At 40.3% G+C, this 144179-nt stretch overlaps 1 protein-coding gene and 1 pseudogene across 7 annotated transcripts; one reads left to right on the top strand and one right to left on the bottom strand.

Annotated features, from left to right (window-relative positions):
* The first annotated feature begins 46900 nt into the window (after positions 1–46900).
* Positions 46901–142968, top strand: FERMT2 (FERM domain containing kindlin 2). Of its 6 annotated transcripts, XM_028850157.2 has the most exons (18): positions 46942–47071; positions 47418–47583; positions 78471–78704; positions 105255–105389; positions 117236–117268; positions 117598–117823; positions 117929–118031; positions 120663–120770; positions 124598–124732; positions 125712–125761; positions 126982–127106; positions 135353–135459; positions 135592–135813; positions 138960–138983; positions 139520–139540; positions 140084–140208; positions 140523–140664; positions 141708–142968. In XM_028850157.2, exons 2-18 carry the CDS (start codon positions 47427–47429, stop codon positions 141879–141881), a joined length of 2121 nt encoding a protein of 706 aa, XP_028705990.1. In that variant the 5' UTR covers positions 46942–47071; positions 47418–47426; the 3' UTR covers positions 141882–142968. The 6 variants fall into 6 exon arrangements, with proteins under 6 accessions (NP_001253248.1, XP_028705990.1, XP_028705993.1 ...); XM_028850160.2 differs by lacking the exon at positions 117236–117268; XM_028850159.2 differs by lacking the exon at positions 138960–138983.
* On the bottom strand, positions 94540–95264 carry LOC694093 (large ribosomal subunit protein uL6 pseudogene; annotated as a pseudogene). The gene has a single exon (XR_001446257.3). The product of XR_001446257.3 is annotated as a large ribosomal subunit protein uL6 pseudogene (transcript).
* Positions 142969–144179: the final 1211 nt, after the last annotated feature.

Here is a 144179-nt window from a genome sequence, read left to right as displayed (position 1 = left end):
TCAAATGTATTGCCTGCATGTGCTTTGTAATGTGTTAGAGGCTAAGGATTTATAAAAGCCATAAGGTGGGAACCTGCTCTCAAGAGGGCGACGAACCTGTAACTGGGTATATATGTACGATTCACACTGATGGGAGCAATAGTAGCACACAGCAACCCACGTGGAAGGGGTGAATCGCTGTGTTTGGGAGCTTCGAGAGGACAGCTTATGTGGTAAAAGTCATAGGGATGATTAATGTTGTTAATGGATCCATGATGGACTCTATTACAATTCCATAACCATACTTCCAGGTCATCTAAACAGACAAGTTTTTTCCTCTTACGCTGTCAACTTCTTTGATTATTGGTAGTGTCTATTTCTTTCTTTCTTTTTTTTTTTTTAAGACAGAGTCTCACTCTGTTGCCCAGGCTGGGGTGCTGTGGCATGATCTTGGCTCACTACAAGCTCTGCCTCCCTGGTTCAAGCGATTCTCCTGTCTCAGCCTCCTGAGTCACTGGGATTACAGGCCTGTGCCACCAGGCCCAGCTAATTTTTTTATTTTTAGTAGAGATGGAGTTTCACCATGTTGGCCAGGCTGGTCTCGAACTCCCAACCTCAAGTGATCCGCCCACCTCAGCCTCCTAAAGTGCTGGGATTACAGGCGTGAGCCACTGTGCCCAGCCGGTACTGTCTATTTCTGATGTGCTCTTAGCAACTTTCAAAGACCTGACTGGGTTCATTCACATACATTATGGAAGGATGACAACATCAAATACGAGGAATAAATTGGAAGCGGAGAGAGGTTTTACTGTAAGGAAAGTAAAATAAAGAAGCTATACATTTTGAAATTAAAATTTTACATTTTCAGCCAATTCAGCTATTTAGTGATTTGGTCCATGCACTGCACTACACTTGACAATTTTCACTGTTAAGAGCTGAAACCATTCAGAGTAGTGTGGGTCTTTCAAGAGTTTAGTCTATTACTTAGTGCAAACCGATCTTGCTGACAGACATTACTTACATGCTGTGGCAGAGATGCTAGCTGCTTCCTTACCATGTTCTCTTCTTCCTGAGCTCATGGCTAGACCACACGCCCCAGCCACTCTGACGGGGAGGAGTGGCCACGTGGCTGAGTCCAGCCAATGGAATGAGCTGGAGTGATGTGTGCCACTTCCAGGTCTGCCCCATTACAACTTCCCATGCTTCATCTTCTTTGCTCTTTGCAGCTGGCTGGAATGAAGATGACCCCCAGGGCAACCCTGAAAGCTTGAAAGCCACCAGTTATAAACAGCAGAGCCTCCGTCAGCCCGGGTGCCCAAATGAAGGAGGCACTCTGCTGGCCTGTGAGGTGTACCCAGTACTGTTACCTGAACAAGAAATAAACTCTACGGTATTTGAGCCATCATACATTTTAAGGTCAGTTTGGTACCGTGGCTGGCTTTTCCTAACTTACATACTTGCCTAGCAAAATTTTTCTCTTTTGTTTTTCTTTGCAAGGGGGTGGACAAAAGAAAGGATAAGTCGAGGGAAATGCACTTATAATATGTATGCCAGATACCTTTCATTTGCCCCTCTAGACCCGAGCTCCCTCCTTCTGTATCCTGAAGACTGACCCACATCTCTGGGCCTCTGAGCCCTCTGACTGCTAGGAAATGAAAAGGAGGGAGAAGGAGGAGGTCAGAATATTTCTTGCCCTGGTTTGCTCCCTGCGAGATCTGTCGGGCTGGCTGCGTCTCCTAACAGAAGTTCATTGCTCCTCTCCACTGGCCTGTTTCACACAGCTCTCTGGCTCCTGGATTCAGGCATGGGTTCCCTGCCCTTGTCCCTTTGGGCCTAGGGCTGTGGTGTTGGCCAGGCTGCTACAAACCCAGGTTACTACAGCATCCCTTACAGGGACTTTGCCCTATGCTCAACTTTGTCACGTCCCTCTATAAATAAACCTTCCTAGAATTGTCCTCCGCTGAGTGTGCATCTGCTTTCTGTTAGCACTCTGACCAAGACAATCATTCTCTGTCTTCATTCTCAAAAATACTAATACCAAATATTGCACATAGTATATTTCCAGAACCTAGCAAGCCTGTTGTACATTTTAGGGCAATCAGAAACAATCACAAGCAATAATTCACAGGCAAATTATTACATCTCCCTCTTTCAGTGGTACCTTGAATTTTCAGCATCTCCAGGTTCACCTATCTTCACAACCCAAACCTAACATGTAAGTCCCCTTAGTGTCTAGATCAGAATCCAGCTTCCTTAGCCTGGCATTCAATGCCCTTCATAATCTGGTCTCTGTCTCCTATCCTCCCATGGTCATTTCCTTGCCCTCCCCTTACTTCTCCCCCACCCCACAAGGCAGGAGGATGGTGACTCTGTGACCCTGTCTCTGGAATTCCCTCCCACCTTCCTTTTCACTTTACTCCTGGTGGTCTTAGAAAACTCAGCTCACCTGTCCTGCTGAAAAACTCTTTCCCCATTGCCTACACCCCCGACACGCCCCTCACCACCCACACATCTATTCACCTTCAAAGGCTGCAGTAGCCACTTCTCTGCTGTCCCGTGACGGGCCTACCTGTGCCTGCCTGCCCGCCCCAACTCCTGGACTGTGTTTCTCTAAAGGACTGGGATGGGCTACTCTTTATGTTTGAATCTTCATACTGGTACTTGACAAATGTTTACTGAATGCACACATCTCCAGTGGTTTTAGGCTTTTGTTAAAAACTTGCAAGAACACTGAAATTCCTTTGGAGGACATGGATAAAGCAGGGATAAGGAGAGGGGCATGTCCTTTTTTTCCCATTCGCTTCTCTACATGAGCTGGAGACTCGGGAGAAGAGCCCTGCTTCTATTCCGGAGTTTCTGAGCCTCTGTCTTCCCCATGGAATGAAGAAATAAATCATCACCCCTGCCTTTAACATGATCCACTCACCACAGATTCCCATTGACTAGAAACTGAATTACTGAAGTTTGTCTCATACACATGTATTTTTTTAATTTAGTTTTTTGTTTTTGGTTTTTGGTTTTTGTGTTCTTTGTTGTTGTGTTTGTTTGTTTGTTTGTTTGTTTGTTTTTTGAAACAGAGTCTTGCTCTGTTGCCCAGGCTGGAGTGCAATGATGTGATCTCAGCTTACTGCAACCTCCACCTCCTGGGTTCAAGTGATTCTCCTGCCTCAACCTCCTGAGTAGCTGAAGTTAGGTTACAGGTGCCCGCCACCACGCCCGGCTAATTTTTTTTTTTTTTTTTTGAGATGGAGTCTCACTCTGTTGCCCAGGCTGGAGTGCAGTGGCGTGATCTCGGCTCACTGCAACCTCCACCTCCTAAGTTCGAGCAATTCTCCTGCCTCACCCTCCTGAGTAGCTGGGACTACAGGCGCTGACCACCATGCCTGGCTAGTTTTTTTTTTGTATTTTTAGTAGATGGGGTTTCACTATGTTGGCCAGGCTGATGTCGAACTCCTGACCTCAGATGATCCACCTGCCTCAGCCTCCCAAAGTTCTGGGATTACAGGCATGAGCCACCGTGCCTGGTCTAATTTAGATTCTTAAATAGGTAATATGTTGTCATGGGTCAAAACCAAAATATATAAAAAATTATACAGTGAAACCCACCCTAACCCATGGCTCCCATTTTCCCAGTTCCTTCACTCCATAGGTAACCATTCTTCTTAATTTCTTACATATACTTAGTTCCAGAGTTGTTTAAAACACATAGAAGCAAATTATGAATATGTATTCTTAAATGTCTTTTTATATATATATATATATATATATATATACAAGGTCTTGCTCTGTTGCCCAGGCTGGAATGCAGTGGTTCAATCATGGCCCACTGCAACCTTCCCTTCCCAGGCTCAAGTGATCCTCCCAGCTCAGCCTCCCAAGTAGCTGGGACCACAGGTGCACACCACCACACCTAACTAATTTTTTTATTTTTTGTAGAGACAGGATTTCGCCATGTTGCCCAGGCTGGTCTCGAGCTCCTGGGCTGAAGTGATCCACCCACCTAAACCTCCCAAAGTGTTGGGATTATAGGCATGAGCCACCACACCCTGCCCATTCTTACATTTCTGCCTTCTTTATCAAAGCATGACATATTTTTCTGGGCTTTGCTTTTTTTAACTGAATATTTTTTAAACATGTTTGGAAAACCTTTCCTTACCTGTTGCTTCCTAATTCTTTTGAACAGCTGCATAGTATTCCATCATCTGGATATATCATAATTTATTTAACAAAACTTTTATGAATAGACATTTGAGTTACTTCTAATATTTTCTGAAAATAGTGCTTAAATGACACATTTAATTTTGATATGATGCCATATAATTCAATGTATAAATCTTTTAACTTTTTGTACATTTCAAAAAGTGTTTCTTTTAATCAGTGGGCCAACCAATATGTGACATTTGCTAAAGGATAAATTAAGGTTAGACAATAGATCAATAGCCTGAAAAATTATTCAACTTAATGAGTTCATTTCTGGGCATTTATCCATAAGAATGTTGCAAGATAGAGCAGAGTATGAGTTCATTTCAATGGAGCAGGCAGCGTATGTGTAAACTTCCTAGCTTCTGCCAAGGTCATTTAACCAAAGCAGCATTCCAGAGTTCTTGGGGAAAAAGCTCACTCATTTTGGTACTTTTGATGACCAGTAATATTTTAAACTGTATTGGAGATGCTCATGCAGCAGAGGTCTATAAAAAGGAGAAAGGCTCAGCATGTCTATCCACAACCGGTGTACCATTGGCCTTTTGAGGAAGGTATGCATCAGTTTCAAAACTTGCCTCATTCCAGAGGCTGAGAGGTCACTTGGTGGTTTTCTGACTGTTCCCCAGTACAGAACAGACAAGTACAGGATTCTCTGTGTTTATCTTGTGCATACGTGATGCTGTGGAGACTGGCATCCCATCTGACCAAAGGAGAAATTCCATCCAGCCACCCCTCCTGTGCAGCCTATTTGGCAGGGCCTGGTTGGCAAGGCTGCCTAGTGAGGAGAGCCCTCAGGCGTGGGGTGTGCTACCTCTGCCAGAGGACAGAGTGATGGGTTGGAAAGGGCCAGTCGAATACTGCTGAGACTTACCACCAGCTTATAAAAGCACATTTCCTCAAAGGGGGCTAATAGGGCTCGTTATGAAGCTGCTTAGCCCAAATAATACCTGGGCTCAAGAATAAACCCGTAAGACACAGACTCACCTCCGATCAGGGTGACTGGCCCTCCAGACCCACTGAAGAAGATCCAACTGCGGACACTCAGTGAGGCCATGCTACCCTTGACCAAAGCTTTCTTGCAGGGTCCAGAGGCGTAAACTCATGTAAAGCCAAGGGACGTGAGATGCTCAACGTGCCTGAGCTCTTCACATGTATATCTTATACTTACCAATATGAAGATTATTTTCTGAGTAAAGGAAATAGGAGAAAAGAAAAAGTTGCAGGTAAAATTAGAGGTCTAAGTTAGAGGAAACTGTTGCTAAGAAACATAGGTTTAAAAACGCTTTTATGCATAGTTTTTACAAACATTGGCTTTATTTGGAGTGCTAGCCTTCCTAACCCTTTTTGAGTTTCTGGTAACGATATGTATCTATTTTACAGGTTTCTGGAATGCTCTTCCATCAACTCACTCCACCTCTTCTGATCTAACCAGTCGTCAGTTTGGAAACCCTAAGTTGGATGACCTCTATTACACTTCTGATATTTATTAGGTAAACATTTTTAAGTATATTGCTGTTTGCCTTTGTGTTTATTTTCTGCCATAAGTTTTCAGTGACTACCTATGAGGTAGGCCCAGTTTCAGTCACTGGGCATGGATCAGTGAGCAAAACTGGCAAAATCATGTTTCTGACAATTTCTACTGAAGGATGTAGTAGTAGATGAATGACATTTTATATGATCAATAATTGAACGTGATTTAGTCCAATAAACTTAATTCTAGTGCTTCTCGAGTTCAAAGCCCTGAGCTTGGCATATGGTTCTGAAAGAAAAGTGAACTTTTCTGTTGGCTGCTTTTCCTTTTCTCCTTTCTTCCCCTTCAGTTGTACCAGAAATCTCCTTGACCTTTCCCCAACACACAGATAGACACATACCACTTATCTTTGTCCTATATTTAATCTAAATACGGTATTAACTATATCTCAATACTGTGATTTTCTCCCATAGTCTAAGTATTTTACTTTTGTGCTTGGGAGAGTTCTATCTACTACAAAGTAAAGGCCCTGGTAGACAGATGTTACACACACACACACACACACACACACACACACACCTTTGTTAGCTCATGACTGAAACTATATGCAATTAAGTGCTTAAAAATTTTTACTGTGACAATATCTGTATGTTTCAGTTATCTATTGCTGTGTAGCAAAAAAAACCGAAACTTAGTAGCTTAAAACAACAATGATTTGTTAGCTCAAGATTCTGTGGATCAGAAATTTGGACTGGGCTGAGCTGGCTGGTCCTTTTGCTTCATGTAACATTAGCTGAGCTCACTCATTGAGCTGCATTCAGCTGTGAGTTTGGCCAGGACTGGAATGTTCCAAGTGTCTTCAGTCTTCTCTCTAGTTGTCTGTCTCCCATAGAATGGGATTTTCACATGGCAGCTGGCTTCCAAGATGGAGACCCAGCCTTGGAAATTATACCACATCACTTCTGCTACATTTTATTTGTCCAAACAGGTCCCAGGGCCAGCCCAGATTCCAGGGGAGAGGAAACATATTCCCGTCCTGTTGGGGGAGTGCGGGGAGTGGCAGAGTCACAGCGTAATAGATTGTGCAAGATGGGAGATGGTGTTGCAGCCCTCTTTGGAAACATGAGCTACCACACTATATAGACTTATTTTATGTTAGTTGGTAATTTAATATAAATCCCAGTTCTAGGCAGTAGTAATGAATCTAGCATTAGTTTGTTTTCTCCCTGTATGTCCATCTCCTCATTAATTAATACATTATCTGGTAAAGAATGTCTCAAGTTATAATCCTGAGTTCTGTGTGTAGCAGTCAGTGTTTTTGGTTCCAAGGCATACGAAGCAATTCTAGCTAACTTAAGCAGAAAGGTTTTGTTGTGTTGTTGGCTTATCAAGTAGCTTACAGAAGGTACGAAGGTTAAATAAGTAAACTCGGAATATGGGCAGACTCTAAGGAAGGCTGGGCAGGAAGGCATAGCCACAGTGGTATCACAAGGACACTGGACAGGGCACTGCTGCTGGTGCTGTACACACTGTGCAATAGGCACTGTTTCTGCAGAGCTGTCAACACCACCATTCCTCAGCCTGCAGGGTTGATTTTTCTTCTCCTTGATGGCTCCAAGTCCTGGATAGGAATAACCAATTCTATTTGCTCCTTTATCTACCAGGAAGTGGAGAGAGGGTCCTTTCAACTTGAAAGGTTGGGGCTGAGGGTATTCTACCTCCTACCAAGACTTACATTATGGAGTACTGTCCCCAAATACAAAGAGCTATCTAGTCTTGTACATTCAGTAGTCATTGCCAAAAATAGTAAATTGTCATGATCTGGCCCCTGCTACCTCTCTGACCTCAACTTCTACTCACTCTGTTCTAGTCTCAATGCAAAACACCAAACATGTTCCTGCCTTGGGACCTTTGCATATGCTATTTTCATCTCTGAAATACTCTTCCCCAAACATCTGTGTGGCTCCCTTTCTCACCTTATTCAAGTCTCTACACACATATTGCCTTCTTATAACACTGTACTGAAGCCATTCTATTTAAAATTGTAAACCTGAGAGGGAGGCAGGGCAAGATGGCTGAATAGATGCCTCCAGCAATTACCCCCTACCCCACAAAAACATCAAATTTAACAGCTATCCACACACACCGAAAAAAGCACTTTCATAAGAACCAAAAATCAGGTGAGCAATCACAGTACCTGGTTTTAACTTCATATTCCTGAAAGAGGCACGGAAGAGGGTACAGAAGACCATCTTGAATTGCCTCCACCACCCATTCCCCATCCCCTGGCAGTGGTCACATGGTGCAGAGAGAGAATCTGTGTGCTTAGGGGAGGAAGAGCACAGTTACCGTGGGACTTTGCATTGGAACTCAGTGCTGTCTGGTCACAGCAGAAAGCAACCCAGGGCAGAAGTCAGCCAGCACCCAGGAGGGAGCATTTAGACCAGCCCTAGCCAGAGTGGACTTATTCATCCCAGTGGTTGGAACCTGAGTTCTGGCAAGCCCTGCCACTGCAGGCTAACATGCTCTGGGGTCCTGAATAAACTTGAAAGGCAGTCTAGGTCAGGGGTCCTTAATCCCTGGGCCATGGACCGGTACCAGTCCATGGCCTGTTAGGAACCCGGCCACACAGGAGGAGGTGAGCGGTGGCTGAGTAAGCATTACCGCCTGAGCTCCACCTCATGTCAGATCAGCGGCAGCATTAGATTCTCACAGCAACGTGAACACTATTGCAAACCATACAACAAGGGATCTGGGTGCATGCTTTTTATGAGAATCTAACTAATGCCTGACAATCTGAGGTGGAACAGTTTTATCCCAAAACCTTCTCCCACCTCTGGTCCACGGAAAAAATGTCTTCCATGAAACCAGTCCCTGATGCCAAAAAGACAGGGGACTACTGGTTTAGGCCATAAGGACTGTAATTCCTGGGCAAGTATTGGTGCTGTGCTAGGCTCAGAGTCAGTGGACTTGGGGTACATACAACCTAGTGAGACACAGCTTGGGGGTTTAAGGAGTGCTTGAGTCACCCTCCCCCAACCCCAGGCAGTGCAGCTCCCAGCTCCAGGAAAGACTCCTTACTTCCATTTGAGCAGAGAAGAGGGAAGAGTAAAGAGGACTTTGTCTTGCAACTTGGATACCAGCTCAGCCACAGCAGGACAGGGTAACAGGTAGAATCCTGAGGTCCCTATTCCAGGCCCCAGTTCCCAGATGACATTTCTAGACACCCCTGGGCCAGAAAGGAACCCCCTGCCTTAAAGGGAATCACCCAATCATGGCAGGATTCATCATTTGCTGACTAAAGAGCCCTTGGGCCCCAAATAATCAGCAGTGGTAGCGAGGCAGAACTTGCTGTGGGCCTTGGGCAGAACTCAGAGCCACGCTAGCTTCAGGTGTGACCCAGCACATTCCCAGCTGTGGTGGCTATGGGGAGATGCTCCTTCTGCTTGAAAAAAAGTGAAGGAAGAGTAAAGGGGACTTTGTCTTGCAGCTTGAGTACCAGCTTGGCCACAGTGGAGTAGAAGGCCAAGCCAGCTGCTGGGATCCTTGATTCAAGGCCTTGGCTACTGGAAGACATTTTTAGACCCACCCTAGGTCTGAGGATGAGACCACTACCCTGAAGGGGAAACTGAGGCCTGGCAGCATTCAACAAACTGACTGAAAAGACCTTGGGCCTTCAGTGAACATTGGTAGGAGTCATGTAGGGCTCACTGTGGGCCTGGAACAGTGATGGCCGTGGGGAAAGACTCACTTGTTGAGGAAAGGGGAAGGAAGAGTGAGAAGAACTTTATCCTGTGGCTTGGATCCACGGCACCAGGTAAATTCCTAGGGTTCCTGACTCCAGGCCCTGGCTTCCAGGCAGTATATCTGGACCTGTCCAAGGCAGAAGAAGTTACCTCCTTGATGGGAAAAACACAAGCCTGGATGGATTCACCACCTGCTGATTATAGAGCCCTTGGGCCTTGAGTGAACATAGGCAGTAGCCAGGCAGTGGACACTGAAGGCAGAACAGCACTGGGTCTCACAACCTTGGTCTCATAGCTCTGCACAGAGAGAGAGAGAGAGAGAGAGAGAGAGAGAGAGAGAGACTGTTTGTTTGGGAGAAAGTAAGGGAAGAGAACAAGAGTCTCTGCCTGGTAATCCCAGGAATTCTCCCAGATCTTATTCAAGACCACCAAGATGGTACCTCTATGAGTCTACAAGAACCATGGCATTACTGGGCATGGGCGTACCCCCTAACACATGTACAGCTGCAGTGACCAAAGACAGGTCACAACACCCAAGTCCCTTGGAAAGCCTTCCCAAGATGCAAAAGTCCAAACAAGCCTAGATTGGGAAGAATACAATAAGTTCCTAACCCTTCAATGCCCAGACACTGACAAATATCTACAAGCATTAAGACCTTTCAGGAAAATATGACTTCACCAAACAAACTAAATAAGACACTAGTGACCAGCCCCAGAGAGACCAAGATATGTGACCTTTCAGACAGAGAATTCAAAACAACTGTTTTGAGGAAGCTCAAAAAAATTCAAAATAACACCGAGAAGGAATTCAGAATCCAACCAGATAAATTTAACAAAGAGATTGAAATAATTAAAAAGAATCAAGCCGAAATTCTGGAGCTGAAAAATGCAACTGGCATATGATGAATGCATCAGAGTCTTTTAATAGCAAAATTGGTCAAGCAGAAGAAACAATTGGTGAGCTTGAAGACAAACTATTTGAAAATGCACAGTAAGAGGAGATAAAAGAATAAAGAAGAATGAAGCATGCCTACAAGATCTAGAAAATAGCCTCAAAAGAAAGAGATTGGGGCAGAAAGTTTAATCAAAGGAATAATAACAGAAAACTTCCCAAAAAAGATATCAATATTCAAGTACAAGAAGATTGTAGAGCACCAAGCAGATTTAACCCAAAGAAGACTACCTCCAGCATTTCATAGTCAAACTCCCAAAGCTTAAGGATAAAGAAGGGATCCTAAAGGCAGCAAGAGAAAAGAAACAAATAACATACTAAAGAACTCCAGTACATCTGGCAGCAGACTTCTCAGTGGAAATTTTATAGTCCCAGAGAGAAAGGCCTGACGTATTTAAAGTGTGGAAGGAAAAAAACTTTTACCCTAGAGTAGTATATCTGGTGAAAATATTCCACAAACATGAAGGAGAAATAAAGACTTTCCCAGAAAAACAAAAGCTGAGGGATTTTATCAACACTAGACAGGTGCTACAAGAAATGCTAAAGGGAATTCTTCAATCTGAAAAAAAGGACGTCAATGAACAATAAGAAATCACCAGAAGTACAAAACTCACTGGTAATAGTAAGTACACCAAAAAAAAAAAAACCCAGAATATTATAACACTCTAATTGTGGTGTGCAAACTACTCATGTCTTAAGTAGAAAGACTAAAAGATGAGCCTATCACAAATAATAACTACAGCAACATCTCAAGGCATAGATAGTATAATAAGGTATAAATGAAAACAAAAGTTAAAAAGTAGGGGATGAAGTTAAAATGTAGAGGTGTAGAGTTTTTATTAGTTTTATCTTTGTTTGTTTGTTTGTTTATGCAATCATGAGTGGCTGGGCACAGGGGCTCATGCCTGTAATCCCAGTGCTTTGAAAGGCTAAGGCAGGTGGATCACTTGGGCCCAGGAGTTTGAAACCAACCTAGGCAACATGGCAAAACCTCATCTCTACTAAAAATACAAAAATTGGCTGGGCATGGTGGCCCACACCTGTAATTCCAGCCACTCGGGAGGCTAAGGCATGAGAATTGCTTGAACCTGGGAGGTGGGGGTTGCAGTGAGCCGAGATCATGCCACTGCACTCCAGCCTAAGCAAGAGTGAGACTCTGTCTTCAAAAAAAAATAAATAAATAAGTCATAGGTTTAAAATAATGGGTTATAAGATATCATTTGCAATCCTCATTGTAACCACAAATCAAAAAACATACAACAGATACACTAAAAATAAAAAGCAAGAAATTAAAACATACCACCAGAGAAAATCATCATCACTAAAAGAAAGACAGGAAGGAAAGAAAGAAGAGAAGACCACAAAACAACCAGAAAACAAATTTTAAAAACGACCATAGTAAGTCCTTACTTACATTGAATATAAGTGGACTAAACTCTCCAATCAAAAGACATAGAGTGGCTGAATGGACTTAAAATGAAACAAAATCCATTGATCTGTTGCCTATTAAAAAAACACACCTCACCTATTAAAATAAAGGGATAGAAAAAGATATTCCATGTCAATGAAAACCAAAAAAGAACGGGACTACCTATACTTACATCAGACAAAATAGATTTCAAGACAAAAATGCTAAGAAGAGACAAAGAAGGTCACTATATAATGATAAAGGGATCAGTTCAGCAAAAGGATATCACAATTGTAAATATCTATGCACCCAGCACCAGACAACTCACATATATGAAGCAAATATTATTAGAGCTAAAAAAAAAAGACCCCAATACAATAACAGCTGGAGATTTAAATACCCCACTTGAAGCACTGGACAGATCACACAGGCAGAAAATCAACAAAGAAACATCAGATTTAGTCTGCAGTATAGACCAAATGGACCTAATAAATATTTACAGAACATTTCAGTCAATGACTACGGAATACATACGGCTTTCCTGAGCAAGCACATGGATCATTCTCGAGGACAGATCCTATGTTAGGCCACAAAACAAGTCTTAACAAAATTCGAAAAAAACCTGAAATAATATCAAGCATCTTCTCTGACCACAATGGAATAAAATTAGTAATCAACAAGAGGAATTTTGGAAACTATACAAACACATGGAAATTAAGCAATATGCTCCTGAATGATCAGTGTGTCAATGAAGAAATTAAGAAGGAAATTGAAAAATTTCTTGAAACAAATGATAATGGAAACACAACATACCAAAGTCTATGGGATACAGTGAAAGCAGTACTAAGGGGTAAGTTTATAACAATAAATGCCTACATCAAAAAAGTAGAAAAACTTCAAATAAACAACTAGAAAAGAAAGAGCAAACCAAACCCAAGATTAATAGAAGAAATAATAAAGAACAGAGCAGAAATAAAAGAATTTGAAATTTTTAAAAAATATGAAAGATGAGTGAAAGAAATGTTGGGCTTTTTAAAAGTTGAAGAAAATAGACAAATCTTTAGCCAGATATGCAAGGCATCCTTGCAAGCCAATCTTGCAAGCCATTCTCCCATCTCAGCCTATTAAGTAGCTGGTACTACAGGCACGCGACACCATGCTCGGCTTATTTTTGTATTTTTTGTAGGATGGAGTTTCGCCATGTAGCCCAAAGTGGTCTTGAACTCCTGAGCTCAAGCGATCCACCCACCTCAGTCTCCCAAAGTTTCGGGATTACAAGGGTGAGCCACCATGCCTGGCCAATAATCCAGTTTTTAAATGTGCAAAACTGCATCCTACTTTATCCGTTTAAAAAAAGTAAAAATAAATAAATGTGCAAGAAATCTGAACAGACATTTCTCAAAAGAAGACGTACAAATGGCAAACAGGTATATGAAACAGTGCTCAGATCATCAGAAAAATGTAAATCAAAACTACGATAAGATATCACCTCATTCCAGTTAAAATGGCTTTTAACCAAAAGACAGGCAACAACGAATGTTGGCAAGGATGTGGAGAAAAGGGAACCGTTGTGCACTGTTGGTGGGAATGTAAATTAACACAACCACCGTGGAGAACAGTTTGGAGATTCCTCAAAAGGCTAAAAATAGAGCTACCATATGATCCAGTAATCCCATGGCTATGTATATACCTGAAAAAAAGGAAATTAGTATATCAAAGAGATATCTGCACCCCCATGTTTATTGCAGCACTATTGACAAATATAGCCAAGATTTGGAAGCAATCCAACTGTCTGTCAACAGACAAATGGATTTTTAAAAAGGTAGTACATATACACAATGGAGTTCTATTCCACCATAAAAAGAATAAGATCAGTCATTTGCAACAATGCTGATGGAATTGAAGGACATTGTATTGAGTGAAATAATCCAGGCACAAGAAGACAAACTTCTTATGTTCTCACTTATTTGTGGGATCTAAAAATTAAAACAATAAACTCGTGGAGATAGAGGGTAGAAGGATGGTTACCACAGTCTGAGAAAGGTTGTTGGAGGGAGTGGGGATGGTTAATGAATACAAAAAATATATTAGATAGAATGAATAAGATCTAGTATTTGATAGCACAATAGGGTGATTACAGTCAACGATAATTTAGAGTACATTTTAAAATAACTAAAAGAGTATAATTTGATTGTTTATAACACAAAGAAAGGATAAATGCTTGAGGTGATGGATACCCCATTTACCCTAATGTGGTTATTATGCATCTTATGCCTGTATTAAAATATCTCATGTACCCCATAAATATATACACCCACTTTGTGCCCACATTTTCTTTCTTTCTTTTTCTTCTTATCTTTTCTTTCTTTCTCTCTCTCTCTTTCTGTCTCTCTTTCTCCCTTTCTCTCCTTCCTTCCTTCCTTCCTTTCTCTCTCTCTCTCTCTCTTTCTGAAATGCAGTCTCACTCTGTCGCCCAGGCTGGAGTGCAGTGATGTGATCTCAGCTCACTGCAACCTCCGCCTCCCCAGCTCAAGCAATTCTTGTGCCTCAGCCTCCCAAGTAGCTAGGATTACAGGCACCTGCCACCACACCTGGCTGATTTTTGTATTTTTAGTAGCGACAGGGTTTCATCATGTTGGCCAGGCTGGTGTTAAACTCCTGGCCTCAAGTGGTCCACCCGCCTCTGCCTCCAAAAGTGCTGGGATTACAGGTGTGAGCCACTGCACCCGTCCTTGTGCCTACATTTTCTATCTCACTTACCTGCCTATTTTCCCCTTCTTAACACTTAACATTATCTAATATATCATATGTATATTTGCCATTCTCCCTCTAGAATGTAAGCTCCATGGGAACAAGGATTGTAATCTGTTTTGTTCAGCGTTATGTCCCCAGCATCTAGAATAGTGCCTGCAAAAAAGTAAGTTTTCAATGAATATGCTTTGCATAATTGAAGGTAGAGTCAGTAGAACTCAATACTTTTGAAGTCCCATTGTCAACCCGTTTCTATGCAGTTGACAATGATTTTTCTTGGAATTTAATTCTCCTACCAATATATCTGCCTAGAATATGTTTTTCTCATTTAAAATTACTATACAAGACAAAATGAACATTCTTGATAGGTTTAAAAAATTGTTTTATTTATTGCTCCCTTTCTTTCAACCAGTCTTAAACATCTGCCCAGAAGGAAATTGGATAAGTCAGACAAGAATCGTTTATTACAAAGCCATGCCTTATGCTTTGTTCCCTTCTCAGCATTTCTAAATTGACATCTGCTGATTTACTGCACTACTTTTCAAGGTATTGCTGCAAGCTTAATAATTTTCAAGGTCGTCCCTTTCATCCTTCATTCAGTAAGACATTAAGTTGGCCTTTTTCCAGTTTTCAAGAATATATTAGTCCTCAGAAGCTGCTGCAAGCAAGGCTAATTCATGATGTATCCCAGAAGATAAAACATCAGGCATTTAGATTTAAATACTTTGGTAAGGATTCAAATAGTCATCAGTGAGCCAAAACTGAGAGTCAAATGTGATTATTCACACCTGTAATCCCAGCATTTTGGCAGGCCGAGGCAGGAGAATCACTTGAGGCCAAGAGTTTGAGACCACCCTGGGCAATATAGCAAGACCCTGTCTCTTAAAAAAGATAAAAGAAAAATTAGCCAATGGCACACTCCTGCAGTCCCAGCTACTAGAGAGGCTGAGGCCAGAGAATCACTTGAACCCAGGGGTTCGAGGCTGTGGTAAGCTATGATCACGCCACTGCACTACAGCCTGGGTGACAGAGTGAGACCCTGTCTCTAAAAAGAGAAAAATGAGAAAAAAATTTGCTGAGTGTCTCCTGAGTACACAGCCTGTGCTAGTTGTTCCCTCTCTGTGGTTTTCTGCCTTATTAGTATGCATGACATCAACTGAGGAGTTAATCTAATCAAGCTCTGCCATTTGCACAGCAGGCAGAATGGCAAGGATCCAACTGGCTATAGCAAGCTCTTCATTTTAGTTCACTTTGCGTCCTTGGCAGGGGGCATAATTTCAGTGGTTCTGTTTCAGTTGATAGCATATTTCTCTATTTATGTAATTGATTAAGAGTATCCTTTATTCTTTCATTTACAGAATACATACTTACTGAGTCCACAATGCCTCAGAAGGCACTGTGGTTATAGCAGTGAACAAAACAAAAGTTCCAAAACTCGGGAAGTTTACAACTGATTGTGCCACCCAGTTTTTACAATTCTTGCTCTAATAGCAACAAATAAATACAAAAGAGTATTGATGGCTGACACTTTTTCCACCCCCAAAAAGCCCTGAACCAAAAATGAGCACAAGGGAGAAAACAGGGGCTGTACTAATTCTCATTCATATTCCCAGCAAGTGTCATCTAGACATACTGAGAAAGGTGAGTAGATGTCACTCTACCTGCCCTGTCACTCCAGGCCCCTGTCACACCATAACAACCCCTCATGTTTCATGCCTTCCCTCAAATGATGACACCCTGTTGTTCTGAGTCATAAACTGTTGGTAATGGGAAATCCACAGTAAGTACTCCAGGTTGTCATTATTATAGCATTTGGGACATGTATTAGTCCATTTAGCATTGCTATAAAGAAATACCTGAGACTGAGTAATTTATAAAGAAAAGAGGTTTAATTGGCTCACAGTTCCACAGGCTGTGAAGGAAGCATGATGCTGGGATCTGCTTGGCATCTGGAAAGGCCTTGGGAAACATACAATGGTGGCAGAAGATGAAGGGGAAGCAGGCACGTCTTACATGTCAGGAGAAGTAGGAGCAAGGCTGGGGGCAGGTGCTACACACTTTTAAATAACCAGATCTTTTGAGGACTCATTCACTCACTATCATGAGAACAGCACCAAGGGGATGGTGCTGAACCATTCATAAGAAATCCACCTCCATGATCCAATAACTTCCCACCAGGCCCCACCTCCAACATTGGGGATTACAATTCAACATGAGATTTGTGTGGGGACACAGAGCCAAATCATATCAGGGCTGCATCAGCTCACAAAATTCAGACTCTTAAATGCAAAACAAAGTGTTTGCAAACCATTTTCTTTTATCCTTTCTAGCCTGTCAGTTAGTGCAGCCCACCAGGTTTCCAGAGCTTTGGAGCTTGCATTGCTTTCCACCTATTATTTGCCCCCGAGAGGCCCTGCCTACAAGCTTCAGAAGTTCATTCTCTTTCCCAAAGTGGAGGAAGTAATGCCAAAAACTTCCAGCATATTTGGATGGAGTTATCATTAGTGAGCATTGAGCACACAGAATGTGAAGCAAGTTATTTTCTAGCATAGGTAGTGCTGTGGTCTGAATGTTCGTGTCCTTCCCAAATCCACATGTTGAAACGTAATCCTCAATGTGCTAGTATTAAGAGGTGGGGCTTTTGGGAGGTGATAAGGTCATGAGGACTCTGCCTCCTCAAATGGGATTAGTGCCCTTATAAAAGAGGACCAAGGGAGACTGTTTACCCCTTCTGTCCTCTTGAGGACACAACAAGAAGGCACCATCTATGAGAAATGGGTCCTCAACAGACACCAAATCTGCTAGCAAGTTGATCCTGGACTTCCCAGCCTCTAGAACTGTGAGCAATAAATTTCTCTAGTTTGTAAATTACCCAGTCTAAGGGATTTTGCTATGGCATTCTGAACAGACTGAAACAGGTAGGAAGCAAAAATTAAAGCAATTTCCGAGAACCTGCATAAACAGGGATAACAATTAGGATGGATGGTGCAGAGCCATTTTGTTAGCTATCCAGTTCAGTACAACAGACATTCTCTGGAAACATCCTTTGTTTTGCCTTTCACACTCTCCTGCTTTCTTCTCGCCTCTCTGGCTGCTTCTATTCAGTCTGTCTTACAGGTTACTTCTCCCTATCTGACCTCTACTTGTTAGAGAACTCCATGGCTCAGTGTTGGGTCACCTTCTCATCTCCATCTAGCTATATTTTCTCCCGAGGTCATCTCCCTACATCCTGGTCTTTAATTTACACTATATATAGTATATTATATATTATATATAGTATAAATAATATAGTATAATTAGCATATATATAGTTTACACTATATATAGTAATATATATGATACATTACTATATATATCACATCATATATAAATGTATCATCTCTCTCTCTCTCTCCACTTGGACGTTTCAAAGGCACCACAGACTCAACATATCCGAACTGAACACATGTTCTTTCTCTCTCAATACCTGGGGTCTTCCTTTGCTCCTGAAGTCATTGAACGGTGCTTCCCATTCTCTCAGTTATGCAAGCTGAAAACCCAGGACTTACTGTAACGTTTCCATCTTTCTTATTGCCGACATCCAATCCATCACAAAGTTTGGATCAGTTGGCCTCCTAAATATCTCTCAAATCTGTCCTCTTCACATCCACTGCTGTCACTTCCAGCCACACAGAGATCATAAATCCTCTAGATTTGACTCGCCTATCCACATTCATTTTGGTCTCCTTCAGAACAGCCGAAGTGATCATTCACAATGCAGAGTTCTCCCATGGCTTTTCCACTGGCCTTAGGATAAATGTGGCCCCTGCCTGCCTACATCAGCCCCCACTGGACGCATATCCTCCTCCCTCTCTGCATCCAGCTCCCCAGCCTGCCTTCAAGATCTCACATCTGCATGTCCCCCCACCACAGGGCCTTCCTCCTTCAACCTGGAAATTCTTACCATATCTTCTTCTTGGCATTTACTCTGCTTCATGCTTCAGGTCTCAACTGTCTTTTCCACAATACGTGCCACAAAAAGATTTGTTAAATGATGTTCAGGTTTGAGGTGGGGGACCCAGAAGTAAGACTTCTCTTTTCCCTGACTGAGTTTAGAACCAACTGAGAGTTAAGATATGCCGGAAGGAATCAGATGGAGATCAAAATGTCAGTTTTACAATCAACACAGTTTTTGAAAAATGAGGCTTAGATGTGCAGAAACATGGGTATCCCCAGTAAAAACCCAAATCAGGCAGCCTCATTGACTCAGTCTCCACTGTGCTGGAAATTCTACACACAGTAGAATTCTGGCCCACTGGACGGGCCCCCATGGAAGTCACCCCAAGAGGAAGAACAGAAAGTGTTTCCAAGGGAGGAGAAGACAGTGGGGCCAGGCTATGCCTCTACCACCACCAGCCTCAAGATCCTTTCCCATATTCACTAGCTGAGTGGCCCACTCCATCTCTATCCATAGGGAGGAATAAGAGGCACCAACAGAGGCTGAGTTTATTGGGAAAATCCTTTGTCATAGAAACCAAAGGAGTGGATAAGAAACAACCTACCCTCTGGGTGGGCGCGGTGGCTCACACCTGTAATCCCAGCACTGTGGGAGGCCGAGGCGGGTGGATCATGAGGTCAGGAGATCGAGACCATCCTGGCTAACACGGTGAAACCCCATCTCTACTGAAAATACAAAAAATTAGCCAGGCGTAGTGGCGGGCGCCTGTAGTCCCAGCTACTTGGGAGGCTGAGGCAGGAGAATGGTGTGAACCCAGGAGGCGGAGCTTGCGGAGAGCCAAGATTGTGCCACTGCACTCTAGCCTGGGCAACAGAGCGAGACTCCATCTAAAAAAAAAAATTAATGAATTAATTAATTAAGTTTAAACAGATGGGGCTGGGCCTGGTGGCTTATGCCTGTAATCCCAGCACTTTGGGAGGCCAAGATGGGAGGATCACTTGAGACCAGCCTGGGCAATGTATCGAGATCCCTGTCTCTACAAAAAAAAAAAAAATTAAAAATTAGCCAGGCATGGTGGTGCACACCCATAGATCTAGCTACTTGGGAGGCTGAGGCAGGAGGTTGCTTGAGCCCAGGAGTTCGAGGCTGCAGTGAGCTATGATTGCACCGCTGCACTTCAGCCTGGGTAGCAGAGCAAGACCCTGCCTCTAAAAAAAATTTTTTTTCATAGCCTTTTGGTTTTTGAAATTTTAATTTTATAAACTACAAAAAAAAAATAACAAAACCTACATTTCTACCACCCAGAATTAACAACCACTACCATTTTGTTTTACTGTGTTTCCTACATTCCTCAAAAAAAAAAAAAAAAAAAAAAAAAAAGGCAGTCTTACAGTGCATGATAGAAATTACAATATTATTGAAGGACTTACAATTAAAAAATAAGTCCTCTATTTCCTCTATTCCCAAGCCCCTAGCCTTCTCTCCCAGAGGCAACCTCTGTCACATATTTGTTTTATTTCCTTACAAAGATATTCTATTAAAAGTAAGCATGTCTGTAACTGTATTGCTCCATTTTGCTTTTTGAAAATGGAACCTCATGATATACAACATTCTGTATCTTGCTTTTTTCATTTAACATATCTGGGAGTCTGTTGAAACAGGAGAGTTTTGAGTCTAGCATGAGAAAATCTTTTTAATTGTCATGATGCTAAGATTCTGGAATGACTCACTAAAACCAATAACAGTTTCAGCTCTTTCAAGCTCCTTCTGGCACCAAATGCACAGGTGAGATTCCTAAGAAGCAGAGTGTAAAGTGGAGATTGTTGTGCATGAATTTTATGAGGAAATGTTCTTGGGATCAATACCTGTGCAAGAGACTGGAAGAAAGCCAGGCAGAACTGGGCAGAGAGAAAGTTTGAGCTGCAAAGCAGACTCAAGAAAGACCTCAGCTGGCACCTTGGGGAGCTGAAGCTGGTCTGGCCCTTCAGGTTTCTGGAGTAAGAAAGCAACCCAGGCCTTAGACCTGCACATCAGTCATCGGATGCAGATGGCCCTAATGGGGTGGTGGGATGTGAGCTTGAGCTCAGAGTCTCTTCAGCCAAGACAATTTCCAAAGAAGCTAAGGGCAGTGTGCCGGTGATACTCCAAAAACTACGAGAGAATGAGCTCTTCATTCCTGAATAGGGATCTGGATAGAGTTTTGTAGTATCCACTACAAAACAAAGTCCTTGTTTTTAGTATACAGTATAGTGTTTAGAAGTGAAATTTCATGATATATACTGTAATGTTCAAATGATTCAAGAAGAAAATATATTTATGGGAGTGTGAAAAAAGTGATAAAACAAATGTATAAAATGTTAACAATTAGTGAATCTAAGTCAAGGATACATGGGTGTTTGTAGCACTGTTTTTGTGGTATTTCCATGGCACTGGTAGCATAACAAGAAATTATATCTGGTACCCAAATGTCAGATCTAGATACTATGACTCATTAAAGGCAGATAGTATAACTGTCTAAGGTTAGGCTTTGTAACTATCTAATGCTGGAGTTTCTGGCCAACATGATTAGAGATACAAAAAATTTGGTCAGCCTCCATTCAGGTCTTCTCCCAATCTATAGGGACTTCATTCTGGTAGGAAGAATTTTCCACCAAGTCAACATGTCTTCAGTAATGATAGTGGGGAAATTTGAGGAATCATGTTTTCTATATACTTTTTTTTTTTTTTTTTTTTTGAGGCGAAGTGTCTCTCTCGTCCCTCAGGCTGGAGTGCAATGGCCCCATCTTGGCTCACTGCAACCTCCGCCTCTCAGGTTCAAGTCATTCTCTTGCCTCAGCCTCCCGAGTAGTTGGGATTACAGGCGGCTGCCACCACAGCTGGCTAATTTTTGTATTTTTAGTAGAGACAGGGTTTCACCATGTTGGCCAGGCTGGTCTCGAACTCCTGATCTCAGGTGATCCGCCCATCTCGGCCTCCCAAAGTGCTGGGATTACAGGTGTGAGCCGCTGCACCTGGCCTCTATACACCTTTTTTTTTTTTAAAGTCCAAAACTTGCAAATAAAACAGAAAGTACTATATGGCCTTTCAATATCATAATAGATCATTATCTAACACACCTGCCTAAGACTCTAGATTCTCTAGAAGATATAATCTTGTTTGATTTACCATTTACTGATGATTAGAGCCTGGACTCTGTAAAGTTCAATATTACCTTGTAAAAAACTGATAATGATTTTTGTCCCGTTAATAAGATAACCTCAAAGGTTATGACTTTATTGCCCTGTAGGACATTTACCAGTTTTGTATCTCATTCTGCCATCTTCCTCCAGGGGCTTTTTTTTTTTTTCCACCAATCCTATAGATCAGCTTTCTAGATTCTCTTTGAATCAACTGAACCATTCTGCTGCTTTACTCATTAATGAGTTAAATACATTTTTAACCTATGTCCACTATATATTTATATGAAAGTCGTGATTTGACTTTTCCCCAGGCTACTATCTCTTAGGAGCCTTTGTAAAAATGTGTTTCTTTTGCTTATCACCATAAATTCTAACTCTTAACTCCTGTTAGAATTTACACATCAAAATGCTTTTTTACTCCAAGTTTTCAATTCTGTCATCCACAGGACTACTCCAGTGGAGTTTTCTGTGGCTGGTCACGACAGCACTCTCCTTGAGATATATGTATACATATATAGAGATACATATATTGTATTTCTCTCCCCCAAATACTTTAAGGAATTTATAATTTCACTAGGTCTGCAAAAAATCCAGTGAGCCAGTAAAGCCAGCTGTGTAACTATTAAATGAAAAGAAAATATCTAAAAATGCCACAAAGCAAATAGCAGCATTAGGGTGAGTTATGTAATAGATAAAGGGTTGCTGTGCAGCTGTGCGCTCTGGTCTGGTCCATCAGTCATCCACTCTGACTAGGCTGGGCTTCGTTCCAATTGCCCAGTGCCCCTGTCGTGCCAGTTGTTTAATATTTTTCATATCATCCTGAATCAATACGGCTGTAATAAGGTTATTGTTATTCTTGTCATCTAAAATTACTACATGTTAGAGTTCAGAAGTGTTATTTCTTTTGAAAAAACAAGAATGAACTTAGACAAAGTACCTAAAATAGTCAAATTCATAGCAACAGAAAATAGAATAGTGATTCTACTTTCCACTGGAACTGGGGTTGGGAGAATGAGGACTTTACTAGAATAGAGTTTACTAGAATAAAGTTTCAGTTTGGGAAGATGAAAGACTCTGGAGATGGAGAGTGGTGATGGTGGTACAATAATGTGAATGTACTTAATGCCACTGAAATGTACATTTAAAAATGGTTAAAATGCTTATTGGCTGGGCATGGTGGCTCATGCCTGTAATCCCAGCACTTTGGGAGGCCGAGGCAGGTGGTTTGTTTAAACTCAGGAGTTCGAGACCAGCGTGGGCAACATGGCAAAATCCTCCCTCTTTAGAAAGTACAAAAGTCAGCCAAGCGTGGTGGCATGGGCCTGTAGTTTCAGCTACTTGGGAGGCTAAGGTAGGAGAATCGCTTGAGCTCAGGGAGGTTGAGGCTGCAGTGAGCTGTAATTGTGCTTCTATACTCCATCCTGGGCAACAGAGCAAGACCCTGCCTCAAAAAATAAAACAAAGAAGGTTAAAATAATTTTAAAAGACTGACCACATATTAATAATTATTCAAGTTGAATAATACAGTATTTTTCAGCTTTTGTAAATGTTTAAAATTTCAATTCTAAAAAGCTAAAACAAAAAGAAAGTTAAAATGGTAAATTTTATGTTGTGTACATTTTATCACAAAAAAACCACATAAAAGACACTTAAAAAAAAAAAAGGAGACCACAGTAGAAAATTTAGTTCATATAGATGATAAAAGGATAGAAGAAAATGATCTGTATTCAGAAAAGCAATAGAAATAAATGGCTAGGAACAGGCACAGTGGTTTCCACCTGCAATCTCAGATACTCAGGAGGCCAAGGTTAGGGGATTGCTTGAGCTTGTGCCCGAAGGTTCAAGACCAGCCTGGACAAAATCACAAGACCCCATCTCTGAAGAACAACAACGAATGGTTAGAACTATTAATTTCTTTGAAGAGATTAAAGAAATAGATTGCATACTGGGGAACTGTTTGGTATATTAATACCATATTTGAAAATGTTAACTTTTCACAGAGAGGAAATATTTAATCTCCAAGAGAACAAAATGAAATTTAAAAATTTAGGCTGATTACTGGAAACACTCCCTGTCTGGAAGATAAATATTAAATTATGAAAGGGCCTCCTCAGGGAAATTGTGAAAGTCATCATCCAAAATATTAAAAATTAAATCAGATAAAACATTAGCTGGACCTAATGTAGGAAATGATCCTGTTCTGGTTTGGGGGAGACAGACTGGAAGACTTATTGAGACTTTTCTATTATTCATTTTAAAGATTCTGCCAAGAAGTGAAACCCTTATGGCATAAGCTCTGAAATTATAATTCAGAGTTCCTAAAGAAACAAGTGTGTTATTAGAGATTGGAGGTAAAAGTTTATACTCTTATTTTGAGCATATTAAACAAGAGACCCAGAAATGCCCAGATCCTGCACTGCCAAGCATCCTTCCTACTCAATTGGCTCTGGCCACATGAAAAGAAAACTCAAAATGCAAAACAATGTTCTACTTCATTAATAGCTGAGCAAGCGCTTGATACTCCCACAAAGAGGGAAGTGGTCCCTACCTGGATTGGAGAATGTAGTTTCTGCTGAAAGTGCAGGCAAGATCTCATTTCTTTTGCCCAAATAAAAGGGTCCTGAGACCCTGGAAGCCACATGGCGTGGAAGGGAGGAAGGTGTTGAGCCTGCCCCAGGTATAGGATACTTACCACAAGACAACAGACTGTCTATAGGCACACACTTTAGGGTACTATAGGCACACACTATAGGCACACACTTTAGGTTGCCAATTAGCAGCACTATCCCAACTAATAATCTGGGCTCTAAGCAATAAAATTAGTGACTCCCCCATCGGTGTAGTCAACGAATGGACAGAGACTTAAAGTTATGGGGAAAGAGAGGAAGTGCCTTCTTTACCATTTTCTCACACACTAAAAATAAATTTATGAGGAGCGATTAAATCTCAGAAATGCACTGTTATTGAGTATGTTTTCATATGTTCACCTTCTTCAAAAGTGAAAGGGCAATGGAAGCCTGCAATTAAAAGCCTTTATAGGCTTCAAGGATGGATATCAAGGAATATTGTGACTTGAAAATACAAAGCCCTATTATAAAAGGAGACTTTCCTATAGTTAGAATATTAAGATGAATGTTTTGGTAGGAAGGAATAGACTTTAAAAGCTAAACTCAGACAAAATTAAGGGAGAGTAGTCTGTGGTATTACATGGAGAATGCCATTGTCCCAAAGATGAAATGAAAAAAGTAAACTTTATGAAAGGAAGAAGACTAGAAGGAATGTAAAATAAAAATATGTCAAAAGTAGATGGCACAAAGATGATTGAAAATCTGAGAATTTATCAGATAATGCTTGATCAAGTCATAAATGAAAGGGTACTAGCCATTCATTCATTCAATCATTCAACACACATTTATCAGGTATCTAATTTTGTGCCACACACTGGTAAGTCTTCAGGATAAAACGAGCCACTGGGCACAGTGGCTCACATCTGTAATCCCAACACTTTGGGAGGCTGACTGGGGTGGATTGCTTGAGCCCAAGAGTTTGAGACAAGCCTGGGCAGCATAGGAGACCCCATCTCTACAAAAAATTTAAAAATTAGCTGGGTATGGTGGCACAGGCCTGTGGTCCCAGATACTTTGGAGGCTGAGGTAGGAGGATTTCTTGGGCTTAGGAAGTTGAGGCTGCAGTGAGTTGTGATCACACCATTGCACTCTAGCCTGGGCAATGGAGTGAGACCCTGCCTCAAAACAAAAACAAACAAACAAATAAAAAACAAGAGTAGGGTGGTGAGTGGGACAGACACTGTTTCTTCAGTGTAACAATGGGATTTTGTGATGGACGGAACTCCTAGAAGGAGATCCTTGAATAAGAGAAGGGTGTTCAGATACAGCCTCAAAGACTCTACCTAATCAAGATCATGATGATAAAGGTAACCCAGCAAAGGAGTCTGAGAAGAAGCAAAGTAGAAACAGGAAAATATGGTGACACAGAAAGCAAGAGAAATGTTACAAAGAGGAAGTGGTTACCAGTATCAAAAACTGCCAAGAAATCAATAAAGATGGGGTTTTAAAATGTCCTTTGAATTCAGTGACATGGAGATAATTCAAACCACAACATGAGTCATTTCAGTGGAGTAAGGAAGTGTAAACAATGAAGAAATGAGTTCAATCATAAGACAGTGGAGCAAGATGGTAGAATAAATGTCTCCACTTATCCTCCCTGCCCCCTTCAACCCCACAAGGACACCAATTGAACAACTATTTATACAAGAAAACACCTTTATAAAGACTAAAATTCAGAAAGGAAAACTGGACCAAACTCAGCTGATGCCCACCTGCAGAGGGAGCATTTAAATCAGCCTTAGTTGGAGGGGAATTGCCAATCCCTGCAATCACCACCACAAGCTAAAGTGTTCTGGGGCTCTTAATAAACTGGAAATGCAGTCTAGGCCATAAGAACTGCAACTTTTACATGAGTGCTAGTGCTAAACTGGGCTCAGAACCACTAGATGGGGTGATGCAACCTACTGAGACACCAGCCCGGGCATCTAGTGGAATGCTGGCATCACCCCTCCCCTCACCCCAGGCTGCACGGTTCACAGCTCCAAAAGAGGCACCTTCCTTCCACTTGAGGAGAGGAGAGGAGAGGGAAGAGTGCTAAGGATTTTGTCTTGCATCTTGAATACCAGCTCAGCCACAGCAGGAGAAGGAACCAGTCAGAGTTGTGAAGCCCTCTTTCTAGAACTTAGTTCCCAGGTGACATTTCTAGACATTGCCCTGGGCCAGAAGAGAACCTGTTGCCTTGAAGGAAAGGACCCAGTCCTGACAGAATTCATCACCTGCTAACTGAAGAGCCCTTGAGCCCTGGATAACCAGCAGCACTACCCAAGTACTATGTTGAGAGCCTTGAGTGAGCCTCTGAGATTTGCTGGCTTCAGGTGAGACTCAGGACATTCCTGGCTGTGGTGGTTATGGGCGAGACTCCTGCTTGACAAAAACAGAGGGGAAAAGTAAAGGGGACTTGGTCTTGCATCTCAGGTACCAGCTTGGCCACAGTACAGTAGAGCACCAAGTAGGTTCTTGGGGTCCCCGATTCTAAAACTTGGCTTTTGGAAATCATTTCTGGACCTGCCCTGGGCCAGAGGGGAGCTCACTGTCCTGAATGATGAGCCCCAGGCCAGGTAGTTTTCACCACAAGATAACTAAAGAGCCCTTGTACCTTAAGAGAATACCGCAGTAGTCTGGCAGTACTCCTCGTGGGCCTGTGGTGGTGGTGGCCACAGGGTGAGGCTCCTCTGCCTTTGGAAAAGGGGAGGGAAGAGTGGGAAGGACTGCATCTGTGGTTTGAGTGTCAGCTGAACTACGATATAATAGAACACCAGGTAGACTTCCAAGGTTTTTGACTCTAATCTCTGGTTCCCAGATGGCACCACTGGACCTGCCCTGGGACTGGGCTAACTCGCCACCATGAAGGGAAGGACACATGCCTAGTTAGCTTTGCCGCCTGCTTATTGTAGAGCCCCAAGGTCTTGAGCAAACATAGTCAGTAGTCAGGGAGTGATTACAGCAGGCCTTGGGTAAGACTAAGTGCATTGCAGGCTTTAGGTCTGACCCAAACAGTCATAGTGATGGTGGCCACAGGGGTGCTTGTGTAACTCCACCTCCAGCATCAGGTGGTGCAGGACAGAGAGAGAGAGAGAGAGACTCCATTTGTTTGGAAGAAAATAAGGGAAGAGAACAAGAGTCTATGCCTGGAAATACAGATAATTCTCCCAGATCTTATCAAAGACCATCAACATGGTATGTGTACGAGTCTGCAAGAACCACACCATTACTGACCTTGGGTTGCCCCTGAAGCAGATACAGCTGAGATCACAACACACAAGTCTCTTCAAATATCTGGAAAGCTTTCCCAGGAAGGATGGATACAAACAAGCCCAGACAGTGAAGACTACAATAAATACCTAATTTTTCAATGCCTAGGCACAGATGAATATTTACAAGGATCAAGATATTCCAGGGAAACATGACCTTACCAAATAAACTAAATAAGTCACCAGGGACTGACCCTGGAGAAACAGAAATAAACATATGGCATTTCAGACAGAAAATTCAAAATAGCTGATTTGAGGAAACTCAAATAAATTCAATATAACACAGAGAAGGAATTCAGAATTCTATCAGATAAATTTACCAAGATTGAAATAATTAAAAACAATCAAGCAGAAATTCTGGAGCTGAAAAATGCAATTGACATCCTGAAGAATGCATCAGAGTCTTTTAATAGTAGAACTGATCAAGCAGAAGAAAGAATTAGTGAGCCCGAAGACAGGCTATTTGAAAATATACGGTCAGAGCAGATAAAAGAATAAAGAACAATGAAGCCCACCCACAGCGTCTAGAAAATATCCTCAAAGGGGCAAATCTAAGAGTTATTGGCCTTAAAGAGGAGGTAGACAAAGAGACAGAGGTCAAAAGTGTATTCAAAGGGATAATAACAGAGAATTTCCCTAACCTAGAGAAAGATATCAATATGCAAGTATAAGAGGTTCTAGAATACCAAGCAGATTTACCCTAAAGAAGATTACTTCAAATCATTTAATAATCAAACTTCCACAGACCAAGGATAGAGAAAGTATTCTAAAAGCAACAAGAGAAGAGAAACAAATAACATACAATGGAATTCCAATACATCTGGCAGCAGACTTTTCAGTGGAAACATTACAGGCCAGGATAGAATGGTATGACATGTTTAAAGTGCTGAAGGAATAAAACTTTACCTTAGAATAGTATATCCAGTGAAAATATCCTTCAAGCATGAAGGAGAAATAAAGACTTTCCCAGACAAACAAAGCTGAGGGGTTTCATCAACACTAAACCTGTTCTACAAGAAATGTTAAAGGGAGTTCTTCAATCAAAAACAAAAAGACACTAATGAGCAATATGAAATCACCAGAAGGTACAAAACTTGCTGGTAATAGTAAGCACATAGAAAAACACAGAAAGTTATAACACTGTAACTGTGATACATAAACTATTCTTATCCTAAGTAGAAAGACCAAATAATGAACTACTTAAAAACAAGAACTACAACAATGTTTCAAGGCATAGACAGTACAGTAAGATATAAATAGAAACAACAAAAATTAAAAAGTGGGTGGATGCAATTAATGGATAGAGTTTTTATTAGTTTCCTTTTTGCTTGTTTGTTTGCTTATGCCAACAGTGTTAGGTTGTTATCAGCTGAAAATCATGGGTTATCAGATAGTGTTTGCAAGCCTCACGGTAACCTCAAATCAAAAAGGCTACAACAAATATACAAAAAATAAAAAGCAAGAAACTAAATCATATCTCCAGACAAAATTACTTTCACTAAAGAAAGACAAGAAGGAAAGAAAGAAGGAACAGAAGACCACGAAACAACCAGAAAACAAATAACAAAATGGCAGGAGTAAGTTTTACTTATCGGTAATAACAGGGAATGTAAATGGACTAAACTCTCCAATCAGAAGACACAGAGTAGCTGAATTAAAAAAATAAATAAATAAATAAAAAGACTAATTGATCTGTTGCCTACAAGAAACACACTTTACCTATAAAGGCACACATAGACTGATGAAGAAAGAGAAAAAGATATTCCATGCCAATGGAAACCAAAAAGAGCAGGAGTACCTATAGTTATATCAGACAAAATAGATTTCAAGACAAAAACTATATGAAGACACAAATGAGGTCACTATATAATAATAAAGAGGTCAATTCAGCAAGAGAATATAACAAGTGTAAATATCTATGCCCCGAATACTAAAGTACTCATATATATAAAGGAAATATTATCAAAGCTAAAAAGAGAGATAGACCCTGTTACAATAATAGCTGGACTTCAATACCTCGCCTTCAGCATTGGCTAGATCATCCCAGCAGAAAATCAACAAAGGAAACATCAGGCTTAATCTGCACTATAGACCAAATGGATCAAATAGATATTTACGGAGCATTTCATCCAATGGCTGCAGAATACATTTTGTTTTCCTCAGCACATTAATCATTCTCAAAGATAGACCATATATTAGATCAAAAAAACAAGTCTTGGGCTGAGTGCGGTGCCTCACGCCTGTAATCCCAGCACTTTGGGAGTCCGAGGCAGGTGGATTACTTGAGGTCAGGAGTTCAAGACCAGTCTGGCCAACATGGTGAAACGCCGTCTCTACTAAAAATACAAAAAAATTAGCTGGGCATGGTGGTGCATGCCTATAATCTCAGCTACTTGGGAGGCTGAAGCAGGAGAATCACTTGAACCCAGGAGGCGGAGGTTGCAGTGAGCCAAGATCATGCCACTGCACTCCAGCCTGGGTGACAGAGCAAGACTCCATCTCAAAAAAATAAATAAAATAAAATGTCCATACTACCCAAAGCAACCTACAGATTTAATGCAATCCCTAACAAAATACCAATGACATTCTTCAGAGAAATAGAAAAAAAAAATCCTAAAACTTATATGGAACCAGAACAGACACAGAATAGCCAAAGCTATCCTAAGCAGAAAGAACAAAACTGGAGGAGTCACACTACCTGACTTCAAATTATTATACAGAGCTACAGTAACCAAAATGGCAGGGTACTGGCATAAAAACAGACACATAGACCAATGGAACAGAATAGAGAACCCAGGAAAAAATTCACACATTACAGTGAACTCATTTTTGACAGAGGTGCCGAGAACATACACTGGAGAAAAGATAGTCTCTTCAGTAATCCTTGGAAAAGTGGATATCCATATGCAGAAAAACTAGACCCCTATCTCTCACCATATACAAAAATCAATTCAAAATGGATTAAATACTTAAATCTGGTCAGGTGTGGTGGCTCACACCAGTAATCCCAGCACTTTGGGAGGCCAAGGCAGGTGGATTGCTTGAGGCCTGAAGTTTGAGACCAGCCTGGCCAACATAGCAAAACCCCATCTCTATCAAAAATACAAAAATTAGCCAATTGTGGTGGTGCACACCTGTAATCCCAGCTATTCAGGAGGCTGAGACACAAGAATCACTTGAACCCAGGAGGTAGATGTTGCAGTGAGCCAAGATTGTACCACTGTACTCCAGCTTGGGTGAGAGAGCAAGACTCTGTCTCAAAAAAAAAAAAAAAAAAAAAAAAAGACTTACATATAAGGCCTCATACTATGAAACTATGACAAGAAAACATTGTGTAAACTCTCCAGGACAATGGTCTGGGCAAAAATGTTTTGAGAAATACCCCACAGGCACAAGCGACCCAGAGCAAAAATGGACAAATAGTGTCACATCAAGTTCAAAAGCTTCTGCACAGCAAAGGAAATAATCAACAAAGTGAAGAGACAACTCATTGAATAGGAGAAAATATTTGCAAACTACCCTTCTGACAAGGGATTAATAGCTAGAATATAAAAGCAGCTCAAACAACTCTATAGGAAAAAATCTAACAATCCAATCAAAAAACGGGCAAAAAATTTGAGTAGATATTTCTCAAAAGAAGATATACAAATGTCAAACAGGCATATGAAAAGGTGCTCAATATCATTGAGCATCAGAGAAATACAAATCAAAACCATGATGAGATATCATCTCACCCCAGTTAAAATGGCTTATATCCAAAAGACAAGCAATAACAAATGCTGGTGAAATGTGGAGAAAAGGGAACCCTCGTACACTCTGGGTGGGAATGTAAATTAGTACAACCACTATGGAGAACAGTTTGGAGGTTCCTCAAAAAACTAAAAATAGAGCTACCATATGATCCAGTAATCCCACTGCTGGGTATATACCCAAAAGAAAGGCAATCAGTATATTGAATAGATGTCTGCAGAATCCCATTTGTTGCAGCACTGTTCACAATAGCCAAGATTTGGAAGCAACCTAAGTGTCCATCAACAAATGCATGGATAAAGAAAATGTGGTACATATGCACAATGGAGTACTATTCAACCATTAAAAAAAAAAGAATGAGATCCTGTCATTTGCAATAACATGGATGGAACTGGAGGTCATTGTGTTAAGTGAAATAAGCCAGGCACAGAAAGACAAACATTGCATGTTCTCACTTACTTGTGAGATATAAAAATCAAAACAATTGAACTCATGGACACTGAGTCCATGAATAGAAGGTTTGTTATCAGAGACTGGAAAGGGTAGTGGCTGGGGTTGATGGGGGGTGGTGACAGGGGAGGTGGAGAGGTGGAGACAGTTAATGGACACACAAAAAAATAGAAAGAATGGAGAAGTCCAGGAGCAGTGGCTCACACCTAAAATCTCAGTACTTTGGGAGGCCAAGATGGGCGGATTACTTGAGCTGAGAGGTTCAAGACAAACCTGGGCAACATGGTGAAACCGCATTTCTACAAAAAATTATCCATTTCTACAAAAAATTATCATGATGGTGTGCACCTGTGGTCCCAGCTACTCTAGAAGCTTAGGTGGCAGCATGACTTGAGCCCAGGAGGCTGAGGTTGCAGTGAGCCGGAATTGTTCCACTGCCCTCCAGCCTGGGCAACAGAGTGAGACCCCATCTCAGAAGAAAAAAAAAAAGGATGAATGAATGAGACCTACTATTTGACAGCACAACAGCATGACTAAAGTCAATAATAATTGTACATTTTAAAAATAGCTAAAAGAGTATAATTGGATTGTTTGTAACACAAAGGATAAATGCTTGAGGAGATGGATACCTCATTTTCCATGTTATCATTACGCACTGCATGCCTGTATCAAAATATCTCATGTACTCCATAAATATATACACCTACTCTTACTCACAAAAATTAAAAATAAAAAAATTAAATATAGTAAGACAGTAAGAGGAAATGGAGACAGTGAGTATAAACAATGCTTAAAATTTTTTGGAGAAGTTTGACTATGAAGGGAAGAACAACAGGAAAGGAGACAGTAAAGTCTAAGGAGGGCTTTCTGAGTTCTTCTCTAGCCTCTCAAATGATGGGAAAGACTTGAGCGCATTTAAGTGCAGATAAGAAGCCTCTGGGTCAAGGAGAGAGTTTAAAGATGCAGGAGAAAACACGGGAGAATCTATTGAGAATAGGAGGAAATGGGATGTGGGCACAGATGGATTAATCTTTGATAAGAACATGAACACCTTTTCTGCCTAATAGCAGGAAAGGAGGAGAGACCATCTTGTGTGGATTTCGACAGGCCGGAAGGTTTGGTAGAGTAAATCAAGGGAGTTATTCCCTGGTGGCTTCAATTTCAATAGGAAATAGGAGATGAAGTCATAGGAGAATGAGGAGTGAGGCTAGGTTGCAAAGGGCCAGGGTTGACTAATCAAAGATAGTAGACAAGATTGAAGGACAGTGTCTACGAGGACGATGAGGACAGGATCTATGCACATTGATATATTTGGTTACAGCTCAAAGATCAGAGCACACTACAAAATAAGCATGTGGGGCTGAGAAGCACATGAATATTTATATGTCCCGCTGATGCTCTTGGTTCTAATAGTCTTTAAGAGTTTAATTTTCTTAGTGGCATAGAATCCAAGATAAGTACCCTTTCATTCTTTCACTCATCCATCAAATTTTTGTTGAGCACCAGTCATGTGCCAGGTACTGTGCTAAGTGCTTGGGAGATATGGCTGTGAACAAAGTAGACCAACACTGGAAGCCTTAGGGACCTCTATTTACATGATCATGACATGAATTGTGCCCACAGAGCTGGAACAGTGCCAGTGCATGGAACTGGAAAGTCTCTCCCTTCAAGGAGCTCTTATAATGGTAGAAAGGAAGGCTGGCTGGGATGAAGACAAATGTGCTGTATTAGTCCATTTTCACACTGCTATCAAGAAATACTTGAGACTGGGTAATTTATAAAGAAAAGAGCTTCAATTAACTCATAGTTCCACTTGGCTGAGAAGCCTCAGGAAACTTACAATCATGACGGAAGGGGAAGCAAACACATCCTTCTTCACATGGTGGCAGGAGAGTGAGTGCAAGCAGGGGAATGCCAGACACTTATAATACCATCAGATCTCATGAAAACTCATGCCTCATCACGAGAACAGTAGGGGAAGACCGCCCCCTTGATCCAATCACTTCCCTCCCTTGACACATGGGGATTACAATTTGAGATGAGATTTGGGTGGGGACACAGAGCCAGACAATAACATAAGCTAACAAACAAATGTGATAATTTTCAATTCTTGATAAGTTTTATAGGAGAAAACAAGCAAATGAGGAAATAGAAAGTAATGGGGCAGTGGGGATGCAGTGTGGTAAAGGCTACTACAGACTACCTGGCCAGGAAAAGCCTTGCTGAGGGATGATACTGGGGCTGAGAAACATGGAGCCACAGGAAGAGGCAGGGAAAAGCCTCGGGGCTAAGGGAATGGTATGTGCTAAGATGGAAAAGTAAGGAGTCCTGAATGACTGGATACAGTGAGCAAGAGGTCAGCAAGGTAGACTGGCCAGATCCTGTGAGGCCTTTCAAGCCGTGATAAAGGAGTTTGGATTCTATTCTAAGTGTGATGGAAAGCTACTGATGTTATTAAGAGAAGAGTAAACGTTGTGAGTTACAGATTTAAAGGATCACTCTGGCTGCTGTGTAGAGAAATGGATTGGAGGGGGAAAGATCAGAGAGGCCAATTAGGAGGATACTGAATAAATAATATAAGTGAGAAGACAGTAGCTAAGATTAGGGTGGGGTGGTGGAGGTGGAGAAAAGTGGATCAATTTGGGATCTGTTTTAGAGACAGACCAACAGGATGTAGTGTTAAACTAGTCATTGCAGACGGTCAGCAAAGGAAAGTAGAAAATCAAGGTTGACTCCGAGTTTATAAGTTGAGCAAATGGGTTGAATGGTGATATTATCTGATGAGATGAAAAATACTGGGGCAGAAGTAGACATTGGAGGAAAAGTCCAGAGTCTCACACTGCACATTTTAGTTTGAAGTGCCTACTACTACACATGGATCTACAGGTCTGGAGCTTCAAGGACAGGTCTGGGCTAGAGGTTGGGAAATCATCAACAGAGAGATAGTATTTCAAGCCTCAAGGTATGAGGAGATCAGCTGGAGACAGAATGTACGTAGAGAAGAAAAGAGGTCCTGGACAGAGTACTACAGCATGACAACTTCAGAGATCAGCTAGAGGAGGAGCCAGCAAGGAAGTCTGAAAAACGAGAACAGAGAGGTAGAGGAAAAGCTCAGAGATGGCAATGTCCAGACTCCAAGAGGAGTGTGTGTTTAGAAAGAGAGTGGGCAAGTGGCTGAGAGAATTCAAAGGAAAGGATGGAAAGGACACGATTTCTTTTGCAACATGAAGATTATTGGTGATATTAAAAAACTGACTCAGTGGAGTGACGGAAAGAGGTATTAGGGAGGAAAAATAATTTTCCCTCAACCCCTCGTAGTTCTTAGCTGGGATACCTATAACAAAAGACAGATTAACAAAAGGAAAGCTAACAATTTGATTAATGCATACAGCACACATCATCTGGGAGAAATTTCAATGAAAAGTAACTCAAATCGATGGCTTATACAGTATATACAGCATCTTCGAAAAGAACAATACATTTGTAGAGAATGGACAAAGAAAAGCAATTTTAGACTTCTAAGGAAAGGTAAATATATTGGAAGAAACTAACAGAATAAAGTTTGTTTGCAGATCCCTCTGGTGCCATGTTTGGTTGGTAAGAGTCTCAAGTGGTCTCCAGCAAAGGAGAATTTATACCCTGTCTTTAGGCAGAAAAGGAGGTTGGATAGAGAGAGCTTTTCCTCTGCTGCATCTGAATTGCCTTCAACTCAAAAATAATTTTTATGTCAAAGAGCCAGTTTTGATTCATGCAGATGTGAAAAAAAAAAGAAGCATATTTTGAGGTGACATGTTTTCTTCAGATGCAAATTTGGGGGTGAGTTTTAAAGTAATCAAAAATTGAGAAAGTAAAAATATATATAGGCCATTCATTTGAGTGGTTTTGTGTTTACGGGAACCACAGAAGTAAAAATATAGGGAGATATGTGATCAAGAGATTTGTTTCTTTATGTATTTAAATGGGAGATAGTAGAATCTGTTTATATGGTGATGGAAATGATACGGAACTTAAAAACGAAGAGTTATCTTTTTTTTTGAGACAGGGTCTCACTCTGTCACCCAGGCTGGAGTACAGTGGTGCGATTATGGCTCACTGCAGCCTCGACCTCCCAGACTCAGACTCAAGTGATCCTCCCACTGCAGCATCCCAAGTAGCTAGGACAATGGGTGCATGCTACCATGCCCGGCTAAGTTTTAAAATTTTTTTATAGCGAGGGGGGGTCTCCTCATGTTGCCTAGGCTGGTTTTGAACTCCTGGGCTCAAGCAATCCACTTGACTTGGCTTCTCCAAGTGCTCCAAGTAATCCCTCCAAGGGATTACAGGCCTGAGCCACCACCCCTGGTCAAGGGTTTATCTTTTAATAGGTGTAGGGACACATTTTCATTTGCTTACTAAATTCTTGTATTTATTTTGCTTTATTTTAGAGATAGTATCTCACTCTGTGGCCCAGGCTGGTCTGAACTCCTGGCCTCAAGTGATCCTTGCACCTTGGCCTCCCAAACCATAGTACTGGGATAGACGCATGAGCCACCACACCCAGCCTAAATTCTTTCTTTCATTTTCTTCTTTCTTTTCCTTTTTTTTTTTTTTTTTTTTTTTTGATACAAAGTCTCACTCTGTTGCCCAGGCTGGAGTACAGTGACACGATCACAGCTCACTGCAGCTTTCACCTCCTGGGCTCAAGTCATCCTCCCACCTCGGCCTCTCAGGTAGCTGGGACTACAGCGGAACACCACCATGCCCAGCTAATTTTCTGTATTTTGGGTGGAGACGGAGTCTTACCATGTTGGCCAGGCTGATCTCAAACTCCTGGATGCCAGTGATCCGCCACAGCCCCTTGTCCCCCGCCTGGCCTCCTAAAGTGCTGGGATTACAGGCTTGAGAGCCACTGCACTGGGCCTAAATTCTTAATGAATTATTTGTTGAATTTAGTTCAAGAGAGAGGAAAGGTTTACACAGTGACACCTCCCAGGCACCAGATGGCAATGTTCAGCTGCTATTCTGTTCTCTGTCACCTGAGAGCACCCTCTTAAGAGTTAGTAGATAAAATGCACTTCTGTCCTTCCAAGGTGGACTGAGTTGGCCCTAGGGCAGTTGAAATTTTAGATGACTTTCTGGTTTGGCTCTTTTAGTGGAATTGCAACTCCTGGGAAAGAATAGAGGGTTTATGCATTTAAAGAGAACATTGTGTTACAAAGGACAAACGGTAGGGAACATTTCTCAGAATGGGTTTGAGAGTCAGCAGTTTACCTGCCACCCAAAACTAGGAGGAACCAGCTAGACAATAAATAACACTAAAAATCAGGGAGAAGCCTAGCATGTTTATTAATAAGGAAACACTGATCAAGCATTGTAGGATGAAGGCAGCTGTGAGGACTGGCTTCTTGGCCTGTGGATTTCCAGTGACTCTCATAAGTGGCAGCAGCACCTCTAGCTGGCAAATGCACCTCTGTGCTGTCACCGCTGATTTCTCTACGGCCTCTGACTCTCTCCGCCCCAGTTGTACTGAAACTAATCTCAATCACATCCTTCCTTTCTTACATCCTGGCCCAGATCTGACCTGGGAAGGGCTTCCATCCGATCAGCACAATAACTCAAGCAGCCCCACCCTCTCGTTGACTAATATTGACAGTATTTGTTTAAATACATTTGTGACTGACTTACTCTAGCCTCTTGTGCCTTTCCACTTTTATAAGATGGTTACAGTCTTCCAACAACCCAATTCTATTCTTGAAAACTGATGTGTATTTCTTCTAGCTTGGCAAGGGCTTTTCCTATTTCCTCCTGAATCTTTGGAATTATCCCGATGAGGAATCTTTTAAACAAATGTTTCCCCTTATATTTTCTTTTTTTCTTTCTTTGTTCTTCCTGATAATCACGAATCAATCTAAATTCCCCTTACATTTTTCATAGTCTTTACTCATGCTTAGGTCTCCTTTGCTTTGAGAAGTGTCTTTGTTTCTGGTGCACTTCCAAATTACCATCTTATTTCTTGCTTTCCTTTGCCTGGCAAACCTCCCTTTTTCTTCTTTAACTCTTGGAAATCTGTTTTCCATCAGCTCTAGAATTGTCCTCTGCAAGGTTAAGAGTAATTTTTGCCAGTCACTATTTTCCTGAACGTTTCTGTGTCATTTGATACTGTTGACCAACCTTTCTTTCTTGAAATAGTTTCTTTCTTTCTTCTTTTTTTTTTTTTTGGCTTGCCTAACTAATCCAATTCCTTTCTCAGCTCTGATCCTTTCTTCTCTATCACCTTAGATAACTCTTCTTCCTACTTTTGCCTGTGGGGAACAGTGACCCACGGGGCAGCCTCATTTGGGGACTCTGAGCCATCCATTAGGGCTCACCTCTATGTTAATGACTTCTCTGTGTGATCTGATCCTCTCACAAGACTGCCAGCCTTCTTATCTAATTGTCCTCTAAACATTTCCACTGAATGTGATGCTTTCACCCCAAGTTCAATATTTCTTTTTAAAAGCTCTTCATCTTTACCTGGCTCCCTGAAATCATCTCCTTTAAACTTCCATTTCCCTGTCCAGGAGTACCCCTGTTATTCCAGTCACCTCAGCGTAAACACTTTGAAGCATTTATGACCATCTGTTTTTAGACCTAGGTTTTAGTCCCAGATCTTCCATATACCAACTGTGTGGCTTAGGAGAAGTTGTATAACCAGATAACCAATCTGTCCATCAGTGAACTCACATTAAATAAGGATAGTAATAAAAACTAAGGGTTATCATAAGGAACATTTAAAGTAACTTGACAGTGCCTGGAACATCAAAAATGCTCAGAAACTTTTTGTTAATACTATTTTTGAAATCCCCTGCATCTTCTACCCCCTATTATTTTTCTTACCAACCAAAGGTTTTTTCCTTACATCTAAGGTTGTGAACAGGTTCCAAACCAACCTTTCAGATTCTAGTCCCTAGCTCTTTCAAACCATCATGCATGTTTTTACCAGATTAATCTTACTTGAACATTGCTTTCATAATATTACTACCACACACCAACTTTTTTTTTTTTTGAGATAGAGTCTTGCTCTGTTACCCAGGCTGGAGTGCAGTGGCACGATCTTGGCTCACTGCAACCTCTGCCTCCCGGGTTCAAGGGATTTTCCTGCCTCAGCCTCCCCAGTGGCTGGGATTACAGGTGCGCACCATCACGCCAGGCTAATTTTTGTATATTTCGTAGAGACGGGGTTTCACCATGTTGGCCAGGTTGGTCTCGAACTCCTGACCTCGTGATCCACCCGCCTCAGCCTCTCAAAGTGCTAGGATTGCATGAGCCATTGTGCCTGGCCCACAAACCAATTTTTAAATGGCTCCTCTTTTTTTTTTTTTTTAAACTTCAGAGTCTAAACTTCTGTCCTTCCTGGTCTGGTTTCACTCTGTGCTCACCAATCCCAAGCATCTCCTTGGCATTTATTCCTTTCTTCTCCTGGCTGGTGAGCATTCCATACTCACTTCTGATAGGCCTACTCCATCTACTCCTTCGCTTAGCTTTATCGTCTCCAGAAAACATATCATGACTTCGTTAATCAGCTTCTTACAGAGTCTAGACTATCACAGTCCTCAAAATGGATCTGTACTTCACAATGTAGCCTTTTATTTTTGCTCCCTTTTCTCCCTTCTGATTTCTTTATTACTTTATTATTATATAATTCACATACCATAAAATTCAACATTTTCAAGGATATATGTCAGTAGTTTATAGCAGCAGTCCCCAACCATTTTGGCACCAGGGACCGTTTCATAGATGATGACAATTTTTCCACAGACTGAGGTGCAGCAGGGTGGGGTGGGGAGATGATTAAGGGATGAAACTGTTCCATCTCAGATCATCAGGCATTAGATTCTCATAACAAGCGTGCAATCTAGATCCCTTGCATGTGCTGTTCACAATAGGGTGTGCGCACCTATAAGAATCTAATGCTGCTGCTGATCTGACAGGAGGTGGAGCTCAGGCAGTAATGTTCATTCACCCGCCACTCCCCTCCTGCTATGCGGCCCAGTTCCTAACAGGCCACATACTGCTACCGGTCTGTGGCCCAGGAGTTGGGGACCCCTGGTTTATAGTATATTCATAGAGTTGTGCAAACATCACCACTATCTAATTTCAGATCATTTTTATCACCCTCAAAATAAACATTGCACCTATTAGTAGTACTTCCCATTCTTTCCTCACCACCCTCCCCACTGCCCCCAGTTCCCAAGAACACTAATCTACTTTCTATCTCTATTGTTTTGCCTATTCTGGATATTTCACATAAGTGGAATCATACAATACCTAACTTTGTGTCTGGTATCATTCACTTGGCATGATTTCAAGTTTATCCATTTTGTGGCATGTATTGGTACTGATTGTTCTTAGGCTGAACAATCTTTCTTTCTTTCTTTCTTTTCTTTTCTTTTTTTCTTTTCCAGACAAAGTTTAACTCTTGTTGCCCAGGCTGGAGTGCAGTGGCGCGATCTCAGCTCATTGCAACCTCCACCTCCTGGGTTCAAGGGATTCTCCTGTCTCAGCCTCCCGAGTAGCTGGGATTACAGATATGTGCTGCCACGCCCATCTAATTTTTGTATTTTTAGTAGAGACGGGGTTTCACCATGTTGGTCAGGCTGGTCTCCAACTCCTGACCTCAGGTGATCTGCCCACCTGGGCCTCCCAAAGTGCTGGGATTACAAGTGTGAGCCACCATGCCCGGCCAGACAATGTATATTTCATTGTATAAATATACCACATTTTGTTTATCCATTCATTACTTGAAAGACGTATGGGCTGTTTTCATCCTTTAGACATTATGAATATTCATGTATGTTCAAGTTTTTATGTGGTCATATGTTTTCACTTCTCTTGGGTATATACCTAACAGTAGAACTGGTGGGTTATGTGATGTCTTAATTTATTTGTGCTGCTACAACAAAGTACCACAAACTGGGTAGCTTATAAACAATAGAAATCTGCTTCCCACACTTCTAGAGGCTGGAAAGTCCAAGATCAAGAAGCCAGCAGATTTGTGTCTGGTGAGGGCTGCTTTCTAGTTCATAGTTGGCACCTTCTCGCTGTGTCCTCACATGGTGGAAGGGGTGAACAAGCTCCTTTAGGCCTCTTTTGTAAGTGTGCTACTCCCTTATTAAGGGGATTAATGATCTAATCAAGTCTCCACCTCTTTATTTTTAATTAAAAAATTTTTTAAGTTTATTTTTAGAGACAAATAAAAAGAACAAAAAAAAATTTTTTTAATTCGTTTTTAGGGCCTCTGTCACTTAGGCTGGAGTGCAGTGGCATGATCACTGCTCAATGCAGCCTCAAACTCCTGGGCTTGGCTAGGCGCAATAGCTCATGCCTGCAATCCCAGCACTCTGAGAGGCTGAGGAAGGCAGATCACTTGAGGTCAGGAGTTCAAGACCAGCCGGGCAACATGGTGAAGCCCCTTCTTTACTAAAAATACAAACATTATCCAGACATGGTAGCATGTGCCTGTAGTCTCAGCTACTTGGGAGGCTGAGGTGGGAGAATCACTTGAGCCCAGGAGGTGGAGGCTGCAGTGAGCCAAGATCATGCCACTGCACTCCAGTCCAGGTGACAGAGTGAGACCTTGTCTTGAAAAGAAAAAAAAAGAAAAAAAAAATCCTGGGCTCCAGCAATCCTCCCACCTCAGCCTCCTGAGTAGCTGGGATTACAGGTGTCCACCTCGATGCCCAGATAATTTTTTTTACTTTTATTTTTGCAAAGACATGATCTCACCATGTTGCCCAGGCTGGTCTCAAATGCCTGGGCTCAAGTGATCCTCCCACCTAGGCCTCCCAAAGTGCTGAGGTTATAGGCATGAGCCATCGTGCCAGGCCTTCCCCATCTCTTAATATCATCATATTGGGGGTTTAGATTTCAACATATGAATTTCAGGAGGACACAAACATTCAGACCATGGTAACTATGTATATGCTAACTATATATACTATAACTATATATATGTGGTAACCATATACATGGTAACTCTATGTTTGACTTTTTGAGGAACTGCTGAACTGTTTTTCAAAGCAACTTACCATTTGCTTTTCCATCAGCAACCTATAAAGTTTGCAATTTTTCCACATCCTAACCAACACTTGTTGTTATCATCTTTTTATTATAGTCCTTCTAGTAGGATGTGAAGTGTTATCTCATTGTACCTTAATTTGTATTTCCCTGCTGATAAATGATGTTGAGAATATTCTGTGTGGCCATTTGTGTGTCTTCTTTGGACAACTGTCTATTCATATTCTTTGCCCATTTTTAGTTAGGTTATTTGTCTAGGGTTATTACTGAATTGTAATAGCTCTTTATTTACTTTTTATACAAGTCACTGAAAATATATATGATTTGCAAATATTCTTCCCATTCTATAAGTTGCTTTTTCACATTTTGGTTGCTGTCCTTTAAAACATAACTATTTTAAACTTTGATAAAATCCAATTTAACTATATTTTCCTTTGGTGCTTATGCCTTGATGTCTCATCTAGGAAGCCATTGCTTAATCCAAGGTCATAAAGGTTTAGTCCTATGTTTTCTTCTAGGAATTTTATAGTTTTAGACCTTACATTTAAGCCTATGCTCTATTTTTAGTTAATTTTGGTATATATTGTGTGTGAGTGTCCTTTCTGATGTGTTAAATATAAGCCTCCTGGATTAGATAGATGTTCCCTAAGAATGTGTGACACGTGTTATACATTTACATGACTGTCTCAGTGTCCTACACTGTGCTAGACACATAGTTACTGTGTTTGGATGTGTGAACATTTGATATTTTTGTTGAGGTGAGGAATATTTGACAAGGTGTCCTGGTGTTCAAACTTAAGTCGGAGTGGGGAAGGTATCCCTGAGCATGGTTTTCTACATAAAACTTTCTGTAACTAGAGCAATAAATGTAAGTAGTACATTTCTTTCCCCTTAAAGATTTCACTGTTATCTCAGAGCCCTTCTTTGGTCTGTGAAAACAGCCATATTCCTGGCAAATCTTCCTTGTTTCTCAGTTTGCCAGTCCTTTTCTTGCTAATTACAGTGACTGCCCATTTCTATAAAAAACGTGGCTTTTGCAACCTCCCTTCCCATTTAGATCACACTCCATACCCCTGAATTTCTATCTCTTTAGTAACGTTATTGGTGTGTGCCATTTTTGGCAATCCCCAAGACAAAGAAAGAATTCTACCCACCTGGTATTTGACAAGAATAATTCATTACATTTCATCTTGCTGGCCTCATGTCACATTTTCAAGTCCCCCCTTACACATTCACACTCATATAAACCCTCTCTTATTTTCTCCTACCCCCATCCTCTCTCCTTCTTTTAAACCCAGTGGTTATATTTTGAATTGACCTTTGAGAAATATAAAGCACAGTGTTAAGTAGGCACAAAGAAAAAGCTAAAGTCAACCTGAGCATTACCAAGCCCGAGGGCTGCATTTGACGGCAGATCTGTGAGGCATCGCTTGGTCTAAATCTAAGTCCAGTGCTTGGTACCTTATTTGGATATTGCTGCTTTCAATGCTTGAGCTGTTCTTCCAAACACTGGCGTACTCAGCTACTTTTCAGTATGATGTAAGTACCACAAGCATTGCATTGTCCTAGTGATTCTAGCAGGGGATTTCAGATAAGATTCTATATTTGAATACATTCTAAATCTTAGGTAGAAGTAAATATTTAAGAAATGCACTTGAAAGCCTCACTTGATAAACTGGAAAAAAAAAATCCCAGTTTCAGAGAGGTGAGGCTGACTCCTCTTTAATCTTCAAAGCAAACGACAGCTTGAAATAGTCAAAAAGAAGGCCTGAAGGGACCAGCTGCACCCATCCTAATCTAATTATTCTTCCACTAGTACTTAACCAAAGGTCCTTGCCTTCCTGTGCATTAATTGCTCAAACAAATACGGCTGACTTTCTAAAGCTAGTAAAGTGTCTTATGAAGCTATACTTAAGCAATTTCAAATGTTAAGAAACAGGGCAGTTATTCACAATATTAAAATTCCCCGCTCCACTCTCTGTCACTAAATGTAGAGAACATGTGTAGAAGTGGATTCAGGAAAGCATGGTAGTTAGAGCAGTCGGTGCTGTGCTGGGGGTTATTCAGAAAGTAACTCTTACTGGAAAGCGGGAAAATAACTAGAATGTGGAAACCGAGTACAGACACTCTGCAACTTATGATGAGGTTACATTCTGTAAATTGAAAATATCGTAAGTCAAAAATGCATTTCATATACCTAACCTACCGAACATCGCAGCTTAACTTAGCCTATCTTAAATGTACCCAGAACATTTATGTTAGCTTCCAGTTGGGCAAAATGATCCAACATGAAGTCCATGTTATAGTAAAGTGTTCACTATCTCATGTAATTTATTGAATACTGTACTGAATGTGAAAAACAGAATGGTCCTAGGGGTATTCAAAGTATGGTTTCTACTGAATGCATATCACTTTCACACCATCATAAACTCAAAAGATCATAAGTCAGGGACCATCTGTATTAAAAGAGTTTCTAAACCATGACAGTCGGCTTCAACAATTTTGTCTGAAGGAAAGGGAATATTCAGAAAGGGCATAGATATTTTAGGTTCTAGAATGGCATGTTTAGGAAGCCATAATTTTTTTGTAGCTTACTGGAGCATGTGCAAAGGTTATAAGATACAATTCTTAGCTTCATTCCCAGCTCCATTTTAAACCTCTACTCTAAAATAAATAAATAAATCTCTACTCCACCCCTCTAAGTCTCCCAACCCCCACCCACCTTTTCTTTCTTGTTTTGTGCCACTTATAACGTATCCTATCTCACAGTTTATGCATCCTTATACATTGCCATAAATCTTTTGGGGGATAAGGTGGGGGAAATAAATAAGTACATTTTTAAAGTGGAGATTTTCCCATTGAGATTTGTTTTTTGTTTTTCTGAGATACAGTGAAACAGTTTCACTCTGTCATCCAGGCTGGAGGTCAGTGGTGTGAACACAGCTCACTGCAGCCTCCACCTCCTGGGCTCAAGCAATCCTCCTGCCTCAGCCTCCCAAAGTGCTGGGATTATAGGCATGAGCCACTGTACCTGGCCCCTGAGATTTCTCCACGGAACAGACCCACTGTTTCTTTGACATTTGTGTTGGTTTGACACCAGCATGTTTTCCATTTTCTCTGTGCCAAGCTATTGTGAATTTGTGGACAATGAAATTAATTTGAAGTCTCTGCTCTTAAAGAACTCAAGTTTTATCTGGAAATATTTTTAAAAACACCAAAGGAAACCTCTGAAAAATCCTGCCCATAGTTCAGTCAGTAGCTGCTCTATCCAGTGTCTATCATCATGAATGCAATGGCATGTAAAGAGAAACTGAAATGCTGGATGCAATTCTAGATAGTGGTGTAAAGTTTTCGAGTTTGTAGAAAATAAAGAATAGAAGAAAGAAAAAACTCCCATGATCTCAAGACTCAGAGAACTTCTTAACATTTTGTTGTACTTCCTTACAGTCTTTGTCTCTGAACATTTAACATAATTAAGCTCGTAATTTTATAGCTGCATATCCAGTTCTCCAGTTTTGTGCCCTAACAAGCAATTGCTTATTTTATTAAAAACATTTTACTGTATATTTTCAACACCATAATTTACATAAACTCCCTCATCTCCGGACATTCATATTGCTTCCAAGTGAACTATTTGGAATGTCCATGAGTAGAAATATTGGAGAGTAGACAGATAAGAGACTCAAGGCATCAATTTCTCCACGATAACTAGCTAAAAACACTGCAGTGGTTTTCCCTGGGTTTTTTTTTTCTGCCAAGCCTTTGGCATCTGACTAGATTTTGCTGCTTTCACTCCTTTCTCAGTTCCACCCCTTTCTTGAGGCCTCTCATCTTGTTTCCCCGTAATGTTAACGAACAAAAGGTTATCTGCCTAGTGAGTTCCTTTTCCAAGCGTTCGACAAGACGATGAGACTGCGAACTGGAGTCTTTTATCATTAAAAGGTATTTTAATCTGAGCCTTCTTGACATTTATTTTTTGAGTCCGTGAATTTGCTAGCAAGGCAGTTTTCCCCTGGTTTGCTGTTTCCGAAAGGAGTCCCCTCCACAGAGTACAACAGTTAATGGGAGAAGTGGAAACAAAAGCGGGAAGCAGGAGGACCGTTCCCCATCACTAGTCAGTCTTCAACAGGTGAAGTTGTTTGGCTCTTCCTGGTACCTGTAGGCACCGTTCCAGAAGTATTAAAATCCAAGGTGCGGCTGAGGGTGGGGTGGAGCATGTATCTCCATCTAACAGCTTTAATAGACTTGTTAGTTCTAAATTGCGTGTAAAAACACGCAAATAAGTACAAAGAGCTGGAGAAGCTGGGGAAACGGTTTCCGAGTAAAACTGGTGGCACTAAGTTGTGTCTTTCCTTCCCCCTCAAGCAAGAGCATCATCTGTTTGACTGGCATCTGGCTGGAGCGTCCGAAGGGGTTAAGAACGCTTGCAAACTCCTGGGAGTCCAGTAGGAGTTGCTGATGGTGCCGGACATTGCTTGCAAAGCAATTTTTGTGGTTCACCTCCCTCTGGGTTTTCTCATTCTTTTGTTGGACATTCAAGGAGCTGGTTTGGGCATTTACTTTTTAAAGTTTCTCCATCCCGGACTCCTCTCTCCAGCTCCCGGGGTGCGGCACCTCTCACCGCCCTGAGGCTTTTTGTCTCGCTCCAGGCGTGGAGAGGGGGCGGGAGGACTTTGTTCTCCGAAAACGATCTTGCCCTGGGAATTTCCTGGGGCCGTTACTCACAGAGAAGCCCCCTCCCACGGCTGCCAGCGCGGACACAAGCCGCGGGGGCCTCAGTCCAGCCTGAGCTCTGGACGCCCTGCCGGCCACCAGCGCCCCGGGAAAGGCAGCTCTCGCTCCCCCGCTCCCCCTCCTCAGGGCCCGCCGCCTAAAGCCCGGATGTTGGATTCAATCCCTGAGCCGGGTCCTTCATTTCCATAAAAGGGCAGCGCTCCGCGGGGCCGAGATTGCCGCCCCGCCGCGCCCCCAGCCACCCCCGCGCCGCCCCGCCCCGCCCCGCCCCGGACCCGCAGCCCCCTCCCCCGAGCGCGGCGCCGGGAGGGCGGGGGCAGGGGCGAGGCCGGCCGGACCCGCTCGGGGCGGCTCTGCGGGCGGCGAAGGAGGGAGCCAGCGCGCCCAGCCCAGCCGGGCTCGGACAGAGGGGGCGGGGAGAGGGTGGAGCGCGGGGAGCCAGGCGAGGGGCCGCGACGACGGGACTCCATTAGCCGCTCCGGCCGCAGGCAGCGCTTCGCCCTTCGAGGAGCAGGACGCGGACAACGCCGCCCCGCGAGCCTCCAGCCCCTCGCCTGTTGCCGCGCGAGCCCCGGGCCCGGAGCGCGAGGAGCGCGCGGTGAGGGAGCGGGACCCCGCCGGGACCCGAGGGGGCGCGGCGGGGAGGGGAACAGGGAGTTAGCCCGCGCCGTGTCTCGGGGCCGGCCGGCAGGTGAAGCCCGCCGCGGTCCGCTAGGCGAGGACGGTGTGGGGCGGGCGGCGCCGGGGCCGAGGAGCGCTGCTGGGCGAGCGGGGCGCAGGGTCCTCCCGCAGCCCCGGCCGCCGTCACCGCCCTCCCGAGTTCGCGCGGAAAGCCTCGGGTCCTCCACCACCACCCAGCCCGTGGCCGGCGCTGCGAATTCGGTGGGATTCGCCTTCCTTTGGGGGAGTGACGCTTACGAGAGCCATTTCCTCCACGCTCGCAGGAAGGAGCCATGGCTCTGGACGGGATAAGGATGCCAGATGGCTGCTACGCGGACGGGACGTGGGAACTGAGTGTCCATGTGACGGACCTGAACCGCGATGTCACCCTGAGAGTGACTGGCGAGGTGCACATTGGAGGGGTGATGCTTAAGCTGGTAGAGAAACTCGGTGAGTAGCATCCCAGCCGCGTCCAACTAACGATTTCCCAGAATTGGCGAGGGGAGGAAAGAGGCTCACGGCGGGGGAGGGGCCCATTTGAGAAATCTTGGCATCTCGCAAATGCTTTTTAGAAATGTAAAATCTTTCAGTATTTAAGCAGATAGACTTGTTCCCCTTTGTGTCTTACTTTGTTTTGTGACTCTGAATTTTCATATGTAGTGATTCGAACCTCCCAATTATAACCTTAATTGCGTAGTTACGGGGGACGGGGGATGTGTGCCAGGGAACTCGTTAATTCTTAACATTTAGTGACAGAACGATAGAAGAATGAGAAAAGTGTGTTGGGGAGGGTGATATTAGTGTCAGTGGTTATTTCTTCAGCATACCTGAATGTTAGTGACGTTTGGTGTAGAGAATGATGCAAAATCAATTTAAGAAAAATTTGTGCTGGAAAATGTGCAACTACTGGCGCCAGTGTGAAGTTTCTGTGGCTGTTCTACGTGGTGGAGTGCATTAAAATGTTCCAGTCATCCACTCTTACAAGGGGTGGGGCAGTACTTGACAAACTTGGTATCCGTAGTCCATGCTCGATGTAAGCCATTTCGAGCGTTGGGTTTTATATTAATAACAAGCCAATGAAAGAACTTTGTGTTAAAAAGCAGACTTTGTTAAGCTAATTTGAGGTTGACAGTATTTGCTTGAGTACAAATATATACTGGACTGATACCCGATTTGAAATAATAAGGTATCTTACAGTATGAAGAGTGTGCAGTACACATTTGGTTTGTGATGAATTAAAGCATTTTCATTTGGAAGAATCAGCTAAATAGATGATTTGATCATAAGAGAAATGCTCGGAAAACTATCTTCCTGAACTTTAAAGTGCCTTTTGTACATAATGCAGTTGTGATAAGGTGATATATGTGTGGCATTGTCTTTTCAGTCTAGAATTTTTTGTTTTAATGAAGGGGGGTTGGGGACTTTCTGGGGGTTTTTTTCGTCTTTTTTTTTTTTTGATACAGCATTCATTTTCAAGCTACACTGGGAAAGTAGAGAAGTGCTTATTTGTCAGGAAATCTAAGGATTATTGTATGTAAAGATACTGAAATAGCACTCTGATGCAGTTTGCAAAATAAGGCAGAATTCATTCGGGTGGACCTGCTTTGTACCCCTTCAGGAAGTTTTATTATTGAAGAACCAAAGAGAAGCTCCTTACAAGGTAGTCTCTTCCTTAAGACTGTGTATTGTTTGTCTCCCTGAGATACAGCTCAGGAAAGAAAATCCTCCCAGGTAGGTAGCCCAGTGAAAATTAGATTTTGCTGTATTGATTAACCATTTAACTGGCAGTTAACAGTATTTTTATCTGATTTGAATAAATCAGTCACTGTTTGCAAAATATTTATGAACCTTTTTTGTCCAGCACTGGTATGAGATTATTTAAGAATGAAAATAGCAAATATTTGGATATTATATTTTGTTTTCAAAGAAAACAAGCATTTGTATTATAGCTTTTCTAATTTATGGTAAATGGACCTTATTAATACATTGGTTTCAATAGGAGATTTTTTTATATTGCAAGAAAAGGAGCTGTTGAAGGTGACTGAGACAACTTGTAGTTCTCAAAAGCCAGGCTGTAGCTAATGAATAAATAATGGTTTCTATATTTATTTTGCATTGCTTAGGACTGTTTATTATAGAATTACAGTAATAAATAGAAATACAGAGAATATGCAGACAGAAATGATGTTAAGTGACTATAATCTTAATCTTTTAATGCTGATGCATTTTTAATTTTTTATGCAGAGAAAAGAAGCCTAACAAGATAGGAAATGCTGTGCATATGGAAACCTTACATCTTTTTTGAACTGAACTAATACTGATTCCTCTTGTATTTTGAATTCCAAATAGAAAGTGCCTCTGACTTTCCTGTTTGGTAAATGTAGAGCTAAGTGATGCCCCTGGTTTTTAGGATTAGATACTTTGAATGGTAAGCTATTTTGTTGCCTGTCAGCAAGTAAATAGAGGAGAGATTCGTTAGGGCAACATTTAAAACATCCAGAAATCAGTCTAGTCAAATTAGGAAAGAACTTTGTAATTTTTCAGAGTTGCCTAAAACTGGAATGACCTGCCTTCTGAAGCCCTGACTTAGGTCACTGAAGGTATTAAAGGGCAAACTGGATGACTGACTTGCCAACAGTGGCTAGAGAGGATCAAAGCAGCTTGCAGAGTCTAGATAAAAGGTGGAGATGGTGGTAGGGATGAGATGGTACAGAGTCTGTTATCTCAGGTTTGCAGAGCAATGATGGACAATTAGCAGACTCAGGCTACTGTGGCCTTGAAGCAGTTATGAACAGAAGGCACCAGAGCATTCACTTATATTTTCAAACTCCAGACTCTCCGATATCCTTTTTAATCTCTTGGAGGGTATATGAATACTAAAAGCATTATATTAAGGTGATTTTCCCAGATAACTTTCAGTAGTGGCAATTATTTCCCTGAAGTCGATAGATCTCAGGATGACCTATTCCCTCAACATTGTATTAAAATTGTGTGTGTGCACATGTGGAAGTTTCTAGGACGAGGCTTCTTCACTTTAATTTCTCAAAGAGGTCTGTAACAAAAAAAAGTCATGATACAATTTTATGGTTTGGCCCTTGCATGTCAGGTTCATCTTGAAGCTAGTGTTCATCCCAGAGTGAGGCATTTTAATTAAGCAAGACATAAATGTAAATAATGCTTCCTTAGTATATGTCAGCAATATGTTTGTATTTAGACTTTTATTATAAATAACGTGGACACTTAAGGCCATTAAAACACAATTTTTAGAATTTTGACTTTAATTCAAATATCTGAAAGATCTCATTTATTTATTTATTTTTTATTTTTTAACCTTTTGAGACGGGAGTCTCACTCTGTCTCCCAGACTGGATTGCAGGCTCATGATCCTGGCTCACTGCAAGCTCCGCCTTCCGGGTTCATGCCATTCTCCTGCCTCAGCCTCCTGAGTAACTGGTATTACAGGCGCCCGCCACCATGCCCGGCTAATTTTTTGTATTTTTAGTAGAGACGGAGTTTCACTGTGTTAACCAGGATGGTCTTGATCTCCTGACCTCATGATCCGCCTGCCTTGGCCTCCCAAAGTATTGGGATTACAGACGTGAGCCACCATGCCCGGCCTTGGTCTCTTTTAAATCTTAATATAAAACACATTTGTCATTCGCTATTCTTTTAAAAGAAAGCAAAAGCATATGCCATGAAGTGGGCTTTAGGGAATTATATCCTAATGTGACAAAGTTTTTGCATTTGCGACTTAGTCTAGGCTGATACTTCATAATTGATCCCCTCAGTTTGTATACTTCATCCAGAAAGTGAAAAACACCCTTTTATTTTTTTAAAATCCAGTTTAGGCCGGGTATGGTGGCTCACGCCTGTAATCCCAGCACTTAGGGAGGCCGAGGCGGGCGGATCAGAAGGTTAGGAACTCGAGACCAACTTGGCCAATATGGTGAAACTCTGTCTCTACTAAAAATACAAAAATTAGCCAGGCATGGTGATGGGCACCTGTAGTCCCAGCTACTCAGGAGGCTGAGACAGGAGAATCGTTTGAACCCAGGAGGCGGAGGTTGTAATGAGCTGAGCTAACACCACTGCACTCCAGCCTGGCAGACTGGAAATAGCAAGTAGATCTGTTCACTGAGTTTTAGTATCACTTTTTAAAATGTCTTTTTAAAACTTATGTGTACAATTAAATTTCCACCTTTCTGTAAAAATTCATTTTAAATGGAGAATAAGGAATTTATTATAATTTGGAGTTCACTGAATGGAAATCTCCAGCCACCAGCTCTGTGAGCAGAGAGGAAAAAATAGGTGATCTCTAAGTTTCCTCTAGCTCTGATTCTATGAGTAGGGAGAATGTAGCAGTTGGGTTAGATCAAGTCACATAATCTACAGGGGAAAAATGCAAATTGGAGGACTCAGGAGCAACTAAAAAGAAACATATGAAGTTGCTTTAGAAAAATTGAGGATTAGGCCTGGAGTGGTGGCTCACGCCTGAAATACTAGCACTTTGGGAGGCTGAGGTGGGTGGATCACCTGAGGTCGAAGTTCGAGACCAGCCTGGCCAATATGGTGAAACCCCGTCTCTACTAAAATTACAAAAAATTAGCCAGGCGTGGTAGCAGGTGCCTGTAATCCCAGCTACTCAGGCTGAGCCAGGAGAATCACTTGAACCCGGGTGGCAGAGGTTGCAATGAGCTGAGATCATGCCACTGCACTCCAGCCTGGGCTACAAGAGTGAGACTCTGTCCCACCCGCCCCCAACCTGCCAAAAAAAAAGAAAAAGAAAAATTGAGGATTGGCTGGGCACAATAACTTACGCCTGTAATCCTAGCACTTTGGGAGGCCGAGGCCCAGGAGTTTGCTTAAGCTAGGAGTTTGAGACCAGCCAGGCAACATGGTGAAATCCCATCTCTACAGAAAAACAGAAAATACAAAAATTAGCCAGGCATGATGGTGTGCACCTGTAGTCTCAGCTACTGTGGAGGCTGAGCCAAGAGGATTGCCTGAGCCTGGGAGTTTGTGGCTGCAGTGAGCCATGATTGCACCCCTGTACTCCATGCCTGGGCAACAGAGCAAGACTCTGTCTCCAAAAAAAAAGAAAAAGAAAATTTGAGGATTATGTTTCTGAATGTGGCCTTTAGAAAGAAGTCCTTGCTTTAAAAGTGTGTCATGTTCTTGCTATATAATAATGAAGAAAGTTCATTTATGTTGGAGTTGCATGTTAGGATCAAGTTAGATTGTGAAGTTAGCACATGTGACCAAAAAAAGAAATATATTTTAATAAAGTTACCACTAAAACTCCTTTAAAGTGATCGTTGCATCTCACAGAAGTGGAAAATAGCTAGTTTTTCCTCTAGGAACTCCAAAAATGAGTTTCATTAGTTGAGCACCAGATGAAGAAGCTGGCTTACATTACGGGCTTCATTACACAAAAAAAAATACTTTAAACACTAGGATTAGAGCTTGGCAAGATGCACACTGGGAAAGAGGTATATGTAACTAGACGGCTCCCTTATATCCTGGTTTAATGCTCCCTGGGGAAGGTGTGTGCTTATTTGGTGGAATGGTGCCTATGCAGTTGAAATCCTCAGTGTTTCCCCTTGAGGGCTCACAATTGAATTCATGGAAATTAATGCCTACATGATGCAACCTCATTGCATTCATAGTGAAATATATTAAGATGATAAGGGGCCGGGCGCGGTGGCTCAAGCCTGTAATCCCAGCACTTTGGGAGGCCGAGACGGGTGGATCACAAGGTCAGGAGATCGAGACCATCCTGGCTAACACAGTGAAACCCCGTCTCTACTAAAAAATACAAAAAACTAGCCGGGCGAGCTGGCGGGCGCCTGTGGTCCCAGCTACTCGGGAGGCTGAGGCAGGAGAATGGCGTGAACCTGGGAGGCGGAGCTTGCAGTGAGCTGAGATCAGGCCACTGCACTCCAGCCTGGGCGACAGAGCGAGACTCCGTCTCAAAAAAAAAAAAAAAAAGATTATAAGATAATTTTTTAAATCTTTGGGGCGGAGGAAACAATGTTAAAATCTTACAAGTGAATTAAGTTTTAGTTAAATCTGATAGTAAGTTTACTCAGTGTTTAAAACACTGTTCATGATCCATAGGAAGTGAATTAAATTGTATCTGTTTCTTAGCAAATTTTAAGCTCTTTAAAAGTGGAGGATAGTACTCAAGTTTTACTATAATCCTGTGGCAGCTAATAAAGTATGAGCTATTCCTTAGAGTATGTGCTATTTGCTGCTTTTTGTTTTTGTTTTGCTGCTATGTTTTATACCCAGTTTTTTAAAGTAAAAAAAGTACTGTTTGTTTCCAACTAGAGTTAACTTATTTATAGAGATGCTAAAAATATGTTTATTCGATTACTTATAAAAGGCCTTGTTGGAAATGTCTAATCGCTATTGAAGAGAATGGAAAGAAAATATTTAAAATTCTCCCTGTTATCTTTGGCTCTTAATTTTTAAAAATTTCAAACATCTAAGTTCAAGAGTAATTCAGTGAACACTGTAATCTTCATCTAGACACCAGTTAGTATTTTGCCATTTGAATTCTTTATACAGACATATACATGTTGGGGAGCAGCTGAATGAAGTTTCAGAGTTATAACCTTTGATTCCTAAATACTTAAATATGTATCACCTAAGAACAAGGCACTTCTCTTGCATAATTACAGTATAGTGATCACATTCAGGAAATTTAACATTGATTCAATACTGTCATCTGATATGCATCCATTTTCAAATTTTGCCAGTTGTCCCAATAATGGCCTTTGTTTTTTTCCATCTAGAATCTCATTTCACATTTAGTTGAAAGGGCTTCTTAATCTCCTTTGATATACAGAACAGCCACCAAGTGTGGAACTACAGGGGAGTATATAATAAATGCCTTATTGATATTACATTAAGATAGACGTAAAATGATAGTGTCTGTTTGTAAACTTTATGGCCACCCTGTAGAACAGTTCCTCAGCCTTGGTCTTTAAAGACATTGTTTAACCTTTTTAAAATAAGGTTCTTAGTATCAGTGCAAATTTCACTTCAGAGTGATTTTTTTTTTCTTTTGAGATAAGAGTTTTGCTCTGTCACCCAGGCTGGAGTGCAGTGGCACGATTTCAGCCCACTGCAACCTCCGCCTCCCAAGTTCAAGTGATTCTCCTGCCTCAGCTTTCCAAGTAGCTGGGATTACAGACATCTGCCACCACGCTAATTTTTGTATTTTTAGTAGAGATGGGATTTCACTGTGTTGACAAGGCTGGTCTTGAACTCCTGACCTCAGATGATCTGCCCACCTCGGCCTCCCAAAGTGCTGGAATTACAGGCATCAGCCACCACGCCTGGCCAAGAGTGATATTTTTATAATTTCTTTTTCACATAGTTTATTTTTAAAATTTAGTTTACTTCTTAGCTTACTATTAAATAAACTGTTAATAATAGTTTTAGACATCATTGGATGTAGATTTCCCATAATGTCAGCTGTTCTCAGACTGTAGTAGTTGCTAATGGAGGCACAGATTATTAAAAAATAACAGGTTGCCTAGTGTGTTGGAAGATCTGGATTTAACTTCTGGCTCTGTCTGCTACTTTACTGGTTTGTATGACCCTTGGACAATGAATCCAACCTGAGTGGGTTTTGACTTCTATAAAATACAAATTGAAAAAAGTTTTCTCATAGGTTTTGGTGAGAATTACGTGAGATAATATATATATATAGATACTACATATATATACTTTATATAAACTATTTGTGTTATACAAATGAGAGTGGCCACTTTCTCTGTGGCATTGAGTCTCTTGAGTATATGAAGTAGGAAAGAAAAAAAGGAAAAGTAGGTTAAAATATAATCTAGTATATTTAGTAAGTTCCAGCTTTGCTAGTGGGGAATTGCACTCCTCAAAAAAAGCTTAGTTCGCGATTGCTTTCTGTTCCTACCCTCTAAACAACAAGAAAAAACAGGTATCGTTTTGCTTTCCCGCCAACTTCCAAACACACACCTGCCTCTGCAGTGTAACAGAGAACTGTTTAAGTACCATTTTTGTAAGATTTGTGAAATGCAGTGGACCAATAAGTGGATGATGGTATTCCAGGGATTTGAAAAATTTAAAACCACGAAAGCATCAGTAGTATATTCTCTATTTCATATATTCTATAAGAGCAGTGTTTTTAGTTCATTTATAGCAAAGGCACATGAAAACATTGGGCCTGTTTAGAAACTAATGAAAGTAGTTTCAGAAAAAAGCTGATGTATGCAGTATTTCTATTTAAATAATTATTTTACTGAAAAATTAATGCTTATGCCATGGAACATTTAAAAATGGGATATATGCCCAGTGAGAGGTAAACAGATACATCTGAAACTATATATATATATATATATTTTTTTTTTTTTTTGAGACGGAGTCTCGCTCTGTAGCCCAGGCTGGAGTGCAGTGGCCGGATCTCAGCTCACTGCAAGCTCCGCCTCCCGGGTTCACGCCATTCTCCGGCCTCAGCCTCCCGAGTAGCTGGGACTACAGGCGCTGCCACCTCGCCCCGCTATTTTTTGTATTTCTTAGTAGAGATGGGGTTTCACCGTGTTAGCCAGGATGGTCTCGATCTCCTGACCTTGTGATCCGCCCATCTCGGCCTCCCAAAGTGCTGGGATTACAGGCTTGAGCCACCGCGCCCGGCCCTGAAACTATATTTTTAAATAATTCTTTTATTTCGTAATTAAGAAGTGTGACTTCTGCACTTGGATTTGTGGTTACAAATTCATATTCGTTATGAATATGACGTTACAAATATGTATATGTATATGAATATGACGTTACAAAATGTAATTATATTTGTTACAAATATTTGTTACAAATATAATTCGTTATAATTCATTCTTTAACAGATTACTTGCATAATTATTATATAATTGTTTTTCCTGTTAATTTTTTTTTCTTAATGTCAGGCTTATTGAGGTCTGATTGACATATAGTAAAATTTATCCTTCTTAGTATAATATTCTGAGTTTTGACATGTAAAAGTACCACAGTCAAGATAGAAAACTTTTACAGTACTCCCAAAAGTTCACTTGTGTTCTTTGTAATCATCTCATCTCCTCAAACCCAGATCCTAAAAACCACCGATAATTTGCCTTTTCTAGAATGGCCTGTAAATGGAACCATTCAGTATCTGTCTAGCTCTTTGAATCTGTTTTCTTTCACTTAGCATAATACATGTTAGCTTCGTTCATGTGTTTGTATCAATAGTTTTTTATTGCTGAGTAGCAGTCCATTGAATGGATGTATTTCACATTTTATCCATTTAGCAATTGAAGGGCATTTGAGTTACTTCCAGTTTGGGGAGATTATGAATAAGGCTGCTATAAACATCTGTTTGAATGCATATTTTCATTTTTCTGGGGTAACTACCTAGGCGTGGGATTGCTGGGTAGTATAGTAAGGATATGCTTAATGTTAGAAGAAACTGCCAAACTTTTCCATAGTGGCCATGTCACTTTACCTTTAAATTTAATATTCCATAAATTTAATATTCTGGTTAGACAAATACCTTCACTTTACCTTCCTGTCAGTATTGTATGAGAGTTCCAGTTGCTCTCAGGTCTCCCCTGCCCCTGTTACTGTCAGAATTTAGTGTCGTTTGTTTTAATTTTAGCCATTCTAATAAGTAAGTAGTGCTATCTCATTGTGATTTTAATTTGCATTTCCCTAATGACTAACCTACTGGCTAAGTCGGTTTTTCAATTTCTAGAATCTCAGTATAGATAACACAGAGTAAACTATCCTTTAAGTTTGTTCCCGTGTCTTTGGAATGTGTAATGTGTTAGGATTCTTTGAAAATGGTTCTTCAAATGTGATAACTCTAAACTAAAAGATACATAAACAGTATCTAAAGATATCTAAATGTCTTTAAATATAAGATATCTACAGCCATACTCTTGTGGATTAAAGGGTCAGTATACAAATCCTGGTCTATTTCCCTTTGAGAATATTACAAATAATTGTTCATAGTAACTCACCTAGGGTTACACAGTAAAACGTTTTGAACGTTAATTGAAAGTGATGTCTTATGGTATTTTCTCTCAACTTCATTAATTCTGCTTGGAAGTGAATTCGTGTATTTGAGAAAAAGAGATGAGCAGTCAGTGATTACAATTTGAAGTTTACGTTTTGATTTCCTTCCATGATTCAGGTTTCAGACTCAGTTATCTGTCATTTAGATACATAAGGACCAGCCAGTGTCAGTGCAGTCAGAAAGGTCCTTGGGGTGACCTTTCTACACATATCAAGGTTTTTGGACTGATAACCTCCAGCCCAGAGAAGGTGACATCTACTTTAGAATCGGAAGGGAGTCTTTTCTCAGATATTTAACTGTCTTATTTTTTACATCATGTTGTAACTAAAAAATACATTAGGTATTTTAAAAATCAATTGTAATTTCAAAGCATCAGTGTAATGATGTTTTTGATATCTTTTTCTTAATGGAACACTCAGGGTTATGAATAAAACACCAGTAAAGTGCTAGCATTATTGATTGTAGATGAAGTTGTCTACTGGGTAAGTGCTTCCCAGCTTAGTTTTCCTTAATGTAGTTCCTGGGTTCAGATCTAAGAATTTTATAACCTTTGAAATTAAAAATAACTTGAAAAAAGCAAGTGATTCCTGTATAATTTTAAAAGTCTTATGCAAGGTGGCAGTGACTTCTGTTGCCAAGATGGAATGCCCTTGTTAAGCAGAGCATAGACTGAGAGGCAGCCCTCCCTGTCAGAATCCTGACTTGACCATATACTAGCTGTGTGACCTTGGGCTGTGTGACCTGTCTGTGTCTCTGGTTCCTCATCTGGAAAATGGGGATAATAACAGTATATTTGGATTATTATAAGGATTATGTTAATACACATGAAGTGTTTAGCTTTTATAAATGTAGCTATGATGATGATTACAGTCCCAGCTCTTTTACTGTTTGTAGATTTTCTCCTTATACTGAGCCAGATAAATAACAGCATTTTATAAAAGATTGAGAATGTGTCTTTTAAAAGGAAGCCATATAGCTCTTTTTTTTTTTTTTTTTTTTGAGACCAGAGTCTCACTCTGTCATCCAGGCTGGAGTGCGGTGGTGCAATCTCAGCTCACTGCAACCTTCACTTCCCAGGTTCAAGCGATTCTAGTGCCTCAGCCTCCCGAGTAGCTGGGATTACAGGCACACACCACCACACCCTGCTAATTGTTGTATTATTATTTTTTTTTAGTGGAGATGGGGTTTCACCGTGTTGGCCAGGCTGATCTTGAACTCCTCACCTCAAGTGATCCACCCACCTCTGCCTCCCTAAATGCTGGGACTACAGGCGTGAGCCACCATGCCCAGCCGGAAGCCAAATAGTTCTGACTTATTCTCTACCATGTTAGAAATTGATTTTAAGTTTATTGTGCTACTTTGCATCATTATTAGTAATACTATAAAGAATTAAGTATGAAGATCATCTAGAAGCAGATGTTATTCTTCCACATACACGAAATTACAGACTCACTATGCTAAGATAGGGAGTGTTTCCATAAATTCAATATTCTGGTTAGACAAATACCTTCTTTAAAAGGTGAATTTTATAGCACTTAGGGAGGCTGAAGTGGGTAGATCACTTGAGGCCAGAGTTTAAGACCAGCCCAACCAACATGGCAAAACCCTGTCTCTACTAAAAATACAAAAATTAGCCGGGCGTGGTGGTTCATGCCTATAGTCTCAGCTACTCGGGAGGCTGAGGCAAGAGAATCGCTTGAACCTGGGAGGTAGAGGTTGCAGTGAGCGGAGATCGCACCACTGCACTCCAGCCTGGGCGACAGAGTGAGACTCTGTCTCAAAAATAAATAAATAAATAAGTGAACTTTGTTAGTGGCTAAGAACTTACTGTAAGATGTGGCCAACTTATTAGTTACATATGACCTTGGGCAAGTTATTTTAACTTCTGATTATTTAATCTCACTTAGCTGTATTTTATTTGTTTGGGGGGGCTAATGTATTGACTAAATATGGTATTTAAAGGATTAACAATTCCTGATAATTAGTAGAATGACTGTACTAAGAGCTCAATAAAATGTAATCTCCAGTTATCCTTCAAATACTATGTAAACTTAAAATATAAATTTCAACTGTGGTTTTCAGTATTCTACTTGTTTTCATTTTATTTATGTAGTAGTTAACCATAAACCCCTTCTTATTTAATCTCTTTTTAACAGTTTTTCTTGCCTTTGTAAATTCTGTTTAATGGTTGTGAAGTGTCTGAATACGTTCCTTGAAGTCCGACTGTCTGGATTTAAATACTAGCTTCACTACTTACAAGCTTTGTGACACTGTGCCAAGTTATTTAACATCTTTGTTACTTAGTTTCCTTATAAGCAAAATGGGGTTGTAATCTTACCACTTAGGGTTGTTGTAAGGATTAAATGCATATACATGTGTAAAGCACTTAGAGCAGTTCTCGGCACATAGTAAGTAGTAGTTAGACTAATAATTGTTTTATTGAGGATCCTTTTGGAGTTTGACCAGTAAATTTGTTGAGGATCCTCAATGAGTTTAGGCAGTAAATTCCTTAAAGAACTTAAAATAGCAAAGAAGGGCCTTAGGTGAGAGAGGACATTGATATGTAAACATTCCTGCATAGAGATAAATCTATATACTCATGCTCTGTTTTTGGTAGGTTATAGAGGTATATAGCATGAGACGTGTGTAGGAATGTGAGAAACATAAACTGGACTGTAGTAGCAGCAGCAAACACTTATGGATAGCCAACTATTATATAGCGAGGCATAGTCCTGGCTCTCAATATGAGCAGCTTGCTAGTAACAAAGTGAAAAAAGAAAATTACTTTAAGTCAATGATCTGATTGAGAAGTGCCAAATAAGTAGCCCTTGAATACAGGAAGACAGAGATTTAGAGTCATGAGTAATAACCGGCCTTATTTAAGGGGAGATAGAGTGCATAGTTAGGAAGAAAGGCATTCCAGGTTGGGGATTGCAGTGTTCATGGTGTATTTTAGACTAGCTTAGAGAAATAGAAGAAAAGCTTATAGAGAAGAAAGACATAGTTAACTGTGAAATGATACTCTATTATTCCTTAACTTACCCAGTTAATATTTTTAAATGAGAGCCTACTGAATGCCAGAGACTCTACTACAAACTAGTATGAACAAAGTTAACTCATTCCTTACCCTCATTCTACTTGCAGTCTTAAGGTAAAGACAGTCTTTATTTTTATTATTATTGGTTTTTTTGTTTTGTTTTGTTTTGTTTTGTTTTTTTAAACAGAGTCTTGCTTTGTTGCCCAGGTTAGAGTGCAGTGGCACGATCTAAGCTCACTGCACCCTCCACCTCCAGGGTTCAAGCAATTCTCGTGCCTCAGCCTCCCGAGTAGCTGGGATTACAGGCGTGTACCACCATGCCTGGCTAAGTTTTTTGTATTTCTTTTTTTAGTAGAGTCGGGGTTTCACCGTGTTGACCAGGCTGGTCTCCAACTCCTGACCTCAGGTGATCCGCCCACCTCAGCCTCATAAAGTGTTGGATTACAGGCATGAGCCACCGCTCTTGACCTAAAGACAATCCTTAAATAGTAATTACTATAATGTAGTGAGTAGTATGGTGATTGAAATACTTACAGGATTCTGTACTGGAGAACCGGCACCAAGCATATAGGATAGTATTTGTGGAGGGAAATGACTTTTAAGCTGAGACCTGAGAGTAGGAATTACCTAGGTGAAAAATGGGGAAATGTGGTTAAGGGATAGGATGACAGAACAACAGGCTGGGGAGAGGATGAGAATTCCCAGCATGGGAAGTTGGGGAAGGGAGGTTGGCCAGTTGAACTGAAAGAAGTCTAGTGATGATGGGGGAGCAATCCTAGGGAACCAGTGGCTTGACATGAGGCTTAAGAAGAAATAATGCTAAAGTGCTTTCTGAACCAGGTTTAAAAGATTTAGCATTATCCCCAGAGCTGTGAGATGCCCGTAAGAGACTTTAAATAGGGGGAGACATCAGATTTTTACGAATTGGAAATTCATCAGTTTCATATAAAATAACTTGCATGTAAGGTATAAGCAATGATAATCCTCTTGGATTTCAAGAAATAATTTTTCCAGTATACACTGAAGTTTTGTATTAGAATTTGTTAGTATTTTCTGAGATAAACTTACAGTGTAAAAGCCAATTAAATATTCTTACTAAATTGCTTTTCTTTTGAACTTTAGGATAGCTAGTGTCATTGATCACATTTAAGAGACAAACGCAACTAATACTTCCATAAGTCCAATACTCACTGGTGAGTTTTGCCCTGATGTTACTCTTAGAATTTGTCAGACATTTTCATTGCATGGACTCCGAGTCCTGTCTTCTAGAAATGAAGCCAGGTTGAACCAAATTAGCAATAAGCCAGCCTTCAGGATTGGATAGAAAGTTACCCACCCTCTGGAAATGAATAATTGGCATGCTTTCTGTTTGTGCACTCTGTAACTGCTTGCATGGCTTATGTGATCTGAAAAAGCTTCTTAACTGCTTTGAGTTAGTATGTCTTGTAGTATCAGATAATAAATTGAAATTGATAGACATTATTTCGGATTTGTAATTTCAAAAGGCTATCTGTAAACTTAGTTGATCTCTTTATTTTGAAGAATAAATTCCCCAGTTTTCAACTAGCTATGTAGAACAATTGCAATTTGTCATTTTTCATTAGAGGTTTAGTTTCTTAGTCTGCTTGAGCTGCCATAACAAATATCATATCTTGGGTGGCCTAAACAATAAGCACTTATTTCTCACAGTTCTGGAGGTTGCCAAATCTAAGATCAGAGTGTCAGCATGATTGGTTTCTGGTGAGGACTCTATTCCTGGTTTCCTCACATGGGGGAGGGAAAGGAGGAGAGATGGGAAACCAGCTGTCTCCTGTCTCCTCTTCTAAGGATACCAGTTCCACCAGAAGCACTCCACTTCCATGGCTTGATTTACCTCCTCAAGGCCCCATCTTCAGATACCATCATATTGGGGATTAGGGTTTCAACATATGAATTTGGGGGGACACAAACATTTAGTCCATAGCAGTTTCTAAATGTTTCCTGTAATTGGACACTGCCTCAGTTAGCCATTGGAGCCTTAATGTAAAATAATTTTCTTAATCTAAAATGGAATGGGGTACTTCAATTGAAATGTGTTTGCAGTTTAGATGATATGTAAACTTTGAAGCAGTTTACAGCTTCTGGTAGCAGATTAAAAACTTTCTTTTTGAAATATGACATACCGGACAGTTGCACTTTGGACAGTTGCAATTTTTAAATAACACTAGTTGTCTGACAACATGGCTCACATTTCAGTTGCTACCATACTTTATCTTTTAGTTTTATATATTAACTAAAATGTAACTGCATAAAGTACAAAACTTTTGCTGGCTATCTTTTCAGTCCACAAACACTATGTAAATGACAGAAGCCCATCATGATCAGTGACAAGTCATGTCACTTATTTCAAAGTCTATCTGTCATTGGCCACTGTGCATACGGTTCACACACAGAACAGTAGTATGTAGTGTTGCCTCTTTGTCCCCCATGAGAAACTCATGATGTTTTACAAAAATGGGTAATTGAAAGAGTTGACCAACAAAGATAAAACTGCAGTGAATTAACAAAAGTGATCATGAAATGCTAGAAGTGATAGTTGAATCAAATATAAATGGAGTTAAAGAAGAAATAGCTCACCCTGGAAATGTGGATGCTTTCACAAGTTGAAAGACTATAGATATGCAGCCAAAGGAATTTGGTGAAGGTAAACTTACATACATGATACAAGTGGTATGATAAAAAGGATGAAGATGTCCCAGAGGTAGTGACACTAGCAAAAACTTTGCATACTGAAGGAGCTGTCAGAGATACTTCATGATACTGAAAGAGCAAAGGATAAAATGTTATAAGTTGATCCAGACTCAGAAAGGAGTGTGATAGCTTGCAAAGGCATAAGAGATACTTGCTCCACTTCATAAGTTCTATGAGGAGAAGACAAGCACTATTTAAGCTATTCTTAAGTTTTCACAAAGAAATGTAACACTTCTCAATGTTTTTAATGTTTTAATTACAGTACACTAAATAAACATTAGTTTTGCTATTTTTTCCATTTCCATATGTACATTTATAATCAACAGAGTTTTTAATGTTTGACATGAACTTTTGTCTTGGAACAATTACAGTTTTTCAGTAGATTATTAAGAATGCTTTACATGCTGCCTGTATATTACAAATATTTGTATATTACAAGTAGTTTATAAATGTTTATTGGCTCTGGTCTCTGCTTTTGAGACACAAGATAAAATCAAAGACTCTTAATCTAGTGGGGAAATTAGTTACATAAAATAAATTACAATGAATTATATCATTCAAAGTGCTAAGGTACACTTTGCTGCTTTGACAGGTGGGTCATTGAAGATTCAGAGGTGGTAATATTTGAGCTGGTACTGGTGTCTGATTTTGCCAGTTTGATAAAGGGGGAAAGGAAAAGGTGCCAATCAAGGAGATCTGAAACACCAGCTTGTTCCACAAACCAGGCCAGAACAAAAGCTGCATCTGGGTGTGGTAAGAGCCCTAGAAAAAGGCAATGTGGGGCACAGATTTGTGGAACCTGTTAACGGATTATAAGATACTTCATTCAGTAAACAGACTTGGAAAGGTTTTTGTTTTTTTGTTTTTTTTTTCTGAGATGGAGTTTCACTCTTGTTGCCCGGGCTGGAGTGCAGTGGCACGATCTTGGCTCACCGCAACCTCCGCCTCCTGGGTTCAAGCGATTCTCCTGCCTCAGCCTCCCAAGTAGCTGGGATTACAGGCATGCACCACCACGCTCGGCTAATTTTGTATTTTTAGTAGAGACGGGGTTTCTCCATGTTGGTCAGGGTAGTCTCGAACTCCCGACCTCAGGTGATCCGCCCACCTTGGCCTCCCTAAGTGCTGGGGATTATAGGCAGGTGCTACCACACCTGGCTCAGACTTGGAAAATTTTTAAGTGGACAAATAAACTGATCAAGTTTGCATTTTAAGAGATAACTCTGGATAGTGTTGTAGAAAATGGGGTTATAGTAGTTCAGGGTAGAGATGTTGGGGACCTGAACTAAGGCGATGTAGAAGGAAAGGAAGGGACACATTAGCAGCTACTTAAGGGATAGACTCCATATTACTTGGATGGAAAGAAAAGCTGAGGGAGAGGAAAAAGTAAAATACAACTTGTAGAGATAAATAGTATCTAATTTCAAAGATATAAAGATTAGATTACTATAATGACTGTTGTGTGATCTTGGTGTAGGTCTTTCCTTACTTTGCTAGATGGGATGGGGCAGAAATGTAGGGAGGAAATATTTACATGCTTCATTGCCAGTGTTTTTTGTTTGTTGTTTTACATTTTGTTGATTAATAACTCCATACGAGAGAATAAGATTCAGCAGAGTTCAAAAGTATATGTTGGGTAAGTTAGAGTTGGGGCTTTTTTTAAAGCTTTCTTTTCCTGTTTTTCATGGTTGTGGAAACTCATTATAAAAACTTAAGTTAGGTCCTGGATGATAGTGTTGTAGATTGCACTGTTGAGAATTCTGTTCCTCTAGAATACAGAGTAGTTCCGGAAGGGAGGATTGTCCCTCTAGAAGTAGATTAAAGAGTAATTTAGGAATTCGCTTCTGGTCTTTCTAGAATAATCTAATTACCAATGAACAGTCTTAAGGAAGAGAGGAATGACTCAGAAGTTATTCCAATTATTTTTGGACAGTAGAAGTCTTAATTTCCAGTATAAAACCAAAAGTGAGTACATCATTATTATTCTTAATTGCTTCTTTGCATTCATAGCCATCTGTGTTCTTTGGTTGTTTCAGAATCAGTTTAATTTTGCATATTAGTATATGCATTCTTCAAGTAGTTATATGGCTACTAACCATAACCTTTTTGAGTTTTATTGTCTGTGGTTGCCATTATTAAATCAGTGAAAGACATGCGTAATAAAAATATTCCTTTATTTAATAATCTCTTTGCCTCCTTGTGGATGTTCTATCTTCTTTCTCCTAAATACCTATTTCCTATAAGAGACGAGCAGGATAATCATCAGGATTTTACTGTGAAATGTAAATGAGTCCTGACATTAGTCTTTTGTCCTCATATGCAACATACCCAGACTTGCTTCTCTTCTGCGTAACTTTATCTTGGCTAATGGAGTGTTATTTAAGAGTGCCACCTCTGAAATCACACTGATCTGGAGTCAAATCCTAATTCCTACATATGCTAACTTTATGAACTTTGGCCAAGTTATGGAACTTCTCTCTCCTTTCATTTTCTCATCTATAAAACAAAGAGATTATAATGGTATTTATCTTTTAACATTTATTTTTTTCTTTTTCTGTTTTTTTTTTTTTTTTTTTTTTTTTTGAGACCGAGTCTTGCTCTGTCGCCTAGGCTGGAGTGGTGCAATCTGGGCTCACTGCAACCTCTGCCTCCCAGGTTGAAGCGATTCTCCTGCCTCAGCCTCCCAAGTAGCTGAGACTACAGGCGCGCCCGCCACTACACCCAGCAAATTTTTTGTATTTTTAGTAGAGACAGGGTTTCGCCATGTTAGCCAGGATGGTCTCTATCTCCTGACCTCGTGATCCGCCAGCTTTGGCCTCCCAAAGTGCTGGGATTACAGGCGTGAGCCACCGTGCCCGTCCCTTTTAACAAATCTTACTGCTATTATTATCATCTATTTAATTATCAAGTTAGGAGCTTTCTGGCTTCCCCTCTTCACCTTCCAGCTGTCCTCTCTCATCTGAGATCAGTATCCTCGAGACCCATGATTCTAGCTTAGACAACTCCCTCACATTTGCCTCCTCTTCACCGTCTGCCGTATGTCAGGCACTGCTCCATAGAATATTGCAGTAAATTTGCTGCCAGACTCTTAATTTGTGCCTCATAATCAAATCAAAGTCATGTTAATGAAACAATCTGAGAGCCTCCGTTGCCTACAGGACGGTTTCTCTCAGCACGTTTGAACTCTCACATCTTTTAAGACCCAGGTGAAAATGCCAGGCTAAGCTAATTAATCTTTCACATGTAACATTGGTTGCTTCTGTGACATTTTGTTTATCTTTTTAGCTCATTTGTCTGTGTCTCTCACTTGGAGTGTAAGTGCCACTGGGATGGTAATTCTTACTAATTTTTATATCCCATTGCCCAACTTAGTGCTTGTCATGATAGTTACTTGGAAAATATTTATTAATTAGTGCATTGATTATACACCTGAAGAGCCACACTCTTCATCCATTTGCCTCATCTTTCCCTTTTTTGAAGGTCTGAGTGACTAAAGAGATCAGAACAGGAGGGCACATCCTAAAGCAGGATGCCCCATCGTCCTCAACTCTAAAATTGAAAGAGAAATTTGGGAGGAGAAAGACCTAAAGGGGTCGAGAGTAAGGAGAGTGTGTGATTGAATACTGAGATTAATGCCTAGTGTCCTTTACATTTCAGTCAATATTAGGGATAATATTACAGACGTTGTTTTTACAAACTTAAGCATTAATTTTACTTGTAGGCCCTGTCTTTACACATTATTGGCAATATAACCTCAGTAGAAACATCAGAAGAGTTGGAGTTGTCTATTTATTTGAGGCATTGGAAAGCAAAGCAAGTTAAAAACTCTTTATTGTCATTCGTTTAGTAGAGAAAAGAAACCCTGGCTTAAGACAACAAATTGTATCTGGGAAACAGGTTAATTCTTGGCATTCTGGAAAAGATGACTAGGGAGTAGCCAGGTACCCTGCAATTTTATATTCCTCAGGAAGCCATTGTCTCCCTCACAGTTGGGCAGCAGCATTTCCTTTCTTCCCCCATCCAACACACACTCTGCAGGTGCCATTGCTTGCAGTTTTTCTTACTTCTCAAGTTGAAACACTGACCATACATTCTGCAAAAGGCTTTATGATACAATTGGTGTGGTAGAGTATTGCTAGTCGTATAGGTCACATTATTTTTGGTTGGGTAACTTATCGTATGATTTGGAACCTAACTATTTATAGTGTTTTTCTATGATGAATCTGAATTCTCAGACTTACGAGTGGCCTTTTGGAATATAATCATTTTGTACAATAGGGATTGTCTTGAGCAAAGAAATTCATTCTTTTTAGAAGATGGTGAGAGAGAACAGAATGTCTGTTCAGTTTTATTTCCTTTTTCTAGGGGAATCTCTGCCACTCTTCTAGTTAGGATTGAAGTATGTTTTCTGAAGTTGAAGATAAAATGGATTTTTCAGACATACACCTAAATTAGTAAAACTTGTATTTACTTTTATTGATGGCTTAAAAATAAGCTTCTTGTTGAACTTGTTTTGAGTAATGAGAGATCTTTAAAATTTTCAAAATGAGGATTCATTCAATTTGTCAAATATTTCTTGCCTGCCCAGCACTGTGCTAGGTGCTGAAAATATAATGGTGATCAAAATAGGCATTACCTTTGTCTTCTTAGACAGTTCATAATCTATTAGGAAAGAAAGCTGGCACTCTCCTCCCCCACCTGTCCAACAACAAACAAAATAAATATCAGTTTTGATCAGTGATATCACTGGATACAGAAATAGAACAGTATGGAGGGACATAGAACATTGGAGGGCTAGGGTAGCTCAAAAAGGCTTCTCTGAGAATTTGGAATTAATGCTAAAATCTGGAAGATGAGAGAGAGTTAGACATTCCAGGAGTGGAGTAGCATGTGCAAGGGCACTGAGGCAGGAAAGAACTTAGTTACATGATTCTTAGAACTAAAAAAGGCCAGTGTGGCTGGAGCAAAGGAAGAGTAGCACAGGATACATTTGGAGGAGTAGATAGGCCGTATTGTGTGGAGCTTTGTAGACCTGATAAGGCATTTGGATTTTATTGCAGTTAGAAGCAGTTGCAAAGGATTTTCAGCAGGGGAGTGGCATGAAAGTGCTGAACAGATGACTCTGGCTGTTGTGTGGAAAGTGCTGAGTGGAATGCAGGAGACCAGTTAGGAGGCTGTGGCAGTAGTCAGTGCAAGAGATGATGGCAGCCTGAAGTAGGGTGGTGCCAGTCGAGACTGGAGTGGACGTTTTTGGAAGTGGATCTGACAGTTTACTGTCAAATGTAAGGAAAGAGGGAAAGAGTATCAATGACTTTCAGATTCCTAGCTTGAGCAACTGGGTTGACAGTTGGTGCTAATTAGTATAATAACAGTAGGGATAAGAAAAAATTGGGTTACATTTTAGACAAATTGAGTTATCTGAGGGACATCAAGAAGAGATGTGAGATAGGCAGTAGGGTGTATAGGCTGGCGGTCTGAGCAGAAGGTTGGGCTGCTGACACCAATGATGAAAGTAAATGTCTTTTAAAGCCATGAGAATGGATGAGACCCCTGGAGAACCAATGTAAGGAGAGAAGCACATGGTTCCTAGAAGACAGGAAGGGCAGCGGAGCATAGGAGGTGGGATTAGCTTTAGATAGACAGGAAGAGGCACCTTTTCATGTTAACACAAAGACAGGAGGCCCATCTGAGTCCAAATGTAAGAAGGCTTGGGTTGGCGTGAAGGTGAAAGAGTTTGAATCTGTGGCTTCTGAGTTTTCTGCAGTAGAATCCATGGTTGTCTACTGCAAAGGAGAAGGATTCTCAGAAATGTGAGAAGTTTGAGATACAGTGGTAGACAGAAAAAAACATAGTAGGATTCTCCAAGGGTGTCTTGGGCAAACGTACAGTAATTGTTTCAGTCTGCCTGGCTGTGAAATGAAAGAGGGAAAAGTCTTGTAAGTTTAATAGATGAACGACTAAGTGATGTAGGTAAATGGTATGAGCAAGTAACCTGAAAAGCAGGAGAAGGACGTTTTCTGGTCTGCTTAGTCTGCATGGCTTGCTTACAGTAGGTCAGGACCAGCTTGTTTAGTGGCTTTGTCACTAGCACACTGGGATTGTAGTGTTCTTTACCTCCAGTCAGCTCTTTATTATGGTTAATAGTTGTATCTCATTTGAGTCTCAAGAGGGTCCTAAAACAAAAGGAAACAGCACAGAGTATTACAGTATTAGCAGAATACAAAAATATATATTTATCAGAAACAAGTCACGTGCCCAAAAACGTTATCTGTACTTATAAGTCACAATGACATGTTGCTTTAGCAAAGAATATCTAATGTAAGCTTTGCTTCTAGTTTATGGACATATGAGAATATTAAACAAATTTTGCATTTCTTTCCTGAACTAATACTTTAAAAATATGCAACTAGAAATTTATGCCCCCCAAAAGTAACATCTTAACCTCCTTTTCATTCCAAACTCTAAGTTGCTTACTTACTTTTAAGATGTGGTTACTTAAGGTAAGAAAAAATAAGTTATTTGATCAACTTTCATTTTTCTCTTTAGTCTGACAACATTATGGCATTAAATAAAGTCCAGGAGGTATTGGGCTGGTCCTTGTTTGGTCTCTGGTAATTTAGATGAGGCAGAACTGAGTCTCCAGGAATGTGAATATTATCTCAAAAAGTTAGTAACAGCTACTGTGCAAAGTTTGAAAGCCCAAGTCAAATCCTGGGCATGTGCATGGATGTGTGGTAAGGCATAGGTTCCAACTCTCGTGCAGAAACAACAAGAGTGAGATTTGATCAACTTTCTGTGCATCCTTGACCACCCAGCGTCAAGGGATCATCCCACCTCAGCCTCCAGGTAGCTAGGACCCCAGGCACAGGCCACCATGCCCGGATTTTTTTTTTTTTTTTTTTTTTGGTAGAGATGAGGTTTTGCTATGTTGCCCAGGCTGGCCTTGAATGCTTGGGCTCAAGCCACTCACCCACCTCAGCCTCCCAAAGTGTTGGGATTACAGGCGTGAGCCTGGCCAATAATTGCATCTTAGTAGCCTGTATCAAAACAGTCAAGTAGGAATTCGTAATCTTATTAGGAAAACATTAAATAGGATGTTTTCAATAATGTCTCCCTTCTCTGAGCTCATATTTTCTAGAGTGTAAGCAAGCTGGAATTGCATAAAGTGGGGCATAATATTCTCTAGCAAAAAGCTTTGAAATATGTATTTTTTGGCCGGGCGGGGTGGCTCAAGCCTGTAATCCCAGCACTTTGGGAGGCCGAGACGAGCGGATCACGAGGTCAGGAGATCGAGACTATCCTGGCTAACCCGGTGAAACCCCGTCTCTACTAAAAAATACAAAAAAACTAGCCGAGCGCAGTGGCTGGCGCCTGTAGTCCCAGCTACTCGGGAGGCTGAGGCAGGAGAATGGCGTAAACCCGGGAGGTGGAGCTTGCAGTGAGCTGAGATCCGGCCACTGCACTCCAGCCTGGGCGACAGAGTGAGACTCCGTCTCCAAAAAAAAAAAAAAAAAAAGAAATATGTATTTTTTTTCTTTCTTCCTTCCTTTTTTTGTTTTTTTTTTGGTGACTCATGGAGTGGGAGAGCACTGTGATACCAAAAGCTGTTTGGTAGACTAAGCAATATTTCTCAGTCTCTAATGATGAGAAACCCAAGCCTTCTGTTCCTTAGAATACACAGATGTTATATTTGTAAAGCAAGTGTATGACCACTTCCTGAATTTGAGGAGCATTCTGTTACAGTTGAGGGAGGATATTTTTGTTGATTCAGTCAATGTTGTAGCAGTTTGCAGTGTTAATGATAGGAGTTTGAGTGTCTGTCAGATACTGTTATGCGCACGTGATACGGTGGTGATGGGATCTGTTAAATAAGGGAGGGACACAGAAATAACTCTTTCCAGAATGCTGGCGAAGTGTTTTGAAGAATTAACGTATTTTACTAAAATTTGTTATAGAAGTAAGAATTTTGCTAGGTATAGTAAACTATAAGTAGTGCTTGACTTAAAAGAATTACTAAACAAGCCAAATTTATGAGTAAATCATAAAATCCCTTTTCTTTCCCAGAGAAGGAAAACAAGTGATGGCTTCATAATAGTATAACTTTTTACCCAACTCCCCACCCCCGAGCCTTTCTGTGAAAGCTTGTATTTGTGATGGGTTACTTCTGAAAGTTTAAAATCGAAATTTGAAATATAAGATTTACCGAATAAAAGTTGACCTATACCTGGAGGATAACTGAAAATCATGACCTTGGGGAAATGGACTGTCAGAGCAAGTTTTTGAGCGTGGTCTACGCCTTGAATGGTTTTATAATGCAGATGAATGAATCTACTCCGATGATGTTTGCTAACTTCTGGCCAAGTGCCAGGCTGATAGTGTGTGTGTGTGTGCACATGCATTCAGTCATCTAATGTTTGAAATACCAAGCCTGCCATTCTGGACAGCAGAAATGTTTATTTAGAACATAGTCCAGAGTCTAGTTTAGAACGTGTAAGGGAGTTCATGTATGGAAAGTTTCCCAAAGCTTTAGTTTATGCAAAATCAGGGAATTTCAACGTGATTTCCTTATGGATTTTGATGTCACACAGGAAACTAAACCGCTACTTTAGTGATCCAGTAGTATGTTCATTTGCTTGCTGTTATTTATAAGTATTTGTTGATAACCATTTTCCTTTTAAAGTCATCATAATGTGTTCATGCTTCTATTCAGTCTTCAGCTAGAGGAAAACTTAAATGTGTGTTGATGTCTGAAATCTGTTCTGCACACAGTGGGTTTTTCAAGTTAGAGTTGCATAGTCTGTTATGATTTAACTGGCTACTTTAGAGATAAGCTGTGCTGTAATACACTTGATAACTAAGTGCTTTCAAGAGTTACTGCATCCGTGCCGGGTGCGGTGGCTCGTGCCTGTACAGCACTTTGGGAGGCCAAGGCGGTTGGATCACTTGAGGTCAGGAATTCAAGACCAGCCTGGCCAACATAGTGAAACCCCACCTCTACTAAAAATACAAAAATTTGCTAGACTGGGTATGGTGGTACCTCTCTGTAGTCCCAGCTACTCCAGAGGCTGAGGCAGGAGAATCACTTGAACCCGGGAAGTGGAGGTTGCAGTGAGCTGAGATCACACCACTGCTCTCCAGCCTGGGCAACAGAGCAAAACTCCATCTCAAACGAAAGAAGAGTTACTGCATCGAGATATACTACTTCTCACACACACACACACACACACACACACACACACACACACCTGTGCACACAATTTGTGCCATTAAGTGCTTTTTTTTTTTTTTTTTTTTTTTTTTTGAGACAGAGTCTTGCTTTGTTGCCCAGGCTGGAGTGCAATGGCACAACCTTGGATCACTGCAACCTCTGCCTCCCGAGTGTGAGCCATTCTCCTGCCTCAGCCTTCCCAAGTAGCTGGAATTGCAGGTGTGCACCAACAGGCCCAGCTAATTTTTGTATTTTTAGTACAGATGGGGTTTCACCATATTGGCCAGGCTGGTCTCAAACTCCAACTTCTGACCTCAAGTAATTTTCCCATCTTGGCCTCCCAACATACTGGGATTACAGGAGTGAGCCACCGCTCCCGGCCTTTAAGTACTTTTTGATGTGCAGTTAGCTTTTATGCTTGCCTGGGCAAATGCTTCTCAGTTGGTGTACCATCATTTTTCTCAGGATTTTCATCAGTGTATAAAATTTGTTTTTGCTACTGATGAATAGAATAGGTATGTTCTTGTGATATTCTGAGTAGAGCCAATTGTGTGACTTGATGTGGAGATACTGTTATTTTCAAAATAAGATAGGTAGTGTAATATAAAGCCAGCACCAAAGAAAGAGCTGATTTTCTGGAAGTTGGGAAAATATTGCTTTGCCTGTTCGAGAGGGCTCAGTCAGGTCTTTAGAGAGTTTTGAAGTGATATTCTGCTGAAGGGCAAATGAATGAATGATAATTAGAATTATAAATGATCTGAAATATGAAGTCATTTCAGCTGCTTTTAAAATAATGCTGTAATAGCTTTCCCTTTTTAAAAACGAAGCTCCTTGGGTCTGCCATTTCCTTTTTATCTATCTACTAGCTATTATTCTGTGATTCTACCAGCTATTATTCTATTGCTATTATTCTCCTTGCTACAGTAAAATATCCAGAAAAAGTTGCCTGTATTTCTTATTTGTGCTTCCTCACCTCCCATCCATTATAACTGAAATGGTTGTCATTTCCACTCTCACATTAACTTCTTGCACACACTCTTGCAAGAGTGAAGTCTTGCATACCCCCATCACCACACTTCTTCAAAATTATCAGTAATGATTTTGAAACAGATGACTCCTACTTAAAACCATTTCCTAGACCCACAGAGATTCTGATATATTTGGTTTGAGAGATGTCACCAAGATGGTGGAATAGGAAGTACCAGCCTTCATCTGCCCATAAAAAAATAACAGACAGCTGTTCACAAACCAGAATAGCCCTAGTTTAGGGTGGGGCCAGGCATCAGTATTTTTAAAAAGCTGCTCAGATGATTCTAATGCCAATCAGGCAGAAAACTACTGCTCTAGGGGCTTATCTCATACATAATAACACCTAAACCATGTAGTGTGACCTACAAGGCTCCTGCCTGTCTCTCTGATGCCACCTCCTACTGATCTCCGTTTCCTCTCCTCTAGCCACCTTGGTCTCCCTCAGTGATGCTGGAACTTTGTTTTGTTCATCATTATATCTCTAGCACTAAAGTAGTGCCTTCTTGCACACAGTATATGTTCAACGAATCCACAAATATTTTTATAACACTGTTTGATGTTCTTATTCTGTAGTAGTGATTACTCTGCAAGTAATGCTGTCTAGGTTGGTAGTGTGTTGAGTCTTTAGGAATGCTACCGAAAGCCCGGTATGTGAACATAAGTCACAAGCCCCCACAGTCCAGCTTATCTGTCTTCTAACACTGTCTTCTACTTTGCTGTCAGAACACCTACTTTTCTGTTTTTATCTCTTGCCATGAGTGGTATTGATACTTCTGATTTTTTTCTGGTCTCCTATTTCTGCTTTTATTTTGTCTAATTTTTTTTCCCTATATTGTTATTCATCCACTAGTTTCTCTGGGTGAAAAAGACTAGTTTTACCAGCATTGCCAGTCAGTAAGAGAGCTTATTTTTTTCTGTGGATAAACAGACCACTCATAGGATGTCCAGTACGTAATCTTTGGATCCTGTCCCTTTCTCTTGCTAGGTGCAGGTGGGTAGCTCCTTTGAGAAGCCAAGGTGGAATTGATGGGGGAGGGTCAGGTTTTAAAGGGAAGAATGGGTATCAGGGGAGATACATGTTTCTGAGGCCACAGTTGGAAGCCTAATTGATGGAAAATTGACGTTTTATTACACTGTTAACCCTGCTTACAGCAGGGGCCTGCAAAGTTTTCTTTTTTTAAATATAGATAGTAGGTCTTTTGGGCTTTTGGTCTTTGTGGGCGATGCAGTCTTTGTCCCAATAACTCTAGTCTAATGTTGTAGTGCAGAAGTAGTCATAGACAGTGTGTGAACACAGTAGTGTGGCTGTGTTTCATAAAACTGTTTATGGGCATTGAAATTTCAACTTTATATAAAATTATGTAAAATACTGTTCTTTGGATTTCCCCTCTCACCACCACCACCACCACCACCACCACCACCACCACCACCACCAGTTAAAAATAGTCAGGAGCCATGTAACAATATTTCAGTCAACTACAGCAGACTGTTTATACATCTCTGGTACCATAAGATTAATAATACCTTATTTTTACTATACCTTTTCTATACTTAGCTACACAAATATTTATCACTGTGTTACAGTTGCCTACAGCATTCAGTACAGTAACACATGTACAGGTTTGTATCCTAGGATCAAGAGGCTATACCATATAGCCTAGGTGTGTAGTAGGCTGTACTGTCTAGGTTTGTAAATACACTCTTTGATGTTCATACAACAGTGAACTTGCCTAACATCACATTTCTCAGATCTTATCCCCCTTGTTAAGTGACTCATGACTGTACAAAAGCTGTTCTTAGCTGGTGAGCCATAAAAAGGCAGAAGGCAGGATTTGGTCCTTGGGCCATTCATAGTTTGCTAACCTCCAGCTTCACATTTATGTAGTTTTGACTTGGAAAGTCGAGTTCTTGACCAATAGTCCTTTTCATACCTCACGTTATAAAAACTCTTTAGATTTTGTGGTTGTTGGCACATGACCTCTTTATTAGTATCCATATGTAAATTTTGTCCCCAAAAGCTCCTTATCACGTTGGTGTCTTTGCCTCCTATGTTTTAGCACCTACTCCTGGGCCACAATGTTTGAGCCTTTTATTATGTCTTTGCAGCTTTGCTTCTGCACTGCTTCTACAATAAAACAGCTATTTTTTTTAAATTTAATAAACATTCCTTTCAGGCTGTATACAGGTGCTATGGAGGCCCCCCTCTTTCACGCAGTTCACCTGCACTCCTGGTGGCCAGATCCCCAACATGCTGACAAGCTCTTTTCCTTAGGTGCAGGGATTGAGCTTGCTCTGCCTGAGTGCGGGGCAGCCAGCTCCATGCTGGCAGCCAAGAAGTGTTAAGAGTTTTTAATGTCATGGCCCCAGGAGTAACCCTTAACAAGGAAGTGGAGAGATACCTGGTCTTTCTCCTGTGGGAGAGTTCTGAGGCATGCCCTGAGGGACTGAACTCCAGGTGCTCACAGCAGTGAGGAACCTCCAGTCAGCTTTTCTCCCCGTCTCACTTTCACTGATCCCCTCAAGTGTGCTTCCTGGGATTTCCTTCCCGCAAATAAGCTGCTTGCACCCAAGTTCTTAGATCAGGCATGCCTTCTGGAGGAACCCAAATGACATGTGCTGGTGGACTCCTATTACTCTTACAGCTCTTTTTCTCCTTTCCTCCCCACTGGGAGTATATGAAGTAGCTTCCTTAGTGGTTGACGTTGACACTAGATGTGGGAAAGGAAGTATTACAGGTTGAATATTCCTTATCTGAAAGCTTGAGACCAGAGTGTTTCTGATCTTGAAGTTTGAAATATTTGTATTGTACTTACCAGTTGAGCATTCCTAATCCAAAAATCTGAAGTCTGAAATGTTCCAAAGTCTAAAACTCCCCCCCCCCCCCAGTTTCTGAGCATTTTGGATTTCAGAGTTTCAGATTAGGAAGGCTCAACCGGTATATACCACCTGCCGATCATTCAGTTCAGCTCAGCAGTAACTCTGCTGGGTTACCAGCGTTCTTTGCAGGTTACCTTTTTCTGCCCTTAATTTTCTATTTCTGGAAAGAAAAGTAATATGTGACCTTGGTTGTCTTCCATGAGGTAGATCAGAATTTTCTGTTTCCAAAAGTTAGTTGGCAGATTCTGTGCTAGAAAGTAGGGTGTAGGGTACTACATACAATTAAGTATCACAATTAAGCAAGTGGTCATAAAATAGCAGTTACATGCATTTCTTTTGCCAAACTTCAAATAACATGATTGGCAGGACTTTGCGAAAACCACAGATGTTAAAATTTCAAAATGGTAATACGATCACAAGGAGCTATAGCCGTAATTCTCCCATTAAAGTACTTACTGATTAAAATAAGTTTTTAATGTCTGGAGAATTGAAAGTCTTTTTCTACCTGTGGCATGTTTCTTCCACAATGAGAACTTCAGTTGTATCAAGTAAATTTCACCATTGTAGAAGGTGTTTCGGCCATATAATCAATGTGGGAATTTGGTTTTTATTTGGGGATAGACTAGTTATGTGTGTGTGTGTTTCAGGTTCTAGATTAATACATACTTTTAATTGTCTTTAAGTTGATGAACTCTTTTTAAAGGTATGACTTTATTAAAATGAGCTTTATCTCAGAAGCATGATGGTTTTTAATTTTTATTTGCAAAAAGTTACTCACTTTTTTTGTTTTTCTTGCGGTAGGGTCTCACTCTGCCACCCAGGCTGGAGTACAGTGGTGCAATCACAGCTTACTGCAGCCTCGATCTACCTCCTAGGTTCAGGCAATCTTCCCACCTCAGCCACCTGAGTAGCTGGGACTACAGGCACATGCCATCATGCCCAGCTAATTTTTTCTAGAGATGGGGTTTCACCACGTTGTCCAGGCTGGTCTTGAATTCCTGGGCTTAGGCAATCTGCCCACCTCAGCCTCCCAAAGTTCTGGGATTATAGGCGTGAGCCACTGTGCCCAGCATTCACATGTTTTTCCTTCCCCTGGAAGTTGTTGTTTTCCTTGAGACAGAGTCTCACTCCCTTGCCCAGACTGGATTGTAGTGTCACATCACAACTCACTGCAACCTTGACCTTCTGGGCTCAAGTGATCCTCCTACCTCAGCATCCTAAGTAGGTGGGACTGCAGGCACATGCCACTATACCTGGCTAATTTTAAAAAATTTTTTTTGTAGAGATGGGACTTCACCATGTTGCCCTGACTGGTCTCGAACTCATGGGCTCAAGCAATCCTCCAGCCTCAGCCTCCCAAAGTTCTGGAATTACAGGCACGAGCCACCATGCTGGGCCTGTTCTTTTTGTGTGTGTTTTGTTTTGTTTTCTGAAACATCACTTTCCCTTTTGTTGGCACTTAGTAAGTTTAACATACAATTGATCCCAAAAGCCTTTACTTTGATGGCGGCTTTAAAAACCAACTTCCTATCCTAGTCATAAGTAAATAAATAACTAGCTGAAGTTGGATTTTACTGCTACAAGCTTATTGTTATGACCTGCCTTATCTGGGGGTAACTAAATCTTGTGTAAATTACATTCTTTTCTTTATTTGGTTTCATTTAGTTGCATAAGGCTGTTAAATAGTTGAACAGATATTAATGTTTCCTGTTATACTTGTACCAGAACGTGCTCAGAGAAAAATGTTGGACAGTGTGACTTTAGATCCATTTTCGGGGATCTATTTGGGAGAGTGTATGTGGCCAGAATGTAGTTTTTTTATTTTTGGAGCTTTCTCTTAAGTTACAGTGTTTCTCATGGGTGTTTTCCCTGTTCCTCCTCTTCACCTAGGATATTGGTTTCTGTTCACTTTGGTTCCCCATCTTTTCACCACCCCTTATTCACCTTGACATACTTCTGCAACTACATAAACCACAGTCTGTTCAGTTTCTCATTAGAATAGTATTGTCCATTCCTGTAGGACAAGTTCCAAGCCCACCAACTCCTTGTCTTTATTAATCCTTCCTATTCTAGCCCTCAGGGTTCTGTTTGTTTTCTGAGAACAAGAGAGTACTTTCTCCATCATCCATGTGTCCCATTTTGTACTTGACTCGAACATTCTTAGATGCCCTTATATATTCTGCCTCAGCCACCTTGTGTACTGGCTTTTCAGGACAGAGCATGTTTTCTCAGCTGTTAGTGTTTCTTTTGTACCTGTCACATAACAGTAACTTAGTAGTTAATTATTTCTGTTAAATACCCAATTATCTAGTTTTCTGCTTTTAATTTCTCAAAGTAACCTTGGTGGTTTTTAAGTGATTTGTTTCTTTATTGTTTGTTTTTTATAGATGTAAAAAAAGATTGGTCTGACCATGCTCTCTGGTGGGAAAAGAAGAGAACTTGGCTTTTGAAGACACATTGGACCTTAGATAAGTATGGTATTCAGGCAGATGCTAAGCTTCAGTTCACCCCTCAGCACAAACTGCTCCGCCTGCAGCTTCCCAACATGAAGTATGTGAAGGTGAAAGTGAATTTCTCTGATAGAGTCTTCAAAGCTGTTTCTGACATCTGTAAGACTTTTAGTAAGTATTACATAAATTCTTAAAATACGAATTATGTGACGTACATATGACCAATGACTGACATAGCTTATCCCAAGGAATGGGGTGTAGGGCTGAACTGTCTATGTATACATGTATGTGTGTGAAATTTCTACTTCATTCAAGTTTTTCTATTAAGATAAATGCTGGGTGAAGGTGGAACAGGAAGAACCTAGTAGAGATTCTTTCCTTACTAGAATTATATCTGATATTTGTTATTTAATACTTTGTTTTTGTGGGGAGGGTAAGGAAACAGGCACTGTTTTCAGGGGAACATACATGACTTTGCAATGTTTCCTTCACATAAGTCACTATTTGATTTTAGTGATTCAGGCAGGTTGTGTCACTTCCGCCATTGAAGGCCTGACACAGCTCCTAAGGAAATGACTATGAGTGTTGTCTTCCTTCACCAGTCTACAATTTGAACATCCCTGTAGTATTTCTATTTATGCATTCTGAAATGAGATGTGGGTTACTTTGGCTGACCCAGTTATGTCATATGACAGGAAGTATTCAACCATCTGAGAAAATGTGAACTGCTGTCACTACCACTAGTGCAGAACTCTATTGTATTTTTTCCTATTTGAGAAGTTCTTGGTTAAAGATACATTTAGTGACTTCGTATTTTAATTCCAATAAAGAACTACAGTTTTTTATTCATGTTAAATTTTTAAATTATACTAGTAATTTATAAATATATTCTGTTGTAAAAGAATCAGTGAATATAGACATACATAGTAAGCTCCCCTTTCCCTTAAGTAATCATTCTTGACAGTTTGGTGATTTTCTATGCATTTATTTATCCATACATACCGGATTGTTTTTTAATAGGAGCATTTTATGTGTATTTTTTAAACTCAGTAATGTCTTAGAGATTTTTCTATGTGTTATACATTCTTTTAAGCTGTAATTCAGAGTATAGACGTACTATTAATTTACATCCAATCACCTCTTGGCCTTTTTGGCTAAGATCAAGTATAATTTATAACCACATTTCCCTGTTAATGATCAGTTAGGTTGCTTCACTCTTAGGGCAAATGCTGTAACATTTTCAAATGTTTTAAATGTTGCCGAAAACATTTGAAAATATTTTAGTTGGGCTAGCGCCAGCGTACCCAGTCTTCCTTGCTGGTGTCAGCACCCACACCCACTGCTAGAGCCTGTGGGCAAATGCTGCTCCTGTACAATGTCTCAAGCACTGGCCTGGGGACAATATGGAGGTGCCAGGACTGCCTGCCTCTTAACCCAGAGCCCTGACTGCTGCTTATGCCTGTAGGCTTGGAGCTTGGAGGAGTCTGAATCCTCACCCATTTGTTGTGTTAGTTTGGGCTGTGGCTTCCCTTAAACTAATACCAACTTTTTTTCTGTCTTTCAAGAATCACTCATTTTTTTACCCTTTTATGTAGTTTCCTGTCTCCTAGCAACGTTACAAATGTTCATCTTCCCTCTCCTACAATTTTTAAAGATCTTTTGCTGTCATTTCAGGGGATTTGGGATATAGGAGGGGAGATACAGGTAGATTCACATTGCCTTTTTGATCTAATGCCCTTGACATTTTTTATATGTGAAACAGGTTTATTATTATTATTATTAAAATAGAGAAAAGTACAAAGAATACCAAATTCCCGTTATCAAGAATTAATGATTGTTGATATTTTGTCATTTTGCCAAATGACAAATAGGACTTGAAGTCAAAGTAATACTGGTAAAATTCTTGAGTCTCATTCTCCTAACTTCCCTTTACAAAGCAACTACTATCATAAGTTCAATGTGTATCTAGTAAAATACACAGACGCACACACACAGACACGTATCTCTGTGTGTATATATCCATAAATGGTATGTGTTATTGCCATTACCGTGTAGGTATTTTCTTACTCAGTTTTGTATGTGTGTGCAAGAATTTCTCTTGAGTATCCACCTAGAAGTAGAAGTAAAATTGCTGTGTTTTAAATATATACATAATTCATTTCAAAGTACTATCAAATTGTCTTCCAGTTGGTTATACCAGTTTATATTCCAACCAGCATTGTATGAAAACCCATTACCTCAAATCCTCACTAACCCTTGATTATGGTCTGTTTTATTGTTTTTGTTTCCAAGAGAAAAAGACAGTATTTTGTTTTAGTTTACAAAGCTAAGTATGTTTTTAAATCGTTATTGGACATCTAAGTTCCTTTTTTTAATTGTTTATGTCATTTGTCCATTTTTGAGAAATTAATAAACTTTAGTTTTTGCGAGAGTTGTAGGTTCACGGCGAAGTTGAGCAAAAGTACAGAGAGTTCCCACATACCCTCTATCCTCACACATGCACAACCTCCCCACTCTCAAAATCTGTACCAGAGTGGTACATTTATTATAACTGGTGCACCTACATTGACGTATCATTATCACTCAGTGACAGTAGTTTACGTTAGGGTTCGCTTCTGGTGTTGTACATGCTTTGGGCTTGGAAAAATACGTACTCACATGTATCTACTATTGTAGTATTATACAGAATAGTTTGACTGTCCAAAAAATCTTCCTGTGCTCTGCCTATTCACCCCTGTCTCCTCATCGCCACCACTGATCCTTTTACCTAATTTTGCCCTTTCCGGAATATCATATGCTTGGACTCATACAGTATGTAGCCTTTTCATATTGGTTTCTTTCACTTCATAATAGGCATTTAACTTTCCTCCGTGTTTTTTTGTGGCTCGATAGCTTATTTCTTTTTTTTTCTGCTGCTGCTGCTGCTTCTTTTTTTCTTTTTTTGAGACAGAATCTCGCTCTGTTGCCCAGGCTGGAATGCAGTGGCACGATCTTGGCTCACTGCAACCTCTGCCTCCCGTCTTCAAGCAGTTCTTCTGCCTCAGCCTCCCAAGTAGCTGGGATTATAGGCGTCTGCCAGCAAGCCAGGCTAATTTTTGTATTTTTAGTAGAGATGGGATTTCACCATGTTGGCCAGGCTGGTCTCGAACTTCTGACCGCAGGCGATCCACCCACCTCCACCTCCCAAAGTGCTGGGATTACAAGCATGAACCACCACGCCAGGCCAGCTCATTTCTTTTTAGTGCTAAATAATATTCCATCTTTTGGATGTGTCACAGCTTATTTATCCCCTCACTTACCGAAGGATATCTTGGTTGCTTTGTTTTGAATAAAGCTGCTGTAAACATCTGTATGCAGGCTTTCAAGTGGACATGTGTCTGTTCATCCATTCTTCTTTTATCTTTCACCATTGATTTGTAGTTCTTTATAAATTCTAATATGTGCTGCAAATAATTTCTCCTGGTCTGTTTAATATCTTAAATCTTTGTTCATGATTAATTTTATTTACTTTTTATTTTTGTCTTTTTTGGTCATGTAGAAGTTAACGCTGGTTTGTGTTTTTGGGGTATTTAAAAAAGCTGTTCCTATTTTGAATTACAGGTATCTGTATTTTCTGCTAGTACTCTTAGAGTTTTGTTTTTCACGTTTACCACTTTTATCTACTTAGAATTTACTTTTGTGTGTTTTGTGAAATAGAGATGTAGTATAGCATATTTTAGGAGAAAATGCTAGCCAACACTGTTTATTGAATTGTCTGTTATTTCTCCACATAAGCATAATGTCAGCTCTGTCATAAACCAAAATTCCATGTTGTGTGGATCTGTTTTTGTATGCTCTATTCTTTTCCATCGATCCATTTATATGTCCTTACATGGATAGTACACTGTTTGAATTTCTGTAGCTTCATAATAAATCTCTGTATCTGGTAGGGCAAGTACCCCTTCTTTGCTGTTTTTCAGAATTGCGTGAGTTGATTTTGGAATTATATGTTTCTATATGAAATTTGAAATAGTTTGTTAATTTCCAGGGAAAATTCCATAGTAATTGATTGGAAATGCATGCTTTAATTTTATGTAGGTCTTTCCATTCATGAATAAAATCTCCTTTTGTTGAAGTTACGTTTTTTGTCCTTAAATAACATTTTATCTAGAAAGATATTGTACTTTTTTAAAAAAGGTTTCTTCCAGGGGCTTTATACTTTTTCTAATTGGATACTGCTATTAGGAATGCTGTATATTTTTTTCTTATAATCTAATATCTGATACCTTGCTGAACTCTTTGATAAATTCTGATAATTTATTGATTCCCTTGGATTTGCTTATTTTTTACTTTTTATTTATTTTTTGTTATTTATTTATTTATTTTGAGACAGAGTCTCCCTCCATCACTCAGTCTGGAGTGCAATGGTAATATCTCGGCTCACTGCAACCTCCACCTCCTGGTTTCTACTACTTCTTCTGCCTCAGCCTCCCAAGTAGCTGGGACTACAGTTGCGCACCACCATACTTGGCTAATTTTTGTATTTTTAGTAGAGACGGGGTTTTGCCATGTTGGCCAGGCTGGTTTGGAACTTTCGATCTCAGGGGATCCGCCTGCCTCGGCCTCCCAAAGTGCTGGGGTTGCAGGCATGAGCCACCACGCCTGGCCTTCTCTTGGATTTTCTATGTAAACAATCATCTCTCTTCTAAATAATAACTTTTCTCTCTTCCTTTCCCATTTTTATACATCTTATTTATCTTATGGTATTCGATTAAACCTCTAGCACAGTATTGCATAATAGCAGTAATGATGACTATTGTTGTGTTGTTCCTGACTTAAATGGAAATGCTTTTAACATTTGACATTGAGTTTAATATTGGTTGTTGTTTGGGGGGAGATCTTTTCCTGTTTTGTTTTGTTTTTTGCTTTTTGAGATAGTGTCTTGCTCTGTCACCCAGGCTGGAGTGCAGTGGTGTGAACACAGCTCATTGCATCCTTGACCTCCTGGGCTCAAGCAATCCTCCTGCCTCAGCCTCCCAAGTTGCTGGGACCACAGGCATGCACCACCATGCCTGACTAATTTTCGTATTTTTTTGTAGAGACAGGATCTTGCTATGTTACCCAGGCTGGTCTTTAACTTCTGTGCTCAAGCAGCCCACCTGCCTCTGCCTCTCAAAGCGATAGGATTACAGGCAGGAGCCCCACCACACCTAGCCTGTTTTTTGTTTTCATTGTTAGTGCCTTTAACTCAAGAATGCATGTAACCAAATGGAGCTTAGGGAGTGACTTGACCAAGATCACACAGAGAGTGACAAGAACCCACCTAAGTGGTTCTTGTCACCTAAGTGGTTCTTGTCACTCTCTGTGACAAGAATCTAGAGCTCCTTATACCTTACTTCATTATGCCTATCTTCACTGGCCTCATGCTGTCATCAAATCTCATAGATTTTTTCCTATAAAATGTTTTATGCGTTCATTCTTCATTCCACTCTCTGCTGTGTAGAATGAAGTTAGATGTTGAGAAGATTTTCAGGTTGTTACACTAATACTGCTCCACCTTCCTAAATATATCTGTAGTGGGTAGTTGGTCTTCCATTATTATTACTCCTCCTCCTCCTCCTCCTACTACTACTGTTTTTGGCTGCATGGCATCTGAACCTCTGGCTCTGTGTTTTGGAAATGTCATACCTTATGAGTTGTGTGAGACAAAGCCCACCTCCCTCTTAGAGAAACCATAAAGTCCAGATAGTTGTTTCCCAACCCTCCTCATAGATAGAGTGCAGGCAGTTGGCCAGGTCTAGGTTACATGCACATCAGAAATGTCTCCTAGAACTTTGAGTCAGGAACTCGTGACTCAAGCCAGGATGGCAAATACCTCATTCTAGTGGCATACATGGCCGCAACATGCAGCTTCTAAGGACAAAGCCATATCCAGTGAGAGCACTCATCCATGCATTGAGTATATTGGCCCATTTACTCCTGGGGGATCTCATAGTGTTAGAATTTTGCGTTTGCAATGTTTTAAATTTAGATTACAAAAAGATACTATATAGTAAGCATATCTACATTATCCCATTTATGTTTAAATATTCACCTAGAGATATACTTGGAAGTATTTCACTAGAATGTTGACAGAGGTTATCTCAGGGTGATATATCAAGTATGTGCTTTTTATCCCCAATTGTTTTCTTGTTGTTGCTGTTTTTAACAATTTAATGCGTAATATTTGTATAAACAAGAAAGCTATTTTTCATTCAAGGATCAAAACCACTTTTAGCTTTTTATGTTTTTGTTTTTCTCTAGAATGTAAACTTTTAAAGTCAGAAACATGCCTTTCCATCTTTGTGTTCTCAGCATAGGGCATGGCCTTAGAGAACATTAATTGAATGAATAAGAGGAAAAAATGATGGAATAAAGAAATAAGGATCAGTTAATCCTATCACTGGGATCAAATGGAAAGTAAGGATCTATGACCTGGCATGGTGGCTCACACCTATAATCCCAGCACTTTGGGAGGCCGAGGCAAGCAGATCACTTGAGGCCAGGAGTTCAAGACCAGCTTGGCCAACATGGTGAAACCCCGTCTCTACTAAAAATACAAAAAGTAGCCGGGCGTGGTGGCACGTGTGGTCCCAGCTACTTGAGAGGCCGAGGCAAGAGAATCACTTGAACCCGGGAGGTGGAGGTCACAGTGAGCCAAGATCACGCCACTGCTCTCCAGCCTGGGCAACAAAGTAAGACTCTGTCTCAAAAAAAAAGTAGTGATCTGTTACAGGATGTTCAGGGAATTTCTGCTCCATTGGGTAGTTACATTATATTTCCTCTAAACAGTCTTAACAGCTGTTAAGGGTCTGTGCACTGTGTATTAATGGGTAGAAATTTACATAAGATTTTGATAAGTTATAAGACTAAAGTCTTTTCTACAGAAAAGAGAGGGTCTTAATGAGTGGTAATTTTATTTGTGGATATATTAGAGAATACTCCAAGAACTAAGGCACTTGATTATGAAATTGTCTGAAACAAAAGGGATTGTGCTTTACAGACTAGTCATGTTTACATGAAAGAGCAGATACCAAGGACACAGATTTCAGAAATCTAGGAGATACATAAAATTTAGATGATCACAGTGTTCGGTGAGAGCCCAAGTACTTGACATGTGTGAATATATAGATGTCTTCACATGCTGGCAGCACGACAGGGAAGAGGGTTATCTGATAGCAGGCTCTATGCTGCAGTCTGCTTAACATCATGAAGAATTGGGGGTAGGGTTGGAGTCAGTATCACAGAGCAGGGTTCCTAAGATGGGGTCCCCATTTGGAGGAAACCGGGAGAAAAACTAGGGCATAAAGATCCAGTCAAATAGTTATACAGTTGAGGTTTGGCTACAGAAATAAATAAGAAAACAGCTAATTGGCCTTAGATAATAGTGTAATATATATTTAATAAATGCATATTTAATACATAATTTAACACTGTTATTGCTATAAAATATTCCTTGGAAGTCTATAAAATTTTCATATGTGTGTTAGGAAAGAGGGAAGGGTAGTTGATTTGCCAAGTGATTAAATTGTGTTGGCAAACTCCAGCCTGCAGCCTGCTTTTGTGTAGCTCAGGAACTAATTATCATTAGGCTTTTACATTTTTTTAAGGGTTAAGAAAAATTAAAAATAATATTTTTTATGCTGTGAGAATTATAAAAATTCAAATTCCCATGTTCATAAATAAAGTTGTGTTGGAATACAGCTACATTCATTGGCTTAGGTATTGTCTGTGGTTGCTTTTGCGTTACAGCAGCAGTGTTGAGTAGAGCTGCATACCCTAAAATATTTACTATCTTTATGGAAAAAGTTTGCCAACCCCCGAATTACATTATGGAAAACATTAGTCTAGCGGTTTATTTTTTTTTTCACCACTGAAACTGAAACACTGAAGTGACAGTGTATACCTCTTCCCAGGAATAATTAGGGTTTCTTTCTATTAATTATTTTAGATTACTTAATTTTCAACCCGTTATTAAATATTTCCCCCAAATTAAAATGAAGTCACTAAGTAGTGGTCATTGTGACTTAATTAATTTAACTCTCTTGTGTCTACTTTTGTGGCTTTTGCTTACTTACTGTATGAGCAGTAGAATTAAAACTAAGAAAGATGAGGACATTTCCATTGCTACCAAAATACATTGTTACCTAAGATCACCAAGTAAATGTGAAGGGTGTGCCAACCACTGAAAAAGGACAGTGATGCAAGACCAACAGAACACCATTTAAAGGGAAATACCTACTTTTGCTGAACACTGACATTTCCAAGCTTTTAATTTGGTAAAAATTATCTTTTATAATTTAACTCTTGAGAAAATGCTTCTGTATAATAATTTTTTTCTTCCAAAAACGTACTTTCAGATCAGTGCTTCTGTGTAATAATTAAATGAAGTTTTTGTTGCATTTTCCTTTTCTTTTGGACAGAAAGACTGTTGGCAAAGAAAGTCTTTTTTTTAATGTCATGTATTCTGGCACGCAGGCTTCACAAATGAAGAGCCTTATTGAGAGGAAATGAAACTTTTTCTCCCAAAATCTGACAATCGACAGAGAACTACTATAAAAGAACATATTTTGTGTTTAGAGCTTGTGACCATTCTATATTATCAATAGGACATGGCATTTGGGTCTTTCTGCATTAGATACATTCTAATTCATTCCTATTTTTTCTCTTTCTGTTCTAGCCTTGTGAAGAAGAATCTATCTGATAGGGATAGAGAAGCACAAAATGCTAGTGGAATAGAACTCTGACTGACTGAAGCTCAAATGGGCTTTAAAATTTTTTGTAATTATTGAAGTGGTTTAGGTAAATAAGCTGTACGTAAGAACTCTGTACAAAAGGTTTGTCTTAGTGGTAACAATAAAGATTGGATTTTTGTTGTTTTTTTTTTTTAGACAGAGTCTTCCTCTGTCACCCAGGCTGGAGTGCAGTGGCGCGATCTCGGCTCACTGCAAGCTCTGCCTCCCAAGTTCACACCATTCTATTGCCTCAGCCTCCCAAGTAGCTGGGACTGCAAACGCCCACCACCATGCCCAGCTCATTTTTTGTATCTTTAATAGAGACGGGGTTTCACTGTGTTAGCCAGAATGGTCTCAATCTCCTGACCTCGTGATCCGCCCGCCTCAGCCTCGCAAAGTGTTGGGATAACAGGCGTGAGCCCCCGCACCTGGCCCCCCCTTTTTTTTTTTTGAGATGGAGTCTTTCTCTGTTGCCAGGCTGGAGTACAGTGGTGCAATCTCGGCTCACCGCAATCACTGCCTCCTGGGCTTAAGCGGTTCTCCTGCCTCAGCCTCCCAGGTAGCTAGGACGACAGGCGTGCACCACCACACCCAGCTAATTTTTGTATTTTTAGTAGAGACAGGGTTTCACCGTGTTTGCCAGGATGGTCTCAATCCCTTGACCTCACGATCTGCCCACCTTGGCCTCCCAAAGTGCTGGAATTACAGGCATGAGGGGATTTTTAAATAAAGATGGAACGAGTTACTTAAGCTGCTTTTTTGTACTGCAGCCTCCACCTCCCAGGTTCAAGCAATTCTGCCACAGCCTCCTGAGTAGCTGGGATTACAGGTGCCCACCACCACACCCGGCTAATTTTTGTATTTTTAGCAGAGGTGGAATTTCGCCATGTTGGCCAGGCTGGTCCTGGACTCCTGACCTCAAGTGATCCACCTGCCTCAGCCTCCCAAAGTGCTGGGATTACAGGCGTTAGCCATCATGCCTGGCCAGAAATCTAGATTTAACAGTGCGTTAAACTATTAAGAGCCTTCTTTTTCACAGAAGAAGTTACTTGAGAAAATGAAGTGGTTGCTGGAACTGGATTCATTGTTCAGTTGTGTCTTCAAGGACAAACTCTTTCCATCCCTCAGTTCCTCATCCCTCAGCATGTCAGGTTGGCCTCATGATTGTAAGATGCTTCCTAGAGCTCCAGGCATACATGGATTGAGTAGCCCTCATCTGAAATTTGAAATGCTCCAAAATTCGAAACTTTATGACTGCCAGTGTGACATTCAACGGAAATGCTCATTGGAGCATTTTAGTCAGGTTAGGGGTGCTCAACCTATAGCTGCATTCCACACCTGTGTCCTAACAGCAAAGCAAAACATCCCGGAAGCCCCCCTCACATGCTACTGGCCCACCTTAGGTCATATGACTGCCCTTAGCTGCAAGGGAGACTGGGAAAACATGAATATCACTTAACTTTTCCAGTTTCCGTATACTAACCGCAAGCAAGAGGGCTGAGAAATGGCAAGTCAGTTAGCCGATCAGCAGACCTGCCAAATGCCCTTTTTAGTATCTAGTCAGTCGAACTGAGCAATAGAGCCAGGAGTTTAAAGAAATAAAAAATGAAATTTTTATTAAGGAGAGGACCCAAGGGACATCTTATAAGCTGTGTCCTTTAATTTTATTTATCCTTTTGATCAGTTTTGTTAAGGTATAATTTAAGGTAAAATAATCGTAATGGCAAAATTCAGTGCATTTTGACTAATGGACCACCAGCAAGATATAGGATAGTCCCCTCATGCCCCTCTGCTGGCAGTCCTCTTTACCCTTCTGACCTCTGCCAGCCACTTACCTGCCTTCTACCACTATAGTCTTGCCTTTTCTAAAATGTCATATAAATGGAATCCTACAGTATTTGGTCTTTTCTGTATGGCTTTTTCTACTTAGCATAATGCTTCTGACCTTCATCCATATTACTGTGTGTTATCAACGCCATTTTGTTACTGAATAGTACTTTGTTGTATGGATATACCATAATTTGTTTATCCATTCACCAGTGGAAGGGCTGGGGCTTTTAATTTTTTAAAAAGCTTCTGTGACCATTCACTTACAGGTCTTTGTGAACATAGGTATTTACTCAAGAGCAGTAAAAGCTATGAGTAGGTTTCTGGGTCATATGATAAGTGGATGTTTCACCTCGTAATAAATAGCCAAATTCTTTTCCAAAGTGACTGTGCTATTTTGCATTCTGCCTGGCAGTACTTGAGAGTTTCAGTTGCTCTGTTCCTTGAAACATTTTTCAGTTTGGGGTATTCTAGCAGGTGTCAGAGCCTATCTCCTTGTGGCTTTAATTCACATTACCCTAGTGACTAATGTTGTTGAGCATCTATTCATGTGCTTAGTTGCCACCCATATAATGGTGAGGTGTCTGAATCCTTCGCCTGCCTCTCTTTTAAATTAGGCTGCCATCTGATTGTGTTGTAAGCATTCTTTGCATATCCCAGATATGGAAATTTTTTTGATATGTTTTGCAAATATTTTCTCACAATCTGTGGCTTACCATTTCATTAACAGTGTTTTCTAAGAGCAAAAGTTTTCATTTTGGTGAAGACCAATTTGTGATCTCTGTTGTCCCATTTCTTTTCTGTTTCCTTCCTTTCTGGTACATTAAGGGGTTTTTGGTGGGGTTTTTTTTTGGGGGGGGAGGTGTTTTGATTACATTGATCTCCACTTGTGAATTACTAGCTATTACGACCTTCATTTTGCCATTTTAGTGGTTGCTCTAGGGTTTACAGTATATGACTTTAACTTATTCACAGTCTACCTTCAAATAATACACTACTTCAAACATAGTATAATAACCTTACAGCAGTTTAGTTTCATTTCTTCCTTCGTGTCCTTTTTGTGTCATGTATTTTACTCCTATATATGCTAAACCCTACAATGTTATTTTCCCCCAAAGCAGTAAAGTATTTAAAAATGAGCAAAATGGTCTTTCATATCACATATTTCCCGTTTTTCAGTGCTCTTTATAAGTATCCTTTCCATGTGGTCTCCTTTTTCTTAAGAACTTCATACGCCTCTCTTTTTATAGTGCAAGTCTACTGTGATGAAGTTTTGACCTTTTGTTTATAGAAGTTTTGATTTGGTCCAGGCACAGTGGCTCATGCCTACATGTCGTCCCAGCACTTTGGGAGGCCAAAGATCACTTGAGCCCAGGAGTTCGAGACCAGCCTGGGCAACATGGCAAAACCCCATCTCCAAAAAATACCAAGAAATTAGCTGGGCATGGTGGCATGCACCTGTAGTTCCAGCTGCTCGGGAGGTTAAGCAGGGAGGGTCGCTTGAGCCTGGAAGGCAAATGTTGTAGTGAGTTGAGATTGTGTCACTGCACCCCAAATTGGGCAACCGAGTTAGACCCTGTCTCCAAAAAAAAAAAAAAGTTTTGATTTTGCCTTCATTTTTGAAAGATACTGCAGCTGGGAGAAGAATTCTGAACTTCCCCTCACCCCCCAGTAATTGATGTCCCTCAGTTGTCTTCTGGTTTGCATAATTTCAGAGAAGTCTATTATTGTTCCTCTATGTTTTGTGTCTGCCTTGGAAGATTTTATCTTTACCCTGGTTATCAGCAATTTGATTATGATGTGTCCTGAAATCATGTTTTTAAGGTTTATTCATATCTTCGAGTCTATTGATCTTTCTGCTGCTAATCTGCTGTTAATCCCATCCAGTGCCTTTTTCATTTGAGATGTATTTTTCATCACTAGAAGTTTGATTTTGGCTTCATTTTTATGTAGATTTTTCATTTTTTTCTTTATTATGTTTGTTTTCTTCTAGTTTCTTAAACATGGAATATCTTTATATAGCTATTTCAGTATTTTTTATCTATCATCTGAGTTATTTGTGCTTCCCCGCCCCCACTCTTTACTCCTGGCTGTGTGTCATTATGCGTCATAGTGGCTGGATTTTTTTGTATTGAGTAGTCTTGACTTTTTTTTCTGGTCACCAAATTACTTGGAATTAGTTGGATTCTTTTGCTTTGAAGCTTTATTAGGGTAGACCAGAGGCAACATTAGCCTTAGGACTAATTTAGCCTCATTACTGAGGTCATAGTCTTCTGAGGGTGGTTCTCAGTACTCTGTGTAGAGAGGTCTTTCTGCTCTCCATGATGGGAACATTAACTCTTTTAGCCGTTGGTTCTTTCTGCAGTCTCTGGTAGCTTCCTCTTAACAAATGCACAAATAGGATTCAGCTGGACTCCAGGAAACACCTCTGCAGACCTCCAGAGCACTCTCCGTGGAGCTCCCTTCTCTCCTGTCCCCTGCCCCACACGTTCTAGCCACGTTGTCATACCTGAATGCCATTCCAGATCTCTCAACTCTGCAAGACCAGGGCCCATGCGCCCCTCCCCTGCCCATAGGCAGTAAACTGGTACACTCAGTTCATCCTTTTAGTCTTTCTTTTGTATATCTTGTTGCCTAATGTCTGAAAGTGTTTTCCTTTTCCTTTATTTCTTATTGTTTAAATAAAACAGGAGAGTAAATCAAGTTCCTGTTACCCCAACTTACTTGAAATCCTCCATTCTTAATTCTTCCTAGATATTCTTCTAGCCTTGCATCTTTCTTAGAAAGCCATCATATGCTCATTGAAGCATTACGTATAATAACAAAACCATTTCTTTAACCAAAATTTTAAACTGAAACACACTCAAGGCTGAACTCATGGTATTCCTTTCCAAATCTCTGTGCTCCCTCCTCCCTCTTGTCCGCCTTCCCCCAAGCAATCACCATAGTAGTAAAAGGCTTCTCCATCCCAGGTACACATACCAGACACATGGGAGTCATCCTTAGCATTGCCCTCTTCCTCACCTACACATCCCATTATCACCTCCAAATGTTTGTTTTGCCTCGAGGGTATGTCTTCAGTCTTTCCACTTCTCTCCATCTCCACCCTCCACTCCTCCGGTATTCCAGCCACCACCTCTTCCTGCTCCAGGAGCCTCCTAAGCAGTCTCGTTTATCCATTCTTGTTCTTTCCAATGCATTCTTTATTCAGTAAGCAGAAAGATTTTTTAAAATTATTTTTTAATCAAAGCAATAAATGCAGAATTAAAGTAAAAAAGGCTTGTACCATGAAACTACTTTCCTGCCTGATTTCTCCCCAGTGCCTGGTTGCATTCCCTACCACTTTCTATTTTACTGTTTCTGGCTTTTATTTTCATAATTCTAAATATGTGCTTATACTGTTACTTCTTATCAATTTTAGATATCTGTTGATGTTTTTCTACTCAATCCCTTTTTTTTTTTTTTTTTTTTTGAGATTAAGTCTCGCTCTGTCCCCCAGGCTGGAGTGCAGTAGCGCAATCTTGGCTCACTGAAACTTCCACCTTCCTGGTTCAAGCGATTCTCCTGCCTCAACCTCCTGAGTAGCTGGGATTACAAGCGCACTCCACTACACCCAGCTAATTTTGTATTTTTAGTAGAGGCGAGGTTTCACCATGTTGGTCAGGCTGGTCTTGAACACCTGATCTCAAGTGATCCACCTGCCCTGGCCTCCCAAAGTGCTGGGGATTGCAGGCATGAGCCACCTCACCTGGCTTCAACCCTTTCTTCTTTATTATAACTGTTATAATTTTTGGCTGAATCACTGTCATTGTTGACATTAACAAAGCAGACATTTTTACTTTCCGAGCCAAAATGTGTATTTTTACCTTTCCTATCTCGTATGCCTTTTTTTTTTCCCTCCTTTTAGAGATGGGGTCTCACCATATTTCCCAGGCTGGTTTCTTTTCTTTTCTTTTCTTTTCTTTTTTTTTTTTTTTTTTTAGGAAGAGTCCTGCTCTGTCACCTAGGCTAGAGTGCAGTGGTGCAGTCTCGGCTCACTGCAACCTCCACCTCCTGGGTTCAAGAGATTCTTATTCCTCAGCCTGCCGAGTAGCTGGGATTACAGGCACATGCCACCACGCCTGGCTAATTTTTGTTTTTTTGTGTTTTTTTTTCTGAGACAGAGTCTTTATCTGTCACCCAGGCTGGAGTGTGATGGCGCGATCTTGGCTCACTGCAACCTCCACCTCCCAGGTTCAAGCAATTCTCCTGTCTCAGCCTCTTTAGTAGCTGGGATTATAGGTGCGTGCCACCATGCCCAGCTAATGTTTTTATTTTTAGTGGATGTGGGGTTTCACCACGTTGGCCAGGCTAGTCTTGAACTCCTGACCTTAGGTGATCTGCCCACCTTGGCCTCCCAAAGTGCTGAGATTACAGGCATGAGCCACTGTGCCCAGCTTAGTTTTTGTATTTTTAGTAGAGATGGGGTTTCACTATGTTGGCCAGGCTGGTCTCAAACTCCTGACTGCAGGTGATCCACCCACCTCGGCCTCCCAAAGTGCTGGGATTTCAGGCGCCAGGCTGGTTTCTAACTCCTGGGGTCTCAAGCAGTTTTCCCATCTTTGCTTCCCAAAGTGTCCTATGTCTTTTTACTATTTGCTGCTTTTGCAACATGTATCGGTTGCTGATTTGTTTACTTTCTGTTATTCTCCTTAATTTTCAACATGATCAAATACATTTTCAGATTATAGTCAATCTCCCCACTTTTCTTTTTTTCTTCCTAGACATCCTCTTGCACTCTGGGGTGGATATTTTCTTGGCCAAGGTGGAAAGTCACAGCCCTAGGACTTACCTTCAGCATTATCTTCTCTTCTCTCTTGTATTTTATCTTTTGGGTTTTCCTCAGTGTTAATTTGCTCTCTCATGTTGGTGGAATTCTCCATCAGGATAGTAAGAAAAAGGTGAATGGGATGTAAATTTTTGAGATACTGTGTTTGTCTTTATTCTGCCCTTTAATAGAATTGTGGGATCAAAAATTATTTTTCCCTCAGAATTTGGAAGTCATTGTTAAATTATCTTTTGGCTTCCAATGTTGCTATTAATAGTCCTGATAGTTTTCTTTTTTTCTTTTTCTTTTTTTTCCTTAAGAGACAGGGTCTTGCTCTGTTGCCCAGGCTGGACTGCAGTGGCACATTCACAGCTCACTCTAATCTCTAACTCCTGGGCTCAAGCAATCTTCCTGCTTCAGCTTCTCAAGTAGCTGGGACTACAGGCGTGTACCACCATGCCTGCCTAATCTTTTAATTTTTTGTAAAGACGGGGTATCACTGTGTTGCCTAGACTTGTCTTGAGCTCCTGACCTCAAGCAGCCCTCCCACCTTCATCTCCCAAAGTGCTGAGATTACAGGCATGACCACCATGCCTGGCCTCCTAATAATGTTCTTGAGTTTGTTTGTTTGTTTTGTTTTTTATTTTTTCCAAATCAACAGGTCTTTTATTGCATCATTTAAATATCACAAGTAGGTCTTAGGAGTCATCTGATATCTTCTTTCTGTAGCTGGATAACTCTTAGATCTTATTCACCAGCCTACTGAACAGTTCCTTTTTCAGAGACATAGATACCATCCAAAAATTTCCTGATATCCTTGTTTTTAACTGTTGTGACTTGCTGAATCAAAGCCGCTGAATTTGAAACAAGCTTAATGTCATTTCCTTCAAAGATTAATTCATCTTTCTGGGCTTGAGATACCGAACAAGCAATACCTGGTCTCATCCAAACCCTGCGGATGTATTTTTCACCCAAGAAATTTCGGATTTCAACAAGAGACTCATTCTCCTGGATAACGACGTTGATGGGGAAGTGAGCATACACAGACCTCATCTTGTAACGGAAGCCCAGTGTAACACCCTTGATCATGTTTTGTACATGACTACAAATAGTCCGAACGGTAGCCAGTTCCTTTCTGTTACCCCACCATTTGTCAACCCGAAGCCTCTTTTTTTTCTTTCCAAGAAGACTTGAGTTCTACATTGATGTGATTGAAGTCCCTCCCCAGGGTTCCTCTGGGGCCCTTCACGATAACTGTGCATCCCTTCAGAGTAATGTCAACATTTTCTGTAATGTCGACAGTCTGATTGCTGAGAATGGTCTTCATTCTTGCAGTAGACACAGCAAAAAAAGCTTAAGTTTTATTTTTAATCTTTTTTGTAGACTGCCTTTTCTCACTGGAAACTTTTGGGATCTGTTCTTTTCCCTGCCATTTTGAAATTTTGTAACAACGTGCCCTGCCTGATTAGGGTTTTATTTTCATTCATTGTGCTGGAGACTTCTGACTAGGGGATATTGCTTGTATTTATGGGGAGTTGTTTCATAATATTATTTCCTTGATAATTTCCTCCTCTTTGTTTTCTCTGTTCTCTCTGTTACTGTTAGTCAGACATTGTTCTTGGATGGATCCACTTGCTTGACCTTTTTTTTTTTTTTTTGGTGATTATCACATTTTAATTTTCAGTGTTTTGGGTTTTGGGTTTTTGTTTTTTTTTTTGGTTGTTGTTGTTGTTGTTGTTGTTGTTTTTTGAGACAGAGTCTTACTCTGCCACCCAGGCTAGAGTACAGTGGTGTGACCTCAGCTCACTGCAACCTCCATCTCCCGGGTTCAAGTGATTCTCCTGCCTCAGCCTGCCAAGTAGCTGGGATTACAGGCACTCACAACCATGCCTGGCTAGTTTTTGTATTTTTAATAGAGACAGGGTTTCACCATGTTGCCTAGGCTGGTCTTGAACTCCTGACTTTGGGTAATCCACCTGCCTCAGCCTCCTAAAGTGCTGGGATTACAAGCACGAGCCACTGCGCCTGGCCAGTTTTCAGTGTTTTGTATTTCTATCTGGATGTTTGTTACACAGGTATTCTTAAATATATTTAAGATTTGTGGACTTTATATAAGTTGTACTTCAACAGAATAGTGAAAATAAATGGAAAGGACCCTTCCCCCTCCATTGTTAATATCTAAAGTCTCTTTCTTAATCTCTTTTTTTTTTTTGGAGACAGAGTTTTGCTGTCATTGCCCAGGCTGGAGTGCAGTGGTGCGATCTGGGTTCACTGCAACCTCCGCCTCCTGGGTTCAAGCAATTCTCCTGCCTCAGCCTCCCGAATAACTGGGACTACAGGCGCACTCCACCACGCTCAGCTAATTTTTTGTATTTTTAGTAGAGACAGGGTTTCACCAGGTTGGCCAGGCTGGTCTTGAACTCCTGACCTCAGGTGATCCACCCACCTCGGCCTCCCAAAGTGCTGGGATTACAGGTGTGAACACCACCTCTCATTGTTTTTTATATTATCCTGTTTATCTCTTGTAGATGTCATTGTCTTTTTCTCAGCCTCTTCATTAAGCATGTTGTGTTTTGTTCTCTGTAGTCTGCGTCGTGTCTGTTTCTCATAAGTTATTTTTCTTTTTGTTTGGTCTCTTGTCTTTCCTGTTGGAAGGTTTGTTAGTGTTGCATTGCTGCCATAACAAATTACCATAAGTTTAGCAGCCCGAAACAGCACGAATTTATCTCACAGTCGCTGTAGGTTAAAGGTGTATGTATACACAGTGGCTCACTCATGTCCTCTGTAGACTCTTGAGTGGCTGAAGTTAAGGTGTCAGCAAGGCTGCATTCCTTCCTGGAGGCTCTGATAATGAATTTTGCGTGGTAGAATTTGGTTCTGTGTGATTGTAAGACTAAGGTTCCCTCTGGCTTGTCTGCCAGGGGTCATTCTCAACTCCTAAAGGCTCTCCACATTGCTTGTGGCCCCCTTCCTCTATCTTCAAAGCCAGTAACAGCAAGTCAAGGTCTTCTCTGGGAATTTATCTGACCACTCCTGTCTCATCTCTCTTCTGCCTGCCTCTTCTGTTCCTGAGGCCTCATGTCATTACATTGGGTTCACCCAGATAACCCAGGATAATCTCCCTAAAATGAGTTGATAAGTAATCTTAATTCATTTGCAAAAACTCCTCACAGCGGTACCTAGATTGGTGCTTGTGTAACCATGGGTAGGGATCTTAAACCTTTAGTATTCTGCCCACCACAGAAGCCTTTCTCAAGTGTCTAGTAATCATTGGCTGTCTGTTCATATGTTTAATGCTGGGGCACTTTTTTTTTTCAGACGGAGTCTCGCTCTGTCGCCCAGGCTGGAGTGCAGTGGCGCAATCTCGGCTCACTGCAAGCTCCGCCTCCCAGGTTCATGCCGTTCTCCTGCCTCAGCCTCCTGAGTAGCTGGGACTACAGGCACTTGGCACCACACCCAGCTAAATTTTTTTTTTTTTTTTTTTGTATCTTTAGTAGAAACGGGGTTTCACCATGTTAGCCAGGATTGTCTCCATCTCCTGACCTCATGATCTGCCCACCTCAGCCTCCCAAAGTGCTGAGATTACAGGCAGGAGCCACGCCCGCCTGGGGCATTATCATTGCCTTATAGGAAGCTCTATATTGTATGGATTTTAGCTCATCATCCCTCTGTAAGGTATTTAGACAAATTGAGCAAGCTTTTTCAAACATCAGTATCTAAAAGATCTTTTCCCTAGGGCTGTTCAGGTTCTGCTTGTAAAGGATCCTAAAGGGTGTGTGTCTGTGGAGTAGGTTACCTGAGTTTAATTCAGTAATGGAACAGGAAAGGGACGTTGGGGCGGACTAAATTTTTTCAGGTAGTCTGTCTGTTTTCTGTGCCTCGGTTTGAAGATTAGAACAGTGAATCAGGGTGTTTCCCATTTGTACCTCCTTCTACAAACACCTTGGTTTTATATTTATCCAGTTTACAAAGTTACTCTTCCATCTGACTTCTGCCTCCCAAAACTTTTCTGAGATTTATTATCCAATATTTTCTTCCATTTTGGGGGCCCTTATAGGTTTATGTTTTCTTTATTGTTTACGTGTTTTTAAAAAGGAGTGAAAATAAATGCGCATATTCAATATGCTTTTTTAACCAGAAAGCTTTATCTTCCCTGAGAACCCTTCTTTATCTCAGTTTCTCAATTCCTCACCCTCATGCTTTTTTATATGTATAGTATTTATATAGCCTGTATAGATTAGACTAGATTTGTCTTCTGTTTGGTAATATGCTAATTATAATAAACATTAAATTTCATTGCTGTGGCTGGGTGTAGTGGCTCAGGCCTGCATTCCCAGTATTTTGGGAGGCTGAGGCCAGAAGATTGCCTGAGCCCAGGAAGTCGAGGCTGCAGTAAGCTGTGATCACACTAACACTACTTCATTCCAGCCTGCGTGACAGTGAGCCCCTGTCAATTCATTTCTGTATATTCTGTTATAGAGGTTCTAGAGCACTGCTTTGTGTAGTGCCTCATAAATGCTAGCTTATCCTTATTGAAATGTAAAATTGAGCATAAATTAGTATAGTATTTTGGTATGGCCATTTTAAAGTTTTCATGTCTCACAGTCCTCTGGGTATGTTTTATTTTGATATAAATTCTGTTTAATTATTTATTCTCTTCTCCAGCCCCACTCTTACGCATCTAGAAATCTTATACAGATTTCTAAATCTATTCATTACTTCTTGAGACAAGGCATACAGTAAATCAGTAAGTCCTAAATTCTCATGTCAATGAAATAATCAGTATCTTAATGTGGAGAGTTAGGTTTACTTCGTTATTGTTGTAATGAAATGAAAACCACTTATTCACACTTCATATGCAGCCAATGGCTACCCACTTCCAATATGGAACTACCTACCATTAGAAAAATAAGAAGTCATTCTTCCTACCCTTCATTCTCTCCCTTCCCTAAGCTAGTGATTATCAAGAAGCTTGAGGCTGGGTGCAGTGGCTTACACCTGTAATCCCAGCACTTTGGGAGGCCGAGGCTGGCTGATCATTAGGTCAGGAGATCGAGACCATCCTGGCTAATACTGTGAAACCCCATCTCTACTAAAAATACAAAAACTTAGCTGGGTGTGGTGGCAGGCACCCGCAATCCCAGCTACTCAGAAGGCTGAGGCAGGGGAATTGCTTGAACCCAGGAGGCGGAGGTTGCAGTGAGCTGAGATCGCGCCACTGCACTCTCCAGCCTGGGCGACAGAGCAAGACTCCGTCTCAAAAAAAAAAAAAAGAAAAAGAGCTGGAATCAGAATTGCCTACAGAACTTCTATAAAACAAGCTGCTGGAGCCCTGAGCTACTGCAAAAATCTGGGGATATGGCCCCAGCATGTATTTTTAATATTGTTATTATTGATTTTACAAGCAATTCTTATGGGCCCATCTAGTTAAGAACTGCTTTATCTACTTAAGACTGATGAAAAAGCTACTTAATAATCTTTTACTAATGTAAATATGCATATTATTATACATTTAATACTACCTGGTTTGTGAGCCAGACAGAAAATGACCTAGGAACAAAAATACATTTGAATCATGGAGTACGGTGACTCTCAAACCTCGGGGATATGCCGGAAACATTTGGGAGAACTTTTCAAAATGTAATGCTTGCTTTACTGTCTCCCACTAAATAGTGCCTGTGGTGACTTTGATAGAAGCATATCATATCTAAGGCATGAGATTTGTTATATAAGGATTTGTTATTTATACTTCAATACTTTTTAGATATTTCATCACATACTAGTACTTCATTTACTTTGGAGAAATGAATGGGTGGAGAGATAGATTACCCCACCACCACCCTACCTCCACTTAATGTTGAAGCAGTATAGACAACTGCTTATTCAGAGGCTTGGAATTTTCTAATGCCTTTATTTTATCCCCATATGACCCCATTGGCATTTAAAGCTGAGGAATCATTGTGAATTAAAAGTAGAATTCATAAACCATTAGATCTCTTCATGTGTTAAATCTTATTCCTTTAAAAATAACTCTAGGAAATCATGATGCAGCTGTATTAGATAAATCTTAGGTTCAAAAGATACACTTGAAATCACTTCTGAGTTTCTGAACCTACCTAATTATAGCAATCATTGCTAATCCATGAAACCCCAAGAATTACATTTGAGGATAAGCGGGTTAACTTTATAACCTAAATATACAAGAACGAAGAAAATATTTGATTTTTAATTGTGTAACTTTAGCTGAAAAATGCTGTAGTATGTTTTAAAAAAAAAAAAATCAGATATGCCTAGATGCTTTCAAGAAAGTGGCAGAATTTAAGGAGCAAGTATTTACTTGTTAACATGATTTCTGCTCTTTACTAGATATACTTACCCGAAATTTATTAATAATTGAAGAGCAGTTATAGTCACCTACTCTGTGGTCACATATTCATTCAGGATAGTTCTTCTGTTAATTCCATTTTCAGGTTTCAGAAAACCCATCAGAAAATAGCCTGTAAAATACAGAACAAAATGAAAACCTAGTTATTTATGTCCCAGAGTGTTCCTTTCTTTCTTTCTTTCTTATTTTTTGAGATGGAGTTTCACTCTCGTTGCCCAGGCTGGAGTGCAATGGCATGATCTCAACTCACTGCAACCTCCGCCTCTTGGGTTCAAGTGATTCCCCTGCCTCAGCCTCCCGAGTAGCTGGGATTACAGGCATGCGCTACCATACCCAGCTAATTTTGTATTTTTAGTAGATACGAGGTTTCACTGTGTTGACCAGGCTGGTTTCAAATTCTTGACCTTAGGTGCTCTACCCGTCTCAGCCTCCCAAAGTGCTGGGTTTACAGGCGTGAGTTGTCGTGCCTGACCGAGTGTTTCTAACAGAAAACCAGACCAAAACCCATATACTTATTAAAATAATTTATTTGGGCTTGTTATTTAAACATGGACAAAAAAAAGAAAGTTTTTTACGTGCAAATTAACTTTGATTTGAAGAAATCTTACAGAAAAATGAGAAAAGAAAATATATATAAATTATTAAAAACACATGAAAAGATGTACGTTACTACTAATCAGATACATAAAACAAGAACATATATCCATCTTCCATCTTTGCCTTAAAATTATATTATAACCTTTAATCCAGTAATTCTACTCCAGTGAATTCTGAAATAAAATATGGACAAAGATGGACATAGATGTTTGTAGAATTATTAAATATTATTTATAATGGGCTCAATATTAGAAGAATGATTAAATTATGATTTATTTACATAGAATATTACGCAGTTGTTAAAATGATCATTTACTAGTCATATTTCATCTTTTATAAGCACATTTTTTTTTTGCCCTGTCTTATGGTACTGAAAGAACACATTTTAAATGATTCAGTTATTTATATTTTTTTGCCGGGGGGGGGGTAACTTCCAAGTTTCTACCATGGTGTGTGTGTGTGTGTGTGTGTGTGATTTGTTTTGGAGATGGTCTTGCTCTGTCATCCAGGCTGGAGAGCAGTGGCCCAGTCACGGCTCACTGCAGCCTGGACACCCAGGCTCAGGCAGTCTTCCCACCTCAGCCTCCCGAGTAGCTGGGACTCTAGGTGTGCACCACTATGCCTGGTTAATTTTAAAAAAACATTTTTTTTTTTGTAGAGAAAAGGTCTTCCTATGTTGCCCAGGCTGGTCTTGAACTCCTGAGCTCAAGCAGTTCTCCCACTTTGGCCTCCCAAAGTGCTGGGATTACAGGCGTGAGACACCTTGCCCGGCCTCTCTTGTTAGCCGTTTTATAATTAGAGGAAAAACATTAAGACACAAATACTTACAAAGCATTTGTTATGTATCATTTAATTTATACAACTACCTCCTGAGGCACTATTCTCATTTGAGATGAGGAAACTCAGACACTGACAGGCTGAGTAGCTTGCCCAGAGTCACACAGCTAATAAATAGTGGAACTAGGATTTGAATCTAGGTAGTTTGGCTGTGTGCTTCCACCTTAAATTGTGCCTCATCAACTCTGTGGCAGCATGGTAGGATCCTAGTTTCAGGTCCCCTACAAACAAAAAGCTTTCTGAATTTATAATACTGGGTTGAATCTAGTGGATGTCATGGGCTCCTAAAGCTGTAAACTGCCACATGTAAAATTTTGATCCAGTAATTAGCAGTCTACAGCTTTACAAGTTTTGTAGTGATATGAATTGTGTTGTCTGTTTTCTTCATACTCTGGCATATAGTGTAGTGCTGCAGACATTGTGATACTCAGTCATGGGCTGCATAGCAACATTTTGGCCAACGATGAACCACATATCCAATGATAGCTCCTTAAGATTATAATGGAGTTGAAAATTTTCTGTCTCCTTGTGATGATGTAGCTTTTGTAACATCGTAGTGCAATTACTTTATTTTTAAAATAAATTTTAAAAATAAATGCAGCGACCGGGCGCGGTGCCTCACGCCTGTAATTCCAGCACTTTGGGAGGCCGAGGCGGGCGGATCACGAGGTCAGGAGATCGAGACCATCCTGACTAATAACAGTGAAACCCCACCTCTACTAAAAATACAAAAAATTAGCCGGGCGTGGTGGCGGGTGCCTGTAGTCCCAGCTACTGGGGAGGCTGAGGCCGGAGAATGGTGTGAACCCAGGAGGCGGAACTTGCAGTGAGCCCAGATCGCACCACTGCACTCCAGCCTGGGCCACAGGGCAAGACTCCATCTTAAAAAAAAAAAAAAAAAAAGGTGCAGTGGCTCACATCTATAATAGATCCCATTACTTTGGGAGGCCAAGGAGTTTGGAGACCAAACTCATGGAGCCTTGGCATCATGACAAGACCCCATCTCTACAAAAAATAAAATGAAATTGCCTAAGGACACATTTCTCAGAACACATCCCCATCCTTAAGTGACGCATGACTGTAGACCTATTGCTTCTCCTTTCTGCAGCTTTTCTTTTTTACTGTTAATTTTTGGGTTCTTCATCGTTTCACACTGTTTTTTAATTAACTTTGTTGTGGTATAATAGATACAATAAACTGTATCTGTTTAAAGTGTAAAATTTGAGTTGTGACAGATACTTATACCTTTGAAACCACCACAATCAACATTCAGAATATTTCTGTCACCTGTCAAACTTCAGCTCCCAGCAAATCGATCTGCTCTCTGTCACTACGGATTTGTTGGCATTTTCTGGAATTTTATGAATGGAATCACATATACTCTTTTCTAATTTGTCTTCCACTTAATATAATAAATTTGAGAGTCATTCATTTTATTGCATGTGTCAATAGTTTGTTTCTTTTTACTGATTGATGAGTTGTGTTCCATTGTCTAAGTAGTATACCATTGGTTTGCAAATATCACATTTTTGTTTATCCATCTGGGTTATTTTCAGTTTTGGCTTTTATGAATCAAGTTATTACAAATGTGCTTTTCATCTTCTTGGGTAAATAATTAGGGGTAGAATGTCTTGAGTTGTGTGGTACATGTATGTTTATACAAAATTGCTGAGCTGTTTTCAAAAAATTGTCTCATTTAATAGTCCCACCAGCCACTTATGAGAGTTCAAGTTCCTCTTCACATCCTCACTGACACTGGGTAGTATGTCTTTTTAATGCTGGCCTCTCTGATGTGTGGATACCGCTATCTCACTGTGGTTTTAATTTGTATTTCCCTGATGGCTGATAATGTCAAGTATCTTTTCATGTGCTGCTTGGTCATATTTCTTTGATGAAGTGATTGTCCAGATCCTTAGTTCATTTGTCTTCTTGAGTTGTTTGGGCTCTCTATATATTCAGAATACAAGTCTTTTGTCAGATATATGCGCTGCAAATATGTTGTCCCATTATATGCTTGTCTTTTTGTTTTCTCAACAGTGTCTTTTAAAGAGTAGGTAGGTTGGTTTTTTTGGTTTTTAAATAAAGGGCAATTTTTTTGTGGTTCTTTTTTTGTGTGTGTCCTATCTAAGAAATCTTTGTCGTCTTATGCTTCTAGTTTCATTATTTTGGCTGTTGTGTTTAGATCAGTGGTCATTTAGAATTAATTTTCGCATATTGTTATAAGGGTTAATAGTCTTTAAAAATATACATATGAATCATTGTTCAGCACTTTGTTGAAAAGGTTTTTCCTTCGCCTTGAATTGCCTTGGTATCTTTGTCAAAAAATTCTGATCACCCATATGTAGGCCTGTTTTGGGGGCCCACTTCTGTTTCATTCATCTGTACGTCTTATCATAAAGCCAGTAAGTGCAGTATCTTGATTGATACAGCTTTATGATGTCTTAAAATCAGTTAGTGCAAGTCGTCCAATTTTGTTCTTTTTAAGAATGTCTTTGACTATTCTAGGATTGTTCTCATTTTCATATAAATTTTACAATCTGTCAATTTCTACAGAAAAGCAAATTGGAATTTTGACTGGCATCTCATTAAATCTTTAGCTTAATTTGAGGAGAATTGACTTCTTGACAAAATTGAGTCTTGCAATTTGTGAACATGGTGTGCAATATGTAATATATGCGTGTGTGTGTGTTTACTTGGGTCATTTTAAATTTCTTTTGTTATTTTCATTTAACCATTTTGCTTGTTATCAGACTCCTCAAATGAAAATAGATCAGAAACTTGCAGCCATTTCATACAGGGCAGAATATTTGAATCAATTAAAATTTGGGATTTGGGGCCGGGCACGTTGGCTCATACCTGTAATCCCAGCACTTGAGAGGCCGAGGCAGGTGGATCACCTGAGGTCAGGAGTTCAAGACCAGCCTGATCAACACGGAGAATCCCCATCTCTACTAAAAATACAAAATTAGCCAGGCATGGTGGCACATGCCTGTAATTCCAGCTACTCGGGAGGCTGAGGCAGGAGAATCACTTGAACCTGGGAGGCAGAGGTTGCCGTGAGCCGAGATCACTCCATTGCACTCCAGCCTGTGCAATGAGAGTGAAACTCATCTCAAAAAAAAATATTGGGGTTTGGTAATGATTTAAAAGTATCATGACATTTACTTCATTTATCATGTGTACGTTATGAGTGAAGGACATATAAATCTCAATTTTTCTTCCAGTTTTAGATAAAAAATGAGTATATAAATAAGGGCTTCTAATATTTTCTTTCTGTACCCTAGTAGATTGTTATCTCCACTTTGAGGTCATTACATTTATTATATAGTTAGGAATTAAGAATGCTTTGGGTAGTTTACGTGTCATAATCAGTATTTTGCATGACATCAGTGTCTGACACAACTCAGACATACAGAAGGAAGTTACAAATTCTTATCTTGAAACAGTAGATTTGCTAAGTGTAAAGTGTTTAAATTTTCCTTTGTTCTAGTAAAACAATCTATTTTTTTTAACAGATATCAGACACCCCGAAGAACTTTCTCTCTTAAAGAAACCCAGAGATCCAACAAAGAAAAAAAAGAAGAAGCTAGATGACCAGTCTGAAGATGAGGCACTTGAATTAGAGGGGCCTCTTATCACTCCTGGATCAGGTAAGACTTTTACCAAGCAATGGGCTCAAAGTAAGAACTGTGGACTGTGTACCTTTGTCTTTCTGGTGGTAGGTAAATGGATCATGTAGGTCAGGAAGAGTGGTCAAGTTAAAAAAACAAAAACTTCAATTAGCCAGGCATGGTGGCGCGTGCCTGTAGTCCCAGCTACTTCGGAGGCTAAGGCAGAAGAATTGCTTAAACCTGGGAGTCAGAGTTGCAGTGAGCCAAGATCACGCCACCGCACTCCAGCCTGGGCGACAGAGCGAGACTCCATCTCAAAAAAAACAAAAACTCTCCTTCAGCATTTTTCTCTGTCCTGAAATCGCTATCCAGTGTCGGTTTCTCTCATGTACAAATCGTCATGTCCAGTGTTAATAGTTGAATCAATAAAGAGCAAGCCCACTTCTCTTGTTCAGAGAGTCAAAAAGGAATAGTATCAGAATTGGACTCAGGCAGAAATTGGAAACTTTTTAGTATTTAGATCATGAAAACCACCACTATTTAATTAATGCATTATTCCTTAAAACCTTACTGAAGGTCGGGCGTGGTGATTCACGCCTGTAATCCCAGCACTTTGGGAAGCCGAGGCAGGCGGAGCACGAGGTCAGAGAGCGAGACCATCCTGGCTAACACCGTGAAACCCCGTCTCTGCTAAAAATACCAAAAAAAATTAGCCGGATGTGGTAGCACGCACCTGTAGTCCCATCTACTCGGGAGGGTGATGCAGGAGAATCACCTAAACCTGAGAGGTGGGGGTTGCAGTGAGCTTGAGATCATGCCACCGCACTCCAGCCTGAGCAGGAAGAGCAAAACTCCCATCTCAAAAAAAAAAAAAAAAAGCAGGCCGGGCACTGTGGCTCACACCTGTAATCCCAGCACTTTGGGAGGCCAGGGCAGGCAGATCACCTGAGGTCAGGTATTTGAGACCAGCCTGGCCAATGTGGTGAAGCCCCATCTTGAGTAAAAATACAGAAATTAGCCAGGCGTGATGGTGGACACCTGTAATCTCAGCTACTTGGGAGGCTGAGGCAGGAGAATTGCTTGAACCCAGGAGGCGGAAGTTAAAGTGAGCCAACCTGGGTGACAACTCCGTCTCAAAAAAAAACACACACACACACACAACAGCCTTCTCTCTGCTTTGCATATTCTGGTTTTCTGGCCTTCCTACCTTTTTTCCTTAAAGGTTTTGCTCCTTTGAGGAGCTTTCTTAGATTGCCTTTCATTACTTTTCCAATCTGAATTAGGAATCCTTCTGTCATAAGTCAGCAGACTTTTCTGGGTTTGGTATTGTTATCCTGTGTTCTTCCCTGCTAATGTGAGCTCACTGCATGAAGGGGCTGTCTCACCTTTTTGTCACCAGAATCTAACTCAGCATATGGCATTCAGCAGGCATGCTGGTAATATCTGTTGGGAAACTAGGTGGCTAATTAATTAGGTTATATTGTTCTTTAATTGTGGGCATATACCTGGACTGAACATTGTAGTTTCCCATGTTTCCATCAGCCACAATTTATAAATCCATTACTTAGGATGGGTCCCTTTAGCAAATATCTAAATTAATCTTACTAATTTAGTTCATTCTGGTTTTTTAAATTCTGAGATGATGATGATGATACTAGTAATGAAAGCAACACTTACAGAGCACTTACTGTGCAGTGCCCACTTTACCCATGGAAACCCATCTAATTTTCACTACAGCTCTTTGCAGTAGATTCTGTTAATACCCACATTTTGAGGATAAGGATAAGAAATTATGGCACAGTAAAAAGTCTTCTAAGGTCACAAATCTTGTAACTTTTCTGTATTTATGTACTGATTGCATTTTGAAAGATACAAAGAAATAAGACAATCCTTACTCTTAAGTAGTTTATAGGTTAGTGGAAAAACAGTTACTATACTTAAGGAGGTAATATGTAAATATTAAATGACTTTTATAGAAGATAATGTTTTCGAAATTCAGAAAACAGTTCCAAACAAAGTTTGTGAATTCAGCTTTTAAGTTCCAGTGGTCAGGTTTTTGATGGGAAAAGGCAGTCCAAGCAGAAAGAATGATCCTAAGAAAGAACATCCTTGCAAAAACGCAAGATGTGAATAAATGAGTTGAGCCAGTTTATGGGGGAGAGACCTCCCAGCTCCTTCAGGATAACATTGGAACATATTTAACAGCAGACGATGGAATTCAGGCTAGGGCATTGTAGAACCATTGGTTTCTGAATGTTTTACAAAATTATCAAATCATAATTGTAGAAAGAGTATCAAATTTACTTCCAGTCAGTAATTTGTACAGGAGGGAATGTGGGGAAGGGTTGCTGATACTGGTGGAAGCCTGTGGGTTGAGGAAGAGGTAAAAGAGAATAAAAGGGGCCGGTCGCAGTGGCTTACGCCTGTAATCCCAGCACTTTTGGAAGGCTGAGGTGGGTGGATCACGTGAGTTCAGGAGTTCAAGACCAGCCTGGCCAACATGGTGAAACCCCATCTCTACTAAATATACAAAATTAGCCAGGCATGGTGGCGGGTACCTATAATCCCAGCTACTCTGGAGGCTGAGGCAGGAGAATCGCTTGAACCCGGGAGGCAGAGGTTGCAGTGAGCCGAGATTGCGCCACTGCACTCCAGCCTGGGCTACAGAGCAAGAATCTGTCTCAAAAAAAAAAAAAAAGAGAATAAAAGATTATGTCCATGTGATATTGTGACATAGTAAGAAATATATATAGTCATGTGCTACATAGTGATGTTTTGGTCAATAGCAGATCACATGTATGATGGTAGTCCCATAAGATTATAATACTGTCTTTTTGTTTTTTTAGACGGAGTCTCTCTCTGTCGCCCAGGCCGGAGTGCAGTGGCGGTGATCTTGGCTCACTGCAACTTCCGCCTCCCGGGTTCAAGCGATTCTCCTGCCTCAGCCTCCTGAGTAGCTGGGATTACAGGCGTGCACCACCACACCTGGCTAATTTTTTGTGTTTGTAGTAGAGATGAGGTTTCACCATGTTGGTCAGGATGGTCTCGAACTCCTGACCTCGTGATCAATCCACCCACCTCGGCCTCCCAAAGTGCTGGGATTACAGGTGTGAGCCACTGCGCCCGGTGTTTGTTTTGTTTTGTTTTGTTTTGTTTTTTGAGACGCAGTCTTACTCTGTCACCCAGGCTGGAGTGCAGTGGAACTATCTTGGCTCTCTGCAGCTGAAATACAGGCAATTCTCCTGCCTCTGCCTCCTAAGTAGCTGAGACTATAGGTGCACACCACCACACTCGGCTAACTTTTGTATTTTTAGTAGAGGGGTTTCACCATGTTGGCCAGACTGGTCTCGAACTCCTGGCCTCAAGTGATCTACCCGCCTTGGCCTCCCAAAGTGTTGGGATTACAGGCGTGAGCCACCGCACCTGGCCCTGTATTTTCACTCTACCTCTTCTATGTTTAGAGATGTGTAGATACACAGATACAGATACTTACCATTGTGTTACAGTTGCCTGCAGCATTCAGTACAGTAACATGCTGTACAGGTTTGTAGCCTGTGAGCAACAGACTGTGCCTTCCATATAGCCTGGGTGTGTAGTAGGCTATACCATCTGGGCCTGTATGAGTACACTCTATGATGTTCATACAACAGTGAAATCCCTTAACGATGCATTTCGCAGAACTTATCCCTGTTGTTAGTAGACTCATGACTGTACTAACCTTTGTCATTGCATCATTGGGCTGTTCCTGTGCTGCCCAATTTTTGGCTAGCTTGTGCCCAAGAAGAGCATCCTTACCAATTCTTACCCTCCCCAATCTTAGGCTCCCTTGTTCTTTTTCACCCAGTTCCCTTTTCACCCAGACTGCAGCTGCTTTTATTTCTGCTCTGTGTACCATTCCTCAGTTCTTTCCTTTCAGATGCTTGACCTTTGGACAGCTTTGAATGTCCTAAGGGACATTTGTGGCCTCTTTATTTGTAAGAGATCCTTTTCAGAAAAAAAAAAAATATTTTTATTAAAACATTGCTGTTACTGACAACCACATTTATTGAGCAACTTCTTGTCCAAAACACTACATGTAATATATTTAATCCACACAGTTAAATATATTAATTGAGTAATTCTGAGAAATCGGTAGCCTGAGAAGAGAAACCCAGAGTGGCTAAATCACTTGTCTGGAAGCTGATCCCTGGTAACTGGTAGAGCTGAGCTGTAAGCCCAGGCTCATCCCGCTTCCAAGCTAGAGCTTACACCATTGCACACCCGTCTCCTTCCCCCTTCTATCCCTCATGAGTACATACAGACCCATAATTTTAGCAAATATGTCAGTGGCCACGGATGCCACAATCTAGCTTTTATTTAATTTTTGTAGCCTTGTTTACCTTAAAGAAAAAAAAAGTTAAAATTTAAATTCTCTAACAAATCTTTAATACTGTACTCTACATGAGTAGTGGCAATCTGAATCATCCCATATCAATAGAAGTGATAATGCTGAATGTTTCTATAAGTCTTAGAGTTAGAATTTGGAAAGCTAAGGAGGTTTTGTTGCCCAGAAACCATGGGTGAACACCAGTATGCATAGAAATTCTTGAGAGTATGCTGGTCTAGGAAGCAGGAAATCTTAAAATTTTTACATCATACAGAAATGGCTAGAAGCAAACCCTGTGACTGTGAAAAATAAAATTATCAGCTTAGATCTTACAAAACGACAAGAAGCTACTGGTAGAATTGGAAGCACTGGATAATTTTGTAATAGTTCCAGAACTTACTCATTTTTGCTTCTGTTCTCTTCAGCTTGGTGATAATGACAAAATGTAGGAAAGCTGATTAGTATATAACTTAAGCTAATGAATAATCATGATTGAGTTAGCATCAGTATTTTCAATGAATTCTTAAGCTGGGCTGCCTTGATTAAGACATAGTAATTTAGATTGAACAACCCACTAATACTTTTTCTTTTAGAAGTCACAGCTAATATGAATACTAATCCATATTTTAAAAATACTTTTGTTTGGTAGTAAAGTGGGTTGCAAACCAAAATCACAAATAAGCCTTATGGTTTGTTTTTCCTCTTGGCTGTCTCTGATTTTTAATGGTTGGAGAGTAGTGTATACTGTTGATATAAACAGAATAAATATATGAATTTATATTCTAGGAGAAAATTTAGCCACATAGAAATAAACATATATAATGTCAGGTTTTCCCTCCTCCATGGTCAACAATTTCAAAATAGTAAATAAGTTATAGGGGCTGGATGCGGTAGCCATGCCTATAATCCCAGCACTTTGGGAGGCCGAGGTGGGCAGATCACCTGAGGTCATTAGTTCAAGATGGGCCTGACCAACATGGAGAAACCCCGTCTCTACTAAAAACACAAAAACTTAGCCGGATGTGGTGGCGCATGCCTGTAATCCCAGCTACTCGGGAGGCTGTCTTGAACCCAGAAGGTGGAGGTTGCAGTGAGCCAAGATCGTGCCATGTCACTCCAGTCTGGGCAGCAAGAGCAAAACTCCATCTCAAAATAAAAAAAAAAAAAAGTAAATAAGTTATAAGTATTATTGAATACATAATCTTTCACTTGATCGCCACAAAACAAAATACCAGCAGTTTTGGTGATGTCTTCATTTTACTTATGAGGAAATAATTCTACAAGGGTTAAGTAATTTTCCAAGGTCACAAAGCTAATAAGGAATAGAGCTAGAATTCACATCCAGGCTCCAATGCTCATGCCTCTAACCATTAAGTAACACCATCTCTCCAATTCATTTTTTTTTTTTTAAGAGACCCTGTGTTGCCCAGGCTGGTCATCAACTCCTGGCCTCGAGTGATCCTTTCACCTCAGCCTCCCAAAGTGCTAGATTATGGGCGTGAGCTACTATGCCTGGCCATAATGTTTATTTTACGAATTATAATAGGAATGTTTGCTAAATTTTTTCTTTCTTTCTTTTTAAGGGACAGGGTCTTGCTATGTTGCCCAGGCTGGTCTCAGACTTCTGGGCTCAAGTGATCCTCCTCCCTCCGCCTCCCAAGTAGCTGGGACTACAGGCGCATGCCAGCATGACCAGCTAATTTTTGTATTTTTTGTAGAGATGGGGTTTTGCCATGTTTCCCAGGCTGGTCTCAAGCAATCCTCCTGCCTTGGTTTCTCAAAAGTGCTGGGATAGCTATTCAGGAGGATGAGACAGGAGAGTCAGTTGAACCCGGGAGGCGGAGCTTGCAGTGAGCCAAGATCGCACCATTGCACTCCAGCCTGGGCGACAGAACGAGACTCCATCTCAAAAAAAAAAAAAAAAAAATGCTGGGATTACAGGTGTGACCACTGCACCTAGCCTCAAAACATTTTTTTAAAAACTATTCTTTTAAGTACAAAAGTATCACATGGTTAAATATTCAAATATTACATAATTACGTATTTTTTTTCTAACAAAAGTGGGACTGTGTTATACACACATTGTGTTTTCTTACTCAATGATACATGCTGATGGACCTCTTTTTTTTTTTTTTTTTTGAGATGGAGTCTTGCTCTGTTGCCCAGGCTGGAGTGCAGTGGTGCGATCTTGGCTCACTGCAAGCTCCACCTCCTGGGTTCATGCCATTCTCCTGCCTCAGCCTCCCGAGTGGCTGGGACTACAGGCGCCCGCTACCACACCCTGCTAATTTTTGTGATTTTGGTAGAGATGGGGTTTCACCTTGTTAGCCAAGATGGTCTTGATCTCCTGACCTCGTGATCCGCCCGCCTCGGCCTCCCAAAGTGCTGGGATTACAGGCGTGAGCTACCACACCTGGCTGGACCTCATATTTTTTAATTACAAAATTTATACATTAATACAGTCTCTTTTATCATAAACTCAAGTAATATAAACAATTTATTAAACTTAAGGTGAGTTCCTTTTAAACTTATTCCCTGGCTACTCCTTCTCAAGAGGGAGCCATTTCTTGATTACTACATATAACGAGATTGTAAGTTTGGAGTCCAGCTCAACAATACCCTTTCTGTGTGTTTATACACACATGCGGGTGTAAGATTTGCATATCTAGTCTTATTTTAATAACATAAATGAGATCCTAATATGTATTTAATGCTCTGCAATTTGATTTTTGGTGCTCAATGTTTTGGTGATTTGTGTCAAAGCAGAGAAGTCTCCGTAGTTCTTATAAATGACTTCAGAGTTTTACCTATGTAAAAACTGTATTTATCTGTTTTTCTACCTAGGTGGTATCTAATTTTTCTGTCACATGTATCCCAGAGCTGGGCATTGTGGTGTGACCTGTAGTCCTAGCTACTTGGGAGGCTGAGACAGGAGGATCTCCTGAGCCCAGGAGTTCAACCTGGGTGCTCACACCACTGCATTTCAGCCTGGGCAACAGAGCGAGACCCTATCTCTAAAAAAATACCTGTATGTGTAGATACATATATATCTATATACTATATCACATACATTCTCTCTCTCTCTCTCTCTCTCCAGAAAGTTTCTGTGGTTTGTACTTCCATCAGCAGTATATGAAAATGCCTCGTTGCCTACATTCTGCTCAATATTGAAATGTTGTAAATCTGTATTTTGCCAGTTTGACAATAAATAGTATCTCAGTTATTTTGCATTTCCCTGATAAATACTAGGATAGTTTAGTAATTTATATGTTTATTAGCCATTTCTATTCTATTTTCAAATGATAGATTTTTTGTTTAATTTATATTTTTGTTTTTACCGATATTAAAATTTTAATGTGTTACTTCCCTTTATATACTGGCATTTTGTTTGTGGCCTTTTTTAAAAAAAAAAAACCATATTGTTTTACATTTTTATGTGGTCTTATATCTGTTAGCCATTTACTTTATAGTTCTAGGTTTACTCTTGCTTGGGAAAATTTTCTCAAAATATAAAAATAATACCATAAAAATCCTTTTAATAAAATATGGTATAAGATAGGTATTTTGGTGAAAATTTTGTAAAATTTATTGCTTTAGTACTCTTTTTAAAAATATGTAATTTATAATCAGGTAAATTTTACTGTGTTAAAATATAGCAATATTTAGGAGTTTGATTATATCGGGTTTTAAATATCTACAGTAGGTGGACTCAGACTGTAGTGCTTTTTGAACTCTTTATTTCTCCTCCTCATAGTTTTTAAGTTCTCTTTCCATGTTGTTTAGTAAGCTCATATTTTGTTGCTAAATCTGCTACTTTATCTGAGTCTTTACTAGTTTTCTGCCTCAGATGTATTTTAAACCAGGCATTCAGGAAAACAACTTAGTTGGGATTCTCTCTGAACCGCGACTGAGGAATTTAAAATACCCATACCCTCTGACCCAGCAGTGCTGCTAGAATTGGGAAATAACTACACAAATGTTTATCGAAGCATTGGTTTGCAATAATGACATTAGTAACAGAATTTTTTTTTTTTTTTGAGACAAAGTCTCGCCCTGTAACCCAGGCTGGAGTGCAGTGGCGTGATCTCAGCTCACTGCAACCTCCGTCTCCTGGGTTCAAGCGATTCTCCTGCCTCAGCCTCCCAAGTAGCTGCGACTATAGGTATGCACCACCACACCCAGCTTATTTTTTATATTTTTAGTAGAGACAGAGTTTCACCTTGTTGGCCAGGCTGGTCTTGAACTCCTGACCTCAGGTGATCCGCCCGCCTCAACCTCCCAAAGTGCTGGGATTTACAGGCGTGAGCCACCTTAATAGTAACAGAATTGGGAATGGCTTACATACGTTATAGTACATGGAGGCAGTGTGTAGCCCTACGGGCAGACTGGCTGGGTGGGTGGGTTGGTTGGTTGGTTGGTTGGTTGGTTGGTTGGTTGGTTTGTTTGTTTTGAGACAGAGTTTCACTCTTGTCACCCAGGCTGGAGTGCAATGGTGCAATCTCTTATTGCAACCTCCGCCTCCCGAGTTCAAGCGATTCTCCTGCCTCAGCCTCCCAAGTAGCTGGTATTACAGGCATGCCGCCACCGCGCCTGGCTAATTTTTTTTTTTTTTTTTTAGTAGAGGCGGGGCTTCACCACGTTGGCCAGGCTGGTCTCAAACTCCTGACATCAGGCAATCCACCCATCTCGGCCTCCCAAAGTGCTGGGATTACAGGCTTGAGCCACCGCGCCTGCCCAGACCAGCTGATTTATAGCTTGGCTGCACCCTACTTGCTCTTGACCTTGAACAAGTTATTTAACCGTGCTTTGCCTCAGTTTCCTCCTCTGAAGTGAGAATAATAGAGTTGTTGTGAACACTAAGTGAGTTATTATCACATAGTGCCTACAGAACAAATAAGAACAATGAAGTGATTAAGTATGAATTGAAGAAGATACAAACTGTAGGAAGTTGAAAGGGAGATTTGGGAGGGTGGCTGATTCTATTAAATGTGTGACTGTATTTGTTCCTTCTAGAATTGCTATAAGGAAATACCTGAGACTTGGTAACTTAGAAGAAAAGAGGTTTAATTGGCTCACAGTTCTGCAGGCTGTCCAGGAAGCATAGTGGCATCAGTTCCTGGGGAGGCCTCAGGAAACTTACAATTACAGTGGAAGGCAGAGGAGGAGCCAGCCCTTCACGTGGCTGGAGCAGGAGGTAGGGGTAGGAGGGGGGAGGTGCCACGTACTTTTAAACAACCAGATCTCATGAGAAGTCACTCACTATACAGTACCAAGGGGGGATGGTGCAAAACCATTATGAGAACTCCACCCCTGTGAGCCAGTCACCTCCCACCAGGCCTCTCCTCCAACATTGGGGATTACAATTAGACATGCGATTTGGGCAGGGAAACAGATCCAAACCATTATCAGTGATTTAGGGGGAGTATCTTTTCTATATTAGAAACTTTATAAAGCAAATTGTCCATTCTAACTTGACTCAGTTTTGGATAGGAATTATAAGCACACCAGGTGCACATTTTCAGTATTCTGACATTCTTTGTAACAGATTTAACAGATCTTTGAAATAAACAAGACTTTGCCTAGAAGTTAATGTTTTTTCACACTTTATCTACATGCGCACACTCTGTAGCAGAAATACCCTTTGCCCAACTGAGTTGGAGTAATGTGTTGAACCCATTTATAAGTGTGGGGTGCCCAATTAATCCTTTCAAAAGGTGTCACACAATTTTAATTTTGAAAAATACCTGTCTAGTTTAAGGATCTAACTTTTAAAGCCCCAGGACTAACTATCCCGGTGTTCTTCAAATGCTGATAAAGAATTCACAGCTTTGCTTTGTGTTTTAGGATTAACAGTGTTCGGATTTTAGAGGGTTTTTTGTTGTTGTTTTTTGAGATAGAGTCAGTCTTTGTTGCCTAGGCTGGAATGCATTGGCTCAATCTTGGCTCACTGCAGCCCTCGCCTCCCGAATAGCATGCACCACCACTCCTGGCTAATTTTCCTATTTTCACCATGTTGGCCAGGCTGGTCTCGAACTCCTGACCTCAAGTGATTCACCCGCCTCGGCCTCCCAAGGTGCTGAGATTACAGGCGTGAGCCACCACACCCGGCCTGGATTTTACAAGTGTTTTTAGTACTAACATTGGAAGAACACATGTCAGGGACATCAAATCAAATATCCTGTGTCTAGCAAGAGATTACATATTTTCAGTAAACACTTTTTTTTTTAACTTTGCCTTTGCTTCCTAGACTAGGTCATGACAGCTACAAAAATCTCTAGCATTAGCACCACTTTTTCACAGGTAGTGTTTCTATCATTGCATGGGGAGAAGAGTTATAAAATAGTAAGAAAGGGCCAGGCGCGGTGGCTCACCCCTGTAATCCCAGCACTTTGCGAAGCCGAGGCAGGCGGATCACAAGGTCAGGAGATCAAGACCATAGTGAAACCCCATCTCTACTAAAAATACAAAAAAGTAGCCGGGCGTGGTGGCGGGCACCTGTAGTCCCAGCTACTCAGGAGGCTGAGGCAGGAGAATGGTGTGAACCCGGGAGGCGGAGCTTGCAGTGAGCCAGATTGCACCACTGCACTACAGCCTGGGCAACAGAGGGAGACTCCGTCTCAAAAAAAAAAAAAAAAAAAAAGTAGTAAAGGAGATGGATTCCTAAGCTTAACCCTAAATTTAGGGAATGGAAAAGCCATTTTCTGTACATTGTTGAACAGTGTTATACCTATTACACATTTTCTTTTGAAAAATTATGACTACAGGACAAATTATAATTTAACAGAGCTAGGACTTGGGGGAGCTGCTTGTACTTAATGTCATTCTGAACATTTTTAAATGCCTTAAATTCATCTCCTTAATTTTTGTAGTTTAAATAAGCACATACCATCAGTTGACTAATGTAACAAATAGTTATTTATGTAGCCTCTACTATATGCCTAGCCCTAATACTAAGAAATCAGAAGATAAATAAGGCAATATCCCTTCCTTTTGGGATTTGACTATTAAATATATCTCTGTTAGACTCTTTCTAGGGCAAACTTTTATCTACTCTTTTGCATTAATACTTTATTTGTTGTATCCTAGAACTTAAAAAAATACTTTATTCGTAAATCTGTTGAAACCTGTTTATTCACTGAGAAGACATTACCATAAAATTATTTTTAATCTATATGAATGAATTCAGTTCTATTGTGTTACCTTAAAATTATATGGATTTCAAATGGTGGTAAAAGTTGTAGACATGTTTGTCACTATGTGCTTGACTAGAGCACAACTTCATTCTTTTAAGTTGAACCAAAAAAAACCTGGTTTACTTAGGTTGTAGCTTCTAAGGTTCTCTTAAATCCACTTGAAATGTGTACTCTGAAATCCACTTGAAATGTGTATTTCAGTTTATGATTCACAATTAGGGAAAATCTGTTTTTTCTTTTTCTCATTTTCTTTTCATTCTTTTGTTTCTGTCCTCTGTTGTTGCCTTTCCTTTACCTTCTGAATTCCTTTCTTTCCTTTCCTGTAGGCACTGATGTTCTTTACATTGGCCCTCTGAAAGGTGAGCCTTGCCACAATTTAAAGACAAAAAATGTTGGTCTGTCTGCTTCAGCTATATCCTTATTTTCTAATTCTCTTGAACTGATTTTTTTCCCCCAAAATTTCTGCCAACTTAATTATATTTTTAAGGCTTTGTTAATACGTATTTTAATGTTATAAAAGGAGAATTAATTACACATGTTCTCATAACAGGTAAAATAATATACTAAGCTTTCCTTTCAGAATAAAACTTTTGTTTCACAATGTGCTTTCTGTCATAGTATGTGTTATTACTGAAAACTAAGATTCTGTACTGCATACTTACTACCTGTTTTTCATGTTACTTCTCAGGAAGTATATATTCAAGCCCAGGACTGTATAGTAAAACAATGACCCCCACTTACGATGCTCATGATGGAAGCCCTTTGTCACCAACTTCTGCTTGGTTTGGTGACAGTGCTTTGTCAGAAGGCAATCCTGGTATACTTGCTGTCAGTCAACCAATCACGTCACCAGAAATCTTGGCAAAAATGTTCAAACCTCAAGCTCTTCTTGATAAAGCAAAAATCAACCAAGGGTAAGTTTTAAGATATAGATAAAATTGAATTTCTTTATCCAACTAGAGGTAGAAATGTTGTCTTAATTCTATGTTGTTTTCTTCCACTATTCTTAATTTGTCCAGATGGCTTGATTCCTCAAGATCTCTCATGGAACAAGATGTGAAGGAAAATGAGGCCTTACTGCTCCGATTCAAGTATTACAGCTTTTTTGATTTGAATCCAAAGGTACCGAGGGTTTAAAGGGATCTTTTTTCCCCCATTTATTTGTTTTGTTCATATGGATGTTTGTTTTTGGAAGTTGGTGGAATAAGGAATTATTTGTATATAGGAAATCTTGAATAATTATTAAAAACCCAAACCTTTAGGCAAAGGTATTTGTATTTTAAGTACGTCTATTTTAGTAGGTTGGCAGCATAACTAAACCTTTTTTATTGTTGTTATTAAGATAATGAAACTTTTGGTTGATTTGGTTTTGGTTTTTTTTGTTTTTGTTTTTGTTTTTTTTAATCTCTAAGCTCTTAGTGTGGCATGATTTGTATTTTAAAGGTACTCGTTTGGTACTATAGAATTGACAAAGTTTAGGCCGGATGCGGTGGCTCACGCCTGTAATCTTAGCACTTTGAGAGCCCACCCGTCTCTACTAAAAATACAAAAATTAGCCAGACATGGTGGCGCGCGCTGGTAATGCCAGCTACTCGGGAGGCTGAGGAAGGAGAATCGCTTGAACCTGGAAGGTGGAGCTTGCAGTGAGCGGAGATTGTGCCACTGCACTCCCACCTAGGCAACAGGGCAAGACTCCATCTCAAACAAACAAACAAAAAAAGAATTGGCAAAGTTCATTTTTAAAATTTAAGACCTCTCTTCAACTCTATTTAAGTAAAAGAAAAGTTTCAGAAAGATTACCTTTTCAATTACTTTTAGATTACTAATTATGTGCCAAAAGATGTTGCTTCAAAAAAAAGGTTTTTTCTTGAGACAGGGTCTCATTCTGTCCCCCAGGCTGGATGCAGTGGCATGATCATGGCTCACTGCAACCTCAAAGTCCTGGACTCAAGCCATTCTCCCACGTCAGCCTCCCAAGTAGCTGGGACTGCAGGCTCACCCAGCCATACCTGGCTAACTTTATTTTCTGTAGAGACAGAGTCTCACTTTTTCATCCAAGCCGGTCTCAAAACTCCTGGGCTGAAGTCATCCTCCTGCCTCAGCCTCCCAAAGTGCTGGGACTACCGGCCTGAGCCACCATGCCCAGCCAAATTTTTCTTAGGTCTACATATTTTTCCTCTGTAACAGGCAAACACTGTTATTTGTCTTTACTATGATTGGTATTATCTCTGCTACCATAGTACTTCACTTTTCTGGTAAGATTTAACTTTGCTATAAATATCTGGAGCTTTTTTCCCCCGTGGAAAACACTTGGCACAGAGGTTTGAATCTTCTACTTCTCTTTCAGCCTGGGGGTAAAAACCTATCTTGGCTACCCTCTCATCCTTTTCATGTTTAGACTGTAGTCTAGATTTTAATGTTATGTTTATCATCTTTTATTATATGCTTAAGTAATTCTTTATACAACAGTAAAATCTCTATAATAAAATTATAGAAAATAATTTTAATTCATTTTCAGGCCACATCTTATCTACTTTTAGTAAAGCCAAAGCTACTTTGGGAATAGTTAACATTTGTGAGGGGAGTGGAGATGTATTTTGTCAACATTCTAAAACACATGTTGAGCATTCCTAATTTGAAAATGTAGAGTGCTCCACAAGCTAAAACTTGTGAGGACTGACATGATGCTGAAAGGATATGCTCATTTTGGATTTCTATGTTAGGCACACTCAACTGGTATAATGGAATATTCCAACATCTATACAAATTCTAAATTCAAAACAGAAGGTCTCAAGCATTCTGGATAAGGAATACTCAAATCTATAGTATTCTTAAGGCATTACTGTTGACTTTTATTTATATAATTAAATGGATAATTGAATAACATATAAGTAAACATTTTCCACAAGTATATTTGCCCTGTATTTTGCATACTTAAAATAACTGCTGTTTCCACGGACTTGCCACTTTATCTGGGTATGCTTCTCCACAGTGAACAAAATGTTCCCCAAAATAATTTGCTTTCTGATTACATTTTAGTATGGCAAGTTGTAGTAACGACCCTGAAAAATATTTGGTAGTTCTGCCTTACTTTAATGTCATCAAATTAGATTTCTTATGTTAAAGGCTATAATGTCTAGTGGTTATTTCCCTGAAAAATAACATACAGGATCTACTTTCAGTACAGGAAAATCAATTATTCTCTGTCATATTTTAATGTCTTTTTTTTTTTTTTTTTTTGAGACGGAGTCTTGCTCTGTCACCCAGGCTGGAGTGCAGTGGTGCGATCTCGGCTCACTGCCACCTCCCCCTCCCAGGTTCACGCCATTCTCCTGCCTCAGTCTCCCAAGTAGCTGGGACTATAGGCACCCGCCACCACACCCAGCTAATTTTTTTTTTGTAGTTTTAGTAGAGACAGGGTTTCACCGTGTTAGCCAGGATGGTCTTGATCTCCTGATCTCGTGATCCCCCTGCCTCGGCCTCCCAAAGTGCTGGGATTACAGGCGTGAGCCACTGTGCCTGGCCTTTAATGTCATTTTTAACAGAAAATTAGATGTGGGCATATATATGCATGACTGACCCTATAGGTATCCTTCTAATAATACTTGATTGTAAATAAAAATTCTTGGTTGTAAATTAAAATCCCAGGAAAAAAAAAGTATTAAATTTTTCTTATCAATTGAATATTCAGAGTTTGAAATTTTTCCATGGTAAAGGTTATATATTACAAAATAACTGTTTCTCTTGCTGCAGTATGATGCAATCAGAATCAATCAGCTTTACGAGCAGGCCAAATGGGCCATTCTCCTGGAAGAAATTGAATGCACAGAAGAAGAAATGATGATGTTTGCAGCCCTGCAGGTAGTTGAAAGGTCTAGGAAATGGGACCTATTCGGGTAAAGGGTAGGGAGGTATTTTTAAACAGTAAAGTGGAATAGTAATTCCAGTAACATTTCACAAGACAGAATTTTTGCCATTAAGAAAGTGAGCAGACACTTAGGAAAGCAAAACAAATACATTTTAGTTTGATTTTTTTATCTTTTCCAAGAGTTTAGTGGTATACTTAAGTACTTTTCTCTATTTTGTAGGAAAAAAATTATCCTCTCACCCCCAAATATATATCTGCTCAAAGCTCCTCAGTTTTTCCTTGGAAAGAAAATATTTATTAAAAATCAGATTTCTGAAATCTAATCTGAAGCTTACCTACATAATTTCATAAATAGCTGGGGATGATACAACACATGATAAAATGGGCTGTAGCACAGCAATACTTTTAGGTGATAAGATTTAGAGAGACTAGTGGAACCAAACCTTTTTCTACAGTGATAATTCTTTTTTTTTTTTTTTTTTTTTTTTTTGAGGCGGAGTCTCGCTCTGTCGCCCAGGCTGGAGTGCAGTGGCGCGATCTCGGCTCACTGCAAGCTCCGCCTCCCGGGTTCCCGCCATTCTCCTGCCTCAGCCTCCCGAGTAGCTGGGACTACAGGCGCCGCCACCACGCCCGGCTAATTTTTTTGTATTTTTAGTGGAGACGGGGTTTCATTGTGTTAGCCAGGATGGTCTCGATCTCCTGACCTCGTGATCCGCCCATCTCGGCCTCCCAAAGTGCTGGGATTACAGGCTTGAGCCACCGCGCCCGGCCATTCTTAAGTAGATAACTGACAAGCCTCCTTAGATTAAACCAGTTTTTTCATATGTGGTTCTTACATGCCACCTCCTTCAGAATTATAGGGGAGCTTATTTAAAAATTATCCACTTCATTAATAACTTTAAAGTGGCATCCACACGTCCACATTCTTACAGATACTGAGGTCTGGTGACCAAATTAATTCATCTTTCTTAAATTTCAGATACCCGAGTAATGCTTTGGCAAGTATTCCTGGTTATGACGGGATTCTAGGTTCAGCCTAAAGTCCTGATGAAGTTGGTGTTCTATAAATAACAGAAGTACAGGAAGCAGAGTTGACATTCAGCTGAAGAACTTTTCACTGTAGAAAGGATTTTGTTTTTCTTTAGAACACAAAAATGCTCTCAGTCTTCTGGATGCCTTCTTTTATGCATCCAGAAAAGTTTTCAGTTGTGACTCAAAAAGTTGCCATTAGAAAGCAAGAATGGGGAGTGAGATTAGCCAAAAAAAATAAATAAATAAAGCAAGAACAGCTAATTTTCACCTTAGTTTACGTAATGAAAAGAGTGGCAAAGAAGCGTAGACAAGGAAAATCCCAGGTGACAGATACTTTCAGTTATTTTCTAGGGACTTGCTTAATGAGCCAATTAGGATCCTGTATTGTTTCCAGATAATTCTGACTCTCTGGCGAATTTCTTGAATTAAATTCTGGAGCAGTTTGTTGGGAGTCCCCTTACCTGGTTATGGCTTTCTTCCTGCATCCTTCTCACTTTGATACAGGCTCATGATTTTCTAGTGGAGGTTTTGCCAATGATAGAATAATAATACCTGTAAAATATGTGTGAAAGACCACAGATTTTATACTGTTGCTTTATTTTTGTATTAAATAGTCATGTTTATGGTTGTTTTTAAAACCAACAGATGCCTGTTATATGCGTGGCACATAGTCGGTGCTCAAAACGTGTTTGTAAAATGAGAGTACACACAGTGGTGTTCTCACAAGAATGACATGATTCTGCAGCCCACCTCACCAAATGTATCGTGGACATTCTGTATCAGTACAGAAAGAACACCTCAGGAGAAGACCATAGGTTTCAGTTCATGGAAGTGGAATGGGCTCAAAACCATAGCCCTCCAAGACCATTTTAGAATCTAGATTTAATGAGAGTATTTTGGCATACAGATACCTTGAGTTGTTAGAGGCTTTCTCAGAGACTGACCCTAAGGTTGTATGAAACCATCTAGCATCAGAATAAGGAAACTGAAAGTATGGTGAGGAGGAGATGCGTAGTATTTTTTCTTTCAGACAGAGCCTGTACTCTGAAGTATGCTCTCCTTGGGACATCTGGATCATTGTGTAAAGTAAATTTACGATAGTAAAAAGAAGCAAAATAATAAAAACAAGAAGGTGGGGATAAAAAGTAAAATAGATGAATTAGTCACATTGTTTTTAAAGCATTTAGGTCAGAGTATGTATTAAGAAATTTAAGATATCCCGTGCACTTTTGAAAGCAAAGCTGGATTTTTTAAGTGCCATTCACAGCCAGGATTTCTCCAGTATGACTCATAAGGACATTTTGCATCAGAATTACCCAGAGCAGTGAGTAAAAATGCAGATTCCAGGCTGGACCCCAGACTTCCTGAATCAGGATCTCTGGAGTAAACCTAAGGATCTGTATTTTTGACCAGTTCTTCACCTGGTTCTTAATATACTCTGACATTTGGGACCTGAGGACCTCAACCTCTACCTCATTTTCCGTAATTTATGAACATGGACATTTCTACCATTGTAAGATCTCATTTCAGCACAATTGAAGTAGCCAGAGACTATTCATTACCAGTCACTAAACCTTAAAACACAGAAGAACATTGGTAAGTGGCCTCAGATTAGTTCACTAAATGCTCCCATGAAATGAATGTATTAAATGAATACTTCAGACATTTGGAGCACCATTTGTTGCTTTGAAAGGTAACTGATTAAGATTTAAAGGTTCTGCTGACCTTTGTAGAAGACTTAAGGTTTAACATAAAAATCTATTAGATTATAAATATTGGTTCTAAGTCACTTACTGAAGTATATTTAAAATCAATAACTATTCTGTATCCCAAAATTTTCCTGCCTACATATGAGTAGTCACCACTACTGACTGCTCTCTCTTCACCCCTCCCCACCCACGTATATGTGGGTATCCATGTGCGTACTCATGTACAAACATTCTTACATATGAGAATACAGAGCATTGAATCAAGGATGGGGAAAAGGTGGAGCTTTAGCTTTTGACATAGTAATGATGACTTTCTCCTGGGTAATAGGAGCAATGTACAGCATTCAGTGTTCATCCGTTTCTACAAAAGACCTTATGCATATTCTATATGTCTATTCAATATTTCTTGATAACAGGCCCTGTTATAGACACAGGGAAGATTACAATGAAAAAAAAAAAAAAGTCAAATCTCTGTTAATGTGAAATAGAGTTGAGGACAGTTAACTCTCTTAAGTCTAAGGGCCCCCAAACGATGAATTCATTGGTATGTGTCCAAAGACCCTACGTCTTTTGGATAAATATTTATTAGCAGGCCGGGCACGGTGGCTCAAGCCTGTAATCCCAGCACTTTGGGAGGCCGAGACGGGCGGATCACGAGGTCAGGAGATCGAGACCATCCTGGCGAACACCGTGAAACCCGGTCTCTACTAAAAAATACAAAAAACTAGCCGGGCGAGGTGGCGGGCGCCTGTAGTCCCAGCTACTCGGGAGGCTGAGGCAGGAGAATGGCGTAAACCTGGGAGGCGGAGCTTGCAGTGAGCTGAGATCCGGCCACTGCACTCCAGCCCGGGCTACAGAGCGAGACTCCGTCTGAAAAAAAAAAAATATATATATATATTAGCAGGTTTAGGATATTGATTTCAGGTGCCATGCCCTTTATTTCCTTTCATTCTATTCCCAGACGCTTCTGTCTTTTCCAATTAGGTACTGAAAAACATTAAATATAGATTCAGATAGTAATTTCATCTTAGAGTTTTACAGTTATAGCAATTATTTTAATAAAATAATTCTGGTTTCAGTATCATATCAATAAGCTGTCAATCATGACGTCAGAGAATCATTTGAACAACAGTGACAAAGAAGTTGATGAAGTTGATGCTGCCCTTTCAGACCTGGAGATTACTTTGGAAGGGGGTAAAACGTCAACAATTTTGGTAGGATGAATCTTTTTTTTACCTATTAATTTAGCTTGAATTGATGCATTCCATTTTGTGGATTTAGGTTCAAAGTATTTGGGGGGTGGTGGAGAGAAATATTTAATGCTTTAGAGAGAGAAATCAGATGTTAATTTTTCAGGAACTTTGAGGAAAGTGGTGGTTTTGTTTTGAGACAGGGTCTTGCTCTGTTGCTCAGGCTGGAGTGCAGTGGTCACTGCATCCTCAAACTCCAGGGCTCAAGCCATTTCCTGCCTCAGCCTCCTGAGTAGCTGAGACTACAAGCATGCACCACCACACCTGGCTAAATTTTTAATTTTTTTAGAGATGGGGTCTGACTGTGTTGTCTAGTCTGATCTCAAAGTCCTGGCCTTAAGCAGTGCTCCTGCCACCGCTGGGAAGTTTGTTTGTTTCTAAAGTAATAATGTATTCGTCTCTAGTGCATTCAACACAGTTAGAATATATCTAATACTCTAATACTCTGCAAATTCTTCTACAAGTGGTGAGAAGACATTTCTGCAGAGGAAAATAATCTCAAGTCATGGTAAAAATCCACTTAGTGATGTGCACATTTGAAATATTACAAAAAGAAAAAAATAGATCTCGGGAAAATTGTGAAATGCTGGGTTTGGTTTTTAAGTATGGGGATTAGTTACTGCTGAAGAAACACTTTGGGCCTTTTACAGTGTGCAGATTTAGATGCAGCTAGTTTCAGCGGTATTAAAGATAACATTCTTATGAGTTGTATCAATCGCCATTTTGATGAAAATTTTGTTAACCTTTTATGCTATTTGAAAATGCCTTTGTACCAAGAATATGGTCCATAAGACCATGTAATGTGATTGTGTTAAAATCTTTATCATCTGTATTTTATGTCATTCTGTTTATTAAGTAAGCTAGTTCTTGATATCAGATACCAAATGTTAGAAAGAATTTGAAATATTTAAAAAAAATAAAAAAGGATTTAACTCTCTCCTAGGGTGACATTACTTCCATTCCTGAACTTGCTGACTATATTAAAGTTTTCAAGTAAGTACAAAAAGAGGAGGGATTCCAAATATTAATGACTGTCAGTTTTATAGTCATGGTCACATTGAAACTAACTGTAAGTTTGACTAACACATCTACTGTAAACGGATTTACCAGTTAGGTGAACACCAAATTACCATGAGAGAAAATAACCACTTTTACGAAATTAAAATCACAATGCTCATTCTTTTATCAGATAAACATTTTTCTTTTAAAAAAAGATTGTGAAACCTAGATTGCATCATACAGATGCTGAAACAGTAATACAGTGGCACAGCCCCTCTGGGCCTCAGTTGGAAGCAGTACATAACGAACTGTGTTACTGCCAGCGATTATTTCCTCGTTCAGAGCGCAAGATTCTATTGAACTCTGTTCATTTGTTCATGGAACATTGTATATGAAGTTCTAGTATATCTGATCAAGATTTGTAAACACTCTATCCAGCTGCATTGCCCAGAATCAAGAGAGCTCGGCATTAAGGCAGAGAGGAAAAAAAGGAAAGGAGGTGACGTGGAAAATACTGTTTTCTACTATATAAGATAAAACTACTCTAGAATAAAACATTTACCGTAGCTGAACATAACAACAGTTCAAAATATGGAACATTTCTGAGATAAGGGCATGATTTCAGATGCCACTACCCTACCCTTTCTCCTTCCCCCTTGACACATTTCTCATCTACCTGCACCTTAAGGTCCTTACACACCCTCATGACTGCTCTGTCATCTTTCTTCTGTGTTTGACATTGGAGTGGCAAGTTAATGTCACCATTGGAATTTACCCTGGAGAAAGCAGCACTTCCCCCACTTTCAGTCCTGCCAGGTAAACTTGCATCTTTATAGCGGCCCCAAGGCAACTCTGCAGACACCCATAAACCTGCAGGTAATTACAGGATTTAGGAATCTTCCAATTACTGACATTTACTTCACCTTTCTTTTCCTGCCCTTCCCATGTGACCTCCTGGTCAGTGATAGATGTGATGACTACGGCTGCAGAATACTGGAACACAGGCACGCTGTTTGTGTGATCTTCTAGAGTAGATTGAGAAGGGAGGCTCACATCCAGTAACAGCAGCACTGACACTAAGACACTGACGAAGGGGGATCGATGTCAGCACGTGTAAAACTTGACCCCAGACTTAATATTGTGAAACTTTGCTAATATAGCGTCAATAAAGTTACTTCAAAGTGATTTTGTTGTTAATTCTGTTTGATACATAGGCCAAAAAAGCTGACTTTGAAAGGTTACAAGCAATATTGGTGCACCTTCAAAGACACATCCATTTCTTGTTATAAGAGCAAAGAAGAATCCAGTGGCACGCCAGCTCATCAGATGAACCTCAGGGGTAAGGAGAGCCTGTCACGGCTGTTGATGGTGGCATCCCCATTGGCCTCATAGTCAATGAGCCACTTGCTGGGATAAACAGGTTTTTTAAAAATCAATTTCTTTACTCCTTTGGGTACTTTAAAAATGTTTAGATATGTCTTTTTTACATAGTACTTTTCACAGTTTTGAAGTATTCAATTCCAATAAATATTTCGTTGTAATCTGTTTGTGCAGACCTGACCTGAAATGTATGACTCAACTTTTCTTTCTGTTTTTTGAGAGGGAGTCTTGCTCTGTTGCCCAGGCTGGAGTGCAGTGGCATGATCTTGGCTCACTGTTACTTCTGCCTCCTGGGTTCAAGCGATTTTCGTGCCTCAGCCTTCCCAGTAGCTGGGATTACAGGTGTACACCACCACACCCAGCTACAAGGTTTCATCATGTTGGCCAGACTGGTCTCGAACACCTGGCTTCAATTGATCTGCCCACCTTAGCCTCCCAGAGTGCTGCGATTACATGTGTGAGCCACCACACCCAGCTGATTCTGCATTTCTAGCTTGTCAAGTAAGCGTATGTTGTCTTTCCAGCTTCAGCATTAAGGACATTTAGAGTTTCCTTATTCTGCAGGGACTGCCTCCTTGTCTGTTTTGGATTCTGCCTTATTTTCAGCCACGTTGTAGTCATCCCTGGGCTTTCATCTTCAACATCCTGCTCTTCCTCACCCTCCCTGATGACAGGCTGGTCCCACTCAGGGTCCTCAGCCTCTGAATTTTCCTGGCTCGCCAGTAGGGTCGCTGACACTTTCAGGGTTTGGGCAAGTCCTTCCCTTCCTCTTCCCCTTCCCCAACACCTCTTCCTCACACAGTTTTTTCTTTGCTCTCAGCCTGGCTTCTGAGGCCACTCCAGGATATTCCTCGGAGGCTTCTAGCTGACACCTTGAGTCTCCTTGGTTTCCTCTTGTCCTGTCTTTTCAAATCCAAAGCTATCTCAGAACTAGGGGCTGGTATTTGGGTTGCTCATTTCCTTTCCCTCAGGGCATTTGTGGCAGGCCTGCTTCCTACAGCCTGGGCTAAGCCTGGATGAAGGCTAAGCTATTGGCTTTGTTTTGGATTTTGTTTTTCCTTTTCTTCAGTAAGGTCTATGAGCTACAGCTTAATTTCCTATTTCATTGATTTCTTCTGTTGGTTCTTTGTACTTCTCCTTCACTTTTTTCATCTGATGATGGCCTGGCTCAGATGGTAGGCGAATTTCCTCTCCAGATTAGTCTGGTTCTTCTGCAGATAGATGGCATTCTGCTGCTGTGATTTCTTTGCAGAGCGTTAATGAGCCTCTCACTTGGGGTAATACTTTTCAATAAAATCACCTGGTTCGCTTCAGTTTAGATACCACTTCCTCCAGAAAGCTGTATCCCCTGAGGACCACTCTCCCGTGAGCACACACCCTTGGCACCTGGCATGCCTTTTGGATGATGCAGTCAATCGGCTGGCTCCTCACTGTCTGTTCCATAGTCCTCTTACTGTATCTTCCCTTAGAGCAAAGACTAAAAAACTAAAATACACTTTCTAGACTCATTTCCAGTGAGACTTAGATCCTAGTCAGATGCATTCATGGGAGACTTGAATTCGGAATAGAGTTAAGACACAGAAAATGAAAGGAAGGAGGTATTTCTAGGCGCTGGAGCTAACACCTGCAGCCATAGCCTCCTGGTTTCTCACCAGCTTGATAATAGCAAAGGTTGCACCACCCTTGGCAAGCCAGTTCAGAGTTATTTCTAGTGGCCCAGCCCATCTCTTCTTTGGGTACATTGTACATACACATATTTTTGTAGGTAAGGCCGTATATGCCTAACTCGAAGTACTCAGATGTGGACAACAGCACCAAGGAAAAGGGCTTCAGACTGATTTCACAAAAATGACTCCCAAAACAATTTCATTTAACACTTAAAACACAAAGGTGCTTTTCCTGATTCATATTTCTAAATTGTACTTGGTACCGTCGTGTATCATTTAACAGTAGCGATACATTCTGAGAAATGTGTCACCAGGCAATCTTGTCATTGTGTGAGTATTATGGAGTATGTGTACTTACACAAACCAAGATGGTATAGCTGACTGCACACCTAGGCTGTAGGGTATAGCCGACTGCACCCTAGGCGTATGGTTTAGCTGATTGCTCCTAGGCTACAACCTGTATAGCATTTTACTGTACTGAATACTGTAGACAACTGTAACAGTAGTATTTGTTATCTAAACATATTTAAATCTAGAAAAGGTACAACTTGGATGAGCATGGTGGCTCATGCCTGTAATCCCAGCACTTTGGGAGGCCGAGGCTGGCGATCACCTGAGGTCGGAAGTTGGAGACCAACCTGACCAACCCGTCTCTACTAAAAATACAGAATTAGCCGGGCATGGTGGCACGTGCCAGTAATCCCAGCTACTTGGGAGGCTGAGGCAGGAGAATCGCTTGAACCTGGGAGGCAGAGGTTGCAGTGAGCCGAGATCACACCATTGCACTCCAGCCTAGGCAACAAGAGTGAAATTCTGTCTCAAAAAAAAAAAAAAAAAAGGTACACTTGTATAAAGCAGTTTCCATGAATGGAGCTTGCAGGACTAGAAGTTGCTCTGGGTGTGAGTGGGTGGTGAGTGAATGTGAAGGCCTAGGACATTACTATACACTACTGTAGACTTTTTAAATACTGTATACTTAGGCTGCATGAAATTTATTTTAAAACTTCAGTAATCTTCTTTCTTCAAACCTTTGCTTACTGTAACTTTAGAAACAACTTTTAACATCGTGACCCTTTTCTCATGACACTTAGCTTAAACATTGTACAGCTACACAAAAATATTTTCTTTATATTCTTATTCTATGTGCTTTTTTTATATTTAGATTTTTAATTTTTTTTAACCTTTTGTTAGCTTAAATCACAGGCACACACATTAGCCTAGACCTCCACGAGATCCGGTTCATCATTATCACTGTCTTTCACCTCTGCATCCTGTCTCACTGGAAGGTCTTCAGGGGGAGTAACAAGCATGGAGCTGTCATTTCCTCTGGTAACAATGCCTTCTTCTGGAATCCCCCTGAAGACCTGTCTGAGGCTGTTTTACAGTTAACTTTTTTATTTAAGTAGAAGTACATTGTAAAATAATGATAAAAAGAATAGCATAGTAAATACATAAACCAGTAACACAGTCATTTATCATTATCAGGTATTACGTACTATTTGTAATTGTACATGCTGCATTTTTCTGTGACTGGCAGCAGAATAGTTTTTACACAGATGTGAGCTATGATATTATGACAGCTACAGTGTCACTAGGCAGTAGGAATTTTTCAGTTCCATTATAGCCTTATGAAGGCACTGTCGCTGTCATATATGCAGTTTGTTGTTTACTGAAATGCTTTTATGCAGTGTATGACTGTATATCGTACATTAGGATAGATTTACTGTATTTCAACACAATGTTGAAATCTGTACCCTAGTACATGAGCTCTGCCTAGTAGTCACTTAAACTGTTGCTTTTAAAGTTACACAAATTAAAAAAAAAAAATAGAAAAACTCAGTCCTGGGTAGAGAATTGCTCTTCCCACATGTTGGAATTCTGTAATTTACCTGAAACTCTTAATTAGGCTCACTGCCTTCCTCCCTCAGTCACGGGCATTTCACTTTTGGGTGTCAGTCATTCTTTGCTGCCCTCAGGATCCACCGCAGCCTTCTCCTGCTTCCCTCTTCAGCGGCCCAGGACCAGCATAAATGATCACTGTTGACTTTGAGACTAGATCTGTCTTCTGGCCCCTGTTCTCACTGTCCCTGTTACATCTTAACCTTCTTTCTGTATAACTGAGAGGTCAAGTCCTGGCATGGAGATAATAAGTGTATAAGTCGTTCTCAGTTTTCATCCCGCTGTTCCCAAGTCCTCTGAAAGGACTCATCACACTGATCATCACACTCATCACGGGCACCATCACACTGATAACACCTTGACCAAGAATCAAATGGCCTAGATGCTGCTCTTCCACTAAACAAGCCCTGTGATTTTTGTTGTTTCATTTTTTGAAACTGTGTTGTACATGCTTATCTCCAACTCTTGGGCTCAAGTGATCCTTCCACCTCAGCCTCCCGAGTAGCTGACACTGGAGGTGTACACCACTACACCTGGTTTAGATCTGTGATTTTGGAAAGATAGCATATCTGGGCCTATAATATCTTCTTCTGAGAAATGAGAGTGTTAGACTGGATGCCAAGGCTTCATAGAGATCTAAAATGCAAAGTTCTAAAAATTCATTTCAGCTAATACTAAGTGAACTTCTGTGCCACAAACTACTGGGTACTAGAGATACAAGGGAGAACCACTTACAGTCCCAATCCTCAAGGTGGTTTAGAGCATGTTGGGGAGATAAAATTGCAATTGGCGTAATAAATAGTACTTTGGAAAGTAAGGAAAGGAGCAAGGGGTAAGGGTGCTCTATAACTTAACCTTCAGTGAAGATGGAGAGACTTCATTGGGGATAGAGAGCCAGGCACAGTGGCACATGCCTGTAATTCCAGCTACTCAGGAGGCTGAGGTGGGAGCATCACTTGAGCCCAAGAGTTAAAGACCAACCTGGGCAACATAGCCAGACCCCATCTCAAAAAAAAAAAAAGCCTAAAGAAAAGCACCAGCAACTGCAGAGAGTTTTGTGCTGCTGGAATATAGAATTTAAGGGAAAGGATGAATACTTCCTTAATAGCTATTGAATGTGATTCCTGCTAACATGAGAGATAGTCGCAGAAGAAACTGGCAGACATTAGATGATAAAAATGGTAAGGAGATTGTTTTTTGAACTGGCAGCAGTGACATGTCACTGAAAATATTAACACAAAAATGACAAGATCCATATTTATACCAGTTACAGTGCAGAGGAGTCATTTTAGAGAGATGATAGTAATCCAAATTAAGATAATCAACATGAGATGAGAAAAGGGGCAGACTGAATAGATACTGAGGAAGTTTGGTCAATAGTCTGGGTGATTTATTTGGGAGGAGGTCGAAGTGGGGTCATTTTTCTGACTTGTGCATTGAGTGGATAGTGTGATACTGAGATAAGAATGTAGAGGAGCGAGCTGGGTTTGGGGGAAAACATGAGTTTAATGTGGAGATATTTTGAATTTGAGGTGCCTATGGGATATCTGTTTGGAGCTAGCCTGTAGACATTGGGTTGGGGAAAGATGCACATGCTCCAGATGCTGATAGGATAGCAGTTAGCAGTAATGGTAAGTGCAGCCACTGGAATGGTGGTCTGTAAATGTGAGAAGACAAGATGAAGAACAGAACCCTGCAGATCACCCATGTTTAAGAGACAGGGCAGGTTAGAAGAACGGGACCTTGCAAAGGAAACAAAAAAAAAAACGCATAGGAAGACTGTGGCAATGAGGTATGATGAAAGCTAACATAAAAGTCATTTCAAAAGGACAGAGTAGTTAACAGTGTCCGATATTGTAGTAAAGTAAGGTAGTTAGGCCAGCATAGTATCTAGCCATGTGGTTCGTGACCTTGACAAGAACAAACTGAGTAGACTTCAGTGGTTTATTGAGTATAGAGCCAAAGTACAATCATTGAGAAGTAGATAAGAGATGGGCACGGTGGCTCATGCTAGTAATCTCAGCATTTTGGGAGGCCAAGGCCGGTGGTGGATTGCTTGAGACCAGGAGTTTGAGAACAGCCTGGGCAACATGGTGAAACCGCTGTCTCTATTAAAAAAAAAAAGAGGAGACAAAGCTTTTTAATGAACCTTATCTATGACAAGGAAGGGGGAAAGAGGTAACAGAAAAGGGAGGTATGTTGTGGTATAAGATGGGAGAGATTCGAGGAAATTAAATGCTGATGGAAATGTGGCAGTAGGAAGAAGGAAATCTGGTGTCTGAGAGAGAGGATCTCGGTGGTGGAGCAGGGTTCCTGGGATGGTAATGAACTCAGCCCACTTGGATAGGAAAGCTGGAGGAGGAGGGATGCCTCTCGCACTGTGTGGAAGCAAGGACAGCTCAGTTTATCTTCTAGGGTGGCAGGAAATGGATGGACTTAACTTCTGGTGGCTTTCATTTTCTTGGAGACATAAGAGGTGGAGTTGTCCCTTGAGACTAAGTGACATTGTAGGATGTCTGAGAAGATTTGAAGTAGGCATTGTTGAAAATGTCTGTATAAGTACAGAAGGATGCAAGCATAAAGGGCCCAGTTGAGGTTGGTATCCATGAATCTCTAGTGAAACCTTTTTTACTTGCTCCTTCCCGTCTTGCAGTGCTAAGCAGCCTGAGTATAGGCAAGGAAAAGATAGAGGGATTTATTTACCTAGGGGGCAGATTTTACTAGGAGAATGTATAATGTGAAGACAGTGAGTCTCGGCCGTTGGAGTTGATGTCCAGTGAATGTGGTCCAGGCTGGATTGGGAAGGAGGGAGCTGTTGCTTCCTTCTGTTGCTGTTGGGGAGAAAGTGGAGGGGTTTCAGGATAGGGTTCTTGAAAGAGTTTGATGAGAGTTAGGATTAGAGATTGTGATCAGAATCGGCTGTTTGCATTTCACCTTTCAGAAGTACACTAATTGGGTAACTGAGGAAGTCCAGTGGTTGCCGTGGAAGTAGGTAGCTGAGGTGGCATGGAATGGGTGTTTGAGATGTGGCCCAGTGTAGGCCTCTGAGCCTACACTAGTACCTGAGTTACCACCCACTTTGTCTCTCCCTGTTTAGTTTTGTTTTTTTAAAAGAGGCCTAATTATTATGGAATTGTATACGTAAATCCTCTTGAATTATTAATGATACTTGTGCAAAAGATTGTGTACTTTCAAACAACTGTTTCAACTTTGCACGTTTAACAGTTTGTCACACACGTTCTCATCATTCTAAAGCCTGTATAAAAGGAGATATAAAAGAAGACATTTGTGTGTAGAAATATTTTAAAAAGAAAACAAAGGGCAGGGGGGAATCTACCAAATTCATGGTACGAGTTGCTAGGGAGGAGAATAAAGAGGGCCTCTCCTTTATTTAAAGTGTTTTTATTTAATACTAAAATATTTATGTAGAGGGGGAAAATGACAATTTTAACATTTGTTCTTCTGGATATGGAGTGTGTATGATCTTCTTATGTTCTGTGCCAAGAGGAATTGAAAAGGCAAGCCCTACTAACAGTTTAAAATTTTCCTCATCGAGCCTATTGCATGATCGTATGACACTGTGCTTTGTTCATGTCATTCTCAGACAATTGGAATAAGCTTTAGGAAGCTTCGACATGTGTATTATCTTATTTATCCTTAAATCATCCCTGTGAGGTAGAGTTCAAGGTCAGGAAATGTAGACTTAGATAAGTTAAATGGCCCATAATTATTAATAAGTGACAAAGAAAAGTCTGGAACCCACGTCTCTCTGCAGAGCTCTACGTTGCTGTATTTATTATACTGTTACTACTTGTTTATGCCAGCTGTTATGCCATCATCTAACACCTAGTTCAGTAAATCTGCACTGCCTTCTGTAAAGCCTCCTACAAAGTGAAATTCTGAATAGAGTTTTTGTTTTTTTGTTTGTTTGTTTGTTTAAGAGACACAGTTTTGCTTTTGTTGCCCAGGCTGGAGTGCAACGGCACGATCTCAGCTCACTGCAACCTCCACCTGCCGGGTTCAAGCGATTCTCCTGCTTCAGCCTCCCAAGTAGCTGGGATTACAGGTGTCCACCGTCATGCCTGGCTAATTTTTTGTTTGTTTTTGTTTTGTTTTGTTTGAGACGGAGTCTCGCTCTGCCGCCCAGGCTGGAGTGCAGTGGCGCATCTCCGCTCACTGCAGGCTCCCCCTCCCAGGTTCACGCCATTCTGCCTCTGCCTCCCGAGTAGCTGGGACTACAGGTGCCCGCTAAGTTTTTTGTAGTTTTAGTAAAGATGGGGTTTCATCGTGTGTTAGCCAGGATGGTCTCCATCTCCTGACCTCAGTCATTTTTTGTACTCAGTGGAGACATGGTTTCACCATTTGGTCAGCTGGTCTCAAACTCCTGACCTCAGGTGATCCACCCACCTCAGCCTCCCAAAGGGCTGGGATTACAGGCATGAGCCACCATGCCCGGCTTATTTTCATTCCAGCTTCCCAAGCAAATGTGTATATTACCTTCTGCAGCAGATGCCTTCATAAAATACTATGGCAAAATCCAACATGTTAAGATGCCACAAAATGAGAGCTGCTTATATTGACTTGAGATTTCTTAAAAGTAAATTTAGCCATTTTGATAATTAAAAATTTTTTGTTACAGGATGTGAAGTTACCCCAGATGTAAACATTTCAGGCCAAAAATTTAACATTAAACTCCTGATTCCAGTTGCAGAGGGCATGAATGAAATCTGGCTTCGTTGTGACAATGTAAGTCTTTCAGTTAAAAATACACTTCAATTTTCTTGGATTTCTAAATGAGTTGACCAGTCATCCTTATATTTTATACTTGAAAGACCTGTCTCGTGATACACTGCACACATCAGTATTTCTTTTCTCCAGGAAAAACAGTATGCACATTGGATGGCAGCCTGCAGATTAGCCTCCAAAGGCAAGACCATGGCGGACAGTTCTTACAACTTAGAAGTTCAAAATATTCTTTCCTTTCTGAAGATGCAGCATTTAAACCCAGATCCTCAGTTAATACCAGAGCAGATCACGACTGATATAAATCCTGAATGTTTGGTGTCTCCCCGCTATCTAAAAAAGTATAAGAACAAGCAGGTACTTGCTTCATTTTACTTCATCTGTTTTCTGCTGGTTTGTTCTTATAATTTTATACATAACCTTGTTTTTCCCCTCTTAAACAAAACTTTTTAGTCTTAATATTATGTCAGGTGGTTAGAATATAAAATACAGATAAGAGTATCCCTAATTGGAACTTCTGAAATCCTACAAAATCTGAAACTTTTTGAGTGCCAACATGACTCTCAAATGCTCATTGGCACATTTTGGATTTCAGATTTGGGATCCTCAACCGGTAAGTGTAATACAAATATTCCAAAATCCAAAAATATCTGAAACCCAAAACACTTCTGGTCCCAAGAATTTTGGATAATGGATACTCAACCTGTAGGAAATAAAGTAACCTTTAGTCAAGTTTAAATTGGTCATTTAAAACAAATCTTTATCATTTTAATAAGGAGGCAGAATAGTTGAGAACTTACTCTAAACAACTTGCAGAAATCATTCTGTTAACATGATGATGTTCTTTCAGACATTTTAGGGAATTGAATATGGTCTCAATGCTTTGCATTCCTTAATTTATTTAATTTTATTCCTTATATAATTAAGTAAATGTGACGTAAAGTGCAGCCAGCATTTCCCAACAAAATTCATAATACCAACTATTGTTGAAATGGGCTTTTCCAACTTTAGAATGAAACTTTACAAGAGTATATTTTTAGCTGTGTCTTTTCTTAACATTATCAGTCAGAACCTAACCAAAATTTTATACATAGTTACACAGTTTGGTAAATTTTCATTGAAATTTGCTTTTGTCCACTCTGTTTAGAATTCTTTTCTTTGGAAATTAATACCATAAAAGGGTTGCTACTTAGGAAAATGGTTCTTTGGTACAACATAAAAGTCCTTTACAGGGGAATTTCACTTGGGATAGGCCCTGGTATTCCCTGCACCCAACATCATGCCATAAAAGGAAAAGGCTTCAATTTGGGGGTGGGGGGGATGAAGACCTTTAAAATAAATATTTTGTTTTTATCTAATTGTGCTTTAATCTTTGTTAAGGAGTAATTTTAAAACATACTGAAAAGGCTCAATGAAATGCCCAGAACACTTATTAATTCCTTAACTTTAAATATAATATTGATTATATGGGTCTGAAATTATTTCTACCTAAATGTTCAGAGGTTTTAATCACAGAGTATTTGTCTTTAAGTCTCAGAGGTTGTGTAAGCCTAGAAATTGTTTATCCCATGGTCATATGATGTGGGAGTAGTAAGGAATGGAGGAAATGCTGCCCTGGGGAACTGTGTGGAATGTAGATTGTAAGTTAAAAAGGGAAAGTAAAGCAAGTGCTAATTTCATTTTTCATATTCGTAGTTATTTCATTTTAAAATTATACAGAATCTTGTTTCTGAAAGTGAATATATTTGCCTTCAAAGGCAATAAGTAATTTCAAACCTGTTTTATGACCAGTTTTATCATTTCACAGTAAGGTATCAGGGAGATAGACGAGCTTAAACGAGAACTGCCACACATTATTTTCTTTTTTTTTTTTTTTTTTTTTTTTTTTTTTTTTTTTTTTTTTTTTGAGACAGAGTCTCGCTCTGTCACCCAGGCTGGAGTGCAGTGGCCGGATCTCAGCTCACTGCAAGCTCCGCCTCCCGGGTTCACGCCATTCTCCTGCCTCAGCCTCCCGAGTAGCTGGGACTACAGGCGCCTGCCACCTTGCCCGGCTAAGTTTTTGTATTTTTAGTAGAGACGGGGTTTCACTGTGTTACCCAGGATGGTCTTGATCTCCTGACCTCGTGATCCGCCCGTCTCGGCCTCCCAAAGTGCTGGGATTACAGGCTTGAGCCACCGTGCCCGGCCACACACATTATTTTCACTGTCAACTATTTGTTTTCTCAGAGGCCTTTTAAATGATAGTTCTTGACTAGAAACTATCAACTGAAAATTCTCCTGAGAACAAAGATGAGGATTCATCTTTAACTGACAGGAGGACAGTTTGTGTGTGGTCCATGGTTAAAGATCCTTCTGGCCTTGCCTTTCATGTTGCCATCTAATCAAATGCACATTTTTAACCCTACTTTCTCTCACCAGAGTGATAGGTTAGGTTTTTGGTGTGTATTTTGTTATTTTTGAGGCAGAGTCTTGCCCTGTCTCCCAGGCTGGAGTGCGGTGGCACCATCATAGCTCAAGCTCACTGCAGCCTCCATCTCCCAGGCTCAAGCAATCCTCCTACCTCAGCCTCCCTAGTAACTAGAACCACAGGCACACACTGCCACTCCAGGCTAATTTTTGTATTTTTTGTAGAGACGAGCTCTCGCTATGTTGCTTAGGCTGGTCTCAAACTCTTGAGCTCAAGTGATCCGCCTGCCTTGGCCTCCCAAAGCACTGGGATTACAGGCGTGAGCCACCACACTTTGCTGGAATAGACTTACAAATTGTTGGCCAGGCACAGTGGCTCACGCCTGTAATCCCAGCACTTTGAGAGGCCGAGGCAGGCGGATCACTTGAGGTCAAGAGTTTGAGACCAGCCTGGCCAACATGGTGAAACCCCATCTCTACTAAAAATACAAAAATTAGCCAGGCATGGTGGTGTGCATGCCTATAATGCCAGCTACTGGGGAGGCTGAGGCAGGAGAATCGCCTGTACCTGGGAGGCGGAGGTTGCAGTGAGCCATCACACTCCAGCCTGGGCAATAAGAGTGAAACTCTGTCTCAGGAAAAAAAGAAAATTGTTTCCAGATATTACTGCCCTGGCGCCTAGTAAGTAGTGATCCTCAGAAGCTTAGTTGCTACTGTGTGTCAGACACCACACTAGTCACACTGGACGTAGTGCTCAGTAATTATTAAGCTATATCCAGTTGCATTCTGGAGTCTGTAGGAAGATGTGCAGGCCACAAGGACATTCTTCCCTTCCAGGGCATATCGACTGGTAGTTTTCTTTTGGGTCTATCAAAATAACCTGTTGTATTTAACCTACTTTAATTCCCTTCAATTATACATATATTAACTAAATACTCTATGGGTATTTTTAAACAAATATGACTCTCAAACTGGCTTTTTAAATTTTGAAGAATTATTCTATATGTTGATTTATGTTAATCTAAATGGAAATGACTAATGCCATAAAGCCGAAATTCCTCATGTAGTATACGGCATCTCTTTATTTTCCCTTCCAGGAAAAAGGATGCAAAAAACACATGGTAACTGAGGGGTTTGCTTTTCTTGTGTAAAAAAAAAAACAGATGGGCACTGCACTTATTTTATGCCTTCAAATTCTTATTTCTGAAAAGCAGTGCATGGATCATATTATCTGACTAAATCTGAGAATACTTTAAAGGCTTTTGAATACTTTTATTTTGCTACTAAAATAATTGGCTTTATCCTAACCAGTGAGAACTGGGTACATGATGTAGGGGGAAAGAAATATTTGCTCTTTTTATTTTCTCCCTACAAATTTCTACCCTTAGGTTCTTTAGTAACATTTAACATTCTAAAAATAATGTGGAGTGTTTCTCAGTGTTCTAAAAGGAAAGTAATTGCTGCTTCCTCATTTTCATTTTTCATTCTTGCATTTACTTTGCTTGGTTTCTACCTAAAGTAGTTTTTTGCATGACTTTTGGCTGGAATTTTGGTTTGCAGGTGACCGCAACTTTTTCTTTGCTTCATTGCCATTTTTTCTGATTGCCTTTTTTTTTCTTTCTGCTTCCTTTTTCTTTCCTCGCATTGCCATCTACAGCCAGGCTATGTAAGAGATTTGGTAAGTTCTCCATATTTACCAAAAAAGAAAAAGAAGAATAAAAAAAAATTCATAGCCACAACCTTCCCTCATGGAATTTACTCCCGTAGTGAAATTTAAAATAAAAATGATTACGGTGATTTCAAGTACCTTAAAGCTGCTAACAGATAATCCTGCTAGAAACTTGTATTCCAGGTATTCATTCTGATTATAGACATAGTGCTAAATTTAATTAAAACTCATCTATATGTGGATTAGAATGTGCTGTTCTATAATAGTAGTACCGTTATCTGTATGCATTTGAAATGTCTCAAGTGTGGCAACTGTGTACTCCTAATAGTACTTTTTGTTGATATATGAAAACTGAAATTAAGACTTATTTTGAAAAATCATTATATAATACATTATTAAAATTTCCAAATGTAGCTTCAGATATTTTGATTTCAACTCTTACAATGTGATTTTGGGGTACGGGGTACGTAATTCAATCTTTTGATCTTTTGTCTCGATTGTCCCATGAGAGAATAATGTTCAATGGTAAAGGTGATGTTTAATCATGTTTAGATAACAGCGAGAATCTTGGAGGCCCATCAGAATGTAGCTCAGATGAGTCTAATTGAAGCCAAGATGAGATTTATTCAAGCTTGGCAGTCATTACCTGAATTTGGCATCACACACTTCATTGCAAGGTCAGTGGTTCTAAGCATCTATGTGTAAACCTTAATCTGCATTTTTGCTTCATCTATGTCATGTAATTAGATATTAAACATTTAAAGCATACCTATGTAGACCCATTAACTCATATTACAGTAGAATTCAAAGACTGTTAGAATGTATTTTGTAAGCTTTTAATTTCTACATTAAAAATTCAAGATAATTGTGTTTGTTTTACTACTAAGGGAATAGCACTCTTTTAGGGTTGGAGAACACTTACCTTGAAGAAAAGCAGTCCAACATGTTCCCCCACGACATGTTGTAACTGTTCTTTTCTTAAATATTATAGGTTCCAAGGGGGCAAAAAAGAAGAACTTATTGGAATTGCATACAACAGACTGATTCGGATGGATGCCAGCACCGGAGATGCAATTAAAACATGGCGTTTCAGCAACATGAAACAGTGGAATGTCAACTGGGAAATCAAAATGGTAAACTCGTCACAATGTTACTTGAATATAGTTCTTCTGATACAAATTAGCATATTAGGAATAAAAAGGCCTATAAATTCTGATGATTGTTTGTACCACCACCTCTTAAAGTACAGACAGACCATGGTTGACTATTCATTTCTCACTTAAATTTGCCTATTTCATAATTAGCCCAGTTACTAAAATTCTAAGCATATAATTTGCTTAGAATGTTGCCCTTTTTGTCTTTCTGTAATGGATAAAGCCCTTCTACTCCGAAATAGCAACTACTATTTGTTGAATGCCTACCCTGTGCCAGACATGATACTGGAGGCTTACATTAGTACCCCATCTCAAAACCTCATCACAGCCTTTTAAGGTAGTTGGATTACCGTACGTTACAAATGAAGACACTGCAATATAGAGGCTTGAGGGCCACCATTGTCTATGACCACGCACAAAGTAACTACAGAGTCATTTCAAACTCAGATGCTTTAGGCTTAAAAACCTGGCACATTTACCACTGTACATCATGTTGCCCCTGGTCTTGGAGTACACAAATATCATTTAAATTGAACAATCTTTTACTAATAAGTCATTTGGTTTAGGATCATATTGGATTTATTGTATCAATTCATGTTACTTCAAAGAATCTTATATTTCTGAAATACTCAAACGTGATACCTAAAGTTTAAATAGCTGAAGCAAATATTAAAACACAGGAAGGAGGCTTTCCTCCAGGACTTGAAGAGAGGCATTCTCGTTAATTGAATCGTCAGAGACCATTTGAGAACTGAATGACCTAAAACCCTTGCATTCCTAGTCTTCCTTTTCAGAACATGAAAACTTAAAAAAGGGTAGGGGAAGGGCAATAAACTTAACTTCTTCTTTGGGACTTAAAGGCATTACTAGTTTAGGTTTTAAACAGACTAATTATTTGAGGATCAACAAGTGTTTTCTGATGGGACCGGCTTTAAGTAGCGCAGTAGTTGTGTGAGTCGTTTTGTGTGGACCCCGCCACCTGGCATTCGGGACAGCACTGATGATTCTTGTCTTTGTTCCAGGTCACCGTAGAGTTTGCAGATGAAGTACGATTGTCCTTCATTTGTACTGAAGTAGATTGCAAAGTGGTTCATGAATTCATTGGTGGCTACATATTTCTCTCAACACGTGCAAAAGACCAAAATGAGAGTTTAGATGAAGAGATGTTCTACAAACTTACCAGTGGTTGGGTGTGAATAGAAATACTGTTTAATGAAACTCCACGGCCATAACAATATTTAACTTTAAAAGCTGTTTGTTATATGCTGCTTAATAAAGTAAGCTTGAAATTTATCGTTTTATCATGAAAACTTCTTTGCCTTACCAGACCAGTTAATATGTGCACTAAACAAGCACGACTATTAATCTATCAGGATATAATAAACTTGAATTTGGCACACATTCCTTAGGGCCATGAATTTAAAACTGAAATAGTGGGCAAATCAGGAACAGACCATCACTGATTTAAGCTAGCCAAACTGTAAGAAACAAGCCATCTATTTTAAAGCTATCCAGGCCTTAACCTATATGAACTCTATTTATCATGTCTAATGCATGTGTTTTAATGTATGTTTAATTTGATATGTTTTAAAATATCCTACTTCTGGTAGCCATTTAATTCCTTCCCCCCACCCCCAAATAAATCAGGCCTGCAGGAGGCCTGATGTTTAATAATGTCATTGTGTTTGACCTTGAAGGAAAATGCTATTAGTCTGTCGTGCTTGATTTGTTTTTGTCCTTGAATAAGCATGTTATGTATATTGTCTTGTGTTTTTATTTTTACACCATATTGTATTACACTTTTAGTATTCACCAGCATAATCACTGTCTGCCTAAAATATGCAACTCTTTGCATTACAATATGAAGTAAAGTTCTATGAAGTATGCATTTTGTGTAACTAATGTACAAACACAAATTTTATAAAATTGTACAGTTTTTTAAAAACTACTCACAACTAGCAAATGGCTTAAATGTAGCATCTCTGCATTAATTAAATGCCTTTAAGAGATATAATTAATGTGCAGTTTTAATATCTACTAAATTAAGAATGACTTCATTATGATGATTTGCCACAATGTCCTTAACTCTAATGCCTGGACTGGCCATGTTCTAGTCTGTTGCGCTGTTACAATCTGTATTGGTGCTAGTCAGAAAATTCCTAGCTCACATAGCCCAAAAGGGTGCGAGGGAGAGGTGGATTACCAGTATTGTTCAATAATCCATGGTTCAAAGACTGTATAAATGCATTTTATTTTAAATAAAAGCAAAACTTTTATTTAATAGTTATTTTTGTACTTGTTTTTAATGTTTACATAGTATCAATTTAGTAGAAATGAACTTCTGCCTTTTGGAAATGCTTTGCCTACATGTTGTTATTTTGTGAGAACAACGGGTTAGTATTCCACATCATCGCCAGATAGACACACTTTATCTCAAAGATAGTCTTTCGCCTCGATTGAAAAGCCCTCATTTTCTTAACACTTAAAAATGAATGTGTAATACCTAAATGTTAGAAATGTACTTATAAATAGAAGTTGGCTGTGGCAGAATTTGTTTTAAATAACAAAATTATTCTTGTTTTACAAAAAAAAATACGTTTACGAATTTACTGCCAGTCATTACTGCTGTCATCATTCAAGACTCAAGACTTTTTAGTCCTTTACCCTTTGCATGTAGACCAATTCCTGATTTTCCCCTCACACAGCCTTGCATCTTTTCTCTTGTTATTGCTGCCACCATCATCCAAATTCAGTTCTTTGTCCTGTGCCTGCTGTAGTGTGGCACCATCTTAAGACAAGACTGAGATCACATTCTCCATGACTTTTCTTTGCACTCTAAAGCCATAACAGGCCTTGCTCCAAAATTTAAGAGCACCTTTCCACTAAACGTTTTAAAATATACTCCCTTTCCTCATCTTTAGTAAGTGACTGTGCAAGTCACCAACTTGAATATTCAGCAACTTGCATGTCACCTACCGAAAGCCCCAAAACATTCATTGAAACCACACCTATTCAAGTGCTTTCTAGTCCCATGGCCTCCACGCAAGTGAGAATAGCCTCTGTGCTGATTGCCCCACTTCTAGTTTGCCCTGCTGCCCTCCCAGTGATTTTGAGATTAATCCAGCCCCAACATAGCACTGACTGCATTTCAGCTCTAATGACTTCTTATTGCCTACAGGATAAAAGCCAAAGTAAAGTGCTCAGAGGTTTTGTATGGTTTCCCAGCCCACATTTTCATCCTTATCGCCCAACAATCTGCATTGCAGTCCAGCTGGGCAGCTCACATTCTCCACTTTGCACTCATCCCATCTCCCTATCATTCCCCAAGTCTGGAATGTCTAGTCCTGGACCTTCGTCCAGTTTGTACCTGTCTACACCTCATCTGTCTAGCATTTTAGAAAAAGGTCAAGTGGGCCTGGCACAGTGGGTCACACCTGTAATCCCAGCATTTTGGGAGCCTGAGGTAGGTAGGTCACGAGGTCAGGAGTTCAAGA

The sequence above is a fragment of the Macaca mulatta genome, chromosome 7 (genome assembly GCF_049350105.2).
Source record: "Macaca mulatta isolate MMU2019108-1 chromosome 7, T2T-MMU8v2.0, whole genome shotgun sequence".
Taxonomy (NCBI): domain Eukaryota; kingdom Metazoa; phylum Chordata; class Mammalia; order Primates; family Cercopithecidae; genus Macaca; species Macaca mulatta.
Note: the sequence above shows the minus strand (reverse complement) of the source record. Positions and strands in the feature narration are given on the sequence as shown.

Coding starts and splice junctions, on each gene's coding strand:
- FERMT2 (XM_028850157.2), top strand. CDS start 47,427: ATGGCTCTGGACGGGATAAGGATGCCAGATGGCTGCTACGCGGACGGG. Junction 117,824..117,928: donor AAAGCAAAAATCAACCAAGG/GTAAGTTTTAAG, acceptor TAATTTGTCCAG/ATGGCTTGATTCCTCAAGAT. Junction 125,762..126,981: donor GACTATATTAAAGTTTTCAA/GTAAGTACAAAA, acceptor TTTGATACATAG/GCCAAAAAAGCTGACTTTGA.